Below are 138978 nucleotides of genomic sequence, written 5' to 3' on the forward strand. Positions count from 1 at the left end.
AGTTTTAAAAAAGTGTTCTTTGAAGAGAGATTCATTTGTAAACGTTTGTGGATGAAAACAGCATCAACCCCCACCCCCCGCCATCCCGGGTGGGGCATAGGCGGGCTTGGAGGGCAGGCAAAATGGTGGAGTTAGAGAGGAGGCTTCTGGGGCCAGCGGGGGACCTGGGTTTACTTCACTGTCTTATTGCTTTTATTATATTTAGTACAAGGAGCCCGGTGTGGTGCCTGTAATCCCAACACTTTGGGAGACCGAGGTGGGAGGATCGCTGGAGGCCAGGAGTTCAAGACAAGCCTGGTCAACATAGTTAGACCCCTGTCTCTACAAGAAATCTATTTATTTATTTTTTGAGACAGAGTCTGGCTCTCATTGCCCAGGCTGGAGTGCAATGGCGTGATCTTGGCTCCCTATAAACTCCACCTCTCAGGTTCAAGCGATGCTCCTGCCTCAGCCTCCTGAGTAGCTGGGATTACAGGCGCCCACCACCACGCCTGGCTAATGTTGTATTTTTAGTAGAGAAGGGGTTTCTCCATGTTGGTCAGGCTGGTCTCAAACTCCTGACCTCAGGTGACCCTCTTGCCTAGGCCTCCCAAAGTGTTGGGATTACAGGCGTGAGCCACCGTGTCTGGCCTATTTATTATTATTATTTTTTTGAAGACAGAATCCCTTCACTCTGTCGCCCAGGCTGGAGTGCAGCGGCATGATCTCAGCTCACTGCAACCTCTTCCTGCCTGGCTCAAGGGATTCTCCTGCCTCAGCCTCATGACTAGCTGGGACTACAGGCACCTACCACCATGTCCAGCTAATTTTCGTGCTTTCTAGTATGTATTGGCCACACTGGTCTCAAACTCCTGACCTCAAGTGATCTGCCTGCCTAGGCCCTGCAAAGTGCTAAGATTACAGGCGTGTCCCACCTTGCCCAGCCTGTACAAAAAATTTAAAAATTAGCCGGGTCTGATGGCACACACCTATGGGCCCAGCTACTTGGGAGTCTAAAGTGGGAGGATTGCTTGAGCCCGAGAGGCAGCGGTTGCAGTGAGCTGAGATTACGCCACTGCACTCCAGCCTAGGCGACAGAGTGAAATCCTGCTTTAAAACAAAGAAAAAAAAAAAAGGCCAGGTGCAGTGGCTCACACTTGTAATCCCAGTACTTTGAGGGGCCAAGGTGGGCAGATCAATGGATCACCTAAGGTCAGGAGTTCAACACTAGCCTGGCCAACATGGCAAAACCCCGTCTCTACTAAAAATAAAAAAATTAGCCGGGCGTGCTGGCGCACACCTGTAATCCCAGCTACTTGGGAGGCTGAGGCAGAATTGCTTGAACCGGGGAGGCGAAGATTGCAGTGAGCCAAGATCGCACCATTGCATTCCAGCCTGGCGACAAGAGCGAAACCCCATCTCAAAAAACAAAACAAAACTCAGAAAGGAAAAGGAAAATGCACAGGGAGAATCCTGTGATGGAGAAGGAAGGAAGGCAGGACAGCAGAGATAGGAGCATTTTATTGCTTGTAAATTACATCTCAAAAAACCCACTTCACACACGTTAACTGGAAATATCTTCAAATGAACGGCCGTGAGCGTGCATTATTTTGGTAACCAGAGAAGGCTAAAAATTAAAACTGAAAATTAAAACTGAGCAGGGAAGGCAGTTTTGTGGTCTCATATTATTTGCCCTCAACAAAATTCTTTTGCCCGTGGCCGACATGGTGAAACCCCGTCTCTACTAAAAGTACAAAGATTAGCTGGGTGTGGTGGCGGGCGCCTGTAATCTCAGCTACTCGGCAGGCTGAGGCTGGAGAATCTATTGAACCCGGGAGGAGGAGGTTGCGGTGAGCCGAGTTCGCACCATTGCACTCCAGCCTGGGCAACAAGAGCAAAACTCCATGCCAAAGAAGAAGACAAAAAAGTACACAATTCTGGTGAGGCACGGTGGCTCACGCCTGTAATCCCAGCACTTTGGGAGGCCGAGGTGGGCGGATCACCTGAGGTCAGGAGTTCGTGACCAGCCTGGCCAACATGGTGAAACCCCGTCTCTACTGGGGGTGGTGGCACATGCCTGTAATCTCAGCTACTTGGGAGGCTGAGGCGGGAGAATGGCGTGAACCCGGGAGGCGGAGCTTGCAGTGAGCGGAGATCACACCATTGCACTCCAGCCTGGGTGACAAGAGCGAGACTCCATCTCAAAAAAAAAAAAAATTGTGGAACATTATTATTAACTTTTGTGGGTGCCCTTTAGCCATTCCCCCACTCCCCATAGTCCCCAGTCGCTGGCACCCATGCGTCCCCTTCCTGTCTCTGAACTGGCCTGTGCTGGACATTCACCCAAATGGGATCGCATGCCGTGTCGGTGTCTGTGTGTCTCTCGCTGAGTGTGGACTCCTCCAGGGACATCTGCGCCGTGTCCGGTGTCAGAGCCTGGTTCCTGTTCATGGCCGAGTCCTGCTCCATGGTGTGGCTGGGCCTGGCTGTGTTCATTCATCCCTGGATGGGCACTTGTTTACACTTTCTGGGCCCCTTGAATCTGGAACGAGTGTGACAGAATCTCACAGGCATTGCCCAGCCACCCGCTACCAGAAAGCTGAGTCCTGCTCTGGTATGGCCCTGTCTGAAAGAACGTTCCTGAAGCTGGGGATGTTTTCCATGGGCACCTCCAGGCTCCTGGAAATGTGCTGTGACAGCCATGAGGATCACACACAGGCAAGGGGCGTCCCCGGGGATCTTTGTGGTGGCCAGTGTGTGGGGTGGTCAGAAGGGCTGTCCCTGTCTGCCTGGGTCTGGGGGCTGCAGGGACAGCAAGGCACGGGCCCTGGGTGTGGCTGGAGAGGCACGATGCCCCTTAGCTGGTGTTGCTGAGACTCAGGAGCCCTGTGGCCCGTGTGGCTGAGCTGAGGGCCGGGAGGTGCATCCTCATCACAGGGGTCCTGAGGCCTCTCCTCCCTGGTACCCTCTGTGGCAGCAGTGGTGGGGAGCTTGGTCGGAGGGGAGGCGGGGGACACGTGAGGCTCTTGCTGCTGCTGGCAAGTGCCAGAAGGGCTGCCATGCTGGCTTACGCCTGTAATCCCAGCACTTTGGGAGGCCGAAGCGGGCGGATCACCTGAGGTTAGGAGTTCGAGACCAGACTGGCCAACATGGTGAAACCCCGTCTCTACTAAAAATACAAAAATTAGCTGGGCGTGGTGGCTACTCCGGAGGCTGAGGCTTGAACCCAGGAGGTGGAGGTTGCAGTGAGTCCAGATCACGCCACTGCACTCCAGCCTGGGCAACAAGAGCGAAAGAAGAGCGAAACCCTTGTCTCAAAAAAAAAAAAAAAAAGTTCCAGAAGGTCTTGGGGCTGAGACATGGGCGGGGCTGGGGGCAGCAAAGTGCCCTTTGAGGATGGGGCCTGGCACTGCACAGGGCAGGCTGGTCGTGAGGCCCCCACGAAAGATCCCAGCATTGGGAGCTCAGCCTTCCCCATCCTGTGCCAGGTCTGGGTTCTGGGGCTGGAGTGTGGAGCCTGGATGCGCCCAGGGGGTTCAGCCTGAGGGTCTGAGACTTTTCCAGGGCAGGGAATTTGACGAGGGCCTGAGCACTGGGCTGACCCCCCGGGTGCCCACGCCTACAACTCACTTCTCACTGGGCACGACCTCCAGCAAAGGCCAGTATTGCCTTGGCCTGTGGGGGTCCCCAAGGTTTCAGGGAGAGAGGAAAGGACCCTCAAGCTTCGGCAACAGCGACAGCCCAGGGCCTGGATGGGCTTCCGGTGGGGAGGGCCTGTGGCAGGGATGGGGTTCATCACATCTCAGACCAAGGCCAGGACATGGCCAGAACCCCGGAATCAGAGGCACTGATCGGGTTCTGTCAGTGACAGGAAGCTGGGCTGAGACAGAGAGGGAGACAGAGCAAGAGACAGAGACAGAGGGAGAGACAGAGACAGGGATAGACAGAGACAGAGGGAGACCAAGGGAGATAGGGACAGAGTGGGAGACGGGAAGAGGGAGACAGAGCGTCTGAGTGCCAGGCAGGTGAGGGGAAGGTGGCCTCCCAGCCTTCAGGTCCAGAAAGCAGCTTCCAGTGGCTGTGGCTACTGAGCTGAAGTCCAGGGTCCCGGGGCACAGCTCCCCTCCCTGCAGCGGCTGTGCAGGACCTGAGGACCTGGGGACTTGGGGAGCCCTCCCTGCCGGGCAGCCCCTCCTGCTTCCCTTCCTTTGGAAGGAGCGGTGCTGGGTCTGAGCCCCAGCCCATCTTCCTCAACGGGGCAGCAGGGCCAAGACCCACGATCCCTAGGCCGAGCCAGTGGCACCTCAGGGGGCACGGCCCTCGCCCACAGATGCCCAGGCCGGCCTGGTCTTCTCTGAACGCCCCCAAGCCTGACTCTTGGTTGCGAATGTCCGTGAGGTTGGGGGACCTGCTGGCCCTGTCCCCCCACTGCTTTCAGCCTTTCATCACCCAATCAAAGACAGAAGCTCAAATGTGGGCACCAAAGTCTAGAGGACGCACCAAACTCCAGGCTCCAAGCACATCCACCCATGGTGGCTTTATTCAGTCGCGTCCCCACGCCCACGGCTCCCTCCACCAGGCAGACAGAGGGGAGGCCACCCCACTGCAGCACCTGGGGATCTTGGGCCAGCAAAGGGTCCCGGCCAGTGGGCACCAACCCCAGGAAGACATGGTCCCCACTTGGAGCTTCCCTCGGCTGCCCTGGCCCTTGAGCCCGTCCTGAGGATTTGTGCTTTGACTCTGACAGGGAGCAGCAGGAAGCTGCCAGCCCACTGCCCCCATGGGTGTCCTCGGAGGGCAGACGGTGGAGCGGCGCTTCCTCAGCTCCCACAGTCAGGCCCCATCAGGGATGGTCACAGTCCAGCCACAGGGGTGACTCTGCCCATCAGTCCCCCCAGGGCAGTGACCAGATCCTGGCTGGGGCAGCGCTGGGAGAGGCCCTCTCTATGGGCCTAAGGTCAATGCAGGTGGGGGCTCGCTGGGCCCAGGCCAATGAACCCACCCGTAGGAGCCCTCACTGGGCAGCAGGGCCAGGAGGGCACCAGGGACTGGCCGCAGAGTCCACTCAGGGCAGGCGTCTGTGGCTTGGAACCTGCCCTCGCCAAGGCACTGGGGGGTTAAGGAGCAGATCCCTCAGACGGCCTTGGGCCAGAAGCTCCCTGGAGAGCCGGGCACCTCGAGGGGCGTCTGGGAGCCTCGCCCTGTCCCAGTGGCTCCTGGCACCCTTGGGAGCATCAGCACCACCCCAAAGCTGGGTGCCTGTGTCGCCACTAAACAGAAGGGAAACTGAGGCGGGGGGCCGGCTGGCAGTGGAGCATTCTGGCAGCGCTGGGCGACCGAGTCCCGACTGGCAGCGGCTGGAGTTTGGTTTTCGGAAGCGAAGGCTGGCGTTGGCAGACAGGGAAGGCCGCCCGACGACGTGCCTCGACTGTGTTAGATTTACTGAAGGAGAGCGGCCTCCTGGGCATGCCACTCAGGCATGGTGAGGGTCTGTGGCGCCACCAGCCACGTGGCAGGGCAGAGGGTGGCGCCGTCCTGCACGCCCCCCACAGCAGACCAGAGTCCCGTCCTCACGCTGCACAGTGGGTGATGTGAGTTTCAAAACTACGCCTCCAGACCGAGACACCCTCCCAGCTGTCAGCAATCCTTGGTGCCGAGCTGCCGGGCACCTGCTGGCTGCTCTCCAGTCTCAAGGAGCTGGGACAGCGGGCGTGGGGAGGAGCTGGCCTCGAGCCCCGAGGTCGTAGGGAGCCAGGCAGGGCCCAGGAGCACCCGGCACTTCCCAAAGCCGGACCCTGTAGAGGACGAGCGTGGAGGGTCTTTCAGGTGGGGGCAGCCCCAGCTGTGTGCCCCAAGGCCCCAGGAAGTGGGGACGGGCCGAGGAGGGAGCCAGGAGCACGGCCTTCCTCCCGGGTGTCTCCAGGGCTGGCCTCGGCTGCCGAGCCTGGTTCACGTGGGGCCGAGGGCCGCGTCTGCATGCGGCTCCAGAGGGCAGCACAGGCTCTCGGCAGGGCCCCTGGAAAGGACAGGGAGGGCTGGCTTTAGCGACTCCACGGGACGGGGAAGCCTGGGCTCTTCTAGGGAGATGGGAAGCTCTTGGGAGGCACCCGTCATCCCGACCACATGTGTGTTCACCAGGCAGTCCCCACTGCCGGGACCCAACTCCAGGGAGCCCCCACAGCCCCGCAGCACCTGCCCTAGACGTGCTCCATCTCTGGGTCTGGGTCGGGCTCCTCCTCCTCATCCTCCTCGTCCTCCTCCTCGTCGTCCTCAGCGCAGGCCTTGTCCAGCGGCACCTCGCCGTCACGGGCCAGCTCCTCCACGTGCGCCAGCATGTCGGCCATCAGCGCCTCCTCCAGGCGCTTCCGCACCTGCTGCACCAGCTCTTCCTGCTTCCTGGGGACACACGGACCTCGCGTTACACCCAGGTGAGCGGCCAGCAGGACGTGGACGCAGGATGAACGTGGGGACCTCGGCTGGGAGGGGAGGCCCGAGGGATCCACAGGCACCCCCAGGACCAGCCCTGGCCCGTGCCACCCCTCCCTTCACAATCCACACAGAGAACGACCGGCTGCCACCGGCCATCACCAGCGTCCGCCACCCTCCCAGATGGCCCACCTGCCACCTCTACTGGGACCAAGGGAGGGGCCTGACCCCTCAGTCCCCAGACCTGGCCCTGAGCCTCCCTGGGGCTCAGCTATGTAAACCCTTGCTCCTGTCCCTTGACAGACACTGAGTGGGGCAGGAAAACCCTCACCAGGCCAGGTAGAGGCTCATGCCTGGAATCCCAGCACTTTGGGAGGCCGAGGCAGGCAGATCACTTGAGGTCAGGCGTTCGAGACCAGCCTGACCAACATGACGAAACCCCATCTCTACTAAAAATATAAAAATTAGCTGGACGTGGTGGCAGGCGCCTGTAATCCCAGCTACTTGGGAGGCTGAGGCAGGAGAATCGCTTGAACCCGGGAGGCAGAGGTTGCAGTGGGCTGGGATTGTGCCACTGCACTCCAGCATGGGTAACAGAGCCAGACTCTGCCAAAAAAAAAAGGCCTCACCAAAATCAGCTACCATCAGCCCGCAGCACCCCCCACCCTCACAGGCCCGGGGTCACCTTTCCACTGCCCACTATGCACCAGTGTGCACTCCTTTACCACGGCTCGGGGGGCCTGAGAAAAAGAATCCACACCCTCGTCTCAACCCACCACCAGGAACGGGGGCCTCCTCCTCGGGGCCTAAAAGCTGATGCCAGGCACTGCAGGGTGGCCGCTCCTCTGCCTGCCACCTCCTGGGCCGCAGCACGCGCTTCTGCCGGCCTCCCTCTCCGGCTGCCCAAACAACCCCTCCTAGTTTCTGTTCTGCTTTCACTCCCAGGTGAAGCTGACTGTGTTTCTCCCCAGTTGTGGCCGAAGCTCAGCCGCCCCCTGCCCCCGGGGTCTCTCTCCAGCGGCTCCTGCAGACCTGAGCTGCTCCTTCTCACTCTGTCCCCACCACCCAGAACACCCTGGCCCATCTACTCGACTGCAGCCACCACCTGCTCGTCGTCTTTCCAGACAGGGCCCCACCTCCTGCTGAACCCACCACCAAGTTCCTAATTTCAATGCCCTTTTCTATTTCTATAAGTTCTTATTTTATTCTTTTAACTCTGTCACCCAGGCTGAATTGCAGCAGCAGGATCTCAACTCCGCCTCCCGGGTTCCAGTGATTCTCCTGCTTCAGCCTCCCGAGTACCTGGGACTACAGGCATGTGCCAAAACACCCAGCTAATTATTTTATTTTTAGTAGAGACGAGGTTTCACCATGTTGGCCAGGCTGGTCTTGAACTCCTGACCTCAGGTGATCCTCTCGCCTCGGCCTCCCAAAGCGCTGGGATTACAGGTGTGAGCCACTGTGCCCGGCCTTATTTCTGCAAGTTCTGCAGGGCTTTTAATGATCTGCCTGCTATTTCTCACAGTCTTGTTCTTTTCTTTTGTTGACAAGTCTTCCTATTTCACCATCTTCATTTCGGGGAGTTCTCTGAGCGCGTGGAGAGTGTAAATGGATCTCAAACCCAAATAAGGGGGCCCAGAGGTATCACGGCCGGAGGAGGATGCCGCCGGCCGCTCCGGACGGAACCCTTGGTGCCCACAGTTTGTGTGCTTGTGGGGGTGGCGTCTCAGGTCCATCTCTTCACCCTGCGTCGCGGCACAAGGTCTCTTCTTGTGCCCAGGGGCCTTTAACCCCGGCTGCTGCCACAGGAAACCCGCATGCCCAGCGCCTCCCTGGCCGCTCCGGGTCTCGGCTCCTTCTTTCTAGAACCGTCAAGTTTCCTTTCCTTCTTCTGACCTAAGCCGTGTGCTGCACTGAACGTGAAAGGCCCCGTCTTCGCTCCAGCACTTCCAGAGTTTCCTGCAGGCACCTCCGTCACCAGGCGGCCTTGCGTCCACTCTGCACACTGGATGTGGGTTCGGCCCTGAGGCCCCGCAGGAGGGCCCCTCACCCCTGGGCTGCTCAGCCTCACCTGACTGCTGCCTGTTTCTGAGCGGCCGTGTTCCCTGCTGTTCGTTCCGAGGCTCTGCACATCAGAACCGCCCCTCAGCAGGCACTCTGAGCCATCTCCCTGAAGGCAGAGAGCCCTGGCCTGCCCTGTTCCTCCGTCTCCAGGGCCCAACATGGAGCCCAGCACCCAGCACAGCCAGTCCTCACGGGCTCAAAGGGCCATACTCTTTTCGAGGACATTCCTCCAAGGGGAGCCTGGCTCGCCCTGAACCCAGGACGCGGGTGAAACAGTTCATACTGCTCCGACGATGGGTCCCCTTGCCCTGGCTATTTCTGTTTCAAAACCCCAGCAGCGTCGTGGGGAGACGGGAAGCACGCAGGCACATGGGGACACTCAGGGTCCCCACGGCCACAAGAGACAGGGTGGAGGAGCAGGAGACCAGGCCAAGGGGCTACCTGATGTCCTCGTCGGTCACCATGAAGGCTTTGCACAGGGGCTGCGTGGTGTTGAGCCACACGCCAGGGTTCTTCTCCACGGCGGCCGAGAGCTGTCCCGTGATGGGCATGGTGCTAGTGTGCAGGGCGCTGGCGATGGCCGACAGCAGCGTCTCATCCGTGCAGCCAGGTCCCACCCCTGCCAGGCAGTGGACAAACAGTCGCAAGTGGAGAGGTCACCACGGGGCAGCTATGGCCCAGACAGGCCACGGAAATGCCCCAAGAATGGGAGCTGCCACCTTCTCCCCCCGACTCGGGTTCCATTTCTAAATTCCCTCTCCCGCTTGTGTTACTACATTCATAATAGAAAAAAAAGCAAGTTAGGCCAGGCGCGGCGACTCCCGCCTGTGATCCCAGCATCTTGGGAGGGCGAGGTGGGAGGACTGATTGAGCTTAGGAGTTTGAGACCAGCCTGGACAACATAGAGAGACTCCTGTCTCTACAAAAGAATTAAAAAATTAGCCAGGTGTCACGCTGCATGCCTGTGGTCCCAGCTACTCAGGAGGCTGGGCTGAGAGAACCACTTGAGCCCGGGAGGTAGAGGCTGCAGTGAGCAGTAACAGCACCACTGTACTTCAGCATGGGCCATGGAAAGGCTGCCTTTTGTTTTTTGAGACGGGGTCTTGCTCTGTATTTTCTTTTTTTTTTTGAAACAGAGTCTCACTATGTTGCCCAAGCTGGTCTTGAACTTCTGAGATCAAGTGAAACTCCTGCCTCAGCCCCCACAAAGTGCTGGGATTATAGGTGTGAGCCACTGTACCCAGCCGACCCTGTCTCAAAAAACAACCACCAAAACCATGCAAGAGCTGCATTCTTTGTTCTGTGGTGTGGACGTGCTGGGAGGGTACAGGAGCAAAGTCAGCTGTCCTTGTTTGTTTATTTAGGATCTCCATGGCAAAACTGCACTCCTGCAGGTGAAAACAGCCCCGGGCCTGCGCCACACCTGGAAGCCACAAAGCCCCACCCGCAGGGTCTCCAAGGTCAAGAATGAAGGGCCCAGCCCAAGCGCCCTTACCCATCCCCAACCCCACTGGGCCCCCTCCTCCTGCCCCAGTCACAGGCAGATTTGCCCTAAGCACCCACAGCAGGAACAGCCATCCACCCTGCCAGGAGATGAGGGCACCTGCAGTGCCTCCACCCCACCCGGCACATCCCCTTCCGCCTCCCTCAGGCGCCCGCTCACCCTGCAGGCCCTTGGGGAGGTCCATGGTCTTGACCAGCTCCTCAGCAATGTCGAAGGCGTTCAGGCCGCTCAGCTTCTTCTCCCAGAAGAGCTGCCCCAGACACAGATGTGAACCTCAAGAGCGGCCCTGCCCTCTCCCCACTCCAGGTCCTTGCTGGGCTCCAGGGAGGCCCACCTGGCCTCCTTCCCCCATGTGGGTCCCAATGGGGCATCTCCCCTCCCACTGCCTTGGGTCTCCAGACCCTACCCAGGCTTTCCACAGCCAGGGATCCAGTGGATGTTTGTAAATAAGAATAAAAAATACACATGCAGTGGCTCGCGCCTGTAATCCCACCACTTTAGGAGGCCAAAGTGGGTGGATCACCTGAGGTCAGGAGTTTGAGACCAGCCTGGTCAACACGGTGAAACCCCTTATCTACTAAAAATACAAAAAAAGGTCGGGTGTGGTGACGGGCGCCTGTAATCCCAGCTACTTGGGAGGCTGAGGCAGGAGAATCACTTGAACCCAGGAAGTAGAGGTTGCAGTGAGCTGAGACCACACCATTGCACTCCAGCCTGGACAACAAGAGCAAAACTCCATCTCAAAAAAGAAAAAAAAATAAAAAAATTAGCCGTGCGTAGTGACGGGTACCTGAAATCCCAGCTACTTGGGAGGCTGAGGTGGAAGGATCACTTGAACCCAGTTGAAACCAGGAGGCAGAGGTTGTAGTGAGTTAAGATCCTGCCACTGCACTCCAGCCTGGGTGACAGAGAGAGACTCTGTCACAAAAAAAAAAAAAAAAAAAAAAAGAAAAAACAAAAAGAAAATACACACGGTTCTCAGGTTTCTCAGTAGGTTACACAGTCACATATGGGCAGTCAACCCCCTGTATCTGTGGGTTCCATAACCACACACCCAACCAGCTGCAGACTGAAAATATTTGGGGGGAAAAAAGATAAAAAGAATACAACTGGCCAGGTGAGTTGGCTCACACCTGTAATCCCCACAATTTTGGAGGCCAAGGTGGGAGGATCACTTGAGGCCAGGAGCCTGAGACCAGCCTGGGCAACATACAGAGACTCTGTCTCAAAAATGAAAAACTAAAAAAAAGAATAAAACACAACAAGGAGCGTCACAAGCATCTACACCTCATGAGAAACCTAGCAGATACCTGCAGGTAATGTGCAAACATTAGACCATTTCCATTTTTAAAAAATATTTATTTTATTTTTGAGACAGGGTCTCGCTCTGTCGCCCAGGCTGGAGTGCAGTGGCACCATCTTGGCTCACTACAACCTCCACCTCTCGGGTTCAAGTGATTCTCCTGCCTCAGCCTCCCGGGTAGCTGGGATTACAGGCGCCCACCACCACGCCCAGCGAATTTTTGTATTTTTAGTAGAGATGGGGTTTCACCATGTTGGGTCAGCCTGGTCTCAAACTCCTGACCTCTCAGGTGATCCACCTGCCTCGGCCTCCCAAAGTGCTGGGATTACAGGCGTGAGTCACCGCGCGAGGCCATACTAGACCATTTTCTATGAGGGGCCTGAACATCCCCAGATTTTGGTATCTGGGGGTTGAGGGTGGGACGTATCCTGGAACCAGTGCCCTGCACATTCCAAGAGGGGACCGCAGGACTGGGTCTTGCTCTGTCCCCCAGGCTGGAGTGCAGTGGTGTGATCATAGCTCACTGCAGCCTCAGCCTCCTGGGCTCAAGCAATCCTCCCACCTCAGCCTCCCGAGAAGCTGGGACCACAGGCGTGCGCCACCACGTCTAGCTAATTTTTTACTTGTTTTTTGCCTCGTCATGTTGCCCGGGCTAGCCTGGAACTCCTGCGCTCACTGCGTCCGCTCCACGTACGATCTTATTCCAAATGTCCACCCACCAAAGTGAACAAGCCGGCCGGGAAGGCTGGGGTCGCTGTGCGTTGAGCTCACCTGGCGCGGCTGGTCCACCGCCTTCTGCGGGTCGCTCTTGACCTTGTTGCTGGGGTGGTTGGTAATCTTGGTCACCGGCTGCTTGAAGATGGACGCCGTCTGGCGCACGGGCAGCGCCGTGTTCAGGTCGGGCTTGCCCTGCGGGAGGAAGGGTATGCAGTCCGGCCTGGGGGCGCCCCGGCGGCGCGGAGCCTCACGGGGTGCGGGGCCCGGGTGACCCCCCGCCTTGCCGGCGCCCCTCGTGTCCCCCGCGCCCGCCAGGACCCCCACGGTCCGGGGAGGCCGCTCCCGCAGGGTCGGTCCGGCCGGCTCTGGAGCCCCCGCCGCGGGCCGCGTCCTCGCCATGCGCCCTGCGCTCTGCACCCTGTGGCCTGCACCTTCCGCTCTGTGCCCTCCGCCCGCTGTGACCTCCTGCGCTCAGGACGCCGGGCTGTGTCGCCTGCAGCTCACGTCAGGGCCGCGTCCCCGCCTAGAACGCCCCGCGCCGACGTCACCTGCATGACGCCACCACTCACCTTGACCTGGTTGGAGGAGTCGTAGCGCACGCGCTGGCGGCTCTTGTTCATCTTGCTCATCAGCATCTTGCCCGTGCGGAAGTCGAAAGTGCTCAGGTCCATGGAGCCGCCCAGGTAGCGCGCCAGCTGCGGCTTGCTGCGGAACTTCTTCCCGCTCGGGCTGCGGGGAGGGGGGACGGTCGGCGCCCCGGGCGGACCCCAGACCCCAATCCCAATCCCAGTCCCAGCCCCAGCTTCAGGCCGCGACCCCAGACCCAGACCCCAACCCGGCCCTGACCCCAAACCCAGGCCCTGGCCCCAGCCCCCAATCCTGGCGTGACCCCAGACCTTCATCCCAGACCCCAGCACCCCACAACTGGCCCCCAGATCTGGGCGCCAGCCCCAGACCCAGAGCACTGGCCCCGATCCTCACACCCTGGCCCTAGCCCCAGCCTTCACATCGGATCCTTGCCCCAGACCCCCAACCCCGGTCCCCTCTGAATTCCCCCCACCGTAGGCCCTGGCAGCGTCAGGCACAGCAGACGCTGAGTTCAGGTACAAACGCTACTACCTACAGGAGTTTGGGCCCCGGCTCTGGGAGGATGGCTCACATTTCCAGAACATTCCAGAAATGGAATTTAGGTCACATTCTTGAGAAAAGACCCCATGGAGAACAGGTATGTGAGGGACAGCCCTAAAAGCAATCTCCTTCCACCCTGGGGTTACAGCAGCAGGGCCAGACTGGGAAAGGGGTCTCGTTCTAAGATCTGGGGCCAGGCCCTAACAGCTACGTGGGCATAACCCGACCGGAGAGTTTGCAACAAGGCAGCCAGGTAAACACAGACCTGCTCTCAGACATGGGGCTCTGCTCTCAGCCTGCCACGGACAAGCACCGGCAATTCATCCTCTCCAGGACATAAGGACACCCACCTATGGGTTGCCCTGTGTGTCACATGTGGTCACTCTACAGGATGACAAGCACCCAACCCAACACATCGTCATCATGGTTGGGATGTAAGATGGAACAGCCATGTTGGAAAAGCCTGACAGCTCTTCACCGAGTTTCCGGATGACCCGGCCACGCCACTCTTAGGTATCTGCCCGAGAAATGAGCACACATCCACACCATCACTTCTACATGGATGTCCCCAGGAGCCCTACCACAGGAGCCAGAAGGTGGAAGCAGCCCAGACGCCTTCAATGGATGAACGGACAAACGCCCATCCACACGATGGGACACGACTCAGCCATGAAAAGGAGTGAGGCTCTGACACAGGCCACAGCGTGGATGCACCTTGAGGACGTCACACTCAGTGAGACGCCAGACACAAAAGGCCACACAGTGTGTGATCCCATTTCTATGAAATGTCTAGAACAGGATAATTCAGAGACAGGAAGGGGACGCACAGTGCCAGAGGCTGGGGTGCGGGATGTGGAGTGGCTGCTGATAGGGATGGGACTTCGTTTCTTTCTTTCCTTTTGGAGATAGGGTCTCACTCTTGCCCAGGCTGGAATGCAGTGGCTCAATCACAGCTCACTGCAACCCTGAACTCCTGGGCTAGAGTGATCCTTCCACCTTAGTCTCCCAAGTAGCTGGGACAACAGGCACAAGCCACCACGCCTGGCTAATTTTTTTTTTTTTTTTTTTGAGATGGAGTCCCACTCTGTCGCCCAGGCTGGAGTGAAGTGGCTCCATCTTGGCTCTCTGCAACCTCCACCTCCCAGGTTCAAGTGATTCTCCTGCCTGAGTCTCCTGAGTAGCTGGGAGTACAGGCGACTGCCACCACACCTGGCTAATTTTTGTATTTTTAGTAGAGACCAGGTTTCACCATGTTGGCCAGGCTGGTCACGAACTCCTGACCTCAGGTGATCTGTCCGCCTCGGCCTCCCAAAGTGCTGGGATTACAGGTGTGAGTCACCGTGCCCAGCCTAATTTTTTTTTTTTTTTTTTTTTTTAGACGGAGTCTTGCTCTGTCACCCAGGCTAGAGTGCAGTGGCGCGATCTCGGCTCACTGCAACCTCCGACTTCCGGGTTCACGCCATTCTCCTGACTCAGCCTCCCGACTAGCTGGGACTACAGCTGTCCACCACCACGCCCGGCTAATTTTTTATATTTTTAGCAGAGATGGGTTTTCACAGTGTTAGCCAGGATGGTCTCGATCTCCTGACCTCATGATCTGGCTGCCTTGGCCTCCCAAAGTGCTGGGATTACAGGCGTGAGCCACCGCGCCTGGCCAATTTTTATATTTTTTTATAGAGATAGGGTCTCGCCATGTTGTCCAGGCTGGTCTGGAACTCCTGAGCTCAAGCAGTCCTCCCATCTTCCCTCCCAAAGCTTTGGGATTACAGGTGTGAGTCATCACGCCCTGCTGTTTCATTTCTTTTTTTTTTTTCATTTTTACTTTTAGACCCAGGGTCTCCTTTTGTTGCCCAGGCTGGAGTGCAGTGGTGTGATCATAGCACACTGCAGCCTTGACCTCCTGGACTCAAAGGATTGTCCTGCCTTGGCCTCCTGAGTAGCTAGGACTACAAGTGTGCACCACCATGCCCAGCTAATTTTTAAATTTTTTGCATAGATGGGGTTTCGCTATGTTGCCCAGGTTGGTCTCCAACTTACGATCTCAAGAGATCCTCCTGCCTTGACTTCCCAAAGGGATTACAGGCGGCAGCCACCATGCCTGGCTGGTTTATCTCGATAAAATCATTTAGAAATAATAGCACTTGTATGGTGCTTACTAGGCCAGGTACCTCAAACATATTCTGTCTATAAACTCAGTCAACAGTCACTTTTATTAATAATGCATCAGCCTGAGATTGGTGGGTAAGCTCTGTTTTGCTGTTTTCCCAGAATCCTCTAGGGCAGGCTCCTCCTGTCCTCTTCTGCCCCTGCCCCAGACGACCTGGCCCACGGTGGACACCAGATGTCAGACAACTGAGACAGCTCAGAACGATCTCCCATAGCCAGAAGGAAACTCAATTCTGCAGGCACTGCACAGAAATGCTTGGTCCCGTGCTGAGCTCAATCGCCTCTACCCAGCATCTATGTACTGGGCTGATACATAGATCACAGGAAGTTTTATTCTCTCCACCCCGCCCCACAACCCCGGGCAAATTCCATGGTCCACAAGGACACGGGCGGGCTCCGGCATGTCCACTAGGACAGGGCGCCTCAGGGAGGGCACGAGGACAAGGGCCTGGGGGTCTGAAACCACTGAGGGCTCTTCCCGGAGATTTACTTTTGAGACTTACTCTTTTAATTACTCTCCAGGCTGGCTGATGTTAAGTCAAAGCTGGTTTGCCCAGGGCAGTGGAAAGAAACCAAGAAACCAGAGGCTCAGACTCAGGCTTCACGTAGCCACAAGGAAGAAGAGACCCCACAAAACACTCCCAACAGCTCTTTGCCTCCGGGCACCCCAAAGAGAGGCTGTTCTGCCTTTTAAGATGAAGGGAAACAAGGCAGGGTGCGGTGGCTCACGCCTATAATCACAGCACTTTGGGAGGCTGAGGTGGGTGGATTGCCTGAGCTCAGGAGTTCAAGACCAGCCTGGGCAACACGGTGAAACCCATCTCTACTAAAATACAAAGAATTGGCCGGCGCAGTGGCGCGCGCCTGTAATCCCAGCTACTCGGGAGGCTTTGGCAGAATTGGCTTGAACCCAGGAGGCGGAGGTTGCAGTGAGCCGAGATCACGATACTGCACTCCAGCCTGGGCGACAGAGCAAGACTGTGTCTCCAAACAAAAAGGTAGAAGGCAAACAAGAGACACAGATCACAGACTAGTTGTTAAGACTGGGGGTGGGCACACAAGGCAGTGGTAAATGGGCCTGGGGTTCTTTCTGGGGTGATGGAAATTCTAAAATTGAATCTGAGGATAGCTGCCCATATCCGTAAATATGTGACTATGCTAAAAAACCATTGACTCGTGCACTTTAAATGACTGTATTGTATGATACATAAACTGTATCTCAATAACACCCTCTCAAAAAGAATAAATGCGGTGGCTCACACCTGTAATCCCAGTACTTTGGGAGGCAAAGGAGGGCCGATCACCTGAGATCAGGAGTTCGAGACCAGCCTGACCAACATGGTGAAACCCCATCTCTACTAAAAATACAAAATTAGCCGGGCGTGGTGGCACACGCCTGTAATCCCAGCCAGTTGGGAGGCTGAGGCAGGAGAATTGTTTGAACTCGGGAGGTGGAGGTCGCAGTGAGCCCAGATTGCACCACTGCACTGCACTCCAGCCTGGGCAACAAGAGCGAAACTCGGTCTCAAAAAAAAAAAAAAAAAAAAAAAAAAGGCAGGCGCAGTGGCTCTCACCTGGAATCCCAGCACTTTGGGAGGCCAAGGTGGGCAGATCACCTGAGGTCAGGAGTTCAACACCAGCCTGGCCAACATGGTGAAACCCCGTCTCTATTAAAAATATAAAAATTAGCTGGGGGTGGTGGTGGGGGCCTGTAATCCCAGCTACTCGGGAGTCTGAGGCAGGAGAATCGCTTGAACCCGGGAGGCAGAGGTTGTAGTGAGCTGGGATTGCGTCACTGCACTGTGGCCTGGGCCAAGAGTGAAACTCCATCTCCAAAAAAAAACCCCACTGAATTGTACATTTCTAAAAAGTGACTTTGGCCAGGCAGTGGCTCATGCCTGTAATCCCAGCACTTTGGGAGGCTGAGGCAGGTTAAATGCTTGAGTCCAGGAATTCGAGACCCGTCCAGTCTAGGCAACACAGCAAAACCCCATCTCTATAAAAATAAGCCAGGTATGGTGGCACATGCCGGTTAATTCCAGCTACTTGGGAGGCTGAGCTGAGAGGGTCACCTGAGCCTGGGAGGTCAAGAATGCATAAGCCGTGATTGTACCACTGCACTCCGGCCTGGGTGAGACCCTGTCTCAAAATTAAAAAAAAAAAAGGTAGCTTTTGTGTAATGTGAATTATATCTCAATTTTTAATAAAAGTCATGCCCCTCTATTGACACAAAAAGATGTCCCTGAGATTTTATTCAATGAAAAAAGAACAGCCTTGATAAAACCACACGTATAGACCTGCAGACCTGCAGAGGGCGGCTCTGGGCTGAGTCTGGCTTCACCCTCTGCAGAGAAACCTGAAATCTCTAGCCTGTTTAGAGGAGAGCTTGTCCCTGCTTTTCTCCACTGCTAGACCCTCATGCTCAGGGCCAGGGCCCAGAATGGAAATGAGAGAGGTGGGGTGATGACAGCCTCAGGATACTCCGCTCAAGCTGGCCTTGGTTCTAGCTCCCAAGCTGCAGCCACCTCTTAGGGGGTTCCTGCTGCCTGGACGCCTCTCCCTGTCACTCAATGTCACGTCCTCAGAGAGGCCCTCCCTGACCCCAGTCTCATTCAGGCCCCATCATCTGCCCTCCCAGATTTCAGCATGTGTCACCGCAGATCTCAGGACGTGTACCCACAGCTGTAATGGGAAGTGACTGGTGCCCTGGCTGTCACTTGTAAGCGGGAGGGCCCGGCCTCACTCCTGGCTGAATGGTCGGGATCCAGGCAGCGCCTGGTGCTGGGGAGGCTTGTTTTTGACAAGGGGCTGCAGAGGCCGACACAGACCTGCCGTGGACTCTACGGCAGCCTTTGGGAGAAGGAAGCCCAGAAACGTGCTTGGAGGGAGCGTGCAGGCAGGCCCGGCCTCCTCCTGACAGAGGACAGAACACAGGGCTGCAGGCTTTCTAAAGAGCCAGAGAGCCAGTGAAGGGGTCGAGTACCAAACGGGGATGCAGGAGCCTGTCCCTCAGAAACAGGGAATGCAGTATCACTATGCCAATGCCTGCAATTACAGGGTTCCAGCTCATAAGGGTACACATTTGGGGACCAAGTTTCCCCTCTCTTGCTGTCCTCCAACTTTCCAGGAACCAGTCCCTGAGCTCCTCCTGCAGGACGAGGCCCCACACACTGCTTCTGATCACAGCCATCCTTTCCCCGCTCACTTTCCTCACTTTATCTCCCCAAACCGGGACAGTCAAGAACCACAGAGGACCGAAGTGCACAGTGGACGGAGTGGTCGTTCTGCCCCTCCTTGGCTCGTGGAAACCACCTGCCCTCACCTGGGCAGTCTCCGGCCCACGACCCCAAGCTGTGGGAAAAAGGGGGACCGGCCGCACACCCCCGTTTACCCAGGTGCTCGGCACATGGCAGGCGTCCGCTTTCCCCTCCTAGGGGACCTGAAGGCGCCACGGGACACTGAACCAAGGGGAGGGCGCAATCAAAGCTGGCCCAGAATCAAAAGCATCTTTCCCGAGCCAGGGGGGGAAGAAAAAAAAGGAGGACAAACAGCAGGTGGCTGACTGGGGCTTGGCTGCAGCAGGCGACTAAGTCTTTGTTCCACGGAGGGGGTTCCCTGCGACCTTTCTGAGCAGCGCCTTGTTCCAATTTGGGGAGGGGGGTCTCTGAAAGCCTACGACCACCAATAACATCCACGCAAAAACTACCGTTAGGTGGGCTCGGAAAGTCGCAAGCCTCAGGTCCCCACCCTGAGGGGGCCACGACCCAAGAGGACCAGAGGCCTCAGAAGGAGTCGGGGGAATACCTTTAAAAAAAGCTACACTGCGCGGGAGACCAGTCACCCTGAGGCGCTTATTCCCAGGACTGGGGTGAGCCCAAGAACCTGTATTTTCACGCACGCCCTCCCCGATCCCCCCATGAGCCCTGCTCCCCGAAATCCCGGCTGGCCACCCCCTCGGGCTCCGCGCCACCCCAGGAGCGCCCCAAGAAAGCACCCCCTGCGTCTCACGGGAACCAAAGGGACAGCCCACCCTCCACCCCTGCCTCCCGGCAGCATCTGGCCGCCGCCAGGCGCCCCTGGCCCAGCGCGCACGAACAAAGGCCGCAGTCGCCGCCCGGCAGCCAGTCCCCGAACGGCCGGCCGAAAGCCATGCGGCCCAACAAGCAGCGCACGCGCACTGGGCCTCCGCGCGCCGTGCGGACACGCACGCAAGACGCACGCACGCACGCACGCACGCACGACGCACGCGCGGGGCCCAGGCCGCGGCCCGGGGCAGGGGCGCCGAGGCCGCCGCAGAGGCCGCTGGGAGGCGCCCGTTGAGGCCCTGCGCGGCCGGCGCGCTCATTCACCTATAGTAAAAGACATCCCTGTGGCCGGCGGACAGCCCCGACCTTCTGGGCACTTCTTCCCTCTCCCAGCCCTGCGGGAGCGCCGGGCACTCCCACCTCTTCCGCTCCATTGCGCCCGGGTCCTCGGCCCGCCGCCGGGCCCGCCGCCGCCGCCGCCGCCGCCCGGACCCCCGCTCGCCGCCGCCGCCTCAGCTGCCTCCGCTGCCGCTGCCGCCGCCGCCGCCACTTGCCGCGGCTGTTCCGGCCCGCGGGCCCCCGCCCTCCGCCCCCAGCCGGGCGCGCGCCGGCTTTGCCGCCCTCTCGGCCCCCTCCCCGCGCTCGCCAGCCCCCGCTCGGGGGGCCCGCTCCGCCCACCCGCCCGCGCGGGGCGCCGCGGTGCGCAGCCGCGGCGCCAGGCCCCCGCCCCCCTACGACCCCGCCAATCAGCGCTCTGGGAGGGGCGGGCCCTCGAGCGGCGTGCGCGCCTGCGCCCTGGGCCTTGAGAGCTGCTAGTGCCCAGCAGCTGTGCCCGGAGCCCGCGCAGCTCCGTTCACTGTGCCCTGTCTCCCCCGGCCGCATGGTGCGCGTGCGCGGGGACATGCTTTCGGACTAGTGGGGTCCTTTCCCCCGACCTTTCTCCAGCCCAAGTCTTGGGGACTCTGGCCCAGTGACTGGACCCAGTGACCCGCCCTCCTGGTCTCCCAGCTTCCGAGCTTTTTACGAGCGTCCAAATCTGGGGGACTTCCCGCGTGACCACCCCCTCCATGCCCCCAAGTTCCCTCCAGTAGCTTTTTTTTTTTTGAGACGGGGTCTCTGTCACCCAGGCTGGAGTGCAGAGGCGCGATCTTGGCTCACTGTAGCCTCCGCCTCCTGGGTTCAAGCTGTTCTGCCTCAGCCTCCCAAGTAGCTGGTTCCACGGACGGCTAATTTTTGTATTTTTAGTAGAGACGGGGTTTCACCATATTGGACAGGCTGGACTCGAACTCCTTACTTCAGGTGATCAGCCCACCTCGGCCTCCCAAATTGCTGGGATTACAGGCGTGAGCCACCGCGCCCCGCCCAGCTGCTTTTTGACCCCTCAAAATCCAGGAATCTGAGCCCCCCCCCTCCCCGACCACCCCCTGCACCTTAGTCCAGCCACCATCTCTGGCCAGGAGAGTTCCAGGACCTTCCTGCGGAATCGCCCACCCCCTGTTGTCTCCCCTTAACCCCTTCCCCAACCAGCCAGAGGGATCCTGAAATGGAAACGGGTGGGCTGCCCCCCATCAGTTCCCCCTGATAGCATCGCTCCCAAGGCTAGGGCTGGGCAGGCCTGCACAGGTGTTCAAGGACTGAGTCTAGCTGCTGTGCTCCCCTGCCTCCAGCTGGAGAAACTGTCCTGGTTCTAAGGACTCCTTTGTTGACACTGGGTCCACCCAATCTGGGATGCTCTCCCGTCTGAAGATCTCATCCCATTTTCAAAGTCCCTTTAGCTGCAGGTTCCAGGGAGTAGGACAGGCACATTCATTTACTGATTGATTGACTGACTGGCTGAGACAGAGTCTCGCTCTGTTGCCCAGGCTCGAGTGCAATGGCGTGATCTCGGCTCACTGCAACCTCTACCTCCCGGGTTCAAGCGATTCTGCCTCAGCCTCCTGAGTAGCTGGGATTACAGGGGCTCGCCACCACACCCGGCTAATTTTTTTGAATTTTTAGAAAAGATGGGATTTCACCTTGTTGGCCAGCTGGTTTCAAACTCCTGATCTCAAGTGATCCGCCCACCTCGGCCTCCCTAAGTGCTGGGGTTACAGGTGTGAGCCACAGCGGCCGACGGAACGGGCACGTTTTCGGGATGTTGTGCTGACCACAGAAGCACTGAATAAATCAGGATGGATGGGTGGATGATGGTCGGATGCCCCGCTCACCCCACCTCGTGGTGAGGTGAGGTGAGGTGAGACAGCCAGCTCTGTCTCCTGAGCAGCTCAGTAGCTGGTTACTGGCCTGAGACTGAGACCCCATAGCATTGGGCTGCCATGGAAGCATCAGTGCTCCCAAGGACAGGAAAGTCTATGTCGTGGACTCAGAGCCAGGCACTTACACCCCAGAACCAGCCGTGGTACTTGACTAGGGCAGCCAGCGCCAGGCCTGCCCCCATGCAAGGGAGATTATTATTATGTTTTGAGACAGGGTTTCACTTTGTTGCCTAGGCTGGAGTGCAGTGGCGTGATCTTGGCTCACTGTAACCTCCTGAGCTCAAGCAATCTGCCTGCCTCAGCCTCCCAAAGCGCTGGGATCACAAGCGTGAGCCACCACGCCCGGCTGGGAGATTATTTATTTATTTATTTTTTAATTTAATTTTTTAATTTTTTTTTTTTTTTTTGAGATGGAGTTTTGCTCTTGTTGCCCAGGCTGGAGTGCAATGGCGTGATCTCCGCTCACTGCAACCCCCGCCTCCCGACTTCAAGCGATTCTCCTGCCTCAGCCTTCCAAGTAGCTGGGATTACAGGCACCTGCCACCATGCCCGGCTAATTTTGTATTTTCAGTAGAGACGGGGTTTCTCCATGTTGGTCAGGCTGGTCTCAAACTCCCAACCTCAGGTGATCCGCCTGCCTCAGCCTCCCAAAGTCCTGGGATTACAGGCATGAGCCACCGCGCCTGGCCACAATTATTTTTTAAATTATGCTATGATTGTGACAATGCACTCCAGCCTGGGTGGTAGAGCGAGACCTTGTCTAAAATAAGTAAGTAAATAAAATAGTCTTTAAAATGGCCAATTCCAGGCTGGGTGTGGCGGCTGCATACCAATGTGAATGTATTAAAACACTCCATTGTACACTTGAAAATGGTTAATTTTATGTTATGTGAATTTCACCTCAATAACAAAAAAAAATGACCTGGGACATATCAAATGCACACAGGAGCCCATCTGGAAGGGGCTCACGATGGCCAAACAGAGAGGACAACTTGAGCAACAAAATTAAAGTTTATAAATGATTTACAGTCTGTAGAAAAAATGTCATCAAGGCCGGGTGCGGTGGCTCACGCCTGTAATCCCAGCACTTTGGGAGGCCGAGGCGGGTGGATCACAAGGTCAGGAGATAGAGACCATCCTGGCTAACACGGTGAAACCCCATGTCTACTAAAAAATACAAAAAATTAGCTGGGCGTGGTGGCGGGCGCCTGTATTCCCAGCTACTCGGGAGGCTGAGGCAGGAGACTCGCTTGAACCCGGGAGGCAGAGGTTGCAGCGAGCCGAGATTTCACCACTGCACTCCAGCCTGGGCAACAGAGCGAGACTCTGTCTCAAAAAAAAAAAAAAAAAAAAAAAGAAAAAAAAAAAAGGAAAAAGAAAAAATGTCCTCGAGTGGATGCTGGTAGAAATAAATGACTGAATAAATGGCTAATGGGGCCAAGAGACTGCTCCTCTTTACAGCGGAGTCCAGTGACTCAGCGTGGCAATAAACACAGGACCCCATCCGCCAGGCTGGCTCCTATCACCTCCTGGGCTGGCGAGGGCCTCAGTGCCACCATGCTGAAGTCTCTGCCTTCCCTTCCAGAACTTAAGTGCCAGGACAGTAGATACACAAATAGGCAGGGGAAGCTCATTGCTACTGGGGTCTGGTAACATACAGATTCAGGGCTCAAGTCACACAATTTCTTTTTTGAGACAGGGTCTCACTCTGCCACCCAGTCTGGAGTGCAGTGGCACAATCACGGCTCACTGCAGCCTCAAACTTTTGGGCTCCAGCAATCCTCTCACCGTGCCCTCCCAAAGTGCTGGGATTACAGGTGTGGGCCACTACACTTAGCCTGCAGACAATTTATTTTTTATTTTTTATTTTTTGAGACAGAGTCTGGCTCTGTCACCCAGGCTGGAGTGCAGTGGTGCGTGAGACACCACACACAGACCCCTGGCCAATGTTTTTTTAAAAATCAGAACAAAATCTGGCAGGGCACAGTGGCTCCCGCCTGTAATCCCAGCACTTTGGGAGGCCGAGGTGGGCAATCACCTGAGGTCATTTCAAGACTAGCCTGGCCAACATGGCAAAACCCCATCTCTACTAAAAATACAAAAATTAGCAGGGCGTGGTGGCAGGCACCTGTAATCCCAGGCAGAAGAATCGCTTGAACCCTGAAGGCAGAGGTTGCAGTGAGCCAAGATCATGCCACTGCACTCCAACCTGGGTGACAGAGTGAGACTCCATCTCCAAAAATAAATAAATAAATAGGCTTGGTGCAGTGGCTCACAGCTGTTAATCCCAGCACTTTGGGAGGCTGAGGCAGGTGGATCACCTGAGGTCAGGAGTTCAAGAGCAACCTGGCCAACATGGTGAAACCCCATCTCTACTAAAAATACAAAAAATTAGCCAGGTGTGGTGGTGGCACACCTGTAATCCCAGCTCCTCTGGAGGCTGAGGCAGAAGAATCGCTTGGACCCAGGAGGCGGAGGTTGCAGTGAGCCAAGAGCGTGCCACGGCACTCCAGCCTGGGCGATAGAGCAAGACTGTCTTTAAAAAAAAAAATAAGTAAAATAAATTTCTTTTGTTTGAGCCATGCAAAATCTGTGGTATTTTGTTATGGCAGCCCTAGCAAACTGATATAATAGCTATTTCCATCAACACACTTATGTATGCAGACAGTATGTCTAGGATTTTTTTTTTTTGAGTCTCACTCTGTTGCCCAAGCTAGAGTGCAGTGGTGCAATCTCGGCTCAGAGATTGGCAAAAGCTGGAAAAAACTGGGCAGCTGTATCAGGGAGTGTGACTTTGTACCATATTCTCTTTTTATACCTGTTCATTTTTATTTTTTCATTTTTTTCTTTCTATCAGAAACAGGGGCCTCTTTGTTACCCAGGTTAGTACTGAATTCCTGGTTCAAGTGATGCCCCTTCCTCAGCCTCCCAAAGTGTTGGGATTGTAGGCATGAGCCACCACTCCCAGCCTGTTCATTTCTGTACCCCTAATGTGACAGTTTGAAATGTCTACCAATTCTGATATACTTCCCTTCAAAACACAGAACCTCATTCTCCTCCCTTTGCATGTGGGCTGGACCTCGGGGGCTTGCTTCTGATAAACACGGTGTGGCAGAAGTGGCCACGTGAGACTTCTCAGGGTGGGTCATGAAAGCACTGTCGCTTTCTCCTTCCTCTCCATTGGTTCACTTGCTCTGGGGAAGGCAGAGGCCATGCTGTGAGGATGTTCAAGCAGCTTTGTGTAGGGGCCCCCATGGGAAGGAACTGTGGCTGTCACCGACAGCCACGTGAGGGCACTGGCTTGGAAGTGGCTCCAGCCCTAGTTGAGCCTTCCTCAGACGAAGTGGCCTTGGCTGATGTCTTCACTGCAACCTCATGAGAGACTGTGCCACAACCACCCAGATACATCACTCCCAAATCCCCGACTGACACAAACTGTGAGATAGTGAATGTTCGTTGCTTTAAGCCACTACGTGTGTGGGTAACTTGTTAAGGCAGCAATGGATAAACATACCACAGATATTACTTATGAAACATTTTAAATAAGCAGTTTCTGTCAGCCATTGGAAAACTCTCCTAGATTTGCAACATTCTGGAGCTGAAAGGACGCCTGGGTCACCTGTGCCACTCCAGCTACAGTCACAGTAACCAAGCCACCAGCATAGATCAACATCCGGGCACGGAGCAGGTTTCAGTGAGGTTTAATGCAACGTGCATTAAAATATCCAAGCTGTTTTCAGAAACATAAGAAATCTGAAGTTGAGCTGTGGATTTCCTCTTGTCCATCCTGAGGCTTGGGCTGCTCCAGATGCAGCAGACGCTGAGGTGGGAGGAGCTGGCGCCACCAGGCACCTGGAGGGAGAGCAGACGAGGCAGGGTGAGTAGAAGTGTCCCTTCCAGGCTGGGTGCAGTGGCTCACGCCTCTAATCCCAGCACTTTGGGAGGCCAAGGCAGGCGCATCACCTGAGGTCAGGAGTTTGAGACCAGCCTGATTAACATGGAGAAACCCCATCTCTACTAAAAATACAAAATTAGCCGGGTGTGGTGGCACATGCCTGTAATCCCAGCTACTTGGGAGGCTGAGGCAGGAGAATCGCTTGAACCCAGGAGGTGGAGGTTGCAGTGCGCCAAGATCGCGACATTGCACTCCAGCCTGGGCAACAAGAGCCAAACTCTGTCTCCAAAAAAAAAAAAAAAAAATTAGCTGCGTGTAGTGGCGGGCACCTGTAGTCCCAGCTACTTGGGAGGCTGAGGCACAAGAATCGCTTGAACCCGGAAGGCAGAGGGTGCAGTGAGCTGAGATCGCGCCACCGTATTCCAGCCTGACAACAGAGCGAGACTCCGTCTCAAAAAAAAAGAAAAAAAAAAGAAATGTCCCTTCCATATGAAGCTGGCTGTGGAAGTGGCCCAGGACAGCAGCCTGGCAGGAACACCAATGCAGCACAGGCCCCGGGCTCCACACAGTAGGGAGGAACACAGACCGGAGCAGGGCTCTGAGGCCCAGGTTCAAACAGTGGCATGGCCTCAGGCCTCAGGCCAGCACCTGGAAAATGGGGGTATAAGAGCACGGCCACGTGGGACTGTCATGTGGGCACTGGGCAGACGCCACAGGCACTGTGGTTAAGAGGGCAGCTGGCAAGCTGGAGAAACACGTGGATGCATCCAGGGCCTCATAGGCGCTTGCAAGAGCTCATGGGGTGGCCAGCCACTGTAGGCCAGCCTCCACCTTGCCCGTCTGTCTGTAACATGGGCCCCACGCAGCTCAGGCTGGGTGCATACTGAGATGGAAGCAGGGGCTGCCTCGAAGACTAACTGGGATTGTCCAGAGAGAGGGTAAGGCCCACGCCCCAATCACACAACCCAAGGCTGCGGGGCGGACAGTTCTGTGCCCATGGGCAGGAGATGCCAGAAAGGGCACCCAGGGCGCCACTCAAATGCAGGCCTCTCCAGGGGGAACAGTGAGGCCTGCCGCCCTGGCTCTGGGAGCCTGGAGAACCCACTCTTCGGCCACCATCTGGCCATCATGCAGTCCACCAACCGCAGCCCACTGAAACTTACCAGAGGGGTCTGTGACGGGTTTGTGTAATTAATTATCCTTCTTAAACTTGCCATTGATGTAAGGTACCCAGTCCAGGATCAGCCGCCAATCAGTGGCCCACACCAGCCCCACGGCGCCCACAGAGCCCCACGTGTAGGCCGTCGGGATCCTGCGAGAGGAGAAGGGATGGTCAGGCCTGCTCTGGACGCTTTCTCCAAGACCCTCTCCTGCCTACCCCTGGCCCCCCGTCCTGAGCAGTGATGGCTGAGGCGCGGGCCTGGCACCTGTGCCCGCCCCGTGCTGTGAGCCTTGAGGACTGGCACCAGCAGCACAGGCCCTGTCCACACTGCCGGCTCTCAGGAAGCCAGTAACTGCTCAACGGGCTGCCGCGGTGGGAGCGGAGCTGGGGGGAGGCTGGGCCTGGGGCATGTGTAGGTGTTTGTAAGTTTGCAACCACCGTGATGATGGGTCCGGTCTGCTGCAGTCTGCAGAAATTCATCCATCCCTGCCACAGCTGCAGGACTCAGGCAGGTGCCACCATCACAGTCTCTATTCCCAGGTGAGGACACCAAACAACAGACAGGGCGAGGCCCTCACCTGAGGCCACACAGCTGGCGAGGATCGAGGCCTCCAGTTCCAAGCCCACACTCTTGCCCACCACGGCATGTGCTGTGAGAGCTCCCCTGAGTTGCCTGCGACCAGCAGATTCTAGGAAGGCCCAGCAAGCCCGCCTGCTGGCGTTCACGCCCTCGCAGTGTGAACTTGGGCACAGGCTTCTTTTTTTTTTTTTTTTTTTTTTGAGATGGAGTCTCGCTCTGTTGCCCAGGCTCTAGAGTGCAGTGGTGGGATCTCAGCTCACTGCAAGCTCCGCCTCCAGGGTTCACACCTTTCTCCTGCCTCAGCCTCCTGAGTAGCTGGGACTACAGGCGCCCGTCACCGCACCCAGCTAATTTTTTGCATTTTTAGTAGAGACGGGGTTTCACCGTGTTAGCCAGGATGGTCTCGATCTCCTGACCTCGTGATCTGCCCACCTCGGCCTCCCAAAGTGCTGGGATTACAGGCGTGAGCTACCGTGCCCAGCCGGGCACAGGCTTCTAATGCGCAGAACGCAGCATGAGCAATAGGGCCTCACTGCCGAGGTCAGGTGACAAAAGACTGGCTTCAGGCACGGAGGCTCACAAGAGGAATCCCAGCACTTTGGGAGGTTGAGGCAGGAGGCTCACTTGAGCCTAGGAGTTTGAGACCAGCCTAGACAACAGAGTGAGACCCCATCTCTACACAAAATTAAAAAAAATTAGCCGGGTGGGGTGGCACATGCCAGTAGTCCCAGCTACTAGGAAAGCTAGGGCAGGAGGATCTCTTGAGCCCAGGAATCAGAGGCTGCAGTGAACTGTGGCTACACCGCTGCCTTCCAGCCTGGGTAAATATGAGACCATATCTCAAAAAAAATTAAAAAAGAAAAAGAGGCTGGGCGTGGTGGCTCACGCCTGTAATCCCAGCACTTTGAGAGGCCGAGGTGGGCAGATCACCTGAGGTCAGGAGTTCAAGACCAGCCTGGGAAACATGGTGAAACCCCGTCTCTACTAAAAATACAAAAATTAGCTGGGCATGGTGGTGGATGCCTGTAATCCCAGCTACTTGGGAGGCTGAGGCGGGAGAATGTCTTGAACCCAGGAGGTGGAGGTGGCAGTGAGCCAAGATTGCACCACTGCACTGTAGCCTGGGTGAAAAAGTGAGACTCCGTCTCAAAAAAAAAAAAAAAAAAAAAAGAAAAAGACTGGCTTCCATCCTGGGCGCCTTTGTGCAACCTCTAGCTGCCTCTGGAGAAGCCAGCTGCCATGCTGTGAGCTGCTCTATGAAGGGACCCACGTGGCAGAGAACTGAGGGCAGCCTCCAGCTAAGAAGGAAATGAGGGCAGGGCATGGTGGCTCACACCTGTAATCCCAGCACTTTGGGAGGGTGAGGTGAGCGGATCATGAGGTCAGGAGATCAGGACCATCCTGGCTAACACGGTGAAACCCCATTCTACTAAAAATATAAAAAATTAGCCAGGCAACGTGGCGGGCGCCTGTAGTCCTAGCTACTTGGGAGGCTGAGGCAGGAGAATGGCATGAACCCGGGAGGCGGAGCTTGCAGTGAGCTTAGATCATGCCATTGCACTCCAGCCTGGTGACAAAGCGAGACTCCGTCTCAAAAAAAAAAGGAAGAAAGAAATGAATCCAGCCAACAACCCCGTGAGTGATCTTGGAAATAGATCTGCCCGGTCACACCCTCGGATGAGACTGCAGCCTCACAAGAGAGCCTGAGGAGTCAACTCAGTGCACCCACTGAAACTGTGAGATAAGGAGTATTTGCTAGTTTAAGCGGCTAATTTTGGGAGACCATTTCTTATGCACACAGCACTAGATAACAATTGCAGGTCTCACTGCTGGCCAACAGAGGGCTGAAATTAAAATCCAATTCTGGGCGGGGTGCAGTGGTTCACACCTGTAATCCCAGCACTTCCGGAGGCCGAGAGGGGCGGATCACCTGAGGTCAGGAATTCAAGACCAGCCTGGCCAACATGGTGAAACCTCATCTCTACTAAAAATACAAAAACTAGCCCGGTGTGGTGGTGTGCACCTGTAGTCCCAGCTACTGGGGAGGCTGAGGTGGGAGAATCACTTGAACTCTGTAGGTGGAGGTTGCAGTGAACCGAGATTGTGCCACTGCACTCTAGCTTGGGCGACAGTGAGACTCTGTATCGGAAGAAAAAAAAAATCCGATTCACCTCCCTGGATCACAGCAAATCACACAGCTGGGATGTTGGGGCGGTAGGGGGTGCTCCTCCTGAAGGCGGATGAAGAAACCCTGCCCACATTGCCCCAAGGGGCCTCATCAGAGACTCTCCAAGTGCAGGCCAGGTGCCCACTCACCAGCTGGGGGCACGCACAGCTGTTCCTGGAACCTGGCTCGGAGGCAGATGCCACCAACAGGGCAGGAATCTTCGCACCTGTGTCTTGATGGCATTCTGGATAAGTTATTTATTTATTTATTTATTTAGAGATAGAGTCTCACTCTGTCACCCAGGCTGGAGTGCAATGACGTGATCTCAGTTCACGGCAACCCCCGCCTCCCAGGCTCAAGCGATTTTCCTGTCTCAGCCTCCCATGAAGCTGGGATTACAGGTGTCCACCACCACGCCCGACTAATTTTGTATTTTTAGTAGAGACAGGGTTTCACCTTGTTGGCCAGGCTGTTCTCGAACTCCTGACCTCAAGGGATCCACCCACCTCAGCCTCCCAAGGTTCTGGGATTACAGGCGTGAGCCACTGCACCCAGCCCTGCGTTATTAATCAGCAGAGAAGCCTGCTCATAAATATGCCCAGTAGGCTGGCCTCTGCCTCCCCTATCATCCTGGTCACCCCATGTAGGACCCTGTGGATTTGGACAGTGTGGGAAGAGCCCACAAAACCTGATTTCCACTAGCCACTGAGGAAAGACATACAGACCATGACTACACTGACCAACGACCTCGTCGCCACGACAACCCCTTCCTCAAAGCAAGCCCCAGAAGGGCCCAGAAGGGGTGTGGACTGCAGGGTCCCCAGCTGGTGAACTGTGGCCCTCTCAGTCCTGAGTCTGAGACTCAGACACAACCCCACAGTGCCTCCTGGGGATGAGACCCGCTCCCTAGCCTCCCAAAGCCACTGCCTGGTGGCACAGCCCTGCACGGCCCCTCGCACGCAGGTGTCTGCACCCCTTCCTCTCCCACTTCATTATTTTGGGTCAGCCCCACACCACAGGTCTCATTTCTTTACTTTTCCTTGCCTACCAACCAGAATGTCCGCCCACAAGGGTTCGGTCTATTGGCGTGTCCCTAACACACAGTAGGTGCTCAATAAATGTTGGGCTGGGCGCGGTAGCTCATGCCTGTAATCCCAGAACTTTGGGAGGCCGAGGCAGGTGGATCACGAGGTCAGAAGATCGAGACCATCCTGGCTAACACGGTGAAACCCCATCTCTACTAAAAAATACAAAAAAAATTAGCCGGGCGTGGTGGTAGACGCCTGTAGTCCCAGCTACTTGGGAGGCTGAGGCAGGAGAATGGTGTGAACCCAGGAGGCAGAGCTTGCAGTGAGCTGAGATTGCGCCACTGCATTCCAGCCCAGGTGACAGAACAAGACTCCGTCTCTAAATAAATAAATAAATAAATAAATGAATGCTGTTGGATGAAAGCACGGATGACGGGTGGTCCCCGCTGTGACTGAACACAGAAGTGGACCTGCTGCACCTGGGAGGGGCTGCATTGGCTACCATGGGCCGCTGGGTTCTCAGCTAGGAGCAGGCTTACTCATCCCAGGCCTGAGTTACCCACGCTGTAAAACGCTACCATCACATTCCACTTGAAGGTCGCAGTCAGCTCCACCGTGCAGACCCTGTCCCCAACCTGTCCCCCAGTCTGGGATGGAGGAAGTATGTTCTGGCTTCCGGACACACTGCGAATCATAAGCCTTTGCTTTTTTCTTTTTTAGAAACGGAGTTTCGCTCTTGTTGCCCAGGCTGGAGTGCAATAGCACTCCACTTCCCCTGGTCTGAGCGATTCTCCTGCCTTAGCCTCCCAAGCACACTGCAACCTCCACTTCCCCTGGTTTGAGCGATTCTCCTGCCTTAGCCTCCCAAGTAGCTGGGATTACAGGCATGCGCCACCATGCCTGGCTAATTTTGTATTTTCAGTAGAGACAGGGTTTCTCCATGTTGGTCAGGCTGGTCTCGAACTCCTGACCTCAGGTGATTTGCCTGCCTCAGCCTCCCAAAGTGTTGGGATTACAGGCGTGAGTCACTGTGCCCAGCAGCTCTAAATTTTTTTTGTAGAGATAGGGTCTTGCTGTGTTGCCCAGGCTGGTCTCAAATTCCCAGGCTCAAGCGATCCTCCCACCTTAGCCTCCCCAGTAGCTGGGACTACAGACAGGCGCCACCATGCCCTGATAATTTTTTGTTTTGTAGAGATGGGGTTTCATTGTGTTGTCCAGGATGGTCTTGAACTCCCAGGCTCAAGTGATTCTCCTGCCCGGGCCTCCCATAGCACTGGGATCACAGGCCAGAGCCACTGCGCCCGGCTAAGGCCTTGCTGCTTTTTTTTTCTTTTTTCTTTTTGGGACACAGTCTCGTTCTGTCGCCCAGGCTGGAGTGCAATGGTGCAATCTCAGCTCACGGTAACGTTCTCCTCCCGGGTTGAAGCGATTCTCCTTCCGCAGCCTACCGAGTAGCTGGGATTAGAGGCACCCGCCACCACGCCTGGCTAATTTTTGCATTTTTAGTAGAGACGCGGGTTTCACCATGTTGGCCAGGCTGGTCTCCAACTCCTGACCTCAGGTGATCTTGCCGTCTCGGCCTCCCAAAGCGCTGGGATCACAGGCAGGAGCCACCGCACCCAGCCAGGCCTTGCTTCTTAGCACCCCACGTGGAAACACCAGACAACCCTACAGAGGCCACCCCCAGCCCGGCTTCTATGGGGGCCACCCCTATGCCGTCCCGCTGCCCACGTGGGCTCAGGCACAGCTGAAGCTTTCACGCTCCTTGTTAAAAATCATAAAAACCAAAATAGTGGCAAAGGCCGAAGATGCCGCGAGTGCTGGGCTGGGGATCGGGACTCGGCGCCTTCTGGGCGTTTCCGTCCAGGGGGTCACCATTCGGATCCCCCGGTAGAGATGGGGAAACTGAGGCTTGGAGCGGCCTAGCCGCGGAGCCGGGCATGCTGGGGTCTGGCCTTGGGTCCGCCACGTCCCGTTCACGCCGGGACGCGCCGCTCCGCCTCTCGGCCTCAGTTTCCCCCTGTCACCGGGCACAACAAGGGACCTGGGCCCGGCCCGGCCCCCGGAAATGCGCACAAATACGGAACGCAGCGGCGCGGGGCTGAGCTGAGGCGGGAGCGCGGATGGGGCCGTGGGGCGGTGTCCTCACCAGTTCTTGACCATCTGCCGGTAGCGCGGGCCCAGGAACCGGGTCACCATCGCAGCGAAGTCGCACCCTCAGGGTGACCCTGCCGGCTGACCCGGCCACACTGCGCAGGCGCGGCCGCGACGCGCACGCGCGCAGGGAAGGTTGGGGGGGTTTGTGGGAAGAAAAAAAACACATCATCCGCCGCTGTGCGCGCAGACCCGGAAGCCACTTACAGTAACTTCCGGCGAGGGTTGGACGACCACGGAGTGGTGGTCTGGAGTGGGCGGGGTTAGGGCGGGGCTTTCTGGCCACGTGGTCTGGCGGCCGATTGTGCTTCTGGGCTCCGCGGGGCTACCTGCCAGTGATTTTGTGCGCCTAGTATGTGCCAGAACGTTATTTGCAGTGAAGGAAACTGAGGTCCAGCGGGGAAGGGTCTTGCTCAGAGTCACACAGAGGGGAAGAGCTGGGATTGGAGCCCACTTTTGGAGGCGTCAGGCGTTGTTTCTGATTCGCTGTAGCACTTTGGTCGAGCGGCAGTGCTTCCCTGAGCCTCAGCGTTGCCGGTTGCTTGGAGGCCCTGTCGGAAATCTCTTTGCAGGTTTTCGTTTGCGAGCCTGGGTTATTCCTCTTTCCGGCAGCAGAGGGAGGCCTGGCTCCTTGCACGGTGAATGTCTCTGGATGCTCTTAGCTGATGACAGGCAGGTCCTTCTGCCTTCTGCTTTCCACCGCACCAGGCTCGCTTGGGCTCGCCTTTCTCCGGTCCCTGCTGCTTCTGCTCTCCCACAACCCGGCGCAGCACCGTACATGCTCACTCAGTTCCCAGCTTCCAGCCTCCCCCCTGCACACCGGGCCGGTGTGGGCAGAAGGAAGAGGGGCATATTCCCAGACACTGCCATTGCACTTTTGTGCGTTTTCCCCCATTTTCAAGAGTTGCCTCCCTCAGGGAGCCCTCCTGGACTGCCTGACCCACAGGCACCTTTACAGCATGAACGGAAAGGCCATAGCCTAGACGGGGCACTGGGCGTGATTTGTCTCTCGGGTGCCAGCGTCACTTGCAGGCCTCGTGATAAGGAATGGACACCATGGGTTCGTCTGCCCAGCCTGGCCTGTCCTCCTGGGGTCAGCCCCTCAGTACTCTCCAAGCCTGCAGCTCTCTGGGGTCTGCGGATGCTAACTCATCCCTATCCCTGGTTAAGGACTCAGGGTGGGAGCCGGAAATAGGTTTTGGACACCACAGTCTGGGCACTGTTTTTCTTTTTCTTTTTTTTTTTTTGAAACGGAGTCTCGCTCTGTGGCCCAGGCTGGAGTGCAATGACGCGATCTCGGTTCACTGCAACCTCTGCTTCCCGGCTTCAAGCTTCTCCTGCCTCAGCCTCCCAAGTAGCTGGGACTACAGGCGTGAGCCACCACACCTGGCTAGTTTTTGTATTTTTAGTAGAGACGGCGTTTTGCCATGTTGGCCAGGCTGGTCTTGAACTCCTGATCTCAAGTGATCCGCCTCCCAAAGTGCTGCGATTACAGGTGTGAGCCACCTGGCCCGGCCTTGGGCATTGTTTGTAGAACTTTCCAGTTGCCTTGGGGTTTTTGAGCTTGGGATCAGAGAGCACCTGAATAAGACTCTTCCCATTGGTGGAAACTTAAAAAAGTGGGATGCAGGGGCTGACATAGAGACTATTAAGAGAAAGGACAGGAACACAAGGGCTGCTGGAATGTCAGCCCAGAGTTTCCAGATGCCACAACCTAAGAGTTCACCAGGGGCCGGGCGCGGTGGCTCACGCCTATAATCCCGGCACTTTGGGAGGTCGAGGCGGGCAGATCACCTGAGATTGGGAGTTCGAGACCAGCATGACCAACATGGAGAAACCCCATCTCTACTAAAAATACAAAATTAGCCGGACATGGTGACGGGTGCCTGTAATTCCAGCTACTCAGGAGGCTGAGGCAGGAAAATTGCTTGAAAACCTGGGAGGCAGAGGTTGCAGTGAGCCGAGATCACACCATTGCACTCCAGCCTGTGCAACGAGAGTGAAGCTCCGTCTCAAAACAAACAAACAAAAGAGTTCATCAGAGACAGTGACATAAACAAGAGCTGAGAGATGGAGAGAGATTTGTAATGATGCCTGGATCCAGCTGTGCCTGAAGCCATTCAACATGACATAGAACTTCCTTTTTGTTTCTTGAGCCAGTTTTTGTTATTTTGTTGGACCATCTGGATGTCCCCTCCACCATTTTTTTTTTTTTTTTTTTTTGAAACGGAGTCTGGCTCTGTCGCCCAGGCTGCAGGCTGGAGTGCAGTGGCGTGATCTTGGCTCACTGCAAGCTCCGCCTCCCAGGTTCACGCCATTCTCCTGCCTCAGCCTCCCGAGTAGCTGGGACTACAGGTGCCCACCACCACACCTGGCTAAATTTTTGTATTTTTAGTAGAGACGGGGTTTCACTGTGTTAGCCAGGATGGTCTCGATCTCCTGACCTCGTGATCCGCCCGCCTTGGCCTCCCAAATTGCTGAGATTACAGGCGTGAGCTACTGCACCCGGCCCACCCTTTTTTTTGAGACAGGTTCTGGCTCTGTTGCCCAGGCTGGAGTGCAGTGGTGCAATCACAGTTCACTGCCACCTCAAGCGATCCTCCCACCTGAGCCTCCTAAGTAGCTGGGACTACAAGTGTGTGTCACCAGGTACAACCAATTTAATTTTAATTTTAATTTTTTGAGACAGTCTCGCTCTGTTGCCCAGGCTGGAGTGCAGTGGTGCAATCTCAGCTCACTGCAATCCCTGCCTCCTGGGTTCAAGCTATTTCTCCTGCCTCAGCCTCCCAAATAGCTGGGATTACAGGCATGTGCACCATGTCCGGCTAATTTTTGTATTTTTAGTAGAGATGGGGTTTCGCCATGTTGGCCAGGCCGGTCTCGAACTCCTGACCTCAAGTGATCCACCTGCCTCAGCCTCCCAAAGTGTTGGGATGACAGGCGTGAGCCACCGCGCCTGGCCACTGTGTATTTTAAAAGTTGTTTTCCAGCATGAATTTAGAGGCCAGCTGGGTAGAGTGGTGGACAGGGCTCCCTCAGCACCTTCTGTCAACTCCTGGCCACTCTCTTCCCCTTAAAAATTATAGACATGGGGTCTCACTACGTTGCCCAGGCTGGACTGGAACTCCTGGCCTCAGGCGATCCTCCCGTCTCAGCCACCAGAAGTGCTGGGATTACAGGCGTGAGTCACTGTGCTGAGCCTTCTCCTCCCTAAGGCACTTGTGCGCCAAAGGGCTCTCTCCTGGGGGCCACCCCCCGTCAAGTGGCCAGGAAGGCACTCCTTCCACCCCAACCCTGTAGGGGAGCAGGGCAGTCCAGCTGTGTCCTCGCAGAGATGCAGCGGGGAAGTCCCTGGGCACAGCAGCAGATGCCAGTGGGCACTTTGGGATGAGCAGCGCCCCCACAGGTCCTGCCATACCCCTTCCCCCCCAAGAGCCCTGTCCGTGGGTTCCGTGGGCATCCGGTTGCGGAGGAAGTGGCCAATGCCGCACTAAGGAGTGTGGAGTTGATGCTGCCAGCAACAGGGAGCTGTGGAAGGTTTCAGAGGGGCAGTGACAGGCTCAGACTTCGAGCCGACTCCAGAGCAGGAAGGGGCAGTGAAGTGAGTTCCAACAGCCCGGGGGGGATGTTGGGAGATGGGGAGCCATCGGGCTGGGAGGACCGCAGGTCCTGGATGGTTCCTACGCGCCCAAGTGCAGCCCCCAGGGAGGTGCTTTTCCCCGGAAGCCAATCCTGCTTCCAGGTGGGCCTGGAGCCCTGAGTACACCTGAAGGTTCCCAGCCACCCTGGGAGCTGTGGGCTCCTCAGAGTGAGGAGTCGCTTCGAGGAAGCCCAGTGCACAGGGCGGACCACGGTCCTTGCTGCACCCAAGGTCAACGTCAGGGGCTGAGAATTTAGCGCAAGACCTCTGACCCTGCCCCCAACTTCCCTTCCTAAACATGTGACACCAGAAAGAACCCGGGGACTGCAGAGCATCGTTATAAAATGTCACATTTATTGCTACAATGCTGTTATATACAGGACAGGTCTCTGAATCCACTTGAAAGAGGATCGTTTAAAAGTCCCAATAATCCAGCCAGCTGTGTTGACATGTATAAAATTATTTAAAAAAAATTTTTTTTGAAAACCATCTTGAGGCACTCAGAGCACATCCCCCACCCCCCCATAATTGTGGTTCCCCGGAACTGCCGTTTCTTCCTCCTCGCGCTGGGTGAATCTCGTTTAAATTCTACGCAGAACTCACAGTTCCAGAGGCTACGGGGCCACTGCCCACCCAGACCTAGGAGCAGGGCCAGGAGCAAAACAAGAGGGAGACGCAGGTTCCCTTAAGAGATCAAACACCCGGGGCGCAGGGGAAGCCACTGAGAAGGGAGAGGCAGCCAGACAGCCCCTCCCCTCCGCCTGGCCTGGACTGGGGGCAGATCCCAGGCATTGAGCTGGCCTTGCGGTTTCCCTTGAATCTGCCATGGGGCCCAGGCTCCCAAGACAGTCTGGGGAGGGGAGTCAGGCAGTCCAGAATCTCCTGGGGGTAACGGTGGGAGTCTCAGGGGTGGCACGGGGGGAGACGCCGGACCTGCTGCTGGGGTGAGCACAGCCAGCCCAGGGGTCCACAAGGCCTCAATGCAGGGAGGGGCCTGAAGAGCACATGAAGGCGCCCAGCTAGCCAGGCCTACATCTGGGTGCCACAGTGACCATCGCCCTAGTTTGTGTGGAACTGGATGGGATCCCGGGGTAGGAGACTTGTAGTTTTAAACCCCACACAGTCCCCAGCCAGCTGGGATGAGCTGGTTACCTTCATGGCAAAAGACCAGAAAAGGAGACTGGAGAGAGGCCTGGGTGCTGAGACACGGGACACAGATGGGCCCGAGGGGCCACCCTGCTGGTTCTGCAGCAGGGTGGGACGCGCAGCCCAAGGCCTTCGTGGGGCTCAGACCAGCACAGTCTCCCGGCTCCAGCCACTTTTGCCCTTGGACCCCACAGAGGGAGGGCGGCAGGTGTGGCCCCAGGCCCAGGGATGCTCCCCAGCGTTGGGGGAGGCTGGCCAGGCCCCTGGCATCCCGTCTACGTCACAATGGCCCTCCGGCGTAATGGGGACATGCTGGGGTGGGGTGGGGGGTGTCCTGTGCTGGCTCCTGAGCAGCATCCCCTCAGCCAGAGTTCAGAGCATGAGCCTGGGTCCCTGGGGCAAAGGAGTGAAGGACAGGGTGTCCAGGAGGTCCCCAGCACCGGGCTCCAGGGTGTGGTCCCCATGCCAGGGGTCATTGGTCCCAACAAAATGCCCCATTTCAGAAAGGTGTGCAGGTTCCAAGGGAGAGCAGCTTATGGGGGCCTGGGGAGGGCATCGTGTGGGGTAGCCCTGGGGGCCAGAGCTGCTTGGCAGAGTCACCTGGGAGGGTCAGAGCCACCTTGCTGACGTCCCTTCCCCCAAGCCCAGGTCAGCCCCCTTCCTGAGGGGAGAGGATGCGGCAGGGAAGCCCCAAGGTGCCTTCATCAGGGAATGCCCACGCATCACTTTCCACGTGACAAAACCAAGAGGAGAATCCCCAACATCAAAAAAACAAGACCCGCCGCCTGTCCCCGTTCTGTGTGCAGTGGCTTCCGGGGGGGCGGGGGGGCTCAGGTTTACACGGGGTCTTTTTAATACAACGTTTAATCATCTGGTTGATCAGGAAATGCAATGCTCAGTCTAGGAACAGCAGCAGAAATAGCGAGAGACACGGGACTTTTATACAAAAAAATTTGTTGCTTACAAAACATATGCAAAAAAAGCTTAAAAAAAACCAGAGACCAAAGGCAGCATCCTTGCTAATTTTCATCTACATTAAGAAAAAAAAAATCTTGTAACTAATGTTCTTTTTATTTTCCTTAAAAAAAATATTTCGCTTAGGCACAATTTGCTGGTGGCTTTTGAAGAATAAGCCAGGTTTCCACAGCATCCCCCTTGAGTGATATGTTTCCATTTCTCCGCTTTTTATAGTTAAGGCATTTTTTTTCTTTTCTGACAAAGTGTATGTTTTGTTGCTTGCTTTCAGGTTTTGTTTACTGGAAAAAAAAAAAATGCTCCTGTCAGCCCGGGCAACAGGGCCAAGATGTAGTTTCAGGATCCATGGGACAGGTCACAGGGTGACATGGTGGCTGAGATTCGGGGACAGGGGGAGCGAGGCCAGTGAGTGGCAGGCCAGGGCCCCAGGAAGCTCCTGGACCCAGTGTCACCTTGGCCGCCCCCATCACTCCGAACCCCGTCAGGTTGGCGTTGGCTCGATGCTGACAACAGGTGTGTGAGGTGTGAGCGTGGATGAAGCCCGGGGTCTCGAGTGGCCGTTCTGGGCCCAGCACACAGGGCTGAGAGCGGGTGGCTCGTCCCACGGAGACATACCTTTCACATGTGCCCGGCGGGGTTGTGGGCTTCGCTCAGGCCTGGGTGGGCAGCTGAAAGCACCATCTGGGGGTCTCCAACCACACCCGACACCTTTTCCTCTTCTCGCCGTTTCAAACAGGCTGCTTTGGGATTCAGGTTCCGCTCTGGGGGGAGGGGGGAGAGCTCTGTGGGAGACGGTCCCAGGGAGGAGGAAGATGTGAGGTGGGATTGCGGGGTAGGATGTCAGGGAGGAGGGAGTGGGGGCAGGGCCCCGTCACATGTGGCCTCCTGTATTTCCGGCTCTCACCTCCTTCCTTGAGAAGGGTGGGGGGATGGGGTGGAGGATTGTAAAGGAGAGAGTGGGTAGCAGGGGGCGTCTGGGGAACGTCACTGGGTCTGAGTCCAGCCACAAAGACAGACATGGACAGAGTCCGGGGGCGGCAAGCACAGGAGGACCCAGGCATCTGCACCTGGGTGTGGGGAAGGGAGAGGGTGCTGGGGCAGCCCTGGCCGGGGAGCCTACCTCGCACCTGCTGCTCCAGCCCCAGGATGACCTGCACGGCCTGCTGCAGGATGAGCAGCTTAGTCTGCGCTTTGTCCGACTTGAGGTGCATCTGGCACATGCGCCCCAGCTCCCGGAAGGCCTCGTTAATATCCCGCACGCGCACCCGCTCCCGCGCGTTATTGGCCATGCGCCTCTCCCGGTCCCTCAGGTCTTTCTCCTCCAGGGACAGCACCTCGTCCGTACTGCTGGGTCACAGCACCGAGGCCTCTGTTAGTGATGCGCCAAGGCTGGGTGGGAGGGCAGGGCTGGGTTGTGGAGAGGGTATCCAGCTACTTGTGTTTGTGCTGGTGTGGGCAGCAGTGCAGGTACACGGCTGGTGTGGGTGTGCACAGCAATACAGGTACACGGCTTATGTTGGTGGGCACGGCAGTGTGGGCATGCGGCTGGTGTTGGTGTGGGCAGCAGTGCAGTTACACGGGTGGTGTCAGGCACAGCAGTGCGGGTACATGGCTAGTGGTATGGACAGCAGTGCGGGTACACGCCTGGTATTGATGTGGGCAGCAGTGGGGGTACACGCCTGGTGTTGGTGTGGCCAACAGTGGGGGTACACACCTGGTGTTGGTGTGGGCAGCAGTACAGGTCCACATGCTGATGTGTGTGTTGTCAAATGCATGAAAATGTGCTCCTCTGTGCGCACGGGGAATGTGCTCCCTGCAATGCAGCAGAGCCCCATGGTGGGGCGCCTGCGTGTGCTCGCGACTGGCTGCCCAGGTGCAAGTGCCCTCAGACTCAGCTCTAGGGGAGGCTGTGGATGTGGTCACACCCAAGAATAACCAAGGTCTGACTGTTCCCAGACGTTTCTGTGGAGGGAGGTGGGGCCCTGCTTCCCCGTCTGGGAGCCCACAGGGTAACTGCTTCTCCCTTGATCCTGCTCATTCTGTGGGCCCCAGGGCAGGGCTGGGGGCAGGGGAGGCCCAGTGCCTGCTCCTCCCTTTGCTCTTCCCTCCCAAGATGATGACTTTCCCTGTTCAGAGCAGCCACTTGCGGGGTGATGGACAACTAGGCCTGGCCAGACCTACTGTGGACAGAGGAGGCCTTGAAGACACGGGCTCAGCAGGCAAATGCCTGGGCCACTCCAAAAACCCGGGACTGGGGAGTCCAGGACTCACAGTCAGGGCTCACATGGAGCAAACCAGCTCCCATCCCCCGAGACCCCCACACCCTGAGGAGGAGCCTCAGAAATGCACCCGCCCCCTACAGTGAACTCCGGCTGCCCCAAGATGAGCTCTCCCTGTAGCACCTGCCCCTGGCTGGGAAGGCCGGCTCCCTAGGCCTCCAGGAACCCCGTTGTCACTGCCACTGTGAATGGTCGCAGTAGGAGCTCTGAGGTTCCAAGAGCCTGTTCTGTGTCAGGCCCAAGGCTGAGCCCCCTCTCCGGCCGAGCAGCATGCAGCTGGCGAGTGGGCACTGTTGCTGCTGCCACGGGGGTGCGGGTCCTGGCCCAGGCCTCTGGGCTGCATGGCCCTGCACGGGTGACCTCGCTCTGTTCCCTGGCTCTGTTCCCCGGCTTCCTACTTGGTAGAATGGATGCCGGTCCCCATCAGGGCACCCACTGCTCCGGGTTGTGGTGAAGATGAAATGGGCGAAGGCCTGGCCCAGTGCCCAGCATGCCTGGTGCCGTCTTAGTCTCTAGGGGGCTGCCTCACCCACCTGCCCGACCACCCTGCCTTAGGGGCCTGAGGGGATCCCTCCAGGTGGCGGGGGCGGCCCCTGGAGCCCAGGACAAGCGCACAGACCAAACTGACAGGACCAGGGGCTGCGTGCTCCCGGGTCTGGTTTCTTCCCGCAAGCCCTGACGGGGGCTTTGGGGGAGGAAACGCCCTGAGGCTGCAGCCCAGCCGCTCCCGGTGCTCGGGCAGCAAGTGCGAGGTGAGGAGGGGCTGCCACGGGAAGCAGAGGGACGGACGGGTGGGATGGAGGGGAGAGCGGAAGGCAGACAGCAGAGAGGCGGGCTTGGGGGGCGCGAGGCGTGCCACACACGGCTGCGGAGACTTGGAAACCTTAGAGCTGAGGGGACAGCGGGTGGGCCGGGCCGGGGCTCTGGCTCCGGTCCCAGCAACAGTGCTGCAGGAGAGAAAGGGTTAACGGGGTGCAGGCGAGGAAAGGAAGGAGTTAAGGAAGCAGCCACCAGCAGGGGGAAGGAGTCAGCTCACATCTGGGGGTGGGGGCAAGGTCTGTCTGCATCCTTCATCCCCCTGGTCCTGGGAAATGGGGGTGATTAACACCCACCTTCAGATAGGGAAACTGAGTCAGAGGCAGGGGACGGGCTCATGTGGCCTTGCGTGGCATCTGCTTGAGGGGAAGGGGCCAGGGTGGTTTGCACACCAGCTCCTGTCTCTGGGCTCGCAGGACACTGGCCTCTGTGAGCTGGGTTCTGGGCTTCCCAAGAAAGGAGGACCAGGGCGGGTGGGAGCCCTTGGAACCAGGAGATGCAGTTCTGAGCCACAGAGCCCAGGCCTGCAGGACTAGGGGTCCAGAAAGAGTCCAGTCCTCCCACTGTGGAGGGGATGCTGAGGCAGGCAGGGAGAAGGGCCGGCAGTCAGGAGGGGACAGTCATGGCGGTGCGGTCAGGGGGGTGAAGGGCACAGTCACTGCAAGGAGGCAACTGCTGCAGAGCGAGGGCTGGCTCCGGGAAGGCGGGCGGGGAAGGAGAGCGAGGGCAGGAACACGAGGGAGGGTGGCGCTGCGGGGACGCTGGTGGCCCGCGCCCCCACTGACCTCGCACTTGCTGCTCCAAGTTCAGGATGACCGAGACGGCCTGGTGCAGGATGAGCAGTTTGGTCTGGGGCTTCTCGCTGTTGAGGTGCAGTTGGCACATGCGCCCCAGCTCCTTAAAGGCCTCGTTGATGTCACGGACCCGCAGCCGCTCTCGGGCGTTATTGGCCACCCGGCGCTCCTTCTCCCGCTCGGCCTTCTGCTCTGGGGGGAGAAGGTCGTCCTCGTCCTCGTCTGGGCTATGGGGAGGGCGCCGGGAGGGGGCCAGAGGGAGACAGTGAGGTTGGGGGAAGAGCGTGGGGCCCGCCGACGGCCTCCCAGTGTGGGTGCGGTGTGCGTGTGGCCTGTGCACATGTGCGTCCTGATGGGGTGGGGGTGGGGAGGGCCGAGGGGTGGGTTGGCACCTGGTCCGGGCCCGGGGGGCCTTCAGTTCTTTCTTCTCCTCCTCCGAGTGGTCAGCCGCCGACGTGTTCTCCTCGTCCTCCTTCTCCTCCCGCTTGATCTCACTGGCAGCCGCCGTGGCACCTGCTCGCCCTAGCCCTGCAACAGGCCTGGGGTCAGGGGCCTGCATCGGCCTCCGGGGCCAACTGACATATCTCTTTGTGCTCCTGTGGTGAGGTGCTTGGGCTTTCCCTGGAAAAACCAGGTCTTGGCCAAAAATAAAAACAAAAAACCAACAACCAGAACTGGATCCCTACCTCACGCCATGTGTAGCTACCAATGCCAGACAGATTAAGGACCACAAGATGAAAGGGAAACAGTTTTACCACCTTTGGAACAAACTGTGTAGAAATTCTGCAGCAACTCAAGGGCAGGAATCTACTAAGATGCTAAAAGAACACTCTTCTTTTTTGGGGAAAGTAAATTGTAATCATTAACTTAAAAATATGGAACGCTTCGGATGGGCACAGTGGCTCACACCGGCTCACACCTGTAATCCCAGCATTTTGGGAGGCCGAGGCGGGTGGATCACGAGGTCAGGAGATCAAGACCATCCTGGCTAACATGGTGAAACCCCATCTCTACTAAAAATACAAAAAATTAGCCGGCTGTGGTGGCAGATGCCTGTAATCCCAGCTACTTGGGAGGCTGAGGCAGGAGAATCACTTGAACCCAGGAAGCGGAGGTTGCAGTGAGCCAAGATTGTGCCACTGTACTCCAGCCTGGGTGACAGAGCGAGACTCCGTCTCAAAAATAAAAAAAAAAGAAAAAAACTTTGGAACACTTCAGGAATTTCCATGTCACCCTTGTGCAGATGCCATGCTAATCTCTATCATTCTCATTTTAGTCCAAGAGCTGTCCAAGCAAGTGCTCAAAGAGCTGCTTTTAAAAGAACACAGGCTGGGCACCGTGGCTCACTCATGCCTGTAATCCCAGCAATTTTAAAAGAACACAGGCCAGGCACCGTGGCTTGCTCATGCCTGTGATCCCAGCACTTTTAAAAGAACACAGGCTGGACACCGTGGCTGGCTCATGCGTATGATCCCAGCACTTTGGGAGGCTGAGGTGGGAGGATCACTTGAGGCCAGGGGGTCATGGCTACAGTAAGCTGTGATCACGCCCCTGCACTCTGTGTGACAGGGTGAGACCCTGTCTCAACAAAACAAAACAAGTAAAAAAAAAAAAAAAAAAATCAGTAAGCTTGACTATATCAGAATTGAGAGTTCCTGATCAGCAAAGATACCAGGAAAATGAAAGCATCTGCCGAAGAATAGAAGACACCCACCATAGATGTAGCCAACCAGGAGGTGATCTCCCACATATATAAAAAACTCTGACAAATCAATGGACAAAAAGAAAGTAGCTCAGTAGAAAAATAAGCAAGGTACCCAAAAAGGCATCTCACAGACAAGGAAACCACATGGCCAAAAACACGTGGAAGTCCGCTTCAGCGCATCAAGAGATTAAGGAAATGCAAATTAGGGCGGCTTTGCGCTACCCTTTCATACCCAGTGAGCTAGCAAAGTTGAGGGAGCTGAACATTCAAAATCTTGTCTATGGGAGGGCAACTTGGCTGCTTTGGAAAATAATTCATCAGCCTTTCCTCTGAATTGATGACAGGTGTATCACACCCTTGGATCAGCAGGCTGGCAGGAAAGCACGATGTTGGAATGACCTAGTGCCCCACGCCCGGGCCAGGGCCAATGGCACACTCACAATGGGACCCCAGCTGCTCACACATGTACCCCACACACAACATGAGCCAGCAAACCAGGGTGTAAAGAACACGCTAGTGGGACGCTGTGTTCATGAAGCTCAAGAACAATAATTGCAAAACATGTGGCTTAAGGGCACACAGCTGCCCCAAACGAATGCAGCCACTCTGCGTTCAGCAGGGCCTGGGCCACCCCCAAAACCCGGGATCGGGGAGTCCAGGAATCAAGAGTCAGGGCTCACACGGAGCAAACCAGCTTCCATCCCTTGAGACCCCCGTACCCTGAGGGGGAGACTCAGAAATTCGTCCACTCCCCACAGTGAACTCTGCTGCAATCGGCCAACGCCAGCCACCAGGACCAGCCCAGGCCTCGGCACATGAAGTGAAGGACAGGAAGGAAACAGAGGGGAACCTACGGGTGAAAGACTAAGCTTGGGGCCGCCCCTGGAAACTGCTGACCTGTGGGTCCGGACCCTTCTCTGGGGTGGGGCCGTCCTGGGCACTGCAGGGTGCTGAGCAGCATCCCTGGCCCCCACCTACTCCATGCCAGGAGCACCCCTCAGCCCTGACAACTGCAGATGTCCCCAGGCATCACCCAGTGTACCCTGGGGGCAGAGCCGCTGTGGTGAGATGCCCTGGCCTAGGGGTGATAAAATCAAGGTACTTGGAAAGGCTGCCTGGAAGGCAGGCAGGATTCCTGGGGTGGTGGAGGGGACAGGGCCAGGACAGGGCCCACAATGACCCCGCCTTCTCCTGGGCCTCTCATGGGTGTCTGAGACGCTCGACAATCCCCAGGCCCAGGTCCAGATTTGCCCCCAACCTGTTCCTTTGTCCCCTTCCTTATGGAGTTCCCAGCCCCACTGTCACCCACAGCTCGGGCCAGAAATCCCAGAGCCGCCCTGCCTTCTCTCACCCTCAAGTTCTGTCCATCACAAATCCTGTGGGCCCCGCCTTCAGGAGACGCAGGGCCCACCCACTGCTCACCCCTCCAAGGCCCCTGGACCAGCCCCGTGGCCTCTGCCTTGGTCCCCCAGTGCCACTCATAGTCTATTCTCCAAGCAGCCACCAGAGAGTATCTGTGAGCACCTGGGTCAGGTCCCATCCCTCCTCGGCCCGCAGCCCCCCATGGCTGCCACCTCTCTGATAGTCAAGTCCCAAGTCCTCCCTGCAGCCCACAAGGCCCTGCATGACCTGACCTGCCCTCCTCTCCCTGCCCTCCCCCTCCCTCTCTCCCCCTCCTCACTCTGCTCCAACCCCACGGGTCTCCTGGTTGTTCCTCCCAGGTGCAGTCCAGCCCCAGGGCCTTTGCCTGGACTGCACCCTCTGTCTGAAACCCTCCTCCTCCAGGTACTTGCCTACTCTTGCCTCCTCCCAGACGCTGCCCAAACATCACCTTGTGGCCTCCCGGGCCACCATCTTCAAAGCCATACAAAACCCCCAACCCACCCCAGGCACTTCGTTCCTTCTCCCTCGCACCTGTGCCGTGCAGCGAGCTCCTGGTCTGTCTCCCCTGAGGCAGAGGCATCCTGCTGCACCCCTTGCCCCCCTTCCCCAGTGCCGAGCACTGCTAGACACACAGCATCTGGGAGCAGGTGAATGAAGAGGCAGCCCAGAGCCGTCCACCTCACACGCCCAGGGCCAACGCCAGCCCCACTGGTCTCACCCACCCTCCTGAAGTTGCTGACTGGGGCACCCGTGTCACCAGGTGCCCCCATGGTGACCGCACCTGCCCTGGGCTCCCACCCTGACTCCCACCATTGGCGTGCCTCAGTTTCCCCACCTGGAACCAAGGGTCGGACAGTCCCAAACTCAAGGGCTTGGACAGTCCCAAACGCAAGGGCTTGGACAGTCCCCAACTCAAGGGCTTGGACAGTCCCCAACTCAAGGGCTTGGACAGTCCCAAACGCAAGGGCTTGGACAGTCCCCAACTCAAGGGCTTACCACTGTAGGAGTCGGGAGGCCGAGAGAGGTCAGGGAGGGCACCTGGCTGGCTGGGGAGGGCCGCGTGGTTGTGCATGAGGCTGGTACTGCCTGCAAGGCCGTCCTCAGGGTGGCCGCCTCCAACCTGCAGGCGTGGAGAGAGGGGCACGTCAGGGGGAGCCAGGTCCCCGCCCACTGCCCAGCCCCACCCTCGCCCAGCGCTCACCAGGCCTGCGTGCCGCCCGCCCAGCGACATGGGGCCGGTGAAACCTGAGGCCAGCGCCCCGTGGCCAGGCAGCAGCGTGTGCATGTCGCCGGCTGTGCCCACGGCGTGGCTGCGGAGCACATGGATGGCCTCGTCCAGGTGGTCTTCTATCTTACTCTGCTGCAGGGTGGGGATGGGTGGTGAGGGGCCCGAGCCGCAGGACCCCACAGGCCCCCATTCATGTCCCTTCTGCAAACAAGTGGCCGGTGGTCCCATTTCCCCTTCCCCAAGAAGCTGCGTAATGCCAGGCATATGGCGTCCGGGAGCACACACACAAAATGTGTGCCTTGGTGGCCACGAGGCCTCAGTAACAGCTTGGGGCTTATTTACGAGAAATTAACTAAAAAGTTTCTCCTTCTTAAGGGGCATCTGTCCTGCAAATTCTGTCGGGGAAGGGTGGGGCGGGGCAGGGCGGGCGCTCACCAGGCCGTGGAGACCCCCGTCGTAGCTGGGCGATAAGGCACCGGAGGCTCCCGCTCGAGGCCACTGCGACGTCCCTGGAAGGGGGTGGGGGTACATGAATGGGGTGCAGGGGGCAGGGTGTGAGCATGGCCTGATGCCCATGGGGAGGGATTCATGAACCGCCCCGCCTGTCCAGCCTCCGGTGATGCCCACGATGGGCATTCCAGGGCACCCCACACCGATGCAAAGCTGCTCTCAGCGCCACCAGGCAGGGACGCTGGGTGCCCAGTGGGTATTACCATTCCCATCCCTGAGCCTCAGTTTCCCCATCTACAAAATCCAACTCCCCACCCAGAGGATAAAGTGGCTCGGCAGCACACAGTAGGGGGCTCCTCCCCATGCTGCCCCACCCTGGCTGACCCACTCTGGGCTCCAACAGCAGGCAAAGAAGCGGCAAGCTCCAGGTGGGACCAGACAGGCCGAGATGAAGTGAGGGTTCCTGGCACTTCCCATGGGGCACAGGTGAGGACTCACGGGTGTTTTTAACCACCCAGACCTTCTGGAAACCTCCAGCGCTCACTCCCCCTCCTCCTGTACCTGCCTCCCACCCCCTGCCGATAAGCAAGCACGACCTCACAGGGATAGGAGGGTCTGCCCCCCCCGTGCCAGAGCGCCACGCAGGGAAACAGTCAGTACCTAATAAATACCCGGTGGGTGAGCAAATGGCAACACGCACACATTCTAGAGTCCAGGCCACAGCCCTGGCGCCGCTGGCCCCATCAGATCTGGGAGCTGCTGGGCACGCCAGTGTCCCCTCGTGTTCACGCAGCGTGAACTGCCAGGTCCTGCCTCCTGGTGCTGTGACCTAACCTGGATGCCACCTCCCAGCCCTCCCTCACTGGCCTGGTTACGTGCTATAGCCTTGGAGGGCTGGCTTGGAGGCTGCCTCCACCAGGCAGCTTTCCTGGATTGCCCAGTGGAACACAGGCCCACGGGGGACTCCCTTCCACTGTCGGTTCCTGACCAGAGAGGCCACGGGCCCCTGGGGGCGATCTGCTCCCTCCCACCTGCCTGCCTATCCCAGCAAGGCACAGGCACCAGAACCAGCCTCCCCTCCCCCGCCAAACCCTCACAGACCTGCCAGGCCCTGGGGGGAGCCCACAGGGGTGGAGGGACTGGACGAGAAGTTATTGCTTGAGTGATCTGGGGAGTAGATCTGTGAGTAGGAACGGGAGAGATGGGCGGTCAGGGGCCGGCCTCTCAGGTCACTTGCCTGGCCACCCCCCATGCCCCACGCCTCACCGAGGCCAGTGCTTTGCCAAGGGCATCCCCGGAGCTGCCAGCTGTGGTCCCTCGGGAGCCTGTGGGTGGAAAGAGGTGAGGCCCCTGCAGCCCGGCCTGGGTGCCACCGCCGATGGCAAGCTCTCCTGCGTTCTGCAGTCCCGCACAGACACCGCTGCGCCGGGAAGAGCAGCCTGACTCAGGTCCGGTTTCTGTCTGACCCCCTGAAACTGGCCTCCGCAGGGGTTGAGGCACTGGGGACAGGCTGCTGGCAGGGGACCCTGGGTGGGTGAGTCCCCCTCTGGGCCTGGGTGGGTGAGTCCCCCTCTGGGCCTGGGTGGGTGAGTCCCTCTCTGGGCCTCAGTGAGTGAGTCCCTCTCTGAGCCTGTTTCCCAGCTGTAAGGCGGGAAAGCCGCTCCTCAAAGATCTGTTTCCAGACATCCCAAGCCCAACGCACGTGGCAGGCCCTGCAGACAGCAGACGATGAGAACTGACGACAACCTGCTCTCAGGGCCAGCAAACGCGCCTGTGCCTCCCGTGGTCCTCGCCACCCCCCACTGAGCCCACCCAGGCCCTGCCTGGAGCTGTGTCCCCTCGGAGAGGCTGCATCCCACGGAGGGGCCATACCCAGGAGGCTGTCGGCCCCGCTGACAGGTGGCGTGTGGCTGGAGACGCCGCCGTACGTGGCTCCGGGGGCCGAGGAGAAGGAGGATGCAGATGGGAGCCCACCATTCACCTCTGCTCCGTGCAGCTGGTAGCCCTGGGGGGTCAGGCAGGAGGAGGGTGGGTTAGATGGGGCACTGCCACCCTCCGCCCACCCCCTGCCCCCTGCCCTGGGTCCTACCATGCGCTCATGCTGGTGCAGGCCACCAAATGTGCTGCTGCTTCCACTGCTGCCCACGGGGCCGCTGCCGGGCGGGAGGTGCAGCGGGGATGAGCCCCCACCCAGCATGGGCCCGAAGCCCGCCTGGCCTGGGGGACTCCAGAGCTCTGCTGAGGGGTGCAGGCTGCCATCTGCAGAGGGGGGCTGGTAAGGCAGGGGCTGGGTGGGGAACCCCAGCCCTGCCCCACCGTCCCTGGCAAGCCCCCGCCCTGCCATGTACCTGCCATGTAGAAGGGGGCGGGATAGGCGCTGCTGGGGGTCTTGGCGGATGGGTAGGTGGCAGCATCCCTGCTGTAGTCCTCACCTGAGCTGGGCGGGTACACCTGTGGGCGGGTGGGCGGTGGGGGGTGCAGTCAGGACGGAGGGGCCACGCGGGGTCAATCAGCCAACACACCTTGCTGACCTCCTGTCCCCTTCTCCTGGTAGCACATCTACCACCCCGTTTCCCTTCCCTGTAAAGCCACCCCCCTCTTTAGGTAATCCCAGCCCCTTGGCCAAGTTTGAGGTTCTTATGGTGTCCTGGTCTCTCTTCTACTCCTTTTCCAGCCCCCAACCCCCGCCTCCCTGAACTTCTGACCTTTGTACTTGAGGACTTGGATCTGGCTCTGCCTACTAAGCCTTTTTCCTCCTTAATCCAGAGAACTCCTATTGACCCATCAAAACCCCAGCTCCAACACCCCCATCCCATCCTTCTCCCTTGTTCCCCAGCTGGAATCAATCCTCCAGTGCTAAGCTTCCCTTGGCCCCAGAGCAACATTCGTCCTTCACTAAAATAACAGGAAGAGTGGTCTGTGATTAGCGCCAGCTCTGACTGGCTGGCACTGCCTGGACTGTGGGGCTGGGGCCAGTTGGTAACGTCTGCCACTGTGCTGGAGTGGGAAGTGTGCCAGGTGGGCCTGATGTTGTAAGAAACTGGGGGGCGGTTTCAGTGCAGAGAAAGTACACCCGGAGGAAGGAGGGGAGTGAGCTATACTGTTGGGAGCAGAGCCTGACCATGCCTTTGGCCTGGGAAGCCAGCCTGACTCTAACCCCAAACCCAGGCCTGTGGGGAGCTGGTCGGCTCGAGGAGTGAGGAGACGTATGCCCAGGGCTCTTGGGGCCAGCACAGGCGCTGTGCAGAGGGTGGTTGGTGGCTACTGAGCCAGGGAATCGGCAAATTCCCTCTCCCTCCTCTCATCTCCTGCGAGATGAGACCGCAGGAGTGTGGCACAGCAGCCTGGACCATGTGCAGGGTCTGGCAGGGAGGCAGCGATGCGGGGCAGCCTGAACCCGTGAGGATGTAACAGGGAGCCCCAATTGCAGGCCCCCCCCCTTCTTTTTTTGAGAGGGAGTCTCACTCTGTTGCTCAGACTGGAGTGCAACGGCACGATCTTGGCTCCCTGCAACCTCTGCCTCCTGGGTTCAAACGATTCTTCTGCCTCAGCCTCCCAAGTAGCTGGGATTACAGGCGCCCGCCACCACACCCGGCTAATTTTTGTATTTTTAGTAGAGATGGGGTTTCACCATGTTGGCCAGGCTGATCTAGAACTCCTGACCTCAGGTGATCCACCCGCCTCAGCCTCCCAAAGTGCTGGGATGACAGGCGTGAGCCACCGCACCCGGCCCAACTGTGCCCTTTCTAAAGGGGCCTCAGCCACCAGAACTGCCTTTCTCTCAAAACCAGACAGACAGAGGGTGGACCTAGGGAAGAACTTCCCTGCCTTCCCTTGGAGGCGGCCTCAGGTCAGAGCTCGGGTCAGAGCTCAGACCTTGGCTCAGAAATCACAGGGGACCTGTCCACTCAGGGCCCACCCCTCCATGTGTGTTCCCAAGCTTCGCCAGGACACAGGGCCTGGCACTGCCACTGGCGAGCTGTGGGGTCCCTTCTCCCTCGTGCGACTCACCGAGGATGGAAGACCCGGCGGGACCTTCCGGACCTTCTTGGGCTGCGTGTCTGTTAAGAGCAAAAGGGGTGAGAACCGGCCACCAGCCATGAGAACAGCCCCTGCCCTACACCCTGGAGGAGAGACCCTCACAATTCCCGTTTCAAAAATTAAAAACCTCGAGTCGGCCGTGCGCGGTGCCTCAGGCCTGTAATCCCAGGACTTTGGGAGGCCAAGGCAGGCAGATCACGAGGTCAAGAGATCGAGACCATCCTGGCCAACACAGTGAAACCCCGTCTCTACTAAAAATACAAAAAGTAGCCGGGTGTGGTGGCGGGATCCTATAATTCCAGCTACTCGGGAGGCTGAGGCAGGAGAATCACTTGAACCCGGGAGGCGGAGGTTGCAGTGAGCCAAGATCGTTCCACTGCACTCCAGCCTGGGTGACAGAGAGAGACTCCGTCTCAAAAACTCAACAACAACAACAAAAAGCCTTGGATCTATCTACATGGCTCTCAAGATGTAAAAGAACCACAACGGTTTTCTCCTGTGATGCGCAGTTCAGAAAACGAGGAGTTGGTGGATTCTGAGCCAAGGCTCTGCTGAGAAGCCCCTTTGCCCCACCCTCCTTCCAAGACGGCCCCGACTATCACATGCAGTCAGGCCTCACCACTCGGGGCTGCTGTTTGCAAACTCGCCCACAGGATAAAATCCATAACCCGGAAACCAGCACTCAGGCGCCTTCCTGATCACTCGCGGATGTGTGCAGAGTGGGAAAAGTTCGAGTGGCCCAGGCGCACGTGCCCAGCCGAGGCGGAACAGAGGCCTCCTCCCGCATCACGGGGCTCCTGTCCTTGGTCTATTCAGAGGCACGATCTTTTACGTTTTTGTGTTTTGTGGGTGATTTCACGCTTATTTTTTTCAGGCAGGGTCTTGCACTGTTGCTCAGGCTGGAGTGCAATGGTGCGATCGCAGCTCACTGCAGCCTCGAACCCCCAGGGTCAAACCATCCTCCTGCCTCAGCCTCCTGAGTAGCTGGGACCACAGGAGTGTGCCACGATGCTTAGCTAATTTTTAAAATTTTTTGCAAAGATGGGATCTCCCTATGTTGCCCAGAATGGTTTGCAGCTGTTGGCCTCAAGTGATCCTCCTGTCTCGGCCTCCAGAGAAGCTGGGACCCCAGGTGAGTGCCACCATGCCTGGTGACTGCGCTGCCTGGAATGGGCCCCGGGTAGTTCAAGGTGCCGTCCAGTGCTCCTGAGCCCGAGGCTGTGATGTGCCTCGCGGGGGATGCCCGTGTGTGCAAGCTTTGTCCGGCGTGAGCAGCAGGGCTCAGTGCAGAGGAGCCACGATGCAGCCCCATGAGGCATCTTACACAGAAAGCACATGGCAGAGCCCGCGCCTGTCAGCCGCAGGAACCTCGGGACCAGAGGCTCGTAGGAACCTCTCCCTGGACTTGTCACGCCTGCCGGCCCCGGCCTCGACCCCCGTCACCGTCCATCCCTCCCACGGCCCGAGCGCCCGGCGTCCAGCCAGGACCTGGAAGGTGCGGGGTCTGCTCCCTCTGGTGCCCTCAGCTAATGGGGGGCCCCCTACCTCCCTTTGCAGGCTCCCTCCCTGAAGCCCCCAATGCCCTGGCCAGACCCCGCTCACCTAGGCTGCCGTCTGCCGCTCTCCGCCGGGAGCTGCCGGAGTAGGAGGTGTAGTACTGGGAGGTCCCCTTCATGCCCGAAGGGGACAGGGGCCCGGGGCTGCTGAGGGCCAGCTCGCCGGACAGGAAGCCAGCCTGGTGGGGAGCGGGTGGTCAAGAAGCGCCCAGCTGGCATCCAGACCCCAGGCTGTTCCATTCAAGAAAAAAACTGCAAAGGCCGGAGCCGCTCGGACCCGCCCCTCGGTGGGTGATCCCCTTCTGCCTGCTCACGGCGTTTCTCTGTGACACCTGCCGTGTTTCTCTGACTTGAGACTGACCGCATCCCACACTGCTGTTTTCACGAAGAACGAATGAGAAACAGATGCCAGTGTGGCTAACCCAAGGGGCTGCTGCCCGGATTCTGAGACGCAAAGTACAAAGCTGCGTGGCTCAGCATCTGTGCACCCAGCTGCTTCCGATCTTTTTGGTTTTGTTTTGTAAAACCCTTGGCTGGATTCTGCACGTGTTAGTGTGACTCCTGCATTTCATCTGTTCTAAGACCGGGCACGGTGGCTCACGCCTGTCATCCCAGTACTTTGGGAGGCTGAGGTGGGCGGATCACCTGAGGTCGGGAGTTCAAGACTAGCCTGACCAACATGGAGAAACCCCGTCTCTACAAATAATACAAAATTAGCCGGGTATGGTGGCACATGCCTGTAATCCCAGCTACTCAAAAGGCTGAGGCAGGAGAATCGCTTGAACCCGGGAGACGGAGGTTGCGGTGAGCCAAGATTGCGCCATTGAACTCCAGCCTGGGCAATAAGAGCGAAACTCCATCTCAAAAAAAAAAAAAAAAGAATCATCTGTTCTATCATCATCCAGTGGCCCCACGGGGTGGCCCAGCACCCAGGACAGGGCCTTCTCCTGAGGCCCGGCCTGTACTGAACCCGCACCCTGTGTGGCCACCGCAGGGCTCGATGAGTCACCAGGGAGCGCCAGAGAGCAGGGCCCAAGACCTAGCTGTGCTTCTCGGATGGGGAGCCCGGGCACCTGCGTATTCCTGTCTGTAAAATGGGCACGTAGGCCACGGCCCCTCGTTGTGGGGACTGATTGGGAAACGCGTATCTGCCCCTGGCGCAGAGCCTGGCACCCGGCTGGCCCTCCATCACCATGGCTGCTGTTGTTCTGGCTTGGGCACAGTGAGCACACAGACGGCCCCACCTGTGACAAGGCTGAGCCCCACCGAGAGCCAGGAGCCGACGGCGGGGACAGAGATGAAGTCCTGGGATGAGGGAGGAACCTGGGGGCTGCCCAGCACTGGCGGCTGCACGGGACCCCTGTGGCTGGTCACAGCCCCCGACATCCTCCCCCAGCCTCACAACTGGGGCCAGCGTGGGTGACGATCTCGGCTGCACAGGGGCCTGTTGTATGGGCTCCCCAGGGGGTCCACACCTGCAAAGTCCTGCTGCGTGGGCTGTTTTCCTGCCTGCCACTCAGGGGAGAGGGCAACTGAGCCCCTCCAGCTGAGCATGGCAGCCCCGCAGGCCTTGGCCTCCCTGGTCCTCAGCTGTCTCCCAATTCCTCCCGGTCCACACCCACCCAGCCCACCCTGGCCCAAGCCCAGCCTGGTTTTGCTGCTATCAGGAAGCAAACAGAACCTAGCTGAGCCAGGAGAGCTTCTGCAGATCAGAGTGAGTGAGTGACAGATTTGTTTAAAATTAAAATACACCCCAGCCCGGCCCGAGCCCCTCACCTGAGTCAGGCCGCCCACACCTGCGTCTCTCCCAAAGGAGGCATAGGCACCCCGCTCACCGCTCTTGCCTACAAGGGGAGAAGGAAGGTTAGTGGGAGGTGACCCCAAGGAACATCCTGAGGGCCCCCCGAGTGCCCGCCATGTGCCCACAATAGGCTCTCAGTAAGTGCACACGACTGGGAGCGCCACGGCAGGATGCTGGCAGAGCCTGACCCCAGTGTGCCCATCTCCCACAGAGCCCTGCCCTCAGTGTGCCCGTCTCCTGCTCACCAGCGACAGGCTTGGGGACAAGAAGGGGTCCCCGATGATTTCAGGGCCAACTCTGAGCATCTGCAGCCCACATAAGCCCTGCCCAGGGGGTGAGGTGGGAAGGGGACGGCAGAGCTCACGGGGGGGTGAGGCGGGAAGGGGACGGCAGAGCTCACGGGGGGTGAGGCGGGAAGGGGACGGCAGAGCTCACGGGGGGTGAGGCGGGAAGGGGACGGCAGAGCTCACGGGGGGGTGAGGCGGGAAGGGGACGGCAGAGCTCACGGGGGGTGAGGCGGGAAGGGGACGGCAGAGCTCACGGAGGTAGGGCGAGAAGGGGACAGGAGAGCTCACAGGGGCCCTGCTTCCTGCTGGCCAGGCCCCTGCCCTTCCTGAGCCTCAGTTTCCTCTGTTTCAGGCATTGAGAGGCTGATGCCCTGGGGTGCTGGGCTCAGAGGCATTTGTCTGTCCCAGGGGACAGGCCTGTGGGCCCTGGCAGGGAGCCCCGGGGCCTGTGCACACCGCATCAGGTTCAGCGCACAGGCCCCTGGGTTCCCCGGCACAGGCTCCCACAAAGTGCCCAGCACGCAGCCTTCAGGCCAGGGTTCATTCACGAATGAGCATGTGACCTGCGCTCCGCCAATGAGCACTTCCCTGGGGCGCTCAGTGACAAAGGACAGGTGAGGCCTCGGGGCTACAGGGGGGGACAGCTGGCCAGGGCGAGCCCCCAGCATGGAGGGCCTGGGCTACGGAGGGGGACAGCCTGCCGGGGCGAGCCCCCACCATGGAGGGCCTGGGGCTGATGCGGAGACACCTGGATCCAGCCTTGCCTGAAGCAGGCACCCCGATTACTCAGGACCTGAGCCACTTAAATCCCCTTCTGGCTGACGCTGGGCACGGAATGTGACTGGGGCTGCTGTGAGGGGCTGGAACACGCGATCGAGTAATGTACGTTATTCTCACACCAGGAAAAAAATTTCCTGATTTTTGAATTTTAAAAGTTCAACCATTTCCCAATTCCTGGAACAAATGCTGCTGTTTTTTGCCTCCCGTTTTCTCATCTTGGTGACCCGGGGGGACATGGGGAAGATGACAGCCACGACCCACCCCACAGGCCACACCCAGCCACAGCAGTCACTTGCCCGGCTCCTCGGGTGAGAAAACTGAGGCCACAGGACGCTGAGGTTATGCCAAAAGCCCCCCGCGCCTCCCTGGGACTCCCACCTGCCCTCTCCAAGCTGCCTGGCTATGGCCCGGGCCCCACGCGTGGGGGCGGCAGGTGGGACACGGCTGGGCTCTGGGCATTGCTGGCTGGGCCGTGGGAACTGCCCACGTCAGCCCTGCCCAGCCTGGGGCCATCGGGGGTATGAGGAAGAGGCTGGGAGGAAGGAACAGCCAGTGGGGAACCAGCCTCCCAGGTGCAGGGGCCACCCCAGGCAGGGGGCGGGGCCAGGCCTCACCTACCCCGTATGGGGAATGGGCAGAAATCGCCCGTGGCATGTGGTGGGCCCTCAGACACACCCACCCCACCTTCACGCTGTTCGCTTCCTACTCAGGACACCAACTGACTCTATTGTACTCTAAGTCCTAGGCCGGGCAAAGAGAGACAGGACCATCCCTGCCCCACTGTGGGGCCCAAACAGGGGCTGCCCCTCAGGGTCCAGGGAAAAGGCTGGGTCCCCCAAAGTCCTCCGGGCCTCAGTTTACCCCCCAGCCAACAATGCCGACGGGTACACGGTGAGCACCTGGGCCCTGCAGCAGGTCCAGTGCCCCACAGCTCCCAGCTTCTAAGCAGCGCACACCCCCACCGCACCACGAAAACCCAGCAGAAACACTGCCTCAAACCGTCCGGTTCCAGAGAAGGGAAGGATCCCGCATCCCAGGATGACTGAGGGACGAAACCACAAATTCCACAGCTGAGGCACTGGAGCAGGAGGCTGACCACGACAGCGGGACCCCCGAGCCCCTTACTAGCCCCCCAAGCAGCGGGACCCCCCAAGACCCCTACCTGAGCCCCTCGAACCCCGGGGCACAGGACTTGACACTCCCGCAGGAGGCAGAGCGTGTGAAGCTCGGGGGATTTCCTGGGTCACCCGCAGGAGGGACGGCACACGGGACACTGTCCCAGTCGCAGCCCCAGGTCCCTGGAGGAGGGCGTCCCAGTCAGCCCCACCCAGCCAGACCCCCGGCCAGGGTGCCCTTCCCAAGCATCGGTTCGTTCCCCTGCAGCATGGGTGAGCCTGCAGCGGGGCTGGCATATTCCCAAGACCAGGCACCAACCCCCACCTGGCATTGGGCAGGGCCTGCAGAGCTGGGCCAGTCCTCACCGCCTCCCTCCGAGAAGGTTCTGGGAGGGTCCCTTTCCCACAGTGGGGAAACTGAGGCTCAGAAGAGGATGGCGCTTGCCCAGGTTCTGTGGTGGGGTGGGACCGGACACTAGGCCTGAGTCGTCATTCTTTTTTTTTTTTAAATGGAATCTCGCTCTGTCACCCTGGCTGGAGAGCAATGGCGCGATCTCCGCTCACTGCAGCCTCCACCTCCTGGGTTCAAGCGATTCTCCTGCCTCAGCCTCCTGAGTAGTTGGCACTATAAGCGCCCAACACCACGACGGGCTAATTTTTGTATTTTTGGTAGAAGCGGGGTTTCACCATGTTGGCCAGGCTGGTCTCAAACTCCTGACCTCAGGTGATCCACCCACCTCGGTCTCCCAAAGTGCTGCGATTACAGGTGTGAGCCGCCAAGCTCGGCCTCAGTCATGATTATCTCCGTTAACAGGAGGCCCCCCCAGGGAAACAGGGCGCGCGGGCGGTCTGCGGAAGGGCATGGGCTCTGACCACCGCACACGCTGGCCGCCTTCCCGAGTCTCCAGAACTCCTATGCCTCCTTCCCAGAGGGCACAGGCCGGCCCTGCTGACCCCTCCCCGGGAAGCAGGAGGAGCCCTGCAGAAATCCCAGGGAGGAAGTGGGGTCTGGAACGGCCTCCCTGCCTCTACGCTCAGGCGGGGAAGCCGAGCTGCAGACTGCCGTGCCAGGGAGTCCGGGCCATGTCCCCTGCACCTCCCGCAGCTGCTCCCAGGACGGGCAGAGGCTTCGGCTGTCCACACCCTCTGGGTGAACACTGGGGACCTGCCTGGCGCTGTGCGTGCACTGACCACGCCAAGGCCCACGTCTGCACATCTGTGCACAGCAGAGGGACCGCACCAGGCCGGGCACTCACCTCCGAGTCCCGGTCCCAGGAATGTGGATGAAGAGAGGCTGCTGTGCGACTCAGTGAAGTGGGTGCCCTCGCTGAAGGTCTAGGGGAGATGGGGTGGGGATGAGAGATGCTGGGGCTCCACAAGCCCGCCCCCAACCCCGTATTACAGCTGGAGAGGCAGGACTCAAACCCACGTCTCCCAGTCCAAACCCCTGGAAGGCTGGCCCCTTCTCTCAGCCTCAGTTTCCCCACACTCCTCGCCCCCAACTCTGGGGACAGGAAACAGGGTCTCAGGCCTCATGGGGACTCCTACCCGGCTGGGGTCAAAGGAGGAGCTGTTCTGGTCGCCGCTGCCCCAGGAGCCTGAGCTGGGCCGGTCCTCAAGACCTGCAGGCAGGACAGAGAGAGTTACGGGTCACCTTCATGCCTGCCCAGCTCTAAAAGCTTCGGTTCGTCGTCTCAGGGGCAAACCTCAGTGGACCCAGAGGGCTTGTGGAACCCTTCCTAACCCAGCCTCACCCAGCCCAACTCATGAGGACACCAGTCAGCAGCTAACACCCAGACACCCTGGGACTCGGAGCACTTACAGGTCCATAAACTTAAATTAACTCTTCCATCAGCTCTCTGCTGGCCAACTCCTACCCACCCACTGAAGCCCCAGCTTTCATACCCTCCTTGGGCAGAGACCTCACTCTCACGCTGAGCCTCCTCCCCATCAGCCCCAAGTCCCTCCCTCTGGCCCAGCCCTGACTGTGGGTCTGTGTGTCAGATGCAGACTCCTCTGACCCTGTGAAAAAGGCTCATGACAGCATGAGGGTGTGGAAGCTAAACCACGAGCTCTGGGGAAGCCCAGGGTCTCCCTGTCCCCACCTGCCAGTGTGGTAAGTGGGGCCGCCCTTTGCTGAAGCAGCAGCAGAGGCTCACCCACTGGGCAGGAGGCTGGCAGCCCGTGAGGGTGGAGGCGAATCTCATCACCCAGGAACAAGCCCAGTGCGGAGACCAGAGGCCTGCGTGGGGCAGGAGTTCCCGGTGCAGCAAGGGACGGGACGAGGACCTTGGTCCTGGGGTGGGGCGGGCGGGGCCCTTATCTCTCAGAACACTCACAGGCAACGCCCAGGACTCCAGAATCTTCTGCCCTGGGCAGGGCGGGCCTGCTTGGATCCTTCCCCCTTCCATCGGGGGCCACAGAGCACACCCTTGGAGAAGCAGGAGCAGCCCTGGACCTCCTCAGCTTGGCCACAGAGTTGCTGCCCTGCCTTGGTTTCCCTCTCTATAAATGATTTACAAACAGGCCCTACTTTTGAAGGGCTGGGGGTGTCCATGTCCAACTCCCAAGTCCAGAGGCTTCTTGAGAGCCAGGCCTGGGGGACCCAGCCCAGTGCTGATGTCTGTGACAGGCACCACCTCAGGCTGTTCTGCAGGCTCCTCCGCCCCGCCCCTCTGCCCTCCCTGCTCATCCGCACCAGAAACTTCTTTCAAATCGCATCCTTCTATTTTGGTGCTTTTGTGTTAATCATTCCCCTCGGGGAGTATTGGTGTTTAATTGCTGTCTGATTTGCATAATTATGCATATTAATCTCCCAAGCATAATGAATATTCATGCACCTCATTTAGATTTTGTTTTCTAATCAAAAATTTCCAATGTGATTATGAGTGGGGGGCTGGGATGCTGCCTTGGCTGGGTTGGGGGCCAGGCAGGGGGCTCCTGTGGTCTCCAGGAATCCACACGGCATTCGCTGCCAGGTCTGGGCCATCTGCACCCCGAGATCCTGGTCCTGCACGTGGGCCCTGGCGAACAGGGCAGCTACTGAGGCCAGGGTGGGCTGGCTGTGTAGGGGTGGGCACAGCGCCGGCACCCTCGGGGTCTCAGTTTGCCTCTATACCACCTGCCTGATGTCTGGTCCCCTCTGGCCATAGCCAGTACCCCAGGAGGTGCAGAGACCCCCAACTGAGCAAACGGGAAGCTCCTGGCACCCCAGCCCTCACCCCCTGGAAGGCCTGGTGTGGTGGGGGGCCTCCTGGGGCCCCATGCCCAGGGATCGCCCCCAAAGTTCATTCCAACAGGCCCGTGGCAGAGGCACTACGGCCTCAATCTGCCCTTTGGGAGAACCCCCCCTCACCCAGCCTTGGCCTCCTCCTAGAAATGACAAAAATAAGGACAGCCCCCACATTAATACAGTTATTAAAATCCCCCCACCGATTAATTATGCATTTTAATAACCCACCATGAATATTCATAATGCATCCCTTGCTCCTGTTCTAATTAAAATGTACTAATAGAATAAGACGCTGCTGTCAGAGTGTGGTTTTCTGTGATTTCTTTGGTGAAGCACCGCAGAGTTTCACCCGGGAAGGGCACCTTCCTGCCCTGGGCCAGCCTGGCTGCCTCGGGAGAGGCCTGCGAGTGGACAGCGCGGGGGCGCTGGGGAGAGGGCCCCAGGAGCTGCCCACCCCTTGGGCTTCGGTTCCAATTCCAGTCATGGGGTATGGAAGCTGCCCACCTGCCTGGGCTGCCGTTGAGGTTAACAATGAAAGACACTGCTTCAGAGAGGCCATCGGTGGCCAAGGAACGCTCCAGGCTGGTGGTTTCCCAGTCCTGGTCCCTGTTGGGTCCCCTCCTGAGAGGGACCGGGGACTGGTCTTTGCCTGGTGGCTCGTTGGCAAATGGGAGGGGGGGCTTCAAAAGGCGCTCAGTAAATACCGGATAGGACTGAGATTGGTCTGCAGCAGGAATCTGCAAATAGTACACAAGGACGAAGTCTGGCCCCTAGCCTGCTTTTTAAATAAAGTTTTATTGGCACACACTGTGCCCATTTGTCCATGTACTATCTACGGCTGCTTTTGCTGCAAGAGTAGAGTCGAATTAATTCCAGTAGAGACCATCTGTCCTGCACAGCCAAAAATATTCACTCCTTGGTCCTTTCTGGAGAAGGCCGGCTGACCTTGATACAGAAGAAGACTGTCCAAGTGGCTTCAGCTGCCTCTGCACAAGAAACCCAATCCACAGACTTCAGTACCAGCAGTGGGGTTCCCATGCCGGGCAGGCAAAACTATTGGTGGACACGGGCCCTGAACACAGCCCCGTGTACTGCCCCTGCCAAACTCTCAGGCACAACACCAGGTGGTCTGGCTTCAGATGGGCCTGGGGACTTCATCCTATAGCCCCAGCTCTGCAATGTGCGTCCCCCACTCAGGTGCTCAGGCTAAAGTCCTGGGAGTCCTCTCACCTTCCCTCCTCCCAAAGAACAGCAGCTCGCCCCATAGCTACAGCAGCGGGTTAAGCCCAGTCCCTGCAGCAGCTTCCTCCCAAGTCTGCTAACATCCTCAGGCAGCCGGATGGAGCCTTTAAAAGCAAAACTTGGCTCTTCTCCCTCCCTCTGCCCTCTCTCATGGTCCCCATCATCCTCAGGATAAAGACCAAACTCTTTCCTGACCTCACCACTCTCCTCTTCCTCAACACAGGAGGTGACCCCCACCCACACCCCCTGCCTGAGCCCCTTCCCAGCCTGGGACCCCTCTTTGTCCTCAGCACTGCTTGGAACACAGCTGAGGCCTCCAAAACACCCACCCTCAACGTCTTCATTTTACTCATAAATAACTGTGCTTTCAAGAACACTTTACTGGAGGATCAAAATATTCTCCACCTCTGCTGTCCAATACAGGAGCCACACTACCAACTGCTAAAAACATGGCCAGCATTTTTTCAAGGGCATTAAAAATTACATTTAAAAATGTATATATGGCTAGTGCCTGCTGTACTGAACAACCCAGTCCCCAAAAGCAAATGAAATAACAGCACGCACCAACCACCACCAAGTACCACGGTCACGTCTAAAAACCAATTAACACCTCGACAGCTCCTCTCGCAGGTTCCGTTTACTCAGGAGTAGAAGCGGGCCACCCGATACAGGATCACTATGACCCCCAAGCCCGTGCCTCGCCCTGTCTCTTCTTCCTCCTTATAATTAAAATCTTGAAGGACCCCGATGGCAGCCTGTCCCACTGCCCTGCCTGGGTCTGGCCCCTGCAGCTTGTGATGCTTCTCAGACCCATTCCCAGCCCCTCTGGGGGTTATGATGGGTGAGATCAGACAGAGGTTTGAATTTGGGGGTGGCCTTTCCTTCGATGGAGCAGTATTTAAAAAAAAGGTTTTTTTCTTTTGCTTTGAGACAGGGTCTTGCTGTTGCCCAGGCCGGATAGAGTGCAGTGGTGCGATCCTGGTTCACTGCAACCTCCACCTCCTGGGTTCAAGTGATTTTCCCGCCTCAGCCCCCCACGTAGCTGGGACCACAGGAGCCTGCCACCATGCCCAGCTGATTTTTGTATTTTTAGTAGAGATGGGGTTTCATACATGTTGGCCAGGCTGGTCTTGAATCCCAAACCTCAGGTGATCCGTCCGCCTCAGACTCCCAAAGTGCTGGGATTACAGGCATGAGCCACAACGCCTGGCGAATTTAAAAAAAATTTTTTGTAGAGGTGGGGTCTCACTACATTGCCCAGGCTGGTCTCAAACTCCTGGACTCAAACGCTCCTCCCACCTTGTATTCCCCAAAGCCCTGGGGTCACAGGCATGCCCAGCCTCCATTTTATCTAACTTCAAGCTATGGGAGAAGGTGAAAGACCAGGATGCCCTCGGCCCGGCTCGCGTACTGCGGCCGCCCTGGGTTTATCTTCCTGTCGTGTCTTCTTGGACAGGGGCCACAGGCTGTGGCACATGCTCCCAGCTTCTGAGGAGGATCCGGAGTGGGGGAGAAAATGCTTCTGGGGCACCACAGAGCCCTTCCTTGTTGGGGGGCTGATGAGATCCCGCAAAACCCCCCCTTCGGTCTGCCCCTAATGTCTGGCAATGGGGGGCAGGAAAGCAGGGCCCTATGGCCCACCTGTGAGCAGACAAACCTGAGGCTGAAGAGAAAGTGAGTGAAGACCACACACCACCCGAAGACTGGGGGTCCCCAGAGCACCTAAAGTGGCAGGACATGCCCTCGGGCAGAGGGACAGTGAGGCTGTGCGGGCAACACAGGCAACCTCCTCCACGACCAGAACTAGGGACAATCTCCTCCAAGAACCGGGGACAACCTCCTCCACCAGAACCGGGGACACCTGGCAATCTCCTCCCCCAGAAACGGGGACAACCTCCAGAACCAGGGACACCTCGCAACCTGCTCCCCCAGAACCGGGGATGCCTCGCAACCTGCTCCCCCAGAACCGGGGACGCCTCGCAACCTGCTCCCCCAGAACCGGGGACGCCTCGCAACCTCCTCCACCAGAACCGGGGACAACCTCCTCCACCAGAAGCAGGGACAACCTCCTCCACCAGAACCAGGGACAACCTCCTCCACCAGAACCGGGGACGCCTTGCAACCTCCTCCACCAGAACCGGGGACAACCTCCTCCCACCAGAACAGGGTACGCCTTGCAACCTGCTCCCCCAGAAATGGGGACGCCTCGCAACCTCCTCCACCAGAACCGGGGGCGCCTTGCAACCGCGCTCCCCCAAGGCCCTGGGGTCTCCCTGGAGGGCAGAGCTGGCCCCAAGAGTGGGCGTCGAGCACAGATGTAAATAACAACTCAGAGAAACAGGGCCCCGCTTTGAATATCAGTGACCACAGAGATAATCGAGACCCCATCCCACTCTTGCTTCCATGTCTATGGGAATCACCAGCGACACCTGAGTGTGGGTACCAGAGAATCTGCCCCTCAAAACAAGCTCAGAAACCAACCCGGGGCCAGGCGCAGTGGCTCACGCCTGTAATCCCAGCACTTCGGGAGGCCGAGGCGGGCGGATCACGAGGTCAAGAAATCAAGACCATCCTGGCCAACAGGGTGAAACCCCCGTCTCTACTAAAAATACAAAAATTAGCCGGGCGTGGTGGTGGGCACCTGTAGTCCCAGCTACTCGGGAGGCTGAGGCAGGAGAATGGTGCGAACCCAGGAGGTGGAGCTTGCAGTGAGCTGAGATCGCGCCATTGCACTCCAGCCTGGGCGACAGAGAGAGACTCTATCTCAAAAAAAAAAAAAAGAAAAAAGAAAAAGACACAAGAGGGAACCCAACATGGAACATAAAGGATGAAGTTCAAGAAGTTCAATGATTTACCCTAAAATACGAAAAGACTGTCTTAAACCTGTAAGCCCCATAGATCCTCAAAGAAATGGCAGAGCCTGGGGGTTCTAAGAATGAAGTAGATGGTGAGCACGTTTAACTACCAATCAAGAGACTCCTTAAAGCCGTAACAAGACAGGCACACAAGGAAAGCCCCCTGGGGGCACTTTGTGGATTCATTTCACTGAATCCTTGCAGTGGCTACAGTATCCCCATCCTAAGATGAGGAAATTGACGCAAAAGACAGATGTCATTTGCTCAGGCCCTCACAGTAAGTAGAAGAGTCACTAATGATACAAATGTTTCCTAGTAAGATGCAAATACACAATTATGAACAGATACAATGTTTTTTTGTTTTTTTTTTTTTGAGACGGAGTCTGGCTCTGTCACCCAGGCTGGAGTGCAGTGGCGTGATCCCGGCTCACTGCAAGCTCCGCCTCCAGGGTTCACGCCATTCTCCTGCCTCAGCCTCCCGAGTAGCTGCGACTACAGGCGCCCACCACGCCTGGCTAATTTTTTTGTATTTTTAGTAGATATGGGGTTTCACTGTGTTAGCCAGGATGGTCTCGATCTTCTGACCTCATGATCCGCTGGCCTCAGACAATGTTTTTTAAAAGTAGCAATTTATTGGTAGCAAATACCAACAGGGAAGAGAAATACACAGGCTCAATTTTCACCTTCTCACAGAAGGGGGCAGATGCGATTTCACTTCCGAAGTTGAGAGCGCAAGAAACGCAGTGTTTAAACGTGTTATTCACAACGCAGAGTACTAACTGCTATTCAATCACAGCCTTAAATGTGTTATTCAAAACTAGAAAAGAACCACTGGCAGAGCCGCAAAGCGGTACAGAGCTTCAGAAAACACACACCGGGGGAAGCAATCTGGAGTCGGAAGCACACAGATGGAAAAACATAAAATAAGATGACGGAAGGAAAAGCTGAGAACGAAGATGGACAGGTGCTTAATGTCTTTCATCTGAAAACACGGTGCCGAAGAAAGACAGCTCTGAAACAAGCGACTCAGGAGATACAACCAGGTGCACAAAGATCTGCCAAGCAATGCAACAAAAAGGAAGGCTTGCAACGTTCATATCGAAGTTTCAATTCAAGGGAGGTTTCTTAGACAGTCTCGCTGTGTCGCCCAGGCTGGAGTGCAGTGGCGCGATCTCGGCTCACTGCAACCTCTGCCTCCCGGGTTCAAGTGATTCTCCTGTCTCAGCGTCCCGAGCAGCTGGGATTACAGGCACCTGCTACCATGCCTGGCTAATTTTTTATATTTTAGTAGAGATGGAGTTTCACCCTGCGGGCCAGGCTGGTCTTGAACTCCTGACCTCAGATGATCCACCTGCCTCGGCCTCCCAAAGTGCTGGGATTACAGGCGTGAACCACCACCACCAGCCAAGGAAGGGTTTTTTTTGTTGTTGACAATGGCTCAACCCACAACGAAATCCCACTGTCTGAGGCCACACAAGCCCACAAACCTGGCATCCAAATACGTCAACAGAGAAACCGACAAACAGAACAGAGGGGGATGGCAATGCTCTCAGCCTGACATTAAACAGATTAAAAATCTAAATATGGTTCAAAGGCCTCGCAGCTCCACATCCAACTATCCCTCAAGTGCTCACAAAGGACAAAAATAATCCATGCTTCAGCCTCGGCAGAGGAGCTCTGCGTCCCCCAAACAGTAGCTACCGTTTAAGCCAAAGCTGATTTTTGGCATTGGAGACCTAGAAATCAAGAAAGGACCTCCAACTTGGAACTCAGAAACCTCTGAAGCAACCTGACCTGAAGAAGAAATTAGGAAAAGAAAAAAAGTAACAAATGTCAGTAATATGAGAAAAACATGCATTATGGAAATCAATGGGATGGGGTTTATGGGGTAGAACCCTCAACACCCCACTGACGGAACAGAAGAGGGCAGAAGTCAGCAAAGGGGGCCTGTGATCTGAAAGTCACCAAAAACTTTAGAAAGAGAAGAAATGCCGATAAAGAAAAAAATTGATCAATTGATCAATATCGATTTGCCAATGAAGCAGATTCTCCGGAAGAAAAATCAATGAGAGAGAGAAAATGCACAGGGCAGCCGAGTCAAGGACAAAGAAACCATTGAAAAGTTGGCGCACCGAGGACCGCGGCGCCCTCATCCTCCCTGCGCAGATGGAAAGACAGGCGCCTCCAAACGTTATGAAAGAGCCGAACGGGGCCAGGCGCAGCGGCTCAGGCCTGGAATCCCAGCACTTCTGGCGCAGGTGGACAGACAGACGCCTCCAAACGTTATCAAACAGCCAAATGAGGCCAGGCTTGGTGGCTCACGCCTGTAATCCCAGCACTTTGGGAGGCCAAGGCGGGCGGATCACGAGGTCAGGAGACCGAGACCGTCCTGGCTAACACAGTGAAACCCTGTCTCTACTAAAAATACAAAAAATTAGCGCGATGGTTACCAAACTCTCTAAGTTTCTGCTTCTTTACCAGTAAAATAGGGTAGTAATTGCACCTATTTCGCTAACCTCTTAGAACTGAGAAGTCCCAGTGAATAAGCCAAGCTTTGTGTCCAATGCACAGTGCTCAAGAAACAGTGATGTAAGCAGTGGCTCACGCCTGTAATCCCAGCACTTCAGGAGGCCGAGGCGGGTGGATCACAAGGTCAGGAGATCGAGACCATCCTGGCTAACAAGGTGAAACCCCATCTCTACTAAAAATACAAAAAATTAGCCGGCGCCTGTAGTCCCAGCTACTCGGGAGGCTGAGGCAGGAGAATGGCGTGAACCTGGGAGGCGGAGCTTGCAGTGAGCCGAGATTGCGCCACTGCACTCCAGCCTGGGTGACAGAGCGTGACTCCGTCTCAAAAAAAAAAAAAAAAAAAGTAATGTAAATTGTTGTATTACTGATGTTGTTAAAAAGTTAATGAGGCGGCCAGGCGCTGTGGTTCATGCCTGTAATCCCAGCACTTTGGGAGGCCGAGGTGGGTGGATCACTGGAGGTCAGGAGTTTGAGACCAGCCTGGCCAACGTGGTGAAACCATATCTCTACTAAAACTACAAAAAATTAGCCAGGCGTGGTGGCAGGCACCTATAATCCCAGCTACTCAGGAGGCTGAGACAGGAGAATCGTTTGAACTCTGGAGGCGGAGGCGGAGGTTGCAGTGAGCTGAGATCGCGCCACTGCACTCCACCAGCCTGGGTAACAAGAGCAAAACTCAGTCTCCAAAAAAAAAAAGTTAATGAGGCAGCAATAAAAAGAAGAAAAAAAAAAGATACAGCCAACAGCTTGGCTGGATCTCCAGGGAACTGTGCTAACGTAACAGAATAAAAGCTAATCTCAGAAGGTTGCAAACTATAGGATTCCATTTACACAAAATACTCAAAGTGAAAAATTGGGCTGGGCACAGTGGCTCACACGTCATCGCAGCACTCTGGGAGGCAGAGACAGAAGGATCACTTGAGCTCATCAATACAAGATCAGCCTGGAAAACATAGCAAGACCCCATCTATACAATATTTTTTTCTTCTTCAGACAGGGTCTCCCTCTGTCCCTCAGGCCAGAGTGCAGTGGCGCAATCTCAGTTCACTGCAACCTCCGCCTCCCAGGTTCAAGTGCTTTTTGTGCCTTAGCCACCTGAATAGCTGGGATGACAGGCACGCACCACCACGCCCAGCTAATTTTTGTATTTTTAGTAGAGACGGGGTTTCGCCATGTTGACTAGGCTGGTCTTGAACTCCTGGTCTCATGTGATCCACCCACCTTGGCCTCCCAAAATGCTGGGATGATAGGTGTGAGCCACGGCACCCAGTTGAAATTTTTCTTTTTTTAAACAGAAACAGGGTTTCTCCATGTTGCTCAGGCTGCTCTTGAACTCCTGGGCTCCGGAAATCCTCCCATCTCGACCTCCCAAAGTGCTGGGGATTACTAGTGTGAGCTGCTGACCCAGCCCTCTACAAAATACATATTTTTTAAATTAGGTGGTCGCAGCTACTCACAAGGCTGAGGTGGGAGGATCACTTGAACCCAGAAGTTCAAGGCTACAGTGAGTTATGATCATACCACTGCGCTCCAGTCTGGACAAGAGAGTGAGACCTAGTCTTTAAAAAAAAAAATCGTACAGATGAAGAACAGATTGGTGATTCCTGGGCTTAAGGAATGTGCATGTCTCAAAACTGCACAGAACTACACACACACACACACACACACAGACGCGCGCGCAGACGCACAGACACATGCACACAGACACACACACACGCACATACACAGACACAGACACACACACAGACACACACACACAGACACACACACACGCACACACAGACACACACATACACAAACACCCCCCCACACACACAGACACACATACACACACACGTGCATGTAAAGCCAGTGGAATCTGATCAGGATCTGTGGACGGCACCAATGTCAGCTTCCTAGGTCTGACGCGGCACCACGGGAGGGCGAGACGGTACCCCTGGGGGTGGCTAGGTGAGAGGAGAACTCTGCCACTTCCTGTGGATCCTGAATGACTTCAGAATAAAAAGCGGATCAACTTCAAGGACGAGGGCCCAAGAGAGTAACAGAAAATTCACCAAAAAGCCATTCACAGGGTCAATCCCCTTCCGAGAAGACCACCGCCCTCTATTAATCAAATGAGTGTCAGGTGAAAGGACATGATCTTTGTCACCTATTAAATGAGACAGGCCGTGCTGTCACCATGCTGGCCAGGTTGGTCTCGAACTCCTAGTCCCAGGTAATCCTCTCGCCTCGGCCTCCCAAAGTGCTGGGATTACAGGCCTGAGCCACTGCGCCCGGTCACAAGGGACGTTTTCAATGTGAAAAACCATCCAGGGACCTAGCAATTCCACTCCCAGACACGCACCCAGAGGAAATAACCCGTGCGCCAGGTTCTCCCCAGGTTTCCTCTTAAAGCAGAATCCGGAGGTGCCGTTCTGTGGATTTTCACTCTGAGCGCGTGTCACACAATCGCACAGACAGAGAAAGCGACGGGGAAATGAAAAATAGGAAAGAACTTTCCTTTGGTCTGTCAATAAGCAATTTCCTGGTGTCTCTCATGGCCTCAGATCCTGTCTTTTTTGGCAGAAGATGAGCTGTCGCTCAGAGACCTGTGCCTGAGGGTTTCCAAAAATGGGAGGCGGTGGGTGGGAGAAGGCGTACGAAAATTATTCCCATTTTAAATGTCTTCCAATCCAGACAACCAGAAAATCTTGGTTTCCTATTCGTTCATCTCTAATGTCTTTTTTGTTTTTGTTTTGAGACAGGGTCTGGCTCTGTCACCCAGGCTGCAGGACAGTGGCGCGATCTCAGCTCACTGCAACCTCCGCCTCCCAGGCTCCAGCAATCCTCCTGACTCAGCCTCCCGAGTAGCTGGGACCCCAAGTGTGTGCCACCACGTCCGGCTAATTTTTGTATTTTTAGTAGAGATGGGGTTTTGCTGTTATCCAGGCTGGTCTCGAACTCCCGCGCTCAAGAGATCCTTCCGCCCTGGTCCCCCGAAGTGCTGGGATTACAGGCATGAACCGCTGTGTCTGGCCCTTTTCTGTTTGTTTGAGTTGGGGTCTCGCAGTCACCCAAGCTGGAGTGGAATGGCTCAATCATAGCTCACTGCAGCCTTGACCTCCTGGCCTTAAGCGATCCCCCTGCCTTGGCCTCCCAAAGTGCTGGAATTAAAGGCGTGAGCCACCTCGCCCAGTATCTAACTCCTCTCTCGACACCAACTTTTAAATATTAATAAATTATCGAAGAACAGGCAGACCCTTCACAGGGCAAAGCTTATGTTTAATTAATTTTCAGGGACACCTTTTATTCTCGCCTGGGTTTCTGGTTCTCAAATCTAAAGTTTCCTTTCAAATGAACTTAAGAAAAACGAGGTGACTTAAAAGGGCGTTAGAACAGGGCACATGAAGAAGAGGCCAAGGTGGAGAATGCGGCTGGGGGACCCCATCAGCCATCAGTGCTGGGGACTCCTGGTGAAGGGTGGCGTCCCTGAAGCCAACTAGGCCCTGCCTGGAAGGAAGCTGCACCCACTGTTCCAGGAAGAAGCCGAGGTTTGGGAAGGGATCCCACAGCTCCGGGGCCCCATCCTGCTGATGAGCCCCAAACTCCCCTCTTCCTGGGTCCTCAGAGAGGAGAAGCGGGGAGGGGGAAATGAGTTACTGCAGCTCCTGGGCCCTGCCAGGATCCCTCCGCCCCTCGCACCCACCGACTCGCTGAACCTGACGATGGAAGAGAACAGGTGCCCATCTTGCGGGAGCTTCTGGAGCGCCACAGCCTGCAGGGGCCTGGGGGAGTGGAGGCAGTGAGGAGGGTGCCACCAACTCAGGCCTTGGAGCTCTGCATCCTCCACCACCCCCGAGCTCAGGCAGGCGTTAACTGCATGGACTGAATGGGGAGGGGGTGACCCCTCTGTGTCCAGGAGCTGGGGGGTCCCAGGCTGAACAGCCACATCACGTCCCTGAAGGGCAAGAAATGCAACATACTGGGCCTCGCTGGGCCCTCCAAAGCCTCCACCCTGATGTGTGGGGGGACAAGGCAAGACCCTGTCAACCTGCAGCATTGCGGCAGGGCCAGGGCACGGGGCGAGACTCTGTGGGAACCACGGAAAACACATCTGCAAACACTGGCAGGTTCCTGCTGGGACCGGGCTGGGCGTCCAGGCAGAGACAACCCAGAGGGAGCATTCTCAGGGCCAGGCGGCCCACACACCACAGCTCTGGCTACCCAGGCACCAACCTCACAGCTAGGGGTCTGCGCCAGGGCTGAGGGGGTGAGAGAGGACAGGGGACGAGGGAAGACACCTCCCACCCCACCCTCCCCACCAGGCCCTGCTATAAGCCCAGGCAGAGGCCCAGGAGAATGAGGGTGGATGGCCTTGGGAGCTGCGCCTCCTCTTCCAGGAAGCCCCCAGGGCCTGACCCTCTGCCTCACACAGGGAAGCATCAGCATGTCCGGTTCCTGGGGCTGTTTCCGGGGGGCTGGCAGGGTGGTGTTTGGGGATTTCCATGCCTCAGAGAGCATATTCCAGCCAGCTCTGCGGCCACTTCCTCAGGCAGAGGGGAAGGCCAGTGTGAGGCAGTGGGGGCAGCAAAGCGATGTCTCTCCATGTGGGGGTACAGGTTCCCAAGTACAGATCCCCCTTTGCCCACCGCTCAAAACCCTGACACTCCAGCCAGGGCCCAGCCCTGGGGGATTCTGGAGACAAGTGCAAGATGGCACTTTCCACCCAAATCCCGGAGGCAGGAAGGACACAGCTTCAGAGGCCCCAATCCCGAGGCCCCCACTCCCCGGAAAAATGGTGATGTCCACAGAGACCCGTGGCTCTGAAGCAGCATCGGGGGCACCCACCCCAACCTCCCCCACCAAATCCTGCCGACAGCAGCCTGGGCCGCCCAAATGCGCATCAGACTGGACCCTCTCTCCATTCACAACCATCCAGGGCTCTCCGCTGCCCCTGCAACGAACACAGCGCCCCTACCCCGCCCCGCCAGCCAGTCCCACCACAGGGCATCCGTACGGGCTGTTCTCTCTGCCTGGCAAATTCTTCCCCTCACACTCCCACAGCCCCTTCCTCTCACCCTCAGGTCTCTGCCCCGACACACCCTCTGCGGAGACCTCCCTGGGGGTCCCGCTTTGGGGCAGCCTGGCCCTCACTGGGCATGCTGTGAAGCCCTGCCCACGCGCCAGAGTGTGATTTTCAGGCCGCCTCCCGGACCCCACGTCTCCCTATCTGTCCCACCCACTGCCATGTCATCAGCGATGGTGACCCGCTCATCCAGGTCAGCCTGGGATGTCTCTGGTTTGAGCACTCAAAGCCCCAGCAGGTCAGCCTGGGATGGTTCTGGTTTGGGCACTCAAAGTCCCGGGTCCCAGGAATTGCCCCTCAGTCCTGGGCAAACCACAATGGCCGGTCACCCTGGTGCTGGGCCCCGCATACAGCAAGCGCCTAATACATGCTTAAATGAAAGTGGTCGAGGCTCACAAGGTGGGTGGGATCCAGTGAGAGCTGGGATCCCGCACCATGCCCCCTCCAGAGCCTCAGTTTCCCCCTTGTGGATTCACTGGAGAAACGGATGCTTGAGATCCCCACCCACACACAGGCCCAGCTCCAACCCTGCGCCTAAAAGCAAGCCCCACCCAACCCCCAGACCCAGGCTCCAGGCGCGGGACGGACGAGGGGACGAGGGGCTCGGGCTCCCAAGGCAGGTCGCACGGACCACGGCAGCTGATTTCAGGGGTCCTCAGGCTGCCCCTGACCCGGCCTGTGCAGCCCTTTCCCTCCCCGTCTCCCTCCTTTGCTGCCCCTAGCCTCCCTCGCCCCACACACTATCTTCAACAGACCCTTGATCTTCTCACTCCACGAGCGCCGGCAGGAAGGCGGGGTCCTACCTGAACCTCCGAACTGCACCCCGGCCAGGGAGGCGGGCCGGCCCTTCCCATTGGTGACAGGCAGCGGGAACATCTGCAGGGAGGGGAGGGGAGAGGTGAGCGGGGCAGGCAGCAAACCAAATCCTACAGTCCCGGGCTCGAACCCAGGCAGGGAGCAGAGCTGGGGACACCCGGGGACCTGCGACTGGGCTCCATCTAGGCCCAGCCCGTCCTGCCCCGTCCCATCACAGACCAGAAGACTCTGAGGCCTCGCGTGCCCTCAAGTGACACTGCACCCTGGACACCCACGCCCAGGGTGAGAAAACTCCAGACAATGACCCCGCTGCACCGCCAGGCAGAGTCCCTGCCACTGAAAACTCGCTGTGCCCCCTGCCTTTGCTCTGGGGGGAGGGATATCCCATTAGGCGAAGGATACAACTTATCAGCTCTTGACAGTGATACAAAGTTGTCTTTACATTTCAGCTCTGAAAAGTGAGAGGTTTACACTCAACAGGTGGACACATGGAGAGTCCCCGGATGCCTGAGCCCTGGCTGGCTCCACGTTTCTGGTGGCCCCGCATGGCAGGCCCTGGAGCAGGGGGTAGGGTCCAGTGTCCCCCTACCGGAGCTGGGTATGGGTTTGCTTGGCAAAAGGGGAAGCTGAGGCTCAGACAGGCAGCAGGTCAAGGAAGACATGGGATGGAGCCCAGGGCCTGGCAGGAAGCTGGAGGGGCTGGGGAGAGGCTGCACCCCACAGCTGATCCAGCTCCTGGGTGCTACGGGTGTGGGACTGCCACCCTTCCTCCCGCCCAGCTCACTCGTGCCCAGAACACTAAGTCCCTAAAGATTAACGGGCTCAGCGGCATTAACCGGAAAAGCCAACAGCAACAAACCCTTTTGCCACAGAAAAAAACACAACAAGCCTCCGCCCTGCCCCAAGGGGCTACGTTTTAAGGCTCCCATTGGGGCTCAAGTGATCAAAGTGCCTGGAATCAGAGCCAGGGGCATTTTGAGGAGCGGCCATGATCCCCAACACCTTCCCCAGCCAGCCAGGAGGCAAAGGCACAGCATCTGTGGCCACGATCCACCGGTCCAAAGGGGACCCAGGAAGCGGGGTTGTCCCCCACTCCCTGGTCCTGCAGAAGGGGAAACGGAGGCCGCATTCTCTCCTGGCCGTGGAGAAGAACGGCCTTGCGGATACGGGTGGTGCCTGGGCTGAAGGCAGCGTTCGCCCAGGACCGCACCCCCTCCCGGAGGCTCCAGCGCACCCAGCCTCCCTAGGACCCAGACCTCCCAGGGCCAACCTCCCATCTGGGAAACAAAGGCCTGCCGTGAGGGACAGCCAACTGCGTTTCTAACTGCTTTGTCCCCTAGGACACCAGGGCTGCACCAACGTGGCACAGGTCACAGGGGTACCGGGCCGTGTCCTGTGGGCTCCGCAGGCCTCATGAGCAGCCCAGAACAGCCCCCGCACCCCTTGGAACATCAGTTTCCTCTTCTGAGAAATGGACTGAGGGCTCTGGCTGCGTGGGATGTGGTGAAACCCAAAAGCCCATGGGAGTCTTGCATGCGGCAGGGCCTGGGGAGCTCGCTTCCAACAGCCTCGGTCCCAGGGACTCGCTCCCCCTTCATGCCTGAAGCCCCTGACTCAGGCCCAGGGACTGCCTGGGACCCAGGCAGGGCACGTCAGCCCAGGCCAGTGCCGGCAGGTCCTTCGTTCCCAACAAACCTAGCCTGGGTCGGGGCAGGACAAAGGCGCGCTGGGAACAGCCTGGGTTAGCGTTCTCCCTTGTACTCATTTGGAGTCCCCTGTTCTCTCATTTTATACGAATCTGGTCCAGGGAAGGGCTTCCCCTAGGACTCAGTTTCTGTGGCAGGCGCAGACGGCAGTATGCAAGAACAGAGCGGGGCTGCGGGCAGTCACGGGAGCTGCCTCTGCCTCCCCATCCTGGCCAGGGAGGTGAAACTCCAGCTCTGGGTAAAGCCCGAGGGGGGACGCCCAGAGAGGAAGGGGACATCGCCGCTCCCAGCCTGTTTCCTCATCTGGGAACGGCTCCGACCTGGGATGGGGAGACGTGCTGAGTGGCTTGAGGTGAGGAGTCAGGTCCTGGGGATGAACCTGCGCCCCCTTCCCCCAAACGTTGGTCTGTTCCAGCCCAGCGGTCTGTGACTTGTCAGTTTAACAAAAAACAACCCAACTGCACCTCGGGTTACTCAGCCAGGGAGGCAAAAATAAAACGGGGCTTAAAAATACCAGCATGGCCCTTCCGGAGCCTTGGCCCCTCCGACCCTTGGGCTGTTTTTTCCGCAGGGTGGCCGGTGTTGTTTCAGTTTGGGGACTTTTATTTTTGACAGACCTCAGTGGCCTGCGCCTCACACGCGGGAGGGTTAAATTCAGACTGAAAGTGCCCTCCCCCAACCTGTTTCAACCCCAAACGCTGCCACTGGGCATGGGGTGGGGGGAGCAGGATTTAAGGACATCTGTAGACAAGCCAGAAGAAACAAACCAAGGTCCCTGGGCTTCTCCAGGAACCCACAACACATGGCTCCACTGTACCGGCAGGGAAACTGAGGCCCCGGGCCTTCACAGCACTCGGCAGCGGCCGGTACCCCAGGGGGCTCCGGCATTCTAGCCTCACTGCACCTGCCTGAGCTATGCGACTTGAGGACCAGCACCCTCTGAGCCTCCATTCACCCAGCCGGAAAATGGGCCGTTCAGGGACAGATCCAACCACCTGAGACTCTGAAGGAGCTGCCCCGCCCTCCCCACCGGGTCTGCCTGCTCCGCAGTGATAACCGTGACAGTCACAATGGTGGCGCTGCTGTCTGCTGAGTGGCCCATGCATTCCCAGTCAATCCCAACCCAGCCTCCTCCTGGCCCAAGCTCGGCTCCTGACAGCTTAACTTCAGCACCCATGTGTGACTAATTAACCACACAGTCAGTCAGTTTCATGCCCGCGTCCTCTGCCCACCAGGCGAGTCCTGTATGGGGCAGGTTGTGTCTGCCCTGTTCACGGAGGGTGGTCCGCTCAGTACAGGGTACCCCCTCCTTTTCTTCTTTCAGGAGGAATCTTACTCTATCGCCCAGGAAGGAGTGCAGTGGCGCAATCACAGCTCACTGCAGCCTCAACCTCCGGGGCTCAAGTGATCCTCCTTGCCTCAGCCTCCCGAGTAGCTGGGACCACAGGCATCTACCACCACTCCTAGCTAATTTCTTGAGTTTTGTTTTTGTTTTGTTTTGTTAAGAAATGAGGTCTATGTTTTCTGGGCTGGACTTGGAACTCCTAGCCTCAAGCGATCCTTCCGCCTCAGCCTCCCAAAGTGCTGGAATGACAGGTGGGAACCACTGTGCCCAGCCCCCCTCCCATTTATTGAAACAGGGTCTCCAGGGTCTCACTGTCAACGAGACTGGAGTGCAGTGATCTTTTATTTACTTTTAATTTTTGTACCTACAATGGAGTAAGTGACCCTGATCAGGCCCATTTTACAGATCAGAAGATCAAGGCTGCAGTTTGCTTACCCAGCCAAGCAGGGGGCCCAGGACCATGCCCCCTGAGGACTCAGTTTCCCCATCTGTAAAGCAGTAGGCTGTAGCATGCTGTGTCTGGGCGAAAGCCCCATGGCACACGCACTGCCGTGCGGTGTCAGCCTCCTGCCAGAGAGCGGCCCACTCCCCCAGCCCCACTGGGGCCTCCCATCCCAACAGCTGAGGCTTCATCACTGAAATATTCAGCAAACACTCTCCCCTGAAAACATTCCCGTGAACTGTGGGGGCAAAGGGGTGTCGGGGGCTGGGCGGGGGTCCTGGCTCACCATGCTGAAGTCCAGGAGGTCACTGAGCTCCTTGTCTGTGCCCACAGGCGCCATCCTCTGCGGCTGGTTCATTCTCCTGGGGCCAGGGCGGGCACCTCAGGCCTGGAAACCCTGCATGGTGGATGTGGGGACAGATGGGCACGGAGAAACAGGGAGGGGAGAAGAGGTGTGAGAGGTCAAAGCACAAAGTGCTAAAAACCGCCTAAAAAACCCTCAACCGCCCTGGGGTCTGAGTTCCAGCAGAGCCCTGGGGGCAGGGGGAGCCCTGGGAGCAGGGGCAGGGAAGTTGGAATTCCAGAGTCTGGGTCCCTGTAGAGCCCTCGCCAGAAGCCACAGGGAGTCTGAAAAATAGACGGAGGGTGTGCAAATATAAACTCCCTAACTCCCCCAGGGACCACCAGGGCACCAAGTTGCCAAGTTTAAACTGCACGCAGGGCAGCCACAACCTCTCCTTTCTCCACCTCTCTCATTTCCAACCACCCCCGGGCTTCCTCTGAGGCCCCCCTACCCCCGGGAAGGGGAGGAACAGCCCGGCCCTACCATACCCCGAGGGAAATTTGGTGATTCCACCCCCCCCCCAGCAGATGTCACAGCCCGTTGAAGACCAGGTCGCCCCCAAATTCGACATGAAGGAAATCCACAAGTCAGAAAACCACGAAACTCTTTTACAAGCTTCAAGACTTAAAGTGCGGGGGAGCGGGGGGGGGGACACACACCCTATGGCAGGGACCAGCAAAGCTTCCCTCCACCCTCCATCTCCCTCCCCACAAAAAACCCCAACAGTATTCAGAAAAGAAAAAAAAAACAGCCCTAGGTTGCTTTACCGTCGCGATGTATCCGGGAATTATTTTTAAGCAAAACTTTGACAACATCCCTTGCCTGCCCTCCGTGAGCGGGGAAAGGATCCCAAGACCAGGGTACCCCCGCGTGGTCCCAGGTGGCTCCATTCTAAGATGGGGGATGGGGGATCCACCTGCCAAGACCCATTCCACCCCCAGAAAAAGGTACAGAGAAAAATGTCCGTCCCAAAGAAACACACTCCAGGCCCCTCCAGTCTCGACTTTCCCCAGGGGTCCCCAGGTGGGGACGGGGGCAGCCCGGGAGACACCTCCGAGGCTGGGGGTGGGGAGGGGCCTCCGAGGTCGAGGGAGACCCAACTTCAGAAGCAGAGAAATCCCCTCTTTGTCTGCCAACTGGAGGCCGGGTGTGAAGCGGGCGCCCCAGCGCAGCCCCTCCCCCGCTCAGTTTTTTTCTTTTTTGGAGGGCGTGTGAAACTGACTTTTTTTGAGGACTACGAAACCGCACTTTTTTGTGGGGTAGCTGAAACCGATTTTAAGACAGACTTAGTTGGGGGGGTGGTGAGCTAAAACGGGCATTCTACGGGAGCTGGAAGACTTCTGGGGCGTCCCAAGGACTTTTAGAGACTTGGAGAATGTCTGAAGCCACTTTGCACGGCGCCGAAAGGAGGGGGGGCGCTGAAACGCCTTTTTCCCGGGGGGAGGCGGCCCGGGAAGCCGGACCCCCTTCCCCCCGCAGCCGGTGCAGGCGGCGCGGCCCGGGAGCCTTTGAAGCTCGCAGCGCGGCCGCCGCCTCGCCCCGCATTAACGCGGAGCAGATGTTCCCCGCGCGCCCCCCCCCGGCCCGCCCGGCCCCGACCAGCGCCTGTAGCGCGCGGCACCTTCCCCGCGCAGACAAAAGGACGCCCCTCCCGCGCGCTCCCCCCCAAACTCCGGCGCCCGGGCCGGGCCCCCCTCTACCCGAGAGAGGGGGCGCCCCGGGGTCCCCGTGCGCCCGGGCTGGGGGGAACAGTCCTCGCGCATAAGTTGCACAGCCCGTCCGGCGCCCCCCGCGCCCCCGCCCGGGGCTGCGCAAAGTTTCTCGAAGTGCCCGGCCCGACGGGGGCGGCGCGGGCCTGGCGAGCTCCGGGCCCCTCCACGTCGCCGCCCCCCCGGCGCGGCGCGAAGTTGGAGAACAATGACTCCTGGGCCGCGGGGCGCCCCCTGACACCACCCCCGCCCCGACTTCCTCCGCGCCCCCCCAACAAGCGCGCGCGGGGCGGGCCGGGGTTCCCTGGGCACAAAGCACGGGGGTCCCGGGCGCGCCCCCCGTCCCCCGCCGGGCTCACCTGCTGGGCGCGGCCGGGCACGCGGCGCGTGGGGGGCGGCGGCATGAAGCGGGGGGCCCCCCCCGGACAAAGGGGCGTCGCGGCCGGGCCCCCGAGGGTCGCGCGTGGGCGGCGGCGGCGCGCGTGGCCCGGGCCCCTCCCACCCCCGCGTGGCCCGTCCCGCGGGGCCCGTGCGCGCGGCCGGCCGGGGCGCCCCTGGGGCAGCGGCGTGCGCGGTGCCCGCGGTGCCCGCCGCCGCGTCGGCTCCGGCCCGCTACGCCCGCAGCCGCCGCCGCTGCCTCATCTTCCTGCGGCGGGAGACATGTTCCGCCCCCCGCCCGCGCCGGCCCCGCCCCACCCCGCCCCGTGCCGGCCCCGCCCCTTCCCCGCCCCCGAGTGCCCCGCCCGGCGGCCCACGCGGATCCCTCCGCCACCTCCGGGCGGCTCGGACCCGAACGCCCCAGCTCGGCCTCTCGAGCACTCTCGTGAGGACCCCGAATCCCCGTGGGATCCAGAGCCTGGGAGCGGGGACGCGCAGAGGAGGTGGTCGGGCCACGGCGCGGGGAGAAATCACGGACTATCCCCCTCCGCGGAAGCACACACGAGCTGTGCGCTTAACCCATGACGCAAACGAGTAAGGCCCGTGAGATTGAAAGCTGAGGCAGAACAGTCTGGTCAATCGGAAGCCGTGAAAGTCTGATGGGCGGGGATCCTAGCCATTCGTGGTGAGGCCCCGCCTCGTTTCTCCTCGGCCCCGCCCCCAGGCAGAGGCGGGACTCTGCGAGCGAGAGGCCGCGAGAGGCGGCTGGGGTGGGTCTTGGAGTTTTGTTCTCAGGTTGGCGTGGCCGCCCGCGCGGCGCCTTCTGCTTGGTTGTATTTGCGTTCCTCGGGCCGGCCCTGCGTGCTGAGTGGTGCGAGCGGGTATCACTGCTCTGAGGGGGCCACGTCAGACCCATTTTCCTGGCGGGAAAACCGAGGCTGGCTCCGGCTCTGGGTCAGAGAGCCCCGCGGGGAGCCTCAGCGGTGCCTTTGGCGACTTGAGTCTCCGTCTCGGCATCTGTGAATTTGGACCTGACTTTGGGCAGAACTCAGGCCAGATCTGGCTTCCTGATTCTTAGTAGTCCGTGTCTACATTTTAGCAAAAAGTGACCCCGCCTAGGATCGGGCGCGGTGGCTCCTGCCTGTGATCCCAGCGCTTTGAAGGAGGCCGAGGCGGGAAGATCGCTTGAGGCCAGGAGTTCGAGAACAGCCTGAACAACATAGCGAAACCCGCCCCCCCCACCCGTCTCTAAAAATATTTAAAATAATTTAAAATAATAATTTAAAAATTGACGGGACGTGGTGGCCCACGCTTGTATTCCCAGCACTTTGGGAGGCCAAGGCGGGCAGATCACCTGAGGTCAGGAGTTCGAGACCACTCTGACCAACACGGTGAAACCCCATCTCTACTAAAAATACAAAAATTAGCCAAGCATGGTGGCGGGCACCTGTAGTCCCAGCTACTCGGGAGGCTGAGGCAGGAGAATCACTTTAACCCGAAAGGCGGAGGTTGCAATGAGCAGAGATCGTGCGGTTGTACTCCACCCTGGGCGACAAGAACGAAACTCTGTCTCTAAATAAATAAATAAATAAAATGAAAATACAAAAATTAGCTGGGCGTGGTGGCATACACCTATAATCTCAGCTACTCGGGAGGCTGAGGCAGGAGAATCGCTTAAATCCAGGAGGCGGAGGTTGCAGTGAGCGGAGATCGCAGCACCGCACTCCAGGCTGGGCGACAGAACGAGGCTCCGTCTCAAAAAAAAAAAAAATAACTGAACAAATAAATGAAAATAACACAATCTCCCAGGGCTCCCTGGGGCCCCAAAGGGAAATGTACACTCCACTCCCAGCCTGGGTAGATGCCACCATCTCGCTGGCCCGCTTGGCTCCAGCCATCCTGCCTGCCCTCTGGATGGTCCAGAACCTGCTAAGCTCATCCCCACCCCGGGCCTCTACGTTTGCTTTGTCCTCTACCTGGGAGGCTTTTCCCACCCCTATCTGGAGCCTCTGAGTCATCACAGTTCAATGCTGCTCCTATGCCAGGCCGACGGGGAGGCGGGGCCACGGGGCCCCCACCAAAGCCACAAGCCCCTCCTGCTGTACACCCAAACTGGGCTGTCCACAGTCCGACCCTCCGTGCCCAGAGAGTTCCACGTGCTGCAGGTCTGGGGAGAGGGCTGTGGGTCCCGGGGTCTGCGCTGCAATCCCTCATCCCTCTCCACCTCACTGTGACTTCAGGCAAGTTCGTGCTACTCTCCGGGCCTCGGTTTCCCCCTCTGGACAGTGGAAGGGGGGGAGTCTGGCACACAGTAGGTGCTCACAGCTGATGCTTGCCTTCCTCAGCCGACCCCCACCCCCGCAGAGGCCTCTCCGGAGCGAGGGTCTCCAAGCAGCTCCAATCCCACCCCAGCCTCCTCAGCCCCCTGCCCTGCCTTGTGGCCCAGCCCTGACCCCATGGGTCTGAGGGTGTCTGTGGCCGGGTCTGGCTCTCCCCATTCCAGTGTAGGGAGCTCTTGAAGGCTGGGCTGGAGCCTCATGCACTGTGGGCCGCTCCCCACCCACACTCAGGGACCAAGCCATAGTGTGGGAGCCGGAGTCCTCCCGAGGAGCCCCTCAGTTTCACCCACGGAAGGGAAGCAACCATCCAATCATGGACTGATTATTATTATTATTATTATTATTTTGAGAAAGAGTCTCGCTCTGTCGCCCAGGCTGGAGTGCAGTGGTAAGATCACAGCTCACTGCAGCCTTGACCTCCTGGGCTCAAACGATCCTCCCGCCTCAGTTTCCCGAGTAGCTGGGACCACAGGCACACGCCACCACACCCAGCTAATTTTGTATTTTTTATAGAGACGGGGTTCTCCCTATGTTGCCCAGGCTGGTCTTGAACCCCTAGGCACAAGTGATCCTCCCGCCTCGGCCTCTCAGAGTGCTGGGATTACAGGCGTGTGCCGCTGCGCCGTGCAGGACTATTCAATTATTGGGCGCTGACAGTGTACGGGGCCTTGCGCTGGGCGTTGCAGCACTGAGGACGGTGATGGACCCAGTCCCTGCTGTCCCAGCAGGATGACCCATGAGGGACCCCTTGTCTAGTCCTGAATGTGGCTGTTTCCTTGATGTCCTCATGCCCGTGTGGTTCCACCTATCATACAGATGAGGAAACTGAGACTCAGGGATCTCCTCCCTGGGCCCCAGGGCACCCTGGGGCTCGCGCCTGCCAGGAGGTTCTGCTGGCAACCACAAGCCACCATTGTTTTCCCCAAGGAGGTCAGTCCTGGGGCTGAGTCACTGGGTGGAGCAGCCCGTGGGGGCCCCCCACTTGGCCACCACCTCTGCCCAACCCCGAGGCCTGGGTGCTCCCTCCAGGACCCTGGCACGGGGACAGGCAGCAAGCTAGCCTCCTGACTGTGGCGTTTGTTCTGCTCTGGGGCCGGGAGGAGGAGGAGCAGGGCCTCTTCACCTGCTGCCTGTTCCCTCCACACCTACTGTGTGCGCCCCCACCAGCATGAACCACATATGTCAGAAAACCTGAGGCCAAGGGCAAGTTCCCACTAGGGAGACACAGAAGCGAGGGGGGCGGGGGGCGGCGATGGTGAGGTTTCCGGAGACAGACACAGTAGGTGTGCAGGCCACAGCTGTCTGCAGAGAGACTGGGCTTGGATTAGGACTTCGGGGCCACCCTCCAGATTTCTGTTTCCATTTGTCCCTAAAGTGGGCACCTTGGACTTCTCCCAGGGTGTGAATATACTCCCCCAACCCCCCAGCGCCCTCCAGCAGGGGCGGAGAAGGGAGTGGCAGCTCAGCACTTATCACCCGTGTCAGGCCCTGGGACAAACCTCGTTCGGGCATCCAGCATCCACCCGGCACAAACCTTGCTCCGGCGTCTACCCAGCACAAACCTCGCTCCAGCGTCCACTGAGCATGGGCAGCTGGGGCGATCGGTGTCGCCTCCCAAAGTGGGGGCTTCCTGCTGGAGCTCAGACCTCCAGCGAGGGGCCTGATCCCAACACGACCAGATCAGGACCACCCCACAGAGTCCTGGGCTGGGACTCGGCCAGGGTAGGGCCCATTCCCTTATTCTCTGCAACTTCATTTTTATTTTATTTTATTTTATTTTAGCAGAGATGGGGTGAGGTGGAAGGATCGCTTGAGCCCAGGAGTTCGAGACCAGACTGGACAACACAGCAAGATCCCATCTCTTAAAAAAAAATTTTTTTTTAGATGAAATCTCACTCTGTTGCCCAGGCTGGAGTGCAGCGGCGCCATCTCAGCTCACTACAACCTTCACCTCCCGGGGTCAAGCGATTCTCCTGCCTCAGCTTCCTGAGTAGCTGGGATTATAGGTGCCCACCGCCACGCCTGGCTAATTTTTGTATTTTTTTGTAGAGACGGGGTTTCACCCTGTTGCCCAGGCTGGTCTGGAACTCCTGGCCTCAAGCGATCCTCCTGCCTTAGCCTACCCAAAGTGATGGGCTTACCAGCATGAGCCACCACGCCTGGCCCCATTCTTCCTGCCTTCTGGGAGGAGGCGTCTCCAGGCTTGCTGGTTGGACCTGGGCAGGGAAACCTCCTGAGATTCGGAGTGCTGGGGGCTTATGATCGTTCTCCCCTAGTGGAGGGAGGAGATTCTGGTACGAAATGGAGCAGTGAGGACACACTCCAGTTCCTGGGGTCTGATCACAAGGGTTCCCAACTCCTCGGGCACTTCCGCTATGAGGACACCAAGGAAGGGAAGAGGCTTGTCGGTGATCAGATCCCTACCCCTCCACCCAGACTTGTGGGAGCCAGAGGGCCAGGATAGCTGGGCAGGAGGCTCTGAGGTTGACAGGAACGGGAACGCAGCCTCACACCTCCTGCTGTAGGACATTCAGGGCAAGGAGGACTATCTCCCACAGGGAGTGGGTCCCCTGGGGCAGTGACCCTTGGGCTATGACCTCAAGATGCATGCGGTCGGGCGAGAGGCAGAGAGCAGATAGCATGCCGGGCAGGGGAAGCTGAGGGACAAAAGTGCTGAGGTGGGAAGGGGTGTGGGGTGTTCAAGGAATGGGGCCTGTGAGGCCGGAGCCCAGAGACGACCAGAGAAGAGGAGCTAAGATGAGAGAGGGGCAGGGCCTCCTATGCCACAGGGAGGAACTGGGTCTTCATGGTGAGAGGACTAGGGCGCCATGGTGGGAGTCTGAGCAGGAGAGGGACATGATCACAGGGACCATGAGTCGGGGTGGATCTGGGGTACATTTGGGGGATAACTGAGGGCTGTCCCGGGGGGTGGGTGTGAGGGGTTAGCAGCTTGCCTGCTGGGTGTGGGGTTAGGGACCTGGGCGTGTGAATGGTGGTATCGTTCTCTGAGTGGGGCCAGCGTGGGTCAACGGAGAGGCGTGAAGGGGGAACAGGAGGCTCACGTCCCAGGGTGGTGTCCAGGCCCCATGAGACAAGGCGAGTCATGGCCAGGAGGGGCTGCATGAGAGGGGGCACCGGTGAAGAAGGCACAGTCCCCAGTTGGGGGGAGCTCAGCGCTGGATGCAGCCCGGCCCTGCCGAGCCCTCCTTCTGTCCGAGCTCCCCACGCAGCCCCTCTGCACCTGCCGGGTGCCTGTCCACCCCCAGGGCCGGGGCCAACTGCTGAGGATGGTCCCACCCCATCCTGGCCAGGCGCCCACAGCTCCTGACTCAGGGGCCCCCGGGGGCCTGTCCCGCCACATTCCGGGGCGGCCTGTGCAAACACAGGGCGCCTCCCCATCACCCCCCACGGGGCATTGTTTGGCCCAGTTACCCCGAGGCGGGGGCAGGGCAGGGGACAGGGAGCCCAGCCAGATTCTCAGTTCCCGCCACCCATGCACCTGCCCACGGGCAGCCCTGCTGACCTGCACCCGCCTTGACATGGGGGGACGGCGCCTCTGTAGTGCACCCTGGGCACAATGGGGGCATCTCACTTCTTCCCGGGGGTCTTCACCTCCCCTGAACTTTGCGCAAGGCACAGAGGACGTCATCCCATTGTTCAGATGGGGAAACCGAGGCAGGACTCAAGTGGCCTCACGCCTGAAGCTGAGCCAGTCTCCCACCCCCGGTCCACCTGTCCCCCCCGACCCCACCTCACCCCGCCAGGCTCCTTCACCTGCACCTGGTGCCTTTCAGAAACGGGGGAGGCCACTCCAGGCTGTCAGCCCTTTGGCACAAAGGCCGGGAGGTCAGAAGCCATCCAGGGACGCCTTGCCACACTAAGAAGGTTGGGTTTGATTCGCGGGTTTGGAGGAGCCGAGCGGGCCACATGGTCTCACTGAGGGTGGGGAACGGCATCTGGGAGACCGAGGTGGAGGCTGGCGACGTGGCTGTGGAGTGGGATGCCCAGGGCAGCAGGAGGGGTGGAAAGAGATGCCTGTTAGACAGACAGGAAACTGGGGGGGCGCCGCTGGGGAAAGACAACAAGGATCCTAGGAGGGCGGGGAGCATAGGTGCCCCCAACCCCAAGGGGTGAGAACTAGACTCAAGGAGGAGACTCAGGGCTTGGGGGCTGCAGGGATGGCTGCCTGGAGCTGAGCCTGCAAAGCTGGAACAGGGAGGAAGGGTAACTGGACAGAGGGAACAGCAGAGGCAAAAGCTACAAGACGGGGAAAATGCAAATTGTTCCCTGGGTTTGGGCCGAGGGCCAGGGGGCGGGGGCGGGTGGCACTGATGGATGTGCCACCCACCCCCATCTGGGCCATTCTGTCTGGATCCGGGACCCCGCCCTCGCCCCCTCCCTGCCCCCGTCAGACCGGCCCTGCAATCCACGGACATTGTACGTCTTGCTGCTGCCCCGAGCCCAAAAGTCCCTGCTCACCTCCCCGTCTCCGCCCCTCCTGGTTGTCCCTCCAAGCGCCTGTCGGTTTCTGGGCCTGTTGCCTGGCTGTGTCCTCTCCTGGAACAACTTTCCTCTCTTTGTACCTGGCTGTCTTCTCTTCCTCATCCTTCCACCCTCAGCTTGGGGGCCACCTCCTCCGGGGAGCCTTCCTTGCTTTGTTTGTTTGTTGTTTGTTTTCTTCCAGAGACAGAGTTTCGCTCTTGTTGCCCAGGCTGGAGTGCAATGGCGCCATCTTGCTCACTGCAATCTTCGCCCCCTGGGTTCAAGCAATTCTCCTGCCTCAGCCTCCTGAGAAGCTGGAATTACAGGTGCCTGCCACCACGCCCAGCTAATTTTTTGTGTTTTTATTAGAGACGGAGTTTCACCATGTTGGCCAGGCTGGTCTGGAACTCCTGACCTCAGGTGATCCACCCCCCTTGGCCTCCCAAAGTTCTGGGATTCCAGGTGTGGGCCACTGCGCCCGGCCTTGGTTGGCAGTTTTCTAACAGTTGGGGGTGGCTGCGTGTGAGACAGGAGAGGGTGAACAGGAGGTGCTGGGATCAGAAGAGGCTCAGCAAAGGTCAGCCCCACACCCAGCCCCCTTGCCCTTTTCAGGCATAGAGAAGATACAAAATCCAGAACCATGCAAGGAGAAAATTCTTCAAATTTGACCACACAGGCCAGACACGGCAGCTCATGTCTGTATTCCCAGCACTTTGGGAGGCCCAGGCGGCAGGATCATTTGAGGCCAGGAGGTTGAGGCCAACCTCGGCAACATAGCGAGACCACCATCTCTACAAAAAAAATACAAAAATTAGGCCAGGCATAGTGGCATGTGCCTGTAGTCCCAGCTACTCTGGAGGCTGAGGCAGGAGGATCACCTGAGTCTGGGGAGGTTGAGGCTGCATTGAGCCATGGTTGTGTGACTGCACTCTAGCCTGGGCAACAGAACGAGACTCAGACTCAAAAAAAAAAATGTTTTTTAGGCTGGGCACGGTGGCTCACGCCTGTCATCCTAGCACTGTGGGAGGCTGAGGCGGGCAGATCACTTGAGATCAGGAGTTCGAGATCAGCCTGGCCAACATGATGAAATCCACTCTGTACTAAAAATACAAAAATTAGCTGAGCACAGAGGCAGGTGCTTGTAATCCGAGCTACTTGGAGGCTGAGGCAGGAGAATTACTTGAACCTGGGAGGAGGAGGTTGCAGTGAGCCGAGATCATGCCACTGCATTCCAGCCTGGGACACAAGAGTGAGACTCTGACTCAAAAAAAAAAAAAGTTTTTTGACTACATAAAAATTAAACACTTTTGCGTGGTCAGACTCACAATAAAGTTAGATGAGATGAGAAAGCTAGGGAGAAACTATTCGCAACATCATAACAGACAAAGGGTTTGGGCTCTTCATATACAAAGACTTCCAACAAATCAATAAGGAAAACACTAAAAAAAAAACCATGCAAAGAAATGAATGATTAATTCGTACAGGAAAAAATTAAAATGGCCACTGGATACACAGATGAAAAAAAAACCTAAACTCACTCATGGTGAAAAAAATACAAATAGGCCGGGTGCGATGGCTCACGCCTGTAATCCTCGCACTTTGGGAGGCCAAGGCAGGCGGATTGCCTGAGCTCAGGAGTTCGAGACCAGCCTGGGAAACATGGTGAAACCCTGTCTCAACTAAAATACAAAAAATTAGCTGGGCGCAGTGGCGTGTGCCTGTAGTCCCAGCTACTCGGGAGGCTGAGGCAGGAGAATTGCTTGAACCCGGGAGGTGGAGGTTGCAGTGAGCCGAGATCTCGCCACTGCCCTCCAGCCTGGGCGACAGAGAGAGACTCCATCTCCAAAAAACAATAAAAGAGAGAGAAAGAGAGAAAGAAAGAAAGATAGACAAATGAATATGCAAAGGGGAAGCCGCATTTTGTCTTTACAGTTGTCAGACAGTGAAAGATAGGGGAAAGTTGACATGGAGGATAATGAGGGCTTGCTTACTGCAATAAAAAGCCTCTAGTTGGCCGGGCCCAGTGGGTCACAGCTGTAATCCCAGCACTTTGGGAGGCCGAGGCAGGTGGATCACCTGAGGTCAGGAGTTCAAGACCAGCCTGGCCAACATGGTGAAACCCCGTCTCTACTAAAAATACAAAAATTAACCAGGCATGGCGGTGTGTGCCTGTAATCCCAGCTACTCGGGAGGCTGAGGCAGGAAAATCGCTTGAACCCAGGAGGCGGAGGGTACAGTGAGCTGAGATTGCGCTATTGCACTCCAGCTTGGACAATGGAGCGCGACTCCGTCTCAAAAAAAAAAAAAAAAAAAAAAGCCTCTAGCCAGGCGCAGTGGCTCATGCCTGTAGTCCCAGCACTTTACAAGGCCGAGGCAGGAGGATGCCTTGAACCCAGGAGTTTAAGTCCAGCCTGGGTGACAGAGAGAGACAGAGAGACTCCAAAAAAAAAAAAAAGAAAGAAAAGAAAAGGAAAAGAAAAAAATTAGCTGCGCCTGGTGATTCACGCCTGTAGTCCCAGCTACTCAGGAGGTTGAGGTGGGAGGGTCACTTGAGCTCAGGTGGTTGAGGCTGCAGCGAGCTATGATTGCACCACCGCCCTCCAGCCTGGGCAACACAGCGAGACCCTGTCTCAAAAAAGAAAAATAAAGCCTCTATGTCCCCGACCGCTTTTTTTTTTTTTTTTTGAGACAGAGTCTGGCTCCGTTGCCCAGGCTGGAGTGCAGTGGCGTGATCTTGGCTCACTGCAACCTCCGACTCCCAGGTTCAAGCGATTCCCCTGCCTCAGCCTCCCGAGTAGCTGGGACTATAGGCACGCACCACCATGCCTGGCTAATTTTTGTATTTTTAGTAGAAACAGGGTTTTACCCTGTTGGCCAGGCTGGTCTCAAACTCCTGACCTCAAGTGATCCGCCCGCTTCAGCCTCCCAAAGTGCTGGGATTACAGACATGAGCCACGCCGCCCGGCCTCTATATCCCTTTAACCACCCCTGAAATCCAGTGTTAAAAATCTAATAAATCGCCGGGTGCGGTGGCTCACACCTGTAATCCCAGCACTTTGGGAGGCTGAGGCAGGCGGATCACGAGGTCAGGAGATCGAGACCATCCTGTCTAATATGGTGAATCCCCATCTCTACTAAAAATACAAAAAATTAGCCAGGCGTGGTGGCAGGCACCTGTAGTCCCAGGTACTCGGGAGGCTGAGGCAGGAGAATGGCGTGAACCCGGGAGGAGGAGCTTGCAGTGAGCCGAGATGGCGCCACTGCACTCCAACCTGGGCGACAGAACGAGACTCCGTCTCAAAAAAAAAAAAAAAAAAATCTAATAAATCTAATAAAAATGATGGCACAACCACTGCTCACCCATGCCAAGGCCGTTTTTTAAAAACAAGACAAAATTTGACGGCATGAGCAGGGCTGTGCATTAGAACGTGGTTTGTGGCACAGAACACTTGATTTGAAAACCGCCCAAGTGTCCAACAAGGGCTGTAGAAGAAGATTCTGTCGCGGCCGCACTAGGAACCCGATTGTTGACCATCCAGCAAGTTGTGTTCTCGTGCCTGCTTGGAGCCAAGAGACTCCTGAGGCCGCCTCCTCCTGGGGAATGAAATACAAGTTAAAGACCCACCATGCCGCTTTTGGTTGAAACTTTTGTAAAGGAAAAAAGCATATTGAAAAAGTGCAGGAGGAAATGCCCCAAGGGCTTGGTGGTTACTCTGGGGGTGGGGGACACTTTCAGTTCTTACTTTATCTTTTTTTCTTTTTATTTTTTTATTCTTTTTGAGACAGAGTCTCACTCTGTCACCCAGGCTGGAGTGCAGTGGCGCCATCTCGGCTCACTAGAAGCTCCGCCTCCCGGGTTCACGCCGTTCTCCTGCCTCAGCCTCCCGAGTAGCTGGGACTACAGGCGCCCTCCATCACGCCCGGCTAATTTTTTGTATTTTTAGTAGAGACGAGGTTTCACCGTGTTAGCCAGGATGGTCTCGATCTCCTGATCTCCTGATCCGCCCGCCTCAGCCTCCCAAAGTGCTGGGATTACAGGCGTGAGCCACCGTGCCCAGCCCTTACTTTATCTTTTTAAGAGGCAGGATTAGCTTGAGAGTTTATATTGGACATTATTTTCTTTTTCCTTTGGTTGAAAATGTTTGTTTTGGGGGCCAGGAGTGGTGGTTCACACCTGTAATCCCAGCCCTTCGGGAGGTCAAAGTGGGAGGATTGCTTGAGTCCAGGAGTTCGAGACCAGCCTGGGCAACATAGCAATACCCCATCTCTACCATAAATTAATAAATAAAATTAGCCAGGCATGGTGGTGTGCAACTGTAGTCCCAGCTACTAGGGAGGCTGAAGTGGGAGGATCCCTTGAGTCCAGGAGTTGGAGGCTGCAGTGAGCTATGATTGTGCCACTGCACTCCAGCCTGGGTGATAGACCGAGAACTTGTCTCTTAAAAAAAATTTCATTTTGACAATATGCATAAGGCCACATGTGTGAAGCTCAGTTGGAACGTCACTTGCAACATCGTAAGAGGCAAAGGATTTGGGTTCTTCATATACAAAGAGTTCCAACAAATCACTAAGAAAAAACTCAAAAAGAAAACCATGCAAAGAAATGAATGATTAATTCAGACAAGAAGAAATGCAAATGGCCACTGGATACAAGACCACAGAATATTTGGAAGGGGAGGCTGAGAGGTGAGCTGCTGTCCTGGAGACATTGATTAAAGACTGCCAGGGGCCGGGCACGGTGGCTCACACTGTCATCCCAGCACTTTGCGAGGCCAAGGTGGGCAGATCACTTGAGGCCAGGAGTTTGAAATCAGCCTGGCCAGCATGGCGAAACCCCCTCTCTATTAAAAATACAAAAATTAGCCAGGCATGGTGGTGTGGGCACCTGTACTCTCAGCTACTCAGGAAGCTGAGGCGGGAAAATCATTTGAACCCAGGAGGCAGAGGCTGCAGTGAGCTGAGATTGTGCCACAGCACTCCAGCCTGTGTGACAGAGTGAGACTCCCTCTCAAAAAAAAAAAAAAAAAAAAGACTGCCAGCATCCACTTCATCTTCATGTTCTAAGATGATGGTTTATCTTTGTGTGTATTTTATGTTTTTTTAGTTTTAATTTTTTTTTTTAAGAGATGGGGTCTCAGCTGGGTGCGGTGGCTCACACCTGTAATCACAGCACTTTGGGAGGCCAAGGCGGGTGGATCATAAGGTCAAGAGATCGAGAGCATCTTGGCCAACATGGTGAAACCTCGTCTCTACTAAAAATACAAAAAAATTAGCCAGGCATGGTGGCGGGCGTCTGTACTCCCAGCTACTTGGGAGGCTGAGGCAGAAGAATCGCTTGAACCTGGGAGGTGGAGGTTGCAGTGAGCTGAGATCGCACCATTGCACTCCAGCCTGGGTGACAGAATGAGACTCCATCTCAAAAAAAAAAAAAAAAAAAAAAAAAAAATTAACTGGGCGTGGTGGGGGGGGGGGGGTGCCTGTAATCCCAGTTACTCAGGAGGCTGAGGTAGGAGAATCACTTGAAACCGGAAGGCGGAGGTTGCAGTGAGCCAAGATTGCGCCACTGCACTACAGCCTGGGCAAAAGAGTGAAACTGTGTCTCAAAAAAAGAAAAAAAAAAAGAAATTGCGTCTTGCTCTGTTACCCAGGCTGGAGTGTACTGGCACGATCATGGCTCACTGTAGCCTCAAACTCCTGGGATCAAGCCATCCTCCATCCTTAGCCTCCCAAGTAGCTGGGACTACAGGCACGTACCACCACACCCGGCTAATTTTTATTTATTTTTTTTGTAGAGACGGGATCTTGCTATGTTGCCCAGGCTGGTCTCCAACCTCTGGACTCAAGCCATCCTCTCGTCTTGGCCTTCCAAAGTGTTGGGATTACAGGCATGAGCCACCATACCCGGCCCCACCCCCACCCCGCTGTTTGTTTTTTTTTTTTTTGAGAGGGAGTTTTGCTCTTGTTGCCCAGGCTGGAGTGCAATGGCGTGATCTCAGCTCACTGCAACCTCCACCTCCCGGGTTCAATCAATTCTCCTGCCTCAGTCTCCCTGGTAGCTGAGATTGCAGGCGTGTGTCACCACGCCCAGCTAATTTTGTATTTTTAGTAGAGACAGGGTTTCTCCACGTTGGTCAGGCTGGTCTCGAACTCCCGACCTCAGGTGATCAGCCGCACCTCAGCCTCCAAAAGTGCTGGGATTACAGGCGTGAGCCACTGTGCCCCGGCCCCGGCTGCTTTTTAAAATTAAAGAACGTTTAGTTTTTCACCTCACCATAGATGCTGCATGACTGAGATTGCAGAACCACAGAACGGGCGTGGGTGGGCTTCCACTGGGGCAGCCCCTCCTCCTGCAGGATCCGCACTGCCTGGGCATTTCCCTGGGGGTGGGGAGGCTTCTTGCTGTCCCAGGGTCCCCTGGGGGAAACCCCTGGTGTCCTTGGGAGGCCCCACCAGGTTGATCGTGAGCTTGAGCTCAGGGCAAGGAGCACTGCTCAGCGAGTCCACTGTGGCTGTGGTCACACAATGGTGTGAGCTCTCATCTGTCGAAGGAGGTTAACAAGAGCACCCACCAGGGTGAGTTCAATCTGTTCATCGAACGCAACAGGCCCAGGCCCCGGCCCTGGAGGCTTTTAGGGGCCCATGAAAATGTCTGTCTGCCTTCCTCTCTCCCTCCCTCTCTCCCTCTCTCCCGCCCTTCCTCCCCTCCTCCCTTCTTCCCTTCCTTCCTTTCTTTCTCTTTCTCTCTCTTTCTTTCTCTTCTTTCCCTTTCCTCCCTCCCCTCCCCCCTCCCCTCCCCCCTCTCCTCCCCTCCCCTCCTCCCTTCCCTCCCTCCCTCTCTCTCTGTCTCTCTTTTTCTTTCTTTCTTTTTTCCTTTGTTACAGAGTCTTGCTCTGTTACCCAGGCTGCAGTGCGATGGCACAATCTCGGCTCACTGCAACCTGTGCCTCCCAAGTTCAAGCAATTCTTCTGCCTCAGCCTCCCAAGTAGCTGAGATTACAGGTGCATGCCACCACACCTGGCTAATTTTTGTATTTTTACTAGAGATGGGGTTTCACCATGTTGGTCAGGCTGGTCTCAAACCCCTGACCTCAGGTGATCCACCTGCTTCGGCCTCTCAAAGTGCTGGGATTACAGGCGCGAACCACCATACCTGGCCGAAAATGTTTTAATTTCTTTTAAAATCAGGGCCGGGCACTGTGTGGCTCACACCTGTAATCTTAACACTTTGGGAGGCCGAGGCGCGAAGATCACTTGAGCCCAGGAGTTTGAGACCAGCCTGGGCAATACAGCGAGACCTCGTCACAAAAACAAAAAAACAAAAAGCCAGGCGTGGTGGCAGGCACCTGTATTCCAGCTACTGGAGAGGCTCAGACAGGAGGATGGTTTGAGCCCAAGAGGTTGAGGCTGCAGTGAGGTTGCACCACTGGGGTGCAGGATGGGAGACAGAGTGAGACCCTGTCTCAGGAAGAAAAAAAAATTAAATCAGAAGAAAAATGATGAATAATAATTGTTTTCCAATGAACAATAATAATAACGAATTAAGGCCGGGCACAGTGGCTCACACCTGTAATCCCGGCACTTTGGGAGGCCGAGGCAGGCGGATCATGAGGTCAGGAGTTCAAGACCAGCCTGGCCAACATGGTGAAACCCCGTCTCTGCTAAAAATGCAAAAATTAGCCGGGTGTAGTGGTGGGCGCCTGTAATCCCAGCTACTAGGGAGGTTGAGGCAGGAGAATCGCTTGAACCTGGGAGGCAGAAGTTGCAGTGAGCCGAGATCGCGCCACTGCACTCCAGCCTAGGCGACAGAGCAAGACTCCGTCTCAAATAATAATAATAATAAATTAATAATAACAATTCTAGCCTCAATTTTACTTTTTTTTTTTTTCAATAGAGGAAAGGACTCAGGATGGCAAAAGTGCCTTGGTCCCAGACAGCCCTACAGGGCAGTCCTGCCCGGGAAGGAGTGGGTGTTCTCTGCTGCTGAGGCCCCTAGCAGAGGCTGGGCCTCTGGGTCTCCCAGCAGGTGGCAGGGGCGTGAGAAGGGGAGGCCCCTTTCCAGAGGCCAGGGACGGCCCCAAGGGCTGCCCGGGAGGAACCGGGTCATGTGACCCCCCGGAGCCACCCCCTGAAGCTTGGTCTCAGGTTTTCTATTTGCTTCAGACTCTTGTTAGTCCTCCCAGCTCCTGCTCCGTCAGGCCTGGCCTCCTTATCACCCCGGCTGTCTGGGTGGGGCATGGCCCCCTCATAACCTCAGCTACCCGCAGGGCAGGGCACAACACCGGGTCCCCAGCCGGTCCGTGGCCTCTCTGTACCTCACACATAAGGTCTGCACACTGGGCAGAGACAGACAAGAAATTCACCAGCCTCCTCACTCCTGTCCTCACCCTGAACCTGACCCTGTCAGGGAGACCTGGGCTGAGAGGGGATACAGAACTGGGGACAGGCGCCTGCAGCTAGGGCTGAGTCAGGGCAGGCCCAGGGGCACGGGGGGAATCCAGGGGATACAGCAAACTGGAGAAGCGGTAGGAAGCATGTGCCCTGCACCTGGCCGGGCCCGGCGGCGGCAGGAGCTGCTTCTACTTCCTTCTCTTCCTCCTCCTCCTCTTTTTTTTGAGATGGAGTTTCGCTCTTGTTGCCCAGGCTGGAGTGCAATGGCATGATTTCAGCTCACTGCAGCCTCTGACTCCCGGGTTCAAGCAAATCTCCTGCCTCAGTCTCCCGAGCAGCTGGGATTACAGGCACCTGCCACTACACCCAGCTAATTTTGTATTTTTAGTAGAGACAGGGTTTCTCTCCATGTTGGTCAGGCTGGTCTCGAACTCCCTACCTCGGGTGATCTGCCCTCCTTGGCCTCCCAAAGTGCTGGGATTACAGGCATGAGCCACCGCGCCCGGCCTCTCCTCCTCCTCCTTCTCCTTCTTCCTTCTTCTCCTTATTCGTTATTATTATTTTGAGACAACGTCTTGCTCTGTCCCCCAGGCTGGAGTGCAGTGGCGCCATCTCAGCTCACTGCAAGCTCCGCCTCCCAGGTTCACGCCATTCTCCTGCCTCAGCCTCCCGAGTAGCTGGGACTACAGGTGCCCGCCACCATGCCCAGCTAATTTTTTGTATTTTTAGTAGAGACGGGGTTTCACCGTGTTAGCCAGGATGGTCTCGATCTCCTGACCTTGTGATCCACCTGTCTCGGCCTCCCAAAGTGCTGGGATTACAGGTGTGAGCCACTGCACCTGGCCACACCCTGCTAACTTTTATGTTTTGTGTAGAGGGGGTCTTGCTGTGTTGCCCAGGCTGGTCTCAAACTCTTGGCCTCAAGGAATCCTCCGCTTCAGCCTCCCACAGCATTGGGATCCCAGGTGGGAACCCCCTGGCCCGGCTGACCCTGAGCTTTTTTTTTTTGAGATGGAGTCTCGCTCTGTCGCCCAGGCTGGAGTGCAGTGGAGCCATCTCAGCTCACTGTAAGCTCCGCCTCCCGGGTTCACACCATTCTCCTGCCTCAGCCTCCCAAGTAGCTGGGACTACAGGTGCCCGCCACCATGCCCAGCTAATTTTTTGTATTTTTGGTAGAGACAAGGTTTCACCGTGTTAGCCAGGATGGTCTCGATCTCCTGACCTTGTGATCCGCCCGCCTCAGCCTCCCAAAGTGCTGGGATTACAGGCGTGAGCCACCGCGCCTGGCCGACCCTGAGCTTTATTTTGTCTCAGAAGGCTCCATTGCCCTCCATGTCTGGCCTCCAGAGCCCCCTCTGCCCACCTCCCTCCAGCTGCGCTGGCCACCTCCTCACTGCTGCTTGGACAGTTTTCTCCCTGTGACCTCACGGTCTGTGCCCTGGATGTCCCTCACCCAGGAGCCGTTCCTCCCCACTCTCAGGCCCCTGTTTCTCCCCCTTGCGCCTGTGGGGCTTGCCTGGCTCTGTGAGGGGAGACCCGGGCCCAGCCTGGCCGCCCCACACCTCCAGCATCCAGCTGGGGCCCGGCACACAGTAGGTACTCCATAAATGCACAGGCTGAGTTGGGGGGTTCCCCATCTTACAGGTGAGGAAACTGAGGCTCCGAAGAGGGTGGCCTGACAGGCGTCTGGGAGCCCCAGCCCAGGCGAAGGTATTTCCTCCTGGCCCAGGGCGCTGTGGGGTCCCAGGGCAGCTGGTGGGGCCGCCAAAGGGTGGCCGTGTGTGTGGCGGTGGCAGCTGGGGCTCTGGCCGTGGGGGAGGGTGGGCCGGAGGCAGCAGCTGGTGGCTGGCCCCGGGCCAGCTGGAGCCTGTGCAGAGGGAGGGCGCTGGGACGGCTCACGCTGCCTCTGGGTCCCTTTCTGAGTCCCCCTCAGCCTCTCTCGGTTGGTCTCCCTCTCTGTCTTTGTCTCTCTGTCTCTGTCTCTGTCTGTTTCTCTCTGTCTTCTTTCTCTGTGCTCTCTCTGTGTCAGCCTCCCTGTCTCTGTCTCTTTCTCTTCCCCCATCTCTGTCTCTCTTTTTGTGTCTGTCTGTGTTTCTTTCTGTCTCTGTGTATCTCTTTCTGTCCCTCCGTCTCTGTCAGTCTCTCTGTGTCTGTGTGTGTGTGTCTCTCTCTGTCTCCATCTCTCTCGTTGTCTCTCTGTTTCGGTCTCTTTCTCTATCCCTCTCTGTCTCTCTCTGTCTCTCTCTCTGCCTCTCTGTCTCTCTATCTCTCTATCTCTTTGTCTTTCTGTTTCTGTTCCTCTCTGTCTCTTTCTCTGCTTCTCTGTCTCTTTCTCTGCTTCTCTGTCTCTTTCTCTTTCTGTTCCTATCTCTTGTCTTTGTCTCTCTGCCTCTCTGTCTCCCTCTGTCTCTGTCTCTCTCTCCATCCCCTTCACACTGGGGCCTCCCCTGACTGGCCCAGACAGGGGCTGGTCACACTGCTGCACCCTCTCTTCCAGACCTCCCGCTCCACCCCACTCCCTGCTGCCTGCACCCCTGCGTCAGCCAGCGCCTCTGTGCTCACATGAAGGTCTCTACCCACCGGGAGGAGCCTGGGACCCTCTCACGGGCGGGGGACCCTGTGAGAATCGCTCCCCTGTGGGCCTCCATTTCCCCACATGCAGGGTGTTTGCAGAGCCCTCTCAGAGTGGCGCTCTGGGGAACCACAGAGCATAGGTCTCAGCCCCTCGGGGCTCCCAGCCAGATGGGGAAGGAGAATTTTGAAGGAATCGCCTTACAGGCATTTGAAACTCTGCAGGCAGAGGCCAGAGGAATCCCGGGTGGAGGAGCAGGCAGGGTAAGGGCCCTGAAAGTCCCTCCCCGGGCCACCCCCAGCCACACTGCCCGGTCACACAGGGAACCTGGCCCAGTTGCCTGTACACACAGGTCCTGGGGAGGGCAGCTGGGAGGAGCTGTGTGTGCACTAGGGGGGCGGAGCTGGGACTCCCCCCAAGGACCCTCCCTTCCGGGATCTACACCCCTGATCCCCCCACCAGCGCATCCACCCCACCAACCCTCGTAAACAATAGAATTCATCACTGTGGAAACATCCTCTGGGACTGGGGCTTAATCAGTTCCTGATTTGCATTTTTGCATATTAATGACAGCAGAGTTGCTAATTTTGGCACATGATTTTAAAGGTGCAGTAGCTCTGAAACTACGGAGGCAGTGAGGGGGTGAGGACCGGGGCCTTCCTCACCTGGCCTGGGGGGTGCTGGCCCTCAGGTTACAGGTTACAGGGTCTCTGCCCTGGGAGCTGCCCCTGCCTCTGGGAGCTGCCCCTGCCTCTGGGAGCTGCAGGGACCCTTGGGGATTATGGGGTCCCTGCCTCTGGGGCTCACAGGAATCACAGAGTCTCTGCCACTCTCTTTCTTTCCTTCCCTCCCTTCCCTTCCTTCCCTCCCTCCCCCCTCTCTCTCTCTCTCTTTCTTTCTTTCTTTCGCTCTGTTGCCCAGGCTGGAGTGCAGTAGCACAATCTCGGCTCACTGCAACCTCCGCCTCCTGGGTTCAAGTGATTCTCCTGCCTCTGCCTCCCGAGTAGCTGGGATTACAGGTGTGCGCCACCATGCCCGGCTAATTTTTGTTTGTTTGTTTGTTTGTTTGTTGAGACGGAGTTTTGCTCAGTCGCCCAGGCTGGAGTGCAGTGGCGCGATCTCAGCTCACTGCAAGCTCCGCCTCCCGGGTTCACGCCATTCTCCTGCCTCAGCCTCCCGAGTAGCTGGGACTACAGGCGCCCGCCACCATGCCCGGCTAATTTTTTGTATTTTTTTTAGTAGAGACGGGGTTTCACCTTGTTAGCCAGGATGGTCTCGAACTCCTGACCTCAGGTGATCCACCCCCCTCGGCCTCCCAAAGTGCTGGGATTACAGGCGTGAGCCACCGCGCCCGGCCCACTCTTTTTCTTCTCTTTTGAGGCAGGATCTTGCTCTGTTACCCAAGCTGGAGTGCAGTGGTGCAATCATAGCTCACTGCAGCCTCCACCTCCCTGGTGGCTTGGACCACAGGCGTGTACCACCACACTTGCCTAATTATTTAAAATTTTGAGTTTGGGTGCCGTGGTTCACGCCTGTAATCCCAGCGCTTTGGGAGGCAGAGGCTGGTGGATCACTTGAGGTCAGGAGTTGGAGACCAGCCTGACCAACATAGGGGAACCCCCTCTCTACTAAAAATACAAAAATTAGCTGGGCATGGTGGCACGTGCCTGTAATCCCAGCTACTCGGGAGGCTGAGGCAGGGAGAATCGCTTGAACCCAGGAAGCAGAGGTTGCAGTGAGCCAAGATCGCTACTGCACTCCAGTCTGGGCGACAGAGTGAAACTCTGTCTCAAAAATAAATAAATAAATACATTTTTGTAGGACAAGGGTCTTGCTATGTTTCTCAGGCTGGTCTCGAACTCCTGGGCTTAAATGAGCCTCCTGCCTCAGCCACCTAAAGTGCTGGGATTACAGGTGTGAGCCATCACGCCCTGTCTTTGCCACTCTTGCATTTGGGCATCAACGCTGGCATTGGACAGGGGAACTGGGATTCTGGAATTTTCTCCAATTGGCTCCATCCTGAGAATCCCATATTCTCAGGAAATCCCATATTCTCAGGAAAGCTGTGAATTCAAGTTCAGAGTATCTTAAAACCTTTGGATTTTACCCATCGAGGCTGAGGATAGTAAGAATATTTACCGGCCAAGAATATCATTTTCAAAAACATCAAAACAAACCTTTGTATTCTCTGTCCTAGGTAGACCCTAAATCCTGCCCTTGTCCTCACCTCCTGCGCTCAGATCGGAAACCTGGGACCTTTGCCTCCAAACCCCACCCCGCAATCCCGCCCAGGCTCAGGACTCAGTTCCCTTCGCCCCCACCGCGCCCTCCCCCGGCCCTCTGCACCTGCCGCGTCCCGTACCCGGCCTGCTCTTCTTCACCATTGGTGCCTTTTCCTTCAACCCCACCTCCCCAGGGAAGCCCTCCTGGTTACTTCACCACGCCTGTGTCTTCAGTTACTCTCCCTCTCCCTGGGAGGTGGGGAAACCGAGGCGCAGAGCGGCGAGGCTGGTGCTCACGGCCCCCCGGGGTCCTCCCCAGACCCCTCCCCTCCCTGTGGTCCGGGGGTGCATGGGGTGGGGCGCGGGGGCCTCGCTGGTCCTCGGGTTCAGTCGGGCGCGCGTGCTGCCACCTGGTGGCCACTGGGGCAAGGCCGCGGGTCCCCCCCGGGCGTCGTGGCCCCCACCCCACGGAGCCCACCCTGCGCTGGGGGAGGTGGGCTCAGGGAAGCCGCGGCCCCCGCTCGGGACGCCAGGGGTGGGGGACACGGAGCTTCGCCAGACTCCCCCAAACTCGGGCGCGTCATGGGAAGAATGGAGGGAGCTGGATGATGAGGAAGTGGGGGTCCTGCGGGCTGCCTTCCCTGGGACTTCGGGTGTCCCCTTCTTACCCCTGCGTGACGCCCAGACCGAGGGAGGTGGGACTGGGACCCCCTTCCAGGGACAGAGATGCAGCGGGTCTGGCGTCCACCAGGGCGCGCCCGCAGCCCAGAAACCCGCGGGCGCTCCTCACGTGCGCGCTCACACGTGCATCCGCGGCTACCCCAGTGCCTCGTGGCTCGGGCTTTTTTTTTTTTTTTTTTGAGACGGAGTCTCCCTCTGTCGCCAGGCTGGAGTGCAGTGGCGCGATCTCGGCTCACGGCAACCTCCACCTCCCTGGTTCAAACGATTCTCCTGCCTCAGTCTCCAGAGTAGCTGGGACTACAGGCACGTGCCACCACGCCCAGCTAATTTTTGTATTTGTAGTAGAGCTGGGGTCTCACCATGTTGGTCAGGCTGGTCTCGAACTCCTGACCTTGTAATCCGCCCACCTCGGCCTCCCAAAGTGCTGGGATGACAGGCATGAGCCACCGCGCCCGGCGGGCTCAGGCATTTTGACCCGACGCACACGTGGTCCTGTGTGGTTGGTGTGTTTCTGCATGAACAGTGTTCACGTAGATTCAGGTGTGCCACACGTGATGGATACGAGGCATGTTTATGCGTGTTCTCGCATGCTCGTGTGCATTCTAGCATGTGCGCTCATTCCTATACACAGGTTTGCATGCGTGTGCTGGCATGTTCGTGTGGGTGCACACAGAGGCTGTGACATGTTCGCTCATTGCCACGAGCTCAGGTGTGTTTGCACATGATCAGTCATGTTTATACATGTGCACGCATGGGCACGTATGTGCCAGGAATGTTCACACATACACCTTCTCATGTGCGGCCTGCTGTATCTGCACATGTGTCCTGGTAAACGCGTGTGTTTGTGTGTTCTGGTGTGCTTGCTCATGCTCGCATATGTAGATTTGTGTCTGTGCATGTAGGTGCACTCACAACCACAGACCATGCTCGGGTCCCTGAGTGCAATGGCCCCTTATGGACTGGGTCCCGCAGGACACCCCTGAGTCAGGCCCCACATACCCCAGGGCCCTCCCACAGCTCCGCTGCCCCAAACCCCCTGACCCTGTGAGCCAATCCCTGCAGCTGAAGGGTCCAGTTCGCCCCCAGTCGGCCTCTCCCTGGTCTGCCCCATCGCCCAGCTCTCCACTCGATCTTCCCCATTTCAGTGGCTGCAGCCTCCTGCACCAGCACCTTCTTCCTGCTGTGGTAGCTTCTGGGTCCGGTCCCCAGTCAGCCCCAGCTACTGCCTGTGCCCCCAAAAGATGCAGAGCTCTTAGGAGGCAGGGCCGTGTCTGGGGTCCACGGCTGCACCCTGATCTCTGGTATCCAGCCGGCACGCGGTAACCAGGTCAGAAGCCTAACCGTCCTTCAGCCGTGCCCGGCAGCTCCCGTCACTATGGGAAATCCATGCTCAGCTCCCACAAACCCAGCAGTCACCAGCTGGCCTCAGCCAGAGGTTCCCCCGTCACAGAGCCTGCCAAGCAGAGACCCTCCTGACACTCACTCACCCCTTCCTCTCCAGTGGTGGGGCTGGATGAGCAGGCCGCCTCCCTCCTCTTTACCGTTCCCTCTCCACCTGGCAAACTCCTATTCATCCTGCGGGGCCCTGGAACATGGGCCCCACTTCTAGGATACCTACCTCAATCCTGGGGGTGAATGGACCAGAGGCTACCTTGGAGAGCAGACCAGGTGCCAGCTCCCAGGCTCCCAGCCCTCCTGGGTGAACTTGGGTGGTGGCAGCTGCGTCTCACTTCCAAGCCAAGCCTGCAGACAGGAGCCCAATGGCGGTTCGTCAATGGCAGACCGCCAGGGAGGGGTGAATGCTTGTTCCCAGGCTGTGTCAACATAGCCGACCAGCTGCCCAGGAGACTCTGATGTGAGGACCGTACCCACTGTTGGTGCCTCCCTCTCTCCCTCCCTCCCTCTCTGTCTCTCCCTCCCCTCTGTCCCTCCCTCCTTTCCTTCATCCCTCCCTCCCTCTGTCCCTCTGTCCCTCTGTCCCTCCCTGGCCCTGGCCACCCCTACAGCCCCCAGGGACCATCTCCTTGGCAACAGTGGCCACAAGGTCGTCTGCTGGATCAATCTCCTCTCACCCCTGCAGCCCCGACCCCGGACCCGGAAGGTGACAAGGAAGTGGGGTCAGGCCTGGCTTCCCGGGAGGGACCCAGTGTGTGTAGGACAGGGGGGTCCCTCAGCTGGATCAGGGGTGGCGGGACTTGGATAGGGTGAGCCGGTCCCTGTTGGGAGGGTCAGCAGGGCCAAAGGTCCAGCAAGCCCTGGGCCACACACTGACTGTGACCCTCCCTGGGCCTCAGTTTCCCTTGAGGCACAGCCTCTCTGATGTCTGGACTCCGGGTCCAGTCCAGGCCAGTCCTTTGGAGAACCCAGTGCGTGGGAGACACAGTCCCTGGGCTGATGGTGAGGAAGGACAATGCTGCCCTCATCCCAATTTACACTCCCAGAAGACATTGGCCTCAGGCCGCTGGGCCAGGCAGTGGTCAGGGCTGGGGACCAACCAGAAAAGGTCACCATTACTGGCTGGGCACGGTGGCCCACACTTGTAATCCCAGCACTTTGGGAGGCCGAGGTGGGCGGATCACGAGGTCAGGAGATCGAGACCACGGTGAAACCCCGTCTCTACTAAAAATACAAAAAATTAGCCGGGCGTGGTGGCGGGCACCTGTAGTCCCAGCTACTAGGGAGGCTGAGGCAGGAGAATGGTGTGAACCCGGGAGGCGGAGCTTGCAGTGAGCCGAGATCGCGCCACTGCACTCCATCCTGGGCGACAGAGCGAGACTCCATCTCTAAATAAATAAATAAATAAATAAATAAATAAATAAGTCACCACCATAGCTCCTGGGCAGTCCACCACTGCTGCTTCTAGAAGATTCCACCATTGCCATTTCTGGAAGCTTCCATCTTTGCCTCTCTGAGCAGCTCCGCATTCCAGCCACCAGGGCAGAAGGAAGAAGGTGCCCTGACCTTAGGTTTTTCCCTTTGGGGAACAGGTGGGCAGGCTAGGCAGGGAGAGGACCCTCCAAGCACACGGGAGAAGCTGGCTCCCCCTCCTCGGTGGGGCGCTGGGGACACCTCCTCAGGGCGGCACAGCCCGGGTGGGGCCACCAGGGGCCCCGCAGCAGGTCGGTGAGCCAGCCCGGGAGGACTTGCATGCTAGTCCTTGCATGTATGGATTCTGGGGCAGGAGGGGAGGCAGGGCCTTGGGGGGCCAGAGGCGGGAGAGGGTGGGATCGCCTGCAGAACCTAGCTCAGGCTGCTCTCTTCCTTTCCCAAGCCTCAGTTTCCCCATCCGGGCAATGGGGGAAGACGCAGATAGGGAATAGGTTTGCCCTTGGCCTCCGGGGACCTCGTTTTCCGGCTGCGGCACTGCAGCTCAGAGAGGTCAGGCTGCCTGCCTAGGGCCACACAGCCTGGAGGTGGGGGCCGGCCGGGGGGCGCAGACGCGCAAAGCCTGTCTCAACCTCACGGCCCCCTCCCCGCCGGCCCGGGCGGGGCTGCTGTCCCTTTAAGAGCCTCGTTTTGGCGCCGCCTCGGGGTTATCGATCGCAGCCTTGGAAACGCGATTAGATTATCCCGGCTGGGAACGGCAGCCTGGCGGGGGCCGCGCAGGGGAAGCGCGCCGCTTCTTGTAAACGGCTCCCCGAAGGGCGCTGGGCCGGGGGCCTGGGGGGGGGCTCGTTCCCGGTTGGGGGGCGTCCCGGTGCGGCGCGGCCCAGCGCTCCCTGGGACGGGGGATGGGTAACTGGGGCCCCCATTTTGTGTTTTGGGTTTGGAAATTGAGGCGCAGAGAGGGGTGCGCCTTTCTGCGAGGCCGCATACCCAGGAAGACGGGTTTATTTGTTCAGCTGCATTTATTGAGTGCCTAGTGTGTGCCGCGCATGCGCGGGGTCCATTAATCCAATTAGCGTTTCACATAAAAATAGAGTCACGGATGATGATGATCGTGATAATGAATATCTGTGCTCCCGACTCGCTCCTGTTGTGCCTCCAAGCCTTTATGTGCGTTGTCTCTGATCCTCACCCCAACACTTAGAGTGGCAGGGGCCCTGGTCCCATTATACAGATGGGGAAACTGAGGCCGGAGCTCAAACAAGCCAGAGGGGCCGAACCGGCACAGGCGGGCCCCTGGCTCGCTCCTGGGGAGCCTCCCTAGTAGGGTCACCTTAGAAGGAAGGGAAGGAACGGGTTGTGGGGGGACCAGCCCCTCCATCCACTATGACCCCTTCTGCACCCCCCAAGGCCTCTGGTAGGTGCCTGAGCTGAAGCAGATGTACCCTTGAGTGTGGGAGGAAAGGATGGGCCAGCGGATGGGTGGGGGCAGGAGGAGGCCCCTCCACCACCAACTTCTGAAGCCTCAGCAGAAAGGCCCCTGGCCCATGAGCATGAGTCGGGGGCTGGTGGGCAGTGGGCAGGACCAGCTTCCCTTCCACTCCGCGGCCGTTTGCTCCCACATGTGACCCCATGCCCATGGGGGGCTGGAGGGTGTGCAAGCACACATTCATTGAACACCTGCTGTGTGCCAGGCCCTGAACCGTCCCCCTGCCAATTGTGGCACAGTAGGAGCTGGTTCCAGTGCCCACCCACATTCACCCCGATGCGCCCCTAGAGACCCAGTCGAATGGTCCCACAGTCAATGTTTGTTGATTGACTAAATGACAGTATTTTGCAATAGCAGTAGATTAAATCCAAACCACTTAGACTGGACTTCATTTGGGTCTTGATGACCCTCTCTGCCCCATCGTCCCCGAAAACCTCTATCCTTCCATCGTTCCTAACATTATGGAGCACCGAGTGTATGCCCCAGCTACCTTCTTCATCCTCCCAGCAGCCTGTGAGGCAGGAAATATGACTGGCCTAGTCTACAGAGGGGGAAACTGAGGATCTGGGGGGTGGAGGGCCTTGTCTGAGGCCACAGAGCCCAGAAGATGAGATTGTAAGCCCAGACCCATTTGTGTCTTTTTTTTTTTTTCTCAGACAGTCTTGGTCTGTTGCCCAGGCTGGAGTGTGGTGGCATGATCTCAGCTCTCTGCAACCTCCATCTCCTGGGTTCAAGCGATTCTCGTGCCTCAGCCTCCTGAGTAACTGGGACTACAGGCGCCTGCCTCCACACCGCGCTAGTTTTTGTATTTTTAGTGGGGGGGGGTGGGGTTCACCATGTTGGCCAGGCTTGTCTCGAACTCCTGACCTCAGGTGATCTGCCAGCCTCAGCCTCCCAAAGTTCTGGGATGACAAGCATGAGCCACCGCTCCCGGCCAGGCCCATCTGTGTCTGAACCTCAGGTTGCTTCCTAGGAAAGGGGCCTGGGCTTGTATTTCTGAGGCTCTGAATGTGAGGAAACTGAGGCACAGAGCTTTCATGAGGAGACAGGAGGCCAAGACTCACCCTCCAGGTTGCAGGCAGAAGGAGGGGATGTGGCTGGCTTGAGCTACAACTGCACGGTACCACTTGGGACCGCTTCAGTAGGGACGAGCGGGGCGAGGACCCCACCATGGTGGGGAAGACAGGAGAGGAGGGAGCTCAGGAGAGGCATGTCAGGGAGGTCACACTTAGGGAGGTCACACTTAGGGCCAGAGGGGGCCCACCTGTGTCCCCCCAGAGTCTCCCCTGCAGCCCCCCAATGCCGGACATCCAGAAGGGCGAGCCTGTGTCTCTCTCCTCTGTCTCCCTCCTCTCTCTCTTCATCTCTCTTTTTCTATCTCCGCCACTGTCTCCCTCTCTATCTCTCTCTTTCCTTCTCTCCATCTCCATCTCTTTCTGTCTCTCTCCATGTCTCTGTCTCTTACTCTTTCATCTTTGCCTCTTTCTCTCCATCCCTGTCTCCATCTCTGTCTCTCTGTCTCTCTCTCCATCTTCATCTCTCTCCATCTCTGTCTCTCTGTCTCTCTCTCCATCTTCATCTCTCTCTGTCTCTGTCTCTCTGTCTCTCTCCCTTTGTGTCTCTCTCTCCATCTTCTTCTCTCTCCATCTCTGTCTCTCTGTCTCTCTCTCTCTCCCTTTGTGTCTCTCTCTCCATCTTCATCTCTCTCCATCTCTGTCTCTCTGTCTCTCTCTCTCTTCCTTTGTGTCTCTCTCTCCGTCTTCATCTCTCTCCATCTCTGTCTCTCTCTCCATCTTCATCTCTCTCCATCTCTGTCTCTCTGTCTCTCTCTTCCATCTCTGCCACTGTCTCTGTCTCCCTCTCCCTTTGTGTCTCTCTCTTTCCATCTTCGTCTTTTTCCATCTCTTCTCTCTCCCTATCTCCATGTCTCTGTCTCTTACTCTTTCTTCATCTCTATCTCTTCGACCCTTTCTCCTCGTCCCGCAGTCCCTCTCTCTGTCTCTGTTTCTGTCTCTGTCTCTTTCTTTGTCTCTCCATCTCTCTCCATGCTCCCATCTCTGTCTCTGGCCCTCTCCTGCCCCGACTCTGGAGCCACATCTCTCCCCTTCCCAGCTCCCTGGCCCCCTCCCCACCCGCTTCAGGAGCCCTCAGCCGTGGTCTCTCCAAGTGCCCCCTCTCCTGCCGGGAAGGGCCTCGTGGGGCCCTGGTGGGCCTTGGTGCTGGAGAGGTAGAGACTTGAGAAGCTCTTGGGTGCCCCAACTCCACCCTGTCCCCCAACCCAAGCAGGTCGCATGGCATTGGCCAGCCGCTGCCCTCTCTGAGCCCTGCCCTGCCCTTGAAATCTGGGCGGGTCGGTGTCTGGCTCAGTCCCCCAGCCTAGGACTCCGTAAGATCCCAGCACCCATCGCGGGTGGACACCCTAGAGCTGGGAGAAGAGAATAAATGAGCCAAGCAGGACCAGCCCCTCAGGCCTCACCTCACTTCTGCCAGATCCCTGCAGAGACCCCCCCGTCTTCTGGGGAAACTGAGGCACAGGCAGGTTACAGGTGCCAGAGGAGGGCTAAAGGCAGCTTAAGGCTCCCGCGCCCGGGCGTCCCTCTCGTCGTCTGCAGGGTGTGGAGATGCCTCAGCCCAGGGGCTGGGGCTGGGACCACCTCCCGCTTGGCGTCCCCCCAGGTGCTCCCATGCTGGTTCCTGGCCCTCTTTCCAGCCCTGATGAAGGCAGGGGCAGGAAGGGGCTCAGCCTGCACGTCCCAGCCGGGGGCATCGTCATGAGCGTGCAGGGGGCAGGCGCCTGGTCAGGGTCACTTCCCGCTGGACAGACGGGGAGACTGAGGCCGGGATCTGTAGGAGGCTTTGGTCCTATCCACTCCTAACGCACTTCCCTAAAGCCAACTCCATGCCCGACCCAGCAGTGATCCGGCCAGGGCCTGCCCTGCCCTCCCCTCCCAGGCTTCAGGGCAAAGAAGGAGGTGCATTCTGACCGGGCGCGGTGGCTCACGCCTGTAATCCCAGCACTTTGGGAGGCCGAGGTGGGTGGATCACGAGGTCACGAGATTGAGACCATCGTGGGTAAGACGGTGAAACCCCCGTCTCTACTAAAAATACAAAAAATTAGCTGGGCATGGTGGCGGGCACCTGTAGTCCCAGCTACTCGGGAGGCTGAGGCAGGAGAATGGTGTGAACCCAGGAGGTGGAGCTTGCAGTGAGCCGAGATCACGCCACTGCACTCAAAAAAAAAAAAAACAAAGAAGGTGCATTCAACAAAACGACCCCTAAATACAGCAGTATAGCCCAGGGTGGGGCCGGCAGGCAGAGAAGTGACCCCCCAGAGCAGCTGCCAAGGGCCCAGCATGGGCTGGGGTCAGGTAGGGCTTCCTGGAGGAGGAGACACTTGAGCTGTGGCCTGAGGTGAGCAGGACCTCAGAGAGTGGACAGCACTCCTGGTACAGGGAGGAGGAGGACAGCGCCCTGAGGCCGGAACCAGGCTGTGGGGAAGCAAGACCGGACACTGGAGCTGGATGCTGGGCCACGCAGGGTCCCGTGGGCTGCGTTGAGGACGTGAGTCTTTTTCTGGGGTGCACTGGGGAGCCACAGGAGGCTGTTGTGAACAGAGTCATGTTTCCTTGTTTCTTTTTCCCTTTTTTTTCTTTTTTTTTTTTTTAGAGATAGGGTCTTGCAAATTAGCCGGGCGTGGTGGTGTGTGCCTGTAATCCCAGCTACTAAGGAGGTTGAGGCAGGAGAATCACTTCAACCTGGGAAGTGGAGGTTGCAGTGAGCCGAGATCACGCCACTGCACTCCAGCCTGGGCAACAGAGAAAGACTCAGTCTAAAAAAACATTAAAAAAAAAAAAAAAAAGAGAGAGAGAGAGAGATGGGGTCTTGCTATGTTGCCCAGACTGGTCTTGAACTCCGGGACTCAAGTGATCCTCCCGTCTTGGCCTCCCAAAGCTCTGGGCACTCTTGTCACCCAGGCTGGAGTGCAATGGTGCAGTCTTGGCTCACTACATCCTCTGCCTCCCAGGTTCAAGCAATTCTCCTGCCTCAGCCTCTTGAGTAGCTAGGATTACAGGCATGTGCCACCACGCCTGGCTAATTTTTGTATTTTTAGTAGAGATGGGGTTTCACTATGTTGGTCAGGCTGGTCTTGAACTCCTGACCTCAGGTGATCCTCCTGCCTCAGCCTCTCAAAGTGCTGGGATTACAGGCGTGAGCCACCGCACCCAGACCTAAAGTCATGTTTTTTAAGCCACCAGCCCTGGTGGCTTCCAGGGAAGGGCTGTTGGAGGCAGATGGGGAGGCTGGAAGGCTGAGTTGAGGCTGAGTCAAGACCACGCAGATGAGCTCTGCTGGGAGACTGTGTCAGAGATGGAGAGACAGGGAGAGACAGGCAAGGTTTGCCTTCCTGCCCAGCTTTTGTGACCCAGGGGGCAGCCGGACGGCTGGGCAGGGGTCTGGGGACCAAGGGGTGCAGGGCAGTGGCCGTGGCCCTGCCGGCCCCTCCACAGCAGTAATTAAGGGCTCCCGGCGTCCCCGCGGCGTGATGTATGTGCACCTTAACTAATCATTTATTAGGTCACTGATGGTTCGTCAATATTAATTCATTTATTTAAACAACTCAGCTCCGTAATGAAGATGTTGTCTGAGAGGGGAGGCTAGTTGGTGGTGGGGCCAGGGAAGCAGAAAGGGGGCTCGGATTTGGGTCTTAGGGTAGCCTCAAGAAATGTCAGCTGGACATGGTGGCACATGCCTGTAATCCCAGCACTTTGGGAGGTTGAGGCGGGAGGAGGACTTGAGCCCTGGAGTTTGAGAACAGTCTTTGCAACATGGAGATCCCATCTCTCCAAAAAATAAAAATAAAAAAAATAAAATTTAAATACAGGCCAGGCACAGTGGCTTACTCCTATAATCCCAGCACTTTGGGAGGCCAAGGCGGGTGGATCACATGAAGCCAGGAGTTCAAGACCAGCCTGGTCAGCATGGTGAAACCCCATCTCTACTAAAAATACAAAAATTAGCCAGTTATGGTTGGCGTGCACCTGTAGTCCCAGCTACTTAGGAGGCGGAGGCAGGAGAATCACTTGAACCCGGGAGGCAGAGGTTGCAGCGAGCTGAGATCACACCACTGCACTCCAGCCTGGGTGATAGAGCGAGACTCTGTCTCAAAAATTAAAAAAAAAAAAAATTAATTAAATTAAAAATACAAAAATTTTTTTTAGCTGGGTGTGGTAGTGTGTGCCTGTAGTCCTAGCTACTGGGGAGGTTGAGATGGAAGGATCACTTGAGCGTAGGAGGTTGAGGCTGCAGTGAGCTATGATTGCACCACTGCACTCCAGCCTGGGCCACACAGCAAGACCCTGCCTCACAAAAAAAAAAAAAAAAAAAAAAAGAATCATGCCTGTAATCCCAGCACTTTGGGAGGCCGAGGTGGGCAGATCACCTGAGGTTAGGAGTTCGAGACCAGCCTGGCCAACATGGCGAAACCCTGTCTCTACTAAAAATACAAAAAATTAGCTGGGCATGGTGGTGGGCTACTTGAGAGGCTGAGGCAGGAGAATCGCTTGAACCCGGGAGGCGGAGGTTGCAGTGAGCTGAGATCGTGCCACTGCACTCCAGCCTGGGCAACAGAGTGGGACTCTGCCTAAAAAATAAAATAAAATAAAATAAAATAATAATTAAATAATCAGATGACACCCCTACCCTGCTCAAGAATTGTCCATGGCTCCCCAGTGCCTTGAAGAGAAAACCCACACTCATCCGACCCTGGGTGACCTCTGCGGCTCCGTCTTCACTCACTCTCCACTCGCTGTCTCCCTTTGCCCATTGCTACTGCTGGAACCTTCCCAGCTCCTTCCTGCCACAGGGGCTCTGCCCTTGCTGTGCCCTCACCTGGGAGCTGCCATCCCGCATCTCCTCCCGGCTCGTTCACTCCCTGGGGTCTCAGCATCTGTGTCATCTCCCAGAAGCACCTTCTCCAATCTCCCCAGTCCCAGGGACCCCAGCACCTCCCTGTCACCCATGATCCTGTTTGATTTCCCTCCAAGATCTTCTTGGTGATTTACGGGTTTAGCTGTTTATCATCTGTTTTTCCTCCATCTTCACCTTGGTCTGTCCCAGAGAGTAGATGGCACTCAGCAGCTGCTGCCCCTCCACAGCAGACATTTCTGGGGCCCCGTATTTTAGCTCCTTGGCCCCCGTTGCTGGTTCCCTGCAGGCGCTGGGTGCCACCTCTGGGTCTCCGGGTTTTTTGTTTCGTGTTTGTTTTGAGACAGGGTCTCGCTCTGTCACCCAGGCTGGGGTGCAGTGGTGCAATCATGGCTCACTACAACCTCAACCTCCCTGGCTCAAGCGATCCTCCTGCCTCAACCTCCCGAGTAGCTGGGACTACAAGTGCTCACCACCATGCCCAGCTAATTTTTAATTTTTTTTGTAGAGATGGGGGTGGTATCACTATGTTATCCAGGCCAATCTTGAACTCCTGGTCTCAAGTGATCCTCCCGCCTCGGCCTCCCAATATCCAGGCCATTTCTTTTTCTTTCTTTTTTTTTTTTTGAGACGGAGTCTTGCTCTGTCGCCCAGGCTGGAGTGCAGTGGCGCGATCTTGGCTCACTGCAAGCTCCGCCTCCTGGTTCAAGCCATTCTCCTGCCTCAGCCTCCCGAGTAGCTGGGACTACAGGCACCCGCCACCACACCCGGCTAATTTTTTGTATTTTTAGTAGAGACGGGGTTTCACCGTGTTAGCCAGGATGGTCTCGATCTCCTGACCTCATGATCCACCCACCTCGGCCTCCCAAAGTGTTGGGATTACAGGCGTGAGCCACCTATTTATTTTATATATATATATATATTATTTTTTTTTTTTAATAGAGATGGGGTTCCATCACGTTGGCCAGGCTGGTCTTGAACTCCTGACCTCAGGTGATCTGCCTACCTTGGCCTCCCGAAGTGCTGGGAGCCACCACGCCTAGCCACTGCCCATTTTATAGATGAGGAAACAGAGGGGCAGCAGTTAGCGGGCTTGCCCAGCAGGCACTAATAATAATAATAATAATAAATATTAACAATAATAATAATAAATATTAATAACAATAATAATATTAGGCGGGGTGCGGTGGCTCACGCCTGTCATCCCAGCACTTGAGGTCAGGAGTTTGAGACCAGCCTGATAAACATGGTGAAACCCCGTCTCTACTAAAAATACAAAAATTAGCCAGGAGGGATGGTGCACACCTGTAATCCCAGCTACTCGGGAGGCTGAGGCAGGAGAATCACTTGAACCCGGGAGGCAGAGGTTGCAGTGAGCCGAGATCACACCACTGCACTCCAGCCTGGGTGACAGAATGAGACTCTGTCTCAATAATAATAATAATAGTAATATTAATAATAAGGCTGGGTGTGGTGGCTCACACCTGTAATCCCAGCAGTTTGGAGGGCTGAGGCAGGAGGATCGCTTGAGCCCAGGAGTTCGAGACCAGACTGGACAACACAGGGAAACCCCTTGTCTCTACAAACAATACAACAAATTAGCTGGGCATGCTTCTGAACTCCCAGCTACTCTGAGGCGGGAGGATCTCCTGAACCTGGGAGGTTGAGGCTGCGGTGAGCTAAGATTGCACCACTGCACTCCAGCCTGGGCCACTGGAGTGAGACCCTGTCTCAAAATAATAATAATAATGATAATGGTAAAAACCCGTACTACACAGCTGTCATGAGAACTGTGTCAGCTGTTCATTCATTCATTCATTCAGACACCCAGGTATCTGAACCTCTTTGTGCTCAGACCCCACCCTGGGTGGGATCAGAGGGAGAGACCTGAGATTGGGGAATAGGGGCAGAGGGGCTGAGGGCTGGGCCTGGGGGGATGGGAGGGCTGCAGGGAGTGGGGCTTGGAGGATGAGTGGGGGACATCGGCTAAGGGAAGCAGGAAGGGACACCTGGCAGAGACCAGCACGTGCAAAGGCTCGGAGATGTGAAGGGGCAGCCCTAGAGACTCCTCTGGGCTGGAGTGTAGCGGCGCCGTCTCAGCTCACTGCAGCCTCCACCTCCCGGACTCAGCCTCCCGAGTAGCTGGAAGTACAGACACCACCATAGCAGGGTAATATCTTAATTTTTTTGTAGAGATGGGGTCTCACTATGTTGCCCAGGCTGGTCTTGAGCTCCTGGCCTCAAGTGATAGTCCTGCCTCAGTCTCCCAAAGTTCCAGTTAGGGATTCTGAGCTCGGGAGGGCACTGGGGAGCCATACAGGGTCTCAAGCAGGGGGAGGGATGTGTCCCAACTGGCCCTCAAGAGTGATCACTGCACTCTGAGTACAAGTGGGAGCATTCGAAGTTCCATTAGCAAGCTCCGGTTTGGCAAGCATGGATTGAGCACCTACTGTGTGCCAGTCTTTGGCCTCAGCATTAGACGCGAGATCACACGAAGGCTCGTGGGCACGCAGTTGGGGGCCAGCCCCACAGGCCAGTCCAGGCTTTCAAATCAGGGACCCCCCTGCCCTGTCTGCACTGGTGGAAACTGCTGAAGCCATCAGGAGCTGGGAGCTGGCTCTCAGAGGCCTGATAGTGTGCGATGGGCCAGTGTAGGTTCCATCCCAGGCTGGACACCAGTCAGTCCCCAGAGGAAGTATCGCCGAGTCTGGGGGTGGCCCTAGCACACGTGCAGAATCTCTCAGCCACTCTGATGGTGCTTAAGGCGGGCGGTCAGGGCATTAAAGTTAACTTCCTCTTAAACAGACTTAATTAGTGTTCTCCAGTCCCACATAAATTAATCGTGGCCGGCCACGGAGGCTGAAACGCCCGATCGATGGGGCAGCTCGGCGACGGCCAGGAATTCTCCGACTCATCCGTCACAACAGCACCGGCTGATAATGGCTCACGGCTTTATCTTCTCCAACCCAGCATGGCCAGCTGGAGGAAGGCGGCCAGAGGGGTCTGGGTGGGTGCTGGCCGCTCTCTGAGCCTCAGTTTCCACTTCTACAGGATGGGATCATGCTCCCACAATAGCGGATTGGCAAAGGGGCTGGAAAACAGCTAATAATAACAACTTGGCCAGGCGCAGTGGCTCACACCTGTAATTCCAGCACTATGGGAGGCTGAAGTGGGAGAATCTCTTGAGCCCAGGAGTTGGAGACCAGCCTGGGCAACAGAGCAAAACCCACTGCACAAAAAAATTAAAAAATATTGGCTGGACGTGGTGGCTCACACCTGTAATCCCAGCACTTTGGGAGGCCAAGGCAGGTGGATCACAATGTCAGGAGTTTGAGACCAGACTGACCAACATGGTGAAACCCTATCTCTACTAAAAATACAAAAATTAGCTGGGTGTGGTGGTGCGTGCCTGTAATCTCAGCTACTCAGGAGGCTGAGGCAGGAGAATCTCTTGAACCCGGGAGGCAGAGGTTGCAGTGAACCAAGATCACACCATTGCACTTCAGCCTGGGTGACAGAGTGAGACTCCATCTAAAAGTAAATAAATAAATAAAAACCAAAAAATATTTACCCAAGCATGGTGGTACATGCCTGTAGTCCCAGCTACCCAGGAGGCTAAGGTGGGAGGATCACTTGAGGCCAGGAGTTTGAGACCAGCCTGGACAACATAGCAAGACCCCACCTCTACAAAAAAATTACAAAATAATTAGCAGAATATGGTGGTGCATGCCTGTAGTCCTAGCTACTCTGGAGGCTGAGGTGGAAGGACTGCTTGAGCCCAGGAGATAGTGACTGCAGTGAGCCGTGATCGCACCGCTGCACTACAGCCTGGGCAACAGAGTGAGACTGTGTCTCGAAAACAAAACAAACAAACAAGAAAAATAGTGTAACAACCACCACATAGGGTCATGTGGCTGACCCCAGTGCTAAGCATCATCTAATTTATTTTAATTAATTAATTAATGATTTATTTATTTGAGACGAGTTTCACTCTTGTTGCCCAGGCTGGAGCGCAATGGTGCGATCTCAGCTCACCACAACCTCCGCCTCCCAGGTTCAAGCAATGCTCCTGCCCCAACCTCCTGAGTAGCTGCAACTACAGGCGTGAGCCACCATGCCCAGCTAATTTTTATATTTTTTGGTAGAGACAAGGTTTCACCATGTTGTCCAGGCTGGTCTCCAACTCTTGATCTTAAGTGATCCGTCCATCTCAGCCTCCCAAAGTCCTGGGATTCCAGGCAGGAGCCACTGCGCCTGGCCAGTATCATTTCCTTTAATCCCCACAAGAGGCCTGCAGGGCCCTCCATTCTTCCCCCCTTTTCCAGCATTGAGTGACCCCTGCGAGGTCCCACCACCGGCAAATGGCTTTGTCTGGATTTGAATCCAGTAAGGAGCCCCAAAACCTCAGCCTCAAGGGTCTGGGATTTTGTGGATAAGGGCTGCAGTGGTAGAGACTGCATAACTGCTATATCTCACCCGGGACGCAGGAGCGGCTGAGGCTCCCCTGGAAGGCTCTGCACCCCAGTCTTCAGGCATCTACGGGCTTGAAGGTGGGGCTAGGGGGGATTCCAGGAGGTGCCAGGTGCAGGCAGTTCACAGGGGACCCCTCCGGATGAGCCCAGTCAGGCTGATGTTCATGCCTCCAGGGTCTGGAGGTCCTCCCTCTGAGTGGGACCGAAACCTACATTCGCGACTGTCTACACAAAGGTATTGTGAATCCCTGCTGCACACCAACCCCTGGGCTGGGGGCTGCGGGGGCTGTGGGCACGGTGGTCATCACAGTGGACATGACCTCTTTTCGTGGAAGAGAAAAACAAACGAATGTCTAATGAGAAAACCATTGAGGGGGCCGGGCGCAGTGGCTCATGCCTGTAATCCCAGCACTTTGGAAGGCCGAGGTGGGCAGATCACCCAAGGTCAGGAATTTGAGACCAGCCTGCCCAACATGGCAAAACCCTGTCTCTACTAAAAATACAAAAAATTAGCCAGGCGTGGTGGTGGGCGCCAGTAATCCCAGCTACTTGGGAGGCTGAGGCAGGAGAATCACTTGAACCTGGGAGGCGGAGGTTGCAGTGAGCCGAGATCGCACCACTGCACTCCAGCCTGGGTGACAAGAGCAAAACTTCGTCACACACACACAAGAAAACCACGGAGGGGTCAGAGAGGGCTTCCTGGAGGAAGGGGCGTAAGACCTGGAGGAAGAAGGGCCAAGAGGGAGGGGTGGCCAAGGGCCTATCATTGTCCCCAAGAGGAGAAGAAGAGTGGGGTTGCTATGAAGGGGTTCTAGAAAACCTATGATCAGGGATTATGCCTGTAATCCCAGCACTTTGGGAGGCCGAGATGGGTGGATCACCTGAGGTCAGGAGTTCGAGACCAGCCTGGCCAACATGGTGAAACCCCGTCTCTACTAAAAATACAAAAATTAGCCGGGCGTGGTGGCGGGCGCCTGTAATCCCAGGTACTTGGGAGGCTGAGGCAGGAGAATCGCTTGAACCCGGGAGGCTGAGGTTGCAGTGAGCTGAGATTGTGCCACGGCACTCCAGCCTGGGCGACAGAGCCAGACTCTGTCTCAAAAAACACAAACAAAAGAAAACGTGATCAGAAAAGCCCCCAAACCTGGAACCACTCCGGAGCTAGGGGAGCCGAATGGATGGGATGGGTAGGGCGTGGCCGCATCTGAGAGCAACTGACGAGGGGGCGGGGCCAAATGAGTGAGGCTTTTGTGGAGGGGCGGGGCCAAACGCGCTAACTGCATGTGGGCGTCGTCTATAGGGGCCGGCTTTCCCAGGGGCGTGGCCTGCGTGCGACAGGGCCAAGGTGGGGCCCAGGCAGGGTCTCCCCTCTTTGAGGACCAGGCCTAAAGCAGCAAAGACCCATCCACCCAAGGAGTCGTTGAGACCCCGTAGACCTTTGCTAGGCATGGATGACCTCCAGCCCTGTGGGACCAGAATGGGGTGGGAGAGGGAGACCCGGGGCTGAGGAGGACCCCGAGGGTACCTCGGAAGCTCTGCCTGGGGGTCGAGGAGGGCTCCTGAAGGAGGCGGCTTTGAGGATAGACAGAGGACAGCCAGGTGACAGGACAGAGGGGGTGCATGGGCAAAGGCCTTGAGACACCAGCAGAGTAAAAGCCAGTTTGCCTGGAGCAGGGTGCCTGGTGCGTGGAAGAGCCTGGGAGACCCGGTGGAGACGAGGACAGGGCGGGGATTTGTGCTTTCCTGAGAAGTGGAGGAGCCATGGGGGCTTCTGGCAGGTGGAGATGGGCAACGATGCAGTTCGTATAAAAATATAAAATTAGGGCAGGGCGCGGTGGCTCACACCTACAATTCCGCACTTTGGGAGGCCGAGGCAGGTGGATCACCTGAGGTCAGGGGTTTGAGACCAGCCTGGCCAACATGGTGAAACCCCAGACTTTGAAAAGTCCCTTCTGACCGGGCGCGGTGGCTCACGCCTGTAATCTCAGTACTTTGGGAGGCTGAGGCAGGTGGATCAACTGAGGTCAGGGGTTTGAGACCCGCCTGGCCAACATGGCGAAACCCTGTCTCTACTAAAAATACAAAAAATTAGCCAGGCGTGGTGGCAGGTGCCCGTAATCCCAGCTACTCGGGAGGGTGAGGCAGGAGAATCGCTTGAACCCGGGAGGCAGATGTTGCAGTGAGCCAAGATCACGCCATTGCACTCCAGCCTGGGCGACAGAGCCAGACTCTGTCTCAAAAAAAAAAAAAAAGTCATTTCTTGGACTACCTGGAGGGCAGGAGGGGAGACAAGAGGAGGTCTGGGAGCAACGTCCAGGCTGGGGGCAAGGGGTGCTGAGGACTGAGGAGGGCTGCAGAGGTGGGGAGAAGTCGCTAGATTAGGAATTTTTTTTTTTTTTTTTTTGAGACAGGGTCTCTGTCTCCCAGGCTGGAGTGCAGTGGCTCAAACACAGCTCACTGTGCCAGCCTCGGCCTCCTGGGCCCAAGCGATCCTCCCACCTCAGCCTCCAGAGGAGCTGGGAGCACAGGTGCATGCCGCCAGGTCTGATTTTTTTTTTTTTTTTTTTTTTTTTTTTTTTTGAGGCAGAGCCTCATTCTATTGCCCAGGCTGGACTGCAATGGCGCGATCTTGGCTCACTGCAACCTCTGCCTCCCGGGTTCAAGCGATTCTCCTGCCTCAGCCTCCTGAGTAGCTGGGATTACAGGCATGCGCCACCATGCCCGGCTATTTTTTTTTTTTTTAGACGGAGTCTGGCTCTGTCACCAGGCTGGAGTGCAATGGCATGATCTCGGCTAACTGCGACCTCTGTCTCCAGGGTTCAAGCGATTCTCCTGCCTCAGCCTCCCAAGCAGCTGGGACTACAGGCGTATGCCACCACGCCCAGCTAATTTTTTGTATCTTTAGTAGAGACGGGGTTTCACCATGTTGGCCAGGCTGGTCTCGAACTCCTGACCTTGTGATCCACCTGCCTCAGCCTCCCAAAGTGTTGGTACTACAGGCGTGAGCCACCATGCCCAGCCTAATTTTTGTATTTTTAGTAGAGACTGGGTTTCACCATGTTTGCCAGGATGGTCTCAAACTTCTGACCTCATGATCAGCCCAACTCGGCCTCCTAAAGTGTTGGGATTACAGGCGTGAGCCACCGCGCCCGGCCTGATTTTTTATTTTTTGTTAGAGACGGGGGTCTCTCTGTGTTGCTCAGGCTGATCTCAACCCCCTGGCCTCAAGCGATCCTCCCACCTCAGCCTCCCAACGTGCTTGGTTACAGGCGTGAGCCACTGCTCCCGACAGACAGTTGGCATTTCTTTCTGGAGCCGCCTGGTAGGAAGGAGGAGGTTGGCAGTTTGAGGACAATTTTGCATGAGTTTGGAAATTGGTGGTCTGGGGGAGGCTGAGGCCGGATTCCCTGTAAGCCTTCTAGAGGCAGCCGGACCCGAGTTCAGACCCTCTGTGGGCCTTGGGCAAGCTGCTTGACTTCTCAGAGCCTCAGTTTCCCCATCTGTGAGACAGGTGATTTGCAGCGAGGGTGAAATGGGGTGGAGTTCCAAAGCAGCAAGTCAGGGGCTGGGTGGCAAGAATGAAATACACTCCGTGTCAAAGGAACCACTGCCGCAGTCCACACCCCCGCCCTGCTAGACCCTCAGCTCCTGCAGGGAGAGGCCGGCTGACTTCGTTCTGTGTCGCTTCTCCAGAGCCTGGATGTGGAAAGGAGGGAGGGAGGTCGCAAATGTCCCCTTCCCTCTTGGGGACCCGGCGTCACGCCCCATGAGAAAGCCGGCCACAGCAGGCCACGCCCAAACACAGGCCACGCCCACACAAGGCCGCGCCCCTCCACCAAAGCCACGCCCACCTGCCCCGCCCCTCGTCAGTTGCCCCCACATGAGGCCACGCCGCACCCACTCGGTTCCTCTCTCTGAACTCATGCGAATGACCCAAGCAGGTCTTGTCTTTGCGCCTCAGTTTCTCCAACACCGAAGTGGCCACAGCTGATTTCTGTGCCTCTGTCTGAGCTGTGAACAGACCCTCACCGGCTCGGAGGAAGCCTTGGTCCCCAGCTCGGCTCCCATCTCCGCGCCGGCTTGCACTCCCCAGGGACGGGGAGCTCACCCCCTCCCAGAGCCCTGGAGTGGAGGTTTGATTCCTGTTAGGCTGGGGCCCGGGGATGGGTCTGGGGGAGGCACTTCTGAGAAAAGGTGGAAACGGTTCTCAGAAACCCCGAGACCCTGAGGGACTCTTCCTTCTCAGAAATGCTCCCCCCGCCCCAGACTCAGGAAAACGCCTGTTCGAGAAAGCTGGGCTGGCTGCGGGCAAGGGGCTTGGACCGGCCCCTGTGGAGTCCCTGCCCCAGGCTGCTGGGAATGTCCCCCTTCTCCAGCTGTGATCTCCACCCCAGGCCAGTGTTTCCTGCCACCTGCCTGTCCCCAAGGGGTCCCCATGTTCCCCGCCTGCTGCCGTCCACCTGCCGTGTCCTCTGTCCCTCCCCACACGGGGCAGGGGGCCACTGTGACCTGAAGCCCGTCCTCCCCAACAGCTTGGCCATGCTAGACGCAGGGGCCTCCCCAGAGTGGATCCTCCCCAAAACAGACAGCCCAGGAACACACCCCACCCCACCCCCGAATTTGCAGCCCTGGGGCAGGCTGTGGACTCACCAGCTGATGGCAGCCCCTGATGGTGGTCTCAGCCAGGGCCCTGCCGGGAAGAGAGAGACTCATCCTCAGTCAGGTGTTAACCCACCTGTGCCCCTCACTTGTCCCAGGTGCCCATGAGAAGGAAGGGGGCCGTGGACAGCTGATGGCCAAAATGCAGGGGAGCCTCAGTGTCGGGGAGGGACACAAACCATGATCTGCACCTGCCCCGAAAATCCAGGCGGTCCTTCCGGAAGGAGCCGGAGCCTATGAGTGTGGAGATGGGTGGGAGGTCCCCAGCCTGGCGCCCGGCTGCCCCTGTGCCTAGGATGTCTCAGTTCAGAGGTCTCCGCTGTCCCCACTTTGGGGTCTCCCATAGGGTAATCCCCCCATGAATGCCCTGCAACCCTCTCCCCTCCCCTGGTGTGTCCCCCCTCCTTTTGAAATCACTAATGGGTTACCTCCTCTAGCCTCCAAATTTCCGAGGCTCCAAATTGATTCTTCCAATATAGCATTCTGACCAGGCGTGGTGGCTCCGCCTGTAATCCCGGCACTTTGGGAGGCAGAGGCGGACGGATCATCTGAAGTCAGGAGTTTAAGACTAGCCTGGCCAATATGCTGAAACCCCATCTCTGCTAAAAATACAAAATTTTGAGACGGGGTCTCACTCCGTCACCCAGGCTGGAGTGCAATGGCGCGATCTCGGCTCACTGCAATCTCCGCGTTCTGGGTTCAAGAGATTCTCCTGCCTCAGCCTCCTGAGTAGTTGGGTTTACAGGAGCCCGCCACCACACCCGGCTAATTTTTGTATTTTTAGTAGAGACGGGGTTTCACCATGTTGGCCAGGCTGGTCTGGAACTCCTGACCTGAAATGATCTGCCCGCCTTGGCCTTCCAAAGTGCGGGGATTACAGGCGTGAGCCACCGTGCCGGGCGAGAAGAATCAATTTTCAGAAGGTGGGTGTGTCAGACAGATGCAAGCAGAGTCCTGTCCTCCAGGTGGGGGTGCAGGCTGGGTGCCTGCCCTGCAGCTGCTGTAATAAATGACCTCAAATTTATTGGCTCGAAACTTCGCAGATTTATGCTCTCGTGGTTCAGGAGATCAGAAATCCTAAAATCAGCGCATGGGCAGGGCTGGTCCCTCCTGGAGACTCCAGGGGAGAACCCATTTCCTGCCTTTCCCAGGATCTAGAGGCGCCCGCATCCTTCATCTTAGGGCTCTTTCTCCCCCTTCACAGCCACAGCGCTGCCTTTTCCAGTCTCTCTCCGACTCCCCAGGCTGGGGTGCAGTGGCACCATCTCAGCTCACTGCAACCTCTGCCTCCCAGGTTCAAGCGATTCTCCTGGCTCAGCCTCCTGAGTAGCTGGGATTACAGGCACCTGCCACCACGCCCAGCTAATTTTGTATTTTTAGTAGAGATGGGGTTACACCATGTTGGCCAGGCTGGTCTCAAACTCCTGACCTCAAGTGATCCACCCACCTTGGCTTCCCAAAGTGCTGGGATCACAAGCGTGAGTCACTGCGCCTGGCCCTCCCGCTGCCTCTTAAAAGAACCCTGTGAGGACATTGGGCATCCCCCAGATAATCCAGTATGATCTCCTATCCAAGGTCCTTCATTTAGTCCCATCTGCAGAGTCCCTTTAGGGATACAAAGTGACCTATCCATAGGTTTCAGGGATTAGGATTAGGGGGTGCACATCTGTGGGGGGCCACTATTCAGCTCACCCAGAGGACACTTCCCTACACATCCCCCCCAATCCTGACCCCACCTTGGAGCTGGGAGATGTTCACAGCCTCTGAGGCTGCCAGGAACACTGCAAGCCCCCAGAGATTAGATGATCTCCAACATACTCCAATGATTTACTTACTCAGCAAACATTTGTTAAGTCCCTGCTGTCTACCAGGCCTAGCTGGCTGGTCCGGCTTCATGGATGTGCAGCCTAGTGGTTCAGGGTTTCATGTTTGGGTTAATGCTCTGCTGTCTGTCACCATCTTGATGCTTTTGCTAATTTGATCTTTGAACTTGTGGCTTGTTTTTTTTTTTTTAACGGAGTCTCGCTCTGTCACCCAGGCTGGAGTGCAGTGGTGCAGTGGTGTGATCTCGGCTTACTGCAATCTCTGCCTCCCAGGTTCAAGTGATTCTCCTGCCTCAGCCTCCTAAGTAGCTGGGATTACAGGTGTGTGCCACCACACCCGGCTAATTTTTTTGTATTTTTAGTAGAGATGGGGTTTCACCTTGTTGGCCAGGCTGGCCTCAAACTCCTGACATCACGATCTACCCGCCTTGCCGCCCGGCCTGAACTTGTGTTTTATAAGTGAAGTCCAGTGGAACAGTGGAGCATGCCTATGAGCAGGGGAGAGCCTCAAAACATGTGTGCTTAGCTATTCCATGTTGGTCTGTTTGCACCTAGCGGTCACTGTGCCCAGGGGCACAGAGTTCCAGGGTCCCACAGCTCATGAGAGTTCAGCGAGACCCAAAACGAGTACCAGGTGAGTGTGTGAGAGTTGGTAGAATAGGTGTGCACGAAGAGGTAAAATAAAGGCTGGGCGTGGTGGCTCATACCTGTAATCCCAGCGCTTTGGGAGGCCAAAGTGGGAGGATTGCTTGAGCCCAGGAGCTCAAGGCTAGCCTGGAAAACATAGCGAGACCACATCTCTAAAAAATAAAAAAATGAACAAACAATAAGCCAAGCATGGTGGTACATGCCTGCAGTCCCAGCTACTCTGAAGGCTGATGCTGGAGGGTTGCTTGAGCCCAGAAGGTTGAGGTGGCAGTGAGCTGTGATTGCACCACTGCATTCCCATCTTGGCAACAGAGCAAGACCCCATATCTAAAAAAAAGAAAAGTGAAATAAAAACAGGTTAGGTTTGTTCAGTGTTTCACTTGTTCTCGTCAGAACCAAACACATATTCTCATGCTATCTCCAAAACACAAATGGCCTAATTTAGGTGATTCTGTAGACAAGTCACATGCTCTTAAAGAACCATAGCCAATATTTTCAGACCAAATGATGAAATTGTTTCAATAGTTGTATTTAAACCTGGCATTACATAGCATAAAGATGAATGGTCAAATTCACAATAATAAATTAAATTTTAAAAATTTTTTTAAATTTTAAAATTTTAAAAATTTTAGGTGGTTCACGCCTTTGGGATCCCAGCACTTTGGGAATTCGAGGTGAGAGGATCATGTGAGCCCAGGAGTTTGAGACCTTCCTGGCTAACACAGTGAGACCCCATCTCTACAAAACAATGAAAACATTAGTCAAGTGTGGTGGATATGGCTTGGCTGTGTCCCCACCCAAATCTCATCTTGCATTGTAGCTCCCACAATTCCCACGTGCCGTGGGAGGAACCCTGTGGAAGGTGATTGAATTATTGGGGCGGGTCTTTCCTGCGCCGTTCTCATGATAGTGAATGAGTCTCGTGAGATCTGATGGTTTAAAAACGGGCGTTTCCCTGCACAAGCTCTCTCTTTGCCTGCTGCCATCCATGTAAGGCATGACTTGCTCCTCCTTGCCTTCCACCATGACGGTGAGGCCTCCTCAGCCGTGTGGAAGTGTGAGTCCATTAAACCTCTTTTTCTTTTCTTTTCTTTTTTTTTTTTATTGAGATGGAGTCTTGCTCTGTCACCCAGGCTGCAGTACAGTGGCATAATCTTGGCTTACTGTAACCTCTACCTCCTGGGTTCACACCATTCTCCTGCCTCAGCCTCCTGAGTAGCTGGGACTACAAGTGCACGCCACCATGCCCAGCTAATTTTTGTATTTTTAGTAGAGATGGGGTTTCACCATGTTAGCCAGGATAGTCTCGATCTCCTGACCTCGTGATCGGCCCGCCTCAGCCTCCCAAAGTGCTGGGATTGCAGGTGTGAGCCACTGAGCCCGGCCCATTAAACCTCTTTTTCTTCCTAGTCTCAGGTATGTCTTTATCAGCAGCATGAAAATGGGCTAATAAAGTGGTCATGCATGCCTGTGGTGCCAGCTACTTGGGAGGCTGAGGTGGGAGGATCACTTGAGCCCGAGAAGTCAAGGCTTCAGCAAGCTGTGATTGCACCACTGCACTCCAGCCTGGGCGACAGTGAGACCCTGTCTAAAAAATATGTAAAATAAAATGTAGAATGATGTGGAATAGCAAATTGAAGAAAACTATGACAAGTTGAGAGAGACTGTAGAAGAAAGAAAAAAGCTTTATATGTTAGCACTTTGAATGATACTTTTTTCTTACTTTTTTTTTCTTTCTTTTTCTGAGACAGAGTCTCACTCTGTCACTCAGGCTGGAGTGCAGTGGTGCAATCTCAGCTCACTGCAACCTCCGCCTCCCGGGTTCAAGTGATTCTCCTGCCTCAGCCTCCCAAGTAGCTGGGACTACAGGTGTGCGCAACCATGCCTGGCTAATTTTTGTAATTTTAGTAGAGATGGGGTTTCACCATGTTAGTCAGGCTGGATGGTCTTGAGCTCCTAACCTCGGGTGATCTACCAGCCTTGGCCTCCCAAAGTACAGGCGTGAGCCACCGCACCTGGCCAGCCTGTTTTTATAAATAAAGCTTTATTGACATACAGCCACAGCCACTCACTTATATATTGTTTGTGGTGGTTTCACTGCCACTGCAGAGCTGAGCAGTCCTGACAGAGACTGTCCGATTCAAAAAGCCAGAAACGTTGGCTACCTGGTCCCTTATGGAAAGTTTGCAGAGGGCCAGGCGCGGTGGCTCACGCCTGTAATCCCAGCACTTTGGGAGGCCGAGGCAGGCGGATCACGAGGTCAGGAGATCGAGACCATCCTGGCTAACACGGTGAAACCCTGTCTCTACTAAAAATACAAAAAATTAGCCGGGCGTGATGGCGGGCGCCTGTAGTCCCAGCTACTCGGGAGGCTGAGGCAGGAGAATGGCGTGAACCTGGGAGGTGGAGCTTGCAGTGAGCCGAGATCGTGCCACTGCACTCCGGCCTGGGCGAAAGAGCGAGACTCCGTCTCAAAAAAAAAAAAAAAAAAAGAAAGTTTGCAGAGCCTGGTCTCGAGGGTGGAGTCCAGAGGTGAGGCTGGGAGAAGGTGAGGGCTGCCGGAACACGGCAGGGCGGGCATATTCCAGAGAGACTCAGGGGTGAGACTCGAGGATGCTGGAGAAGGTAACCATCGGGGTGGGGTGCGAAGGAGGGCAGCAACTCTCCTGGGAGATGGGATGGATGGTGGGGCCATGGGTGAGATGAGGTCATGGAGAGAGGGCAGACCAAGGCCGCAGTGGACCCTGGGGGACCCTGTGGCTGTCTTCAGAGCAGCCCCTGAGGTATCAGTGCTCACAGCAACTTGCAGGTACAGCCTGGAAGGCCCCATGCCCCCAAAATTCTTAGAGCCTGAGGAGCTCAAAAGGGTCACATCAGGTTCGGGAAGCTCTGTAGGGTGGCCACCAAGCTGGGCTGAGGGATGGGCGGAGGCAGCTAAGGCCTAAATTGGTGGAGGTTGGCCGGACACAGGGGCTCATGCCTGTAATCCCAGCACGTTGGGAGGCTGAGGCAGGAGGATTGCTTGAACTCAGGAGTTCGAGATCAGCCTGGGCAACGTAGTGAGACCACCCCCACAAATTATACAAAAAATTCAAAAATTAGGGCCGGGCATGGTGCTCATGCCGGTAATCCCAGCACTTTGGGAGGTCGAGGTTTGTGGATCACCTGAGGTCAGGAGTTCAAGACCAGCCTGACCAACATGGTGAAACCTTGTCTCTACTAAAAATACAAAATTAGCCGGGCCTGATAGCTCATGCCTGTAATCTCAGCTGCTTGGGAGGCTGAAGCAAGAGAATCGCTTGAACCCAGGAGGTGGAGGTTGCAGTGAGCCGAGATCGTGTCATTGCACTCCAGCCTGGGCAACAAGAGTGAAACTCCGTCTCAAAAAACAAAACAAAGCAAACAAAAAAAATTCAAAAATTAGCTGAGTGTGGTGATACACACCTGTAGTCCCAGCTACTTTGGAGGCTGAGGTGGGAGGATGGTTTGAGTCCAGGAGGTTGAGGCTGCAGTCAGCTATGATTGCGTCACCACACTCCAGCCTGAGTGACAGAGCGAGACCCTGTCTCAAGAAATAAGGAGAGAAGGAAGTTGGTGGAGGACATTCCACACCAAGGAGCCCATGAGTCACGGCTGGTGGTGCACGTGGAGCATTTGAAGTCACCATCAGTGACCCGGCCCAGGTGCCCCTGCAGTGGGAGGGGAGGCCGGCTTCGGTCCAGCTCAGACAGAGCTTCAGATGCCCATCAGTGGATGGGGGGCTTTGTTGGGAACCCCATGAGGCCCCCTGGGCCTGCACATGTCGCCCCAGTCCCAAATATGCTCCCACCTCTGGGGCCAGGCCACTGAACGCCCTTCAGGACGCTGTCCAGGGGCCAGAGTCACCGTCTGCTGACCCGGCACCCGAGTCTTCCACCTCAGACCCTCCCGGCCCTCCGATTCTCCCTCTGGCTGACCCTGGGCCCTCCCTGGCACGGACCTCGTCTTCTGAGGATGCCCCGGAAGATGCACCGTGGATAAGGCCATGCGATCAATAGGTCCATCGGCCTCCGGGGGGGCGGAAGCGCGGCTCATCCAGGCGCCTGCTGTCCCCTCCCTACCCTCCAGGAAGGCGGATAAGGTCCGGGGACCCTCTTAAGGGACGCCTGGCACCCGCCCGCCGCCCGGCACTCCTATCTCCCATGGAAGGACCCAGTTCCTGAATTGCCCCATGGGCCGCGCCGCAGGCCTGCACCGAAGCTCTTAATAGCCTGGGCCTAATGTTTTATTGTTGGTTTTAAAAGTGTAATTAGTTCAAGTGTAAACAGAAAAAACCTGCTTAATTAAGAATTTTTAAACAGGGGCATAAAGCGGGAGCAGGAGCATTGACGAACCCCAAGCTGCTTCATAAAATCGATCGGAAGAGGCTCCGAGTGGAGGGCCGGGCGGGGCGGGCGCCGCGGGGGCCTGGGAGCCTCCCCTGGATGCCATTTGCCGCCCGGGTGAGGGCCCCGGGGACCTGCTGGTTTACGATCGGGGTCTCGGGACCGGTGCCTAATGATTTTTATGCATTAATGGAGATGACAGTTGGCCAAGCAGGCTGTTTAAGAAGCCTTTATGGGTGGCTGGGAGCCCGGTCCTGTGACCCTGGGCTGTCTCGGGGGTGAGAACCCCCGCTGGGAGGGAGGCCCTGGCGCTCCCACCCTCCTGGGGCCGGCTCACTGGGCGGGCTCCGGGTGTTGCCCCCTCTCCACGTGGCACCCGCCGAGGGAGTCTCGGCCTCACTGTGTCACCTCCCGGCCGATCCGGCCTGTCTCAGAGTCAGGACTTGAATTTCCTTTGAACTGCAAGGGGCTCTGCCTTCTACTCAGGCTGGGGCGGCCCTGACAGTGGGGCTGGGGGCATAGGCTGTGCCATGTGCCTGGCATGGGGCCTCGTGCCACAATGAACCAGAGCCCAGGGTATGCTCAGCCTGGCCCCGGCCGCTGAGGAGGGGAGGGTGGGGCCCTGACCCTTCACCAGGAGGTGGGGAAGGCCCCAGGCGGGGCTTAGGGGCACCCTGGGTTTGGAGATTTGGCTGTTCTAAACGTCGAGGGCCTAGTGGCCCTTGGCACCCATGCCCCTGGAGGGCAAGGGCTGGGGGTCTTGGGGGGCCACAGGCGAGCCCAGGCAGGGGCTCTGCTCCAGCCTCAGTGCCCTGGTCTGTGACAGGTCTGGGGGTTCCTGCCCTTGTGACCCCCCAAGGATGCAAACACGGAGGGGGGCTCAGAAGACACCAGCATGCGGAAGCTGGTGGGGCCCTGCTCTCCGCCTGAGCCTCACAGAGCCGGGGGGTTGCTGGTCCCGGTCACTTCCCACCCCCACACCGAACCCTGTGTGGAGATGGGGGACAGGAGCTGGCCTGGACTTTGGTCCTTGACTGCCAGGAGGAGCCCAGGCTCTGGAGTTACTGTCACCGCCTCCCTTGTGGCCGAGACGCAGCCCCATTTGACAGGCGTGGCCACCGAGGCCGGCCCAGGCCCCATGGGGGCCCAGGTGTCGGATCCGACTGTGCCTGGCTTCAAGGCTCCAGACTGGACCTGCCAGGGAGCCAGGGAGGGCCCAGGCTTGAGGCCCCAGATGGATGCTCTGTTTCCAGAACAAAGAGGTGTCAAGACGCACTGTGTGCTGGGGGTCCCAGCCCCCCGACCCTGGAACCTGGGGCAGGAAGGATGCTCCATGCACACCTTTCAGGGGGTCAGAGGCTGAGATGGTGCCTGGGGCAGACCCATGGGTTGGGGTGGGGGCGCCCAGATCTTGACCCTCATCCGTTTTCCCAAGGGGCAGAGACGGCACATGACTCCTCCTGGCCCCCGCCGCCGGACCGCAGGTGTTGGGGTCTCTGGGCTGGGTCTCCCGGAGTTGTGGCTGCTGTGGAGGGAGAGGAGGCCACCCTGATCCCCGCCTGCTCCAGCCGCAGCAACCAAGGACGATCGATAGCCGAGGCAGCCGCTGGGGCTTCTCTCCTCTCGCTGTGGGGTGGGGGCTGGGTGCCGGGCTGCCAGAGCTGGGGCCAGAGGTGCAGACCGGCCGGCGCATCTGCAGCCCACGGGGTCTCCTCTCCCGCCTCTCGTCTGTAGGCGTCTCTCCCCCGTGTCCCTGTCTCCTGCGCACTCTCTGTCTCTCTCTATCTCTCCGTGTCTCTCTCTGTCTCTGTGGGTCTCTGTCTCTCCCTCTTAGTTTCCATTTCTTCTGTCTCATCTCTGTGTCTTTTTGTCTCTCTGTCTCTCTGTTTCTGCCTCTCTCTGATTGTGTGTCTTTCTGTCTTTCTATCTCTGTCTTTCTTTGTCTGACTCTCTGTCTCTCTCTGCCTCTTTCTCTCTGTCTCTGTCTCTGCCTCTCTCTGTCTGTCTGTCTCTGCCTCTCTCTGACTGTGTCTCCCTGTCTCTCTGTCTCTATCTCTTCTCTGTCTCTGCCTCTGTCTGTGTCTCTGTCTCTTTCTCTCTGACTCTCTGTGTCTCTCTCTGCCTCTATCTTTGTCTCTGTGTCTGTCTCTGTCTGTCTCTTCTCTCTGACTGTGTCTGTCTCTATTTCTCTCTGTCTCTGTCTTTCTCTCTCTGTCTCTACCTTTCTCTCTGTTTGTGTCTCTCTGTCTCTATCTCTTCTCTATTTCGCTCTCTGCCTCTCTCTGTCTGTGTCTCTGTCTTTTTCTCTCTTTCTCTGTCTCTCTGTGTCTCTCTGCCTCTATCTTTCTCTCTGTCTCTGTGTCTGTCTCTGTCTCTCTGTCTCTGCCTCTCTCTCTCTCTCTTTGTCTCTATCTCATTCTCTGTCTCCCTCTCTCCTCCTCCCCCTCTCTCTTTGCTCCCCGCTCTCCATCACAGAACCCGAAGCAGGACCTGAGATCTCCCCCAGAAGGTGCCCTGGGGAGCCCCCATCCCAGCTGAGGACAGGCAGAGTCAGGATCACCCCCGTGGCTCCTGGCCCCCGCCCGGCCCTGGCTGAGTCTCTTGTCCACCGAGCGTTTGTTCAAGTTTGAACCTTCCCAACACATCAGAGTCTTCAGATTTCCCTGGAGAATCCGATTTGGGCCACTGCAAATCGTTCCGGGCGGGTCCCGGCCCCACAGACTTCCCGCCATGACCCACTTTCTGACATGGGTTGGTTGGCCCCTCTCCAGCTGTGAGGTAGGGTCCCTCGCCAATGGGCAGATGAAAGCAGTCTCCCCTCCTTTCCCCAGCTCCCCGGCCGGAATCCACAGCCTCAGGAGGTGGAAAGAGCACTGTGCGGGGTAAGTCACACCCTCCCAGGTTGGAGTCTCCCTCACAGTGGGACCCTGGATCCTCAGGGCTCTCGTCTACAAAATGGGGGTGAGTTTTAGGAAACAACACCATTTCCTGGAGACAGGCAAGGGCCCCTTAACAGCCAAGACACTTGCAGTACAAGAACTAGGAAACTGGGCTGGGCACGGTCGCTCACACCTGTCATCCCAGCGCTTTGGGAGGCCTAGGTGGGTGGATCACCTGAGGTCAGGAGTTCGAGACCAGCCTGTTCGAGACCAACCTGGCCAACACGGTGAAACCCTGTCTCTACTAAAAATACAAAAATTAGCTGGGCGTGGTGGTGTGCGCCTGTAATTCCAGCTACTCAGGAGGCTGAGGCAGGAGAATTGCTTGAACCCAGGAGACGGAGGTTTCAGTGAGCCGAGACCGCACCACTGCACCCCAGCCTGGGCAACAGAGCGAGAGCCCATCTCAAAAAAACAAAAACAAAAACAAACAAACAAAAAACCAGAAAACAAAATAACAAGGAAACTGTACTTAAATGGCAAGAGCAATTGAGTGAAGGTGGGCTGGAAATTCAAATCCAGCTGCAGTATCAGTATTTTCCAAAACGTCTACAATTTTAACATGTTACCTTGGGCCAGGCACGGTGGCTCTTGTCTATAATCCCAGCTACTCAGGAGGTTGAAGCGGGAGGATCGCTTGAGGCTGGAGGTTGAGGCTGCAGTGAGCTGAGATCACACCACTGCATTCCAGTCTGGGTGACAGACGGAGACCCTGTCTCTAAAGAAAAGAAAAGAAAAGAAAGAAGACACCACAGGCCAGGCACGATGGCTCATGCCTATAATCACAGCACTTTGGGAGGCCAAGGTGGGAGAACTGCTTGAGCTCAGGAGTTTGAGACCACCCTGGCCAACATAGCAAGGCCCCATCTCTAGAAGTTGTTTTTTTTTTTGAGACGGAGTCTCATTCTGTCGCCCAGGCTGGAGTGCAGTGGCACCATCTCGGCTCACTGCAACCTCTGCCTCTGGGTTCAAGAGATTCTCCTGCCTCAGTCTCCCAAGTAGCTGGGATTACAGGCGCTCCCCACCACTCCCGGTTAAAATGTTTGTATTTTTAGTAGAGATGGGGCTTCACCATATTGGCCAGGCTGGTCTCGAACTCCTGACCTCGGCCTCCAAAGTGCTGGGATTACAGGCATGAGCCACTGCATCCGGCCGCAAATTTTTTTTAAAAAAGAAAAGGCACAACAATGAGCATCCTTGGACATGAATCTCTTACACTCTCTGAAGTTTTTCCTCAGGACAAATTCATCCTGGAGTTGCTTGTCAAGAGACCATAAAACAAATAGTAAGGCTTTTGATACATTTTATCAAATTACCTCTGAAACTTAGTAAAATACATATCCTTCCATTGTACATCAGCCTATTCATTTACTCTCATCCATGCCAATAATGGGAGTTGTTATATATATTATATATAATATATATAAATATATAATAAATATATTAAAATTATATAGTTTATATATATTATATAATATATTATATATAATGACATATATAATTATATATAAAGATATATTTTATATATAAATATATGTATTTATATATAAAAATATACATTTTTATATATAAATATATATATGTATATTTTTTGAGACGGAGTCTCGCTCTGTCGCCCAGGCTGGAGTGCAGTGGCCCGCTCTCGGCTCACTGCAAGCTCCGCCTCCCAGGTTCACGCCATTCTCCTGCCTCAGCCTCCTGAGTAGCTGGGACTACAGGCACCCGCCACCACGCCCGGCTAACTTTTTTGTATTTTTAGTGGAGACAGGGTTTCACCGTGTTAGACAGGATGGTCTCGATCTCCTGACCTCGTGATCTGCCCGCCTCAGCCTCCCAAAGTGCTGGGATTACAGGCGTGAGCCACCGTGCCCAGCCTTGGCTCATAGTTCTGCATGCTGTACAAGAAGCATGGCACCAATCTCTTCTTCTGATGAGGGCTTCAGGAAGCTTCCACTCAAGGCTGGAAGCCTCCCTGTGCAGATCACATGGTGAGAGAGAGAAGGAAGATGTCAGGCGCTTTTCAACAATGAGTTCTTGCAGAAAATAAGAGTGAGAACTCACTCCTGTGAGAATGGCACAAAGCCATTAATGATGAATCCACCTCCACCATGCAAACACCTCCCACCAGACCCCACCTTCAATGTCGGGGATCAAATTTCAACATGAGACTTGGGACCAAACAAATCATATCCAAACCATAGCAGATGGATGAGTGGGTGGGTGGATGGATGGAGGGAGGGAGGGAGGAAGGGATGGATGGGTGGATGGATGACAGAAAGGATGGATGGATAGGTGGATGGATGGATGGATGGATGGATGGATGGACGAATGGGTGGGTAGGTGGATAGGTGGATAGGTGGGTGGGTGGATGGGTAGATGGGTGGATGGGTAGATGAGTGGATGGATGGGTGGGTAGGTGAGTGGGTGGATGGATGGATGGATGGATGGATGGATGGATGGATGGATGGATGGATGGGTGGGTGGGTGGGTGGGTGGATGGATGGATGGGTGGGTGGGTGGGTGGGTGGGTGGATGGATGGATGGATGGATGAATGGATGTGTGAATGGATGGATGAATGGATGAATGAGTGGGTGGGTGGGTGGATAGATGGATGGATGGGCAGGTGCATGTGTGGGTGGATGGATGGATGGATGAATGGATGGATTAATGGATGGATGGATGGATGAGTAGGTGGGTGCATGGATAAGGATACACATGGATGGGTGAGGAGATGAATAGACAGGTAGGTGGGCAATTGTCCCTGTGAGTCCCGCATCAATGGGGATGCATGCCATCCCTTCCAAGGGCCTCTTGGTTCACAGGTGTTGCACTTCCAGGATTGAATGCAGCCATCTGCCACTCCCCAGGTCCCAGTCTCCCTGCACAGACTCACCCTCGGGGAGGGGACACAGAGTCCACGTTGCTGCCCCCTTCCATGCTAGCCTGCAAACCTCCTCCCCAGCAAGAGCAGATCCAGGAGCCACGAATATGGTGGAGGATGCAAAACGGTAATTAATCTGTGGTGGGAGGGGAGGTGTTAATACCTTAAAGACACGGGGACACACTGGCAGCTCCTACCAATTAGTGACCTAACCCTGCCAGTGTGCTCTCCGCGGTGTGGCCGAGTTGATTACTCTAATTAATTTTGCATCGACCCACATGGATCTGCTGGGAGAGGGCTGATCGGCATGGGAGACAGATGCTGCCAACCTGCAGCACCCCCCTCACTGCCCAGTCCACAAGGTCAAACGCCATCCCACCTGGCCTCCTGGGCCCTGGGAAGGTGGGGCCACTCCCGACTCTCCAGGACACACACCAAGACCTGCCTCCCTCCCATCTTCAAAAAGCAGAGGGGGGCTGGGTGCGGTGGCTCATGCCTGTAATCCCAGCACTTTGGGAGGCCGAGGTGGATGGATCACCTGAGGTCAGGAGTACAAGACCAGCCTGGCCAAAATGGTGAAACCCCGTCTCTACTAAAAAATACAAAAATTAGCCGGGCGTGGTGGCAGGCACCTGTAATCCCAGCTACTTGGGAGGCTGAGGCAGGAGACTCACTTGAACCTGGGAGGCGGAGGTTGCAGTGAGCCGAGATTGTGCCATTGCACTCCATCCTGGGTGACAGAGTGAGACTCTGTCTCAAAAAAAAAAAAAAAAGAAAAGAAAAAAGAAAAGAAAAGAAAAGCAGAGGCGGGTACAGTTGGACAACCCACACTCACTTCCGCCTTGGTGTCCTTGTCCAGCAGTGGCAGGGAGGGCTGGAGCAGAGCATCTTCCAGGGCCAACAGACACCCCTGAATTGGTCTTGATGTCATTCCAACCTGAGAATGAACAGCAGTGATGGACCAGGTGTGGTGGTTCATACCTGTAATCCCAGCACTTTGGGAGGCCGAGGTGGGAGGATTGCTTGAGCCCAGAAGTCGAGGCTGCAGTGAGCCGTGATTGTACCACTGCACTCCAGCCTGGACAATAGAGCAAGACCCTGTCTCAAAAAAAAAAAAAAAAAAAAGACAATAGCAGCGATGGAGGCGCCAGATGGGAGAGAATGGAGGTGGCATGAACTAGATGCTTACAGTTCTTGAGGCTTCCCTGTCTTGGCTTCTACCGCAGCCCAGGCTCACCTTACCCCATGCATGGGGGAGCTGCCCTACATCCCAAGGTGTATTAATTTCCTATTCCTGCCATAACAAATTACCAGAAACGTAGTGGCATTAAGACAACACAAATGGGCCGGGCGTGGTGGCTCATGCCTGTAATCCCAGCACTTTGGGAGGCTGAGACGGGTGGATCACTCAAGGTCAGGAGTTCAAGACCAGCCTGGCCAACACAGTGAAACCTCGTCTCTACTAAAAACACACACACACACAAAAAAAATAGCCAGGCGTGGTGGCGGGCGCCTGTAATCCCAGCTACTCAGGAGTCTGAGGCAGGAGAATCGCTTGAACCTGGGAAGCAGAGGTTGCAGTGAGCCAGGATCACACCACTACATTCCAGCCTGGGCAACAGAGCGAGACTCTGTCTCAAACAAACAAACACAAACAAACAAACAAAACAAATGTATTAGCTTACAATTCTGGAAGTCAGAATTCTGCAATAGGCCTTACTGAGCTAAAATCAAGGTGTGGGCAGCACTGGGTCCTCCCAGAGGCTCCAGGGGAGAACCTGTTTCCCACACCCCTCAGCTGGGGGCCCCTTCCTCCACCTCCACAGCCAGGAGCACAGCCTCCTATAGTCTCTGATTGTCACCTTCCTGCCTCCTTCCAGGAGGGCCCTGTGATGACATTGGGCCCCCGGATAACCCAGGATCATCTCCCATTCCAAGTTCCTTAACCCAATCCCACCTGCAAAGTCCCTTTGGCCATGCGAGGTGATAGGTGACATATCCACAGATCCTAGAGGTTAGGATGTAGACTTTGGGGAGGGGAGTTACTATTCTGCTGACCACACAGGAGCATCTTCCTACTGAGGCAAGTGATCCCCAACTCATGTTCAGAGCTGGATACAGCAACACCTGAATGCAATGTTAATTATATTATTATTTTATTTTATTTTATTTTATTTTATTTTATTTTATTTTATGTTTGAGACAGGCTCTCACTCTGTTGCCCAGGCTGGAGTGCAGTGTCACGATCTCGGCTCACTGCAACTTCTGCCTCCTGGGTTCAAGCAATTCTCCTGCCTCAGCCTCCCGAGTAGCTGGGATTACAGGCACCTGCCACCATACTCAGCTAATTTTTGTATTTTTAGTAGAGACAGGGTTTCACCATGTTGGTCAAGCTGGTCTTGAACTCCTGACTTCAAGTGATCTGCCTGCCTAGGCCTCCCAAAGTGCTGGGGTTACAGGCGTGAACCACTGCGCCTGGCCCTGAATGCACTGTTTAACTTGAACTAACCTATCCAGAGACAACAGCCTGGGGACCGAGAATCTCTCCCGGCTTTTCCCAACACCCTAGTTCCCCGCCCCATTTTCTCCATTAGCAGATGAATGATGAGGACTACAGTGTTGAGTTTAGATCAGCAGACAAGATTTTGTTGTTTACAGCTAGATGCATGTTCATATATACATACACCTTTGTAATCCCCATCCAAAACCAAGATCTGAAACATTTTCTTTACCCCGGAAGGCCCCCTTGTTCCCCTACCAATCTCCACCCCTGGGGTAATCACTGCTCCGACATTCATCATTAAGAACTGGTTGGCCAGCCACGGTGGCTCACGCCTGTAATCCCCGTACTAGGGAGGCCGAGACGGGTGGATCACCTGAGGTCGTAAGTTCTAGATAAGCCTGGCCAACATGGTGAAACCCCGTCTCTACTAAAAATACAAAAATTAGCTGGATGTGGTGGCGCACGCCTGTAACCCCAGCTACTTGGTAGGCTGAGGCAGGAGAATCGCTTGAACTTGGAAGGCAGAGGTTGCAGTGAGCCAAGATCACGCCACTGCACTCCAGCCTGGGCAACAGAGTGAGACTCCATCTCAAAAAAAAAAAAAGAAAAGAAAAGAAAAAGAACTGGTTATAACAGCTGCTCTGGAAATTCATCGGAATGGAAATTATACGTGTTCAGTTGTGTCTGCTCCTTTTATTTAATAATACATCTGAGAGATTCGTCCGTGATGCTGGATGTTTCGATGCTTGTAGTTATTTATTGTTCTGTAGCATTCTATTATATGAACATACGACCACTGGGGCTACCTTGAGCAAATCTGCTAGGAACAATCTTTTTTTTTTTTTTGAGACATCTCACTCTGTTCCCCAGGCTGGAGCACAGTGGCACAATCATGGCTCACTGCAGCCTCGACTTCCTGGGCTCAAGCCATCCTCCTGCCTCAGTCTCCCAAGTAGCTGGGACTACAGGCATGCACCACCATGCCTGGCTAATTAAAAAAAAATTTTTTTTTTTGTAGAGACAGGGTCTCGCTATGTTGTCCAGGCTGGTCTTGAACTCCTGAGCACACATGATCTCCTGAGGAGATCTCTCTGCAAAAAATTGTATCTGCAAAAAATTGTAATAATTAACTGGGTAGCCGGGCACCGTGCCTCACGCCTGTAATCCCAGCACTTTGGGAGGCTGAGGCGGGCGGATCACCAGGTCAGGAGATAGAGACCATCCTGGCTAACACGCTGAAACCCCGTCTCTACTAAAAATACAAAAAAAATTAGCCGGGCATAGTGGCAGCGCCTGCAATCCCAGCTACTCTGGAGGCTGAGGCAGGAGAATGGCATGAACCCGGGAGGTGGAGCTTGCAGTGAGCTGAGATTGTGCCGCTGCACTCCAGCCTGGGTGACAGAGCGAGACTCTGTCTCAAAAAAAAAAAAAAAAAAAAAAAAAAAAATTGTCAATTATATTTCAATAAAACTGAGGTGGGGGGAAGAAAAATACAAAACAATTGAAGGACAAAAAAGAACATGGAAGAAATGGAGAGACATCCCAACTGCCGGGTGAAATGGCCAAATAATGTTAAAATGTCAATTTCCTCTATGTGAATCCATACGTCTTTATTTCAATACCAATCAAAATTCCAATCTGACTTTTGTTCAGAGTGAAGGAGAACCGAACACAATTATTTAAAAATTCATATGAAAGAATATACATTTCAGACTTACCAGGAATTTTTTTTAAGAAAAAAGTAGAGGAAGGGCATTTGTTTTTGTAAGAAGTTGAAATGTATTGTAAAATGACAATAATTATAAAGTTACAATATCGTTTACCTAAAAACTAATCAAAGTGTATATTAACTTACAGTGGAATTGAGGCGTCTTTCCCTTTTTGGCGGGGAAGGCTGTGGTTGGCATAACTGGGTACCATTAAGAATATAATAGGCTGGGTGTGGTGGCTCACGCCTGCAATCCCAGCACTTTGGGAGGCTGAGGTGGGTGGATTACCTGAGGTCAGGAGTTCAAGACCAGCCAGACCAACATGATGAAACCCTATCTCTATTAAAAAATACAAAAATTAGCCGAGCATGGTGGCAGGCGCCTGAATCCTACCTACTCGGGAGGCTGAGGCAGGAGAATCGCTTGAACCCAGGAGGTGGAGGTTGCAGTGAGCCGAGATCGCACCATTGCACTCCAGCCTGGGCGACAGAGCAAGACTCTGTCTCAAAAAAACAAAAAACAAAAAAAGAGCATAATAAAGAAGCTGGGGACAATGGTGCACACCTGTAACTGCAGCTACTCAGGAGGCTGAGGTGGGAGGATCCCTAGAGCCAGGGAGTTCAAAGCTGCAGTGAGCTGTGATTGTACCATTGTACTCCAGCCTGGGCGACAGACCAAGACCCTATCTCTACAAAAAAGTAGAGACTCTGTCTCAAAAAAAAAAAAAAAAGAAAGAAAAAAATACATAAAATAATGTGGGTTGTGATTCCATTATGTCAAAGAAAATCTATTTCTCAGAATCTAAAATCTCTCTCACAACTGTAAAGAGATATTTATATAATGATCATTGCAGTATTCTTTGACTAGTTTTTTTTTTTAATTGGCAATAATATAAATGTCTGTATTAATCAGGGTCCCTGCTATGGTAAATTGATTGCAAAACTGGTCTCAATTCTTCATGCTGTCCGGACGCAGTGGCTCAAGCCTGTAATCCCAGCACTTTGGGAGGCCAAGGCAGATGGATAACTTGAGGCCAGGAGTTCAAGACCAGCCTGGTGAACAAGGCAAAACCCTGCCCGTACTAAAAATGCAAAAATTAGCCAGGCGTGGTGGCAGGTGGCTATAGTTAGTCCCAGCTATTTGGGAGGCTGAGGCAGGAGAATGGCATGAACCTGGGAGGCAGAGGTTGCAGTGAGCTGAGATCGAGTCATTGTACTCCAGCCTGGGCGACAGAGCGAGACTCTGTCTCAAAAAAGAAAAAGAAAAAAAAGTTTAATAAAGAGGGTTGCTTTTTTTATTTTTTATTTATTTATTTACTTTTTCAGATGGAGTTTCGCTCTTGTCGCCCAGGTTGGAGTGCAATGGTGAGATCTCGGCCCACTGCAACCTCCACCTCCCAGATTCAAGCGATTCTCCTGCCTCAGCCTCCTGAGTAGCTGGGATTACAGGTGCCCGCCACCATACCCGGCTAATTTTTTGGTATTTTTAGTGGGGACGGGGTTTCACCATGTTGGCCAGGCTGATCTTGAACTCCTGATCTCAGGTGATCCGCCCACCTCGGCCTCCCAAAGTGCTGAGATTACAGGCGTGAGTCACCCCTCCTGGCTGAAGGCTGCATTTAAAAAGAGGTGGGTTCTTGCCGTGTTGCCCAGGCTGGAGTGCAATGGCACCATCATAGCTTACTTCAGCTTCAACCTCCTGGGCTCAAGTGATCCTCCTGCCTCAGCCTCCTGAGTAGCTGGGACTACAGGCGCCACCACCACACCCAGCTCATGTTTTCATTTTTATTTATTTTATTTTATTTATTTATTTATTTTTGAGATGGAGCCTGGCTCTGTCACCTAGGCTGGAGTGCACTGGCAGGATCTCAGCTCACTACAAACTCCTCCTCCCCGGTTCAAGTGATTCTCCTGCCTCAGCCTCCCGAGTAGCTGGGCTTACAGGCATGCACCATCACGCCCAGCTGATTTCATATTTTTAGTAGAGACAAGGTTTCACCATGTTGGCCAAGCTGGTCTTGAACTCCTGACCTCAGGTGATCTGCCCGCCTCAGCTTCCTAAAGTGCTGGGATTACAGGCGTGAGACACCATGCCTGGCTACTATTTATTTATTTTGTTGAAACAGGGTCTCACTATGTTGGCCAGGCTGGTCTTGAACTCCTGGGCTCAAGCCATCCTCCTGCCTCAGCCTCCCAAAGTGCTGGGATCACGGGTGTGAGCCACCACTCCTGTTCCTCTAAAGAAGATTTTTTAAAAAAGGGCTGGGTGCGGTGGCTCACGCCTGTAATCCCAGCACTTTGGGAAGCCAAGGCGGGTGGATCATGAGGTCAGGAGTTCGAGACCAGCCTGACCAACATGGTGAAACCCCGTCTCTACTAAAAATACAAAAATTAGCCAGGCATGGTGGCACACGCACCTGTAATCCCAGCTACTCAGGAGGCTGAGGCAGGAGAATTGCTTGAACCCAGGAGGCAGAGGTTGCAGTGAGCTGAGATTGTACCACTGCACTCCAGCCTGGGTGACAGAGCGAGACTCCGTCTCAAAAAAAAAATAAAAAAATTAAAATAGATAAATTTAAAAAAGATGTAGAGGCCTTGAGAAACAAGATGAATGGTGCAGAATCGCTGGGCTAGGAACATTTGGGAGCTGTGAGCATCGGAGACTGAAGGGGTTCAGGGAGACAGCTGCCACGGGAACTTCTCCTCCCACTCTCTGGTGTCCTACAAGAACTGTTTGTTGGTCAAACCCAGCCGGAAACCAGGGAGCAAGGAAACCCCACAGGTCAGCCTCCCTGGGCACAGAGCAGGGCCCTGGGGAGAAAATGGAATTTAACCAGCTCAGTGTTTATCAATACAAGAATGGTTACATTCTCAACAGAGCATCAGCATGTGCACATGGGGTATATAAAGCCGTTAACAGTCCAGGCATAGAGGCTCACACCTGCAATTCCAGCACTTGAGGAGGCTGAGGTGGGAGGATCCCTTGTGTCAGGAGTTAGAGACGAGCCTGGGCAACACAGTAAGACCCTGTCTCTACAAAAAGTACAAAAATTACCTGGGCATGGTAGTGTGTGCCTATAATCCCAGATACTCTAAGGAGGCTGAGTTGGGAGGATGGCTTGAGCCCAGGAGTTTGAGACCAGACTGAGCAACATAGCAAGATCCCATCTCAAATTTTTTTTTTTTTTTTTTTTAGATGAAATCTTGCTCTGTCGTCCAGGCTGGAGTGCAGTGATGCCATCTCGGTTCACTGCAACCTCCACCTCCTGGGCTCAAGTGATTTTCCTGCCTCAGCCTCCTGAGTAGCTGGGATTACAGGTGCCCACTGCCATGCCTAGCTAATTTTTGTATTTTTTTGGAGAGACGGGGTTTCACCATGTTGGCCAAGCTGGTCTCAAACTCTTGACCTCAAGTAATCCACCTGCCTCACCCTCCCAAAGTGCCTCTTTGAAAATTTTTAGGCCGGATGTGGTGGCTCATGCCTGTAATCCCAGCACTTTGGGAGGCCAAAGCGGGCAGATCACAAGGTCAGGAGTTCAAGACCAGCCTGATCAACATGGTGAAACCTCATCTCTACTAAATATACAAAAATTAACCAGGCGCGGTGGCTCACGCCTGTAATCCCAGCACTTTGGGAGGCCAAGGTGGGTGGATCATGAGGTCAGGAGATCGAGACCATCCTGGCTAACACGGTGAAACCCCGTCTCTACTAAAAATATAAAAAATTAGCCGGGCGTGGTGGCGGGTGCCTGTAGTCCCAACTACTCAGGAGGCTGAGGCAAGAGAATGGCGTGAACCTGAGAGGCAGAGCTTGCAGTGAGCCAAGATCACCCCACTGTACTCCA

General features: G+C 56.5%; 3 protein-coding genes and 1 non-coding gene across 38 annotated transcripts; all 4 read right to left on the reverse strand.

The window, feature by feature from the left end:
* Window positions 1-4484: 4484 nt before the first annotated feature.
* MBD3 (methyl-CpG binding domain protein 3) lies at window positions 4485-19894 on the reverse strand. 7 transcript variants are annotated; one of them, XM_054465402.2, is made up of 8 exons: window positions 19384-19452; window positions 13387-13638; window positions 12563-12722; window positions 12048-12185; window positions 10133-10223; window positions 8911-9088; window positions 6172-6375; window positions 4485-5995 (listed from the first exon to the last, which is right to left on the reverse strand). In XM_054465402.2, the coding sequence occupies exons 2-7, from the start codon at window positions 13398-13400 to the stop codon at window positions 6177-6179; spliced, it is 780 nt and encodes a 259-aa protein (XP_054321377.2). In that variant the 5' UTR covers window positions 13401-13638; window positions 19384-19452; the 3' UTR covers window positions 4485-5995; window positions 6172-6176. The 7 variants fall into 7 exon arrangements, with proteins under 7 accessions (XP_054321377.2, XP_063514324.1, XP_063514325.1 ...); XM_063658254.1 differs by having other exon boundaries at window positions 17968-19447; XM_063658255.1 differs by having other exon boundaries at window positions 19318-19433.
* A 5358-nt stretch (window positions 19895-25252) lies between these two features.
* LOC129020694 (cytochrome b-c1 complex subunit 10) lies at window positions 25253-32708 on the reverse strand. Its single transcript, XM_054465403.2, has 3 exons — window positions 32549-32708; window positions 26626-26774; window positions 25253-25419 (listed from the first exon to the last, which is right to left on the reverse strand). The coding sequence occupies exons 1-2, from the start codon at window positions 32596-32598 to the stop codon at window positions 26654-26656; spliced, it is 171 nt and encodes a 56-aa protein (XP_054321378.1). The 5' UTR covers window positions 32599-32708; the 3' UTR covers window positions 25253-25419; window positions 26626-26653.
* Window positions 32709-36526: 3818 nt separating this feature from the next.
* On the reverse strand, window positions 36527-78508 carry TCF3 (transcription factor 3). 29 transcript variants are annotated; one of them, XM_063658188.1, is made up of 22 exons: window positions 78193-78506; window positions 76068-76178; window positions 72276-72348; window positions 58098-58171; window positions 57806-57884; window positions 54343-54410; window positions 52613-52745; window positions 50981-51030; window positions 49318-49420; window positions 49059-49228; window positions 48842-48974; window positions 48236-48294; window positions 48071-48149; window positions 46955-47028; window positions 46493-46651; window positions 46288-46411; window positions 42596-42731; window positions 42195-42430; window positions 40029-40221; window positions 39435-39661; window positions 38930-39075; window positions 36527-36832 (listed from the first exon to the last, which is right to left on the reverse strand). In XM_063658188.1, exons 2-21 carry the CDS (start codon window positions 76137-76139, stop codon window positions 38933-38935), a joined length of 2385 nt encoding a protein of 794 aa, XP_063514258.1. In that variant the 5' UTR covers window positions 76140-76178; window positions 78193-78506; the 3' UTR covers window positions 36527-36832; window positions 38930-38932. The 29 variants fall into 29 exon arrangements, with proteins under 29 accessions (XP_063514258.1, XP_063514257.1, XP_063514259.1 ...); XM_063658187.1 differs by having other exon boundaries at window positions 36527-38595; XM_063658189.1 differs by having other exon boundaries at window positions 36527-39075; window positions 46493-46648; window positions 78193-78507.
* On the reverse strand, window positions 43402-43505 carry LOC129021278 (U6 spliceosomal RNA). Its single transcript, XR_008496007.1, has one exon. It is a non-coding gene; the product is annotated as a U6 spliceosomal RNA (small nuclear RNA).
* Window positions 78509-138978: the final 60470 nt, after the last annotated feature.

This window comes from Pongo pygmaeus, chromosome 20, assembly GCF_028885625.2.
Source record: "Pongo pygmaeus isolate AG05252 chromosome 20, NHGRI_mPonPyg2-v2.0_pri, whole genome shotgun sequence".
Lineage (NCBI taxonomy): Eukaryota > Metazoa > Chordata > Mammalia > Primates > Hominidae > Pongo > Pongo pygmaeus.

Bases quoted from the DNA above. Each gene is read 5' to 3' on its own strand.
- MBD3 (XM_054465398.2), bottom strand. From the start codon at position 19,746: ATGGAGCGGAAGAGGTGGGAGTGCCCGGCGCTCCCGCAGGGCTGGGAG. The intron at 10,224-12,047 runs GTGAGCTCAACG...TGTCTGGGGCAG, and splicing joins CGGTGGACCAGCCGCGCCAG to CTCTTCTGGGAGAAGAAGCT. The intron at 6,376-8,910 runs GTAGCCCCTTGG...GTGTGTCCCCAG, and splicing joins GTGACCGACGAGGACATCAG to GAAGCAGGAAGAGCTGGTGC.
- LOC129020694 (XM_054465403.2), bottom strand. From the start codon at position 32,598: ATGGTGACCCGGTTCCTGGGCCCGCGCTACCGGCAGATGGTCAAGAAC. The intron at 26,775-32,548 runs GTGAGGACACCG...CTCCTCTCGCAG, and splicing joins CGGCAGATGGTCAAGAACTG to GATCCCGACGGCCTACACGT.
- TCF3 (XM_063658188.1), bottom strand. From the start codon at position 76,139: ATGAACCAGCCGCAGAGGATGGCGCCTGTGGGCACAGACAAGGAGCTC. The intron at 72,349-76,067 runs GTGAGCCAGGAC...CCCTCCCTGCAG, and splicing joins ACCTCCTGGACTTCAGCATG to ATGTTCCCGCTGCCTGTCAC. The intron at 39,662-40,028 runs GTGTGTACCCCC...GCTGTGACCCAG, and splicing joins GCTGCCCACACCAACACCAG to CAGTACGGACGAGGTGCTGT.